This window comes from Dermacentor andersoni, chromosome 6, assembly GCF_023375885.2.
Source record: "Dermacentor andersoni chromosome 6, qqDerAnde1_hic_scaffold, whole genome shotgun sequence".
NCBI lineage: Eukaryota > Metazoa > Arthropoda > Arachnida > Ixodida > Ixodidae > Dermacentor > Dermacentor andersoni.
In genome coordinates, this window is record NC_092819.1 from 104,879,748 (window position 1) to 105,023,926 (window position 144,179).

Genomic DNA, 144,179 nt, shown 5'->3' on the forward strand with positions numbered 1-144,179 from the left:
TGGCCGCGCCCTTTTTAATTATGGGCGAGGGAACGGGTGCTTCCCCCCTGCTGATAGAGTTCGCGCACTCGTATTGCATCAATCACGCTCATGTAGTAGCCTTCTTGCAACTTCTGATATAAGGGTGGTTAATGATCTTAAATCATGAAGGAGGCTGACAGAGGGACTAGCTAGCATGACGTATTGTAAAATGACAGAGTATACATGTTCAAAATAATAATAAGGTACATATGAATGACTGCCTAAGTCTCGATAGCTGGACCCACGTTTGTCAAAGCGCATTTGATGATGTCCACCTATCGAAACGTAGGCGAGCCTTTCTGACGCACCTTACCCTTGTCTGTAACTTTTATGGTGTATGTAAATGTCTACTTTTATGCTGTAACTATGTAAATTTATAAGTATGTAAGTTTATGCTTTTATGATAATAATTCATGCTTACTAACATAGACGGCAAACTGAACGTCCATGCTACGACCACAATGACACCGACATTAAAACTGAGTTCCTACAACGTCGCATTCTCTATTTCCGCGCTATTACAAATGAATATGTGCACTTGAGAGGCATTGTGCACTGTGATGATAAATGGAGGGAAAACATTGGCAGAGATTATAATGCGGTGACCATGTTTCATCGGTTTCTGTTCTTTCCCATAGACGCAAGACCTGTTGGTGGGCCGTTCTTTCTGGCGTTACGTCTCCTCGCTAAAAATTATTAATGGTGTGTAGACGCCCTGCAGTGCGTTTGCGCCCTTCCTGAGAAAGAGCTTGCGTAATACGCATGCAATCGTAGCTATATTTCTCGAAGAATGGGAAACGTTGCCGCAAGCTCTACACTCACTGCAGTCGGCATAGTTTAGCCAGAGATGAGTCTTTTTCGAGAACAATGCCCTAGCAGCTGTTGCATCGGTAGTCCTTGTCTCACGCTACGCGACCCTTTGGCAAAGGCGCACTCTGCGGCACGTTTTTTCTCTGTTTTTGTAGCGCACAAACGCAAGCTCGTGATAACAAAGACGACGAGGCACGACATTATTTCGCCATCTCAATTTGACGCGCATGGTAGGCATTACGAAGCAAGGAAAATGTCGTGCTAACTACGTATGGTGCGCAAGCTCAGTCGCGACATCGCTGCGTTGTTGCCTTGGAACACAGCAGTTACGACGGTTGTCCATTTACATTTAGCCCAATATTTGAAAAGAGTATCTCCTAAACGGTGAAGCGATCCACAAGTGAGCGCATAAAACGGTGAAATCAGCGGCTACCGTTTCCACCGACACTCTGCGTGTGACCAGCATGACGCGTATTGACACCGGCTTCCTTTAGAATGTCGATCACAGATGCTCTTCGGCAGCAACCATAGTATACTTCACAACAAACATCACGAAATTGTGTCTCTTACCGTATTCTTAAAAGTTGCGCCCTTCGACACTGCATCTAAATTCCGCAATCCGGCAGTGAGGACCACGCCGTGACGGTAGTGGTTACTGTGCGTCAATCACACTCCACAACAGTTTCACACACCCGTGCGTTCTACAAGCATCTGCCTGGTTACTGCTTATTGTAGGACCTCGTGCAACAGCAGTGGACCTATTGCAGCAGTATATGGAGAACCTAGTGACCTCAAGAATTCATCATAGAGCAATACTTGGTCATTTCGGAACCTAGATTGGGCAGAAAACTCTATGAAGTCACTAAAATCATTGTTGGAAATTGCTAAGCTCATTTTAGATCCGCGGATATTAAATCAAAGAACACCGATCTCGGTGACAGACGGACGCCACAAGGGTCGGTCTCGTCACCTATGCTTTTCAACCTGGCCATGCCAAAAGTTGCAAAGGGATTAAAAGGAATAGAGGGCATTCACTTTACAATTTATGCAGACGATGTGACTATATGGACCGCTGGAGGAAGTATGGAACAGGCGGAAAGCCGACTTAAGAAGAGGATTTATGAGGTAGAGTCCATTTTAGAAGACATGGGAATCAGATGCACTACTGATAAGTCTGATCTCCCAGTACTTCGTAACAGGAAAAAAGGTACAAAGCCAAGGGTACATGTTCCCGAGGAAGAACCCAGGTTAGTACTAACTGGTACTAACCACGAAGGCAGGCAAATGTATTGAGCATGTAGAATCCATTAGAGTCTTAGAGTTATTCCTGGGGGCAAACGCAGAATGATACGGCAGAACGAAACGGCAGAACGATACAAAACATCACAAGCAAGACTTAGAAGCTAGTAAGATTGATAAGGAGAATAACTAACAGACACAGAGGGTTGGGAAAGGAGAGCGCCATGACATTGGTCCACGCTTTCGCCTTGTGTCACTTCTCATAATTAGCTGGGATGCTTAGATGGACGCTGAGAGAGCTAAACAAGTTAAACACATTAATTAAAAGGCTTGTCGAAACAACAGTGAGATTGCCGGTTGACACGCCGGATGATAAATTAATGACACTGGGACTCCGCAACACAATTGCCGAGATAATTGAAGCTCAGCAAATTGCCCGCAGAGATAGGCTCTCTGCAACAAGGTGAGGTAGAGCAATAGTCGAAGAGGTGAGGTGGTGCCAAGCCAAATCCAAAATTTCAGGTGAAAAGACAGTCGAACTAAAAGATAGCATAAGAGAGATAATCAAGACGACTGCTTTCCCTAGAAGTATGCACCCGGTGCACAATTTGGAAAGAAGAAAGGCAAGGGCCGAAGCTCTCCTGCAAGTGATAGAACACGACAGAGAACATGCGGCTTTTATAGTTGCTGCATGGGTCAAAGGAAAGAAAGTCCTTACGGCAGTAGCAGTAGATGCCGATTCACTCACTCTGGCTGCTATTACAAACATAACTAAACACACGACAGTCGCGGAACAAGTAACGATATGATTAGCTTTAAGGAATAAGTGGACGCGAATTAGCAGTGACTCCAAGATGGCAATTAGACACTTTTCCAAACGATTAGTACCCAAAAGTGCTGCCCAGCATATCGACGAGGTGGACAGCCCAGGGATCGAACTCCACTGGTTTCCTGCACACACTGGATCTGTCAATTCATCTCGGAGGAACTTAAACGAGATGGCTGATGCAGCTGCACGACAACTGACTATCTGTGCGCTACGCGACCAGGACCCTAATAATATAGATGAGGAGAACAGGGACCAATTACTTACATATAATGAAGTCACGAAGCATAACTAGGTGAACAGAACAGAATTCCCCGTGCCATATGCTAAGCTCAATAGAGCTCTAAGCTCAAACTTTATTAACGACCTATATCCACAAAGAGAAGTAGCAATCAAGTTCGACAAGTGTAATGGCATCATTACTCTGGATCATATGCTTTCGCAGTGTCCTGTGTCTTTCACAGACTGTAACAAGGAAAGAGACTGTTCGGGACGATTCATTCACAGTGGAGGTCTTTTAGATCAAGTGCAGGCCGTCCAGAAGGCCTGAATAAAACTCATCATACGATACCATACCTTACTACCCACTTGCTTGGCGTGCCCGTGTTAGCCGATCCTGAAATAAGTAAAGATTTATGTCGGTGCTGAGATAGCCAAGCGAAAGAGTTACGCGAGGCGAACCATATAAGAAAGAATAGGCATGATTATGTAAGCGACATCTCAGTTAATCAGCACAACAGTGAGATGTTTCTTGATGAGCGTAGCGTTTTGCCTGAACAGAAAGTTTTTGGGTAATTTTGTTTCTGCCCCGCAAGCGCAGTGGTGTATTTATAGGATGCCATTGTATGTCCTCTGCGTGGAACAAAAAAATTAGTAGCAAGTCGGCGCCTGTCCTTGATTGCTGTCTTTGTGTTAATTTCTTTGGGCAGTTATAAAATGTTTGCTAATGTGCACCTACTTGCCTAACGACAAGTTCTAAATTATTACAGAGCGGCGCATTTGTTTACATGCACCTATGGCAACCGTTGGTTGTCCGTTTCAGCTGCAGTGCCAACCGGGCAATGATATCATTAAACAATCTAAATATCCTGTAAAACATAGATTTGCGCATATCAGTAGCGTCGCATCAGAATGAGACAAGTCAATATGAGCGGCGGGAATTTTTCAAAACGGCAACCTGGAGCTGCTGGCTTTGATGAAATTGGTCCTCGCTTTTTGTTGTGATGGGAATTTTATCGACCCTGCAGGCGCGTTTCCGTCGTCGCCGTCACCGTGACGTTCCGGATAAGGTGCAAGTGCGATAGCATCGTGGCCTCGCGCCGTATGCTGCGTGTGATGATGATAGTCATCTAAAGAAAGGAAGGACGCTTGATTCTGCAACCCGTGAGGGAGCACGGCGAAGCGTCGTCAGGGGAGTGGGAAATGGACAATGATAGAGAAAGAGGGAGGATGTGGGCTAATAGATTCCACTATGCGCGACAGGTGGCAGTCCTCAGTAATGTTCGGCAGCCAGGTGCAGCCCCGCGAGCTCAGCAGCAGTAGCACTTGCTTTAAACGGGATCCTACGCTGCCTATGACAGGTGAGAGCCGGAACTGTGCACGCCGCTGCTGCCGACCTACTGGGGAGGACTGAACCGTCCGTGTCCTTCTAACTCCTCCTGGAGCTTGCAGGCTGCCGCCTTCTGCAGGGCTGCGGCTGGTGCTCTCCGCTTGGCCATCCCCTTGAGAAGGAGGTGCATGTCCGGAGGTCCGTGATGGGGAGGAGAAAGAGCCACTGCCACAGGTAGGTGGGGAACTGTCTCCTCATAGAAGCGGCATAGGCTGTCTATACGTGAAGCCGGCAGGCTCCGGGTCCGGTCTAGGAGAGCTTGGTTGTCTGGTGCGCGATGTAGCCTGTCAATATGCCCCAGTCCCCATTGCAACATGAGCAGTGACAGTGGACATTCGCAGGCCTCAGCCAGTGTTGCGGCGATCTTGGGGTTCATTGGAATCCCCAGAATATTTCCGATGACCATCCTCTGCAGGACCTCTAGTTGCCCTTTCCTGGCATGCGTCAGATAAACTAGCGGCAGGGAATACAACAAGGACGATGTTGCTGCAGCCTTGTTCAGGCGCAAGGCCCACTTGGTGGAGCATTCTCGGCCTCGTTGCAGGAGTCGGCCCTTGGCTTCATGTACTCGGTGCACCTTGGCAGTGTAGGCCTTAGTAGACGGGATCCATGTCAGGCGGTAGTCTGTGGTGAGGCCAAGGTGCGTCACTGTCTGCTTCCGCGGAAGTGGTTGGTGCCGATTCTCAACTGGTGAACGCTGAGGCGGGAGGCAGCCTTCGGGTGTATCACTAGGGCCTCCGTCTTTGCAGGAGAGTCTGTTAAGCCGATGCTCACGAGGAATGTTGCGTTGTCACAGCATCCCGGGCCCCCTGCAGTGATCTCCAGATGGCTGGAAGGCTGGTCTTGATCCCCGGACCCAGACTGCCACATCATCAGCGTAGATGGAGCACTGTGTGTGGCATCGGGTGTCTGCCGGTAGTGCGGCTGGCAGACCTGCCAGGGCTCCATTTAACAGAAACAGGCTCAGCACCGGTCCCTGCGGTTCTGAGCCGGTGGCGATGGTGGCCGGTGGCGATAGTAACGCCGGTGGCGATGGCTCGAGGGGCGCTGAGAGCCTAGCCCGCTCGTATTCGCAACGTTCTTCTCGCAAAGAAGGCAGAGACAAAGCACCTGAGGCTGCCACTGATCCCGAAGATATCTTAGAAGGCCTCGATGACAACGTGGGGCAGGCGGTAAAAGGCGCTCTGCACGTCAAGCGGCACGAGATGGGCCACGTCACCACTTTTCTTTGCATCGTCCAGTGAGGCCATGACGTCGGTGATGGAGTCGGCGGTGCAGCGGTGGCGCTTGAAGCCGGTCTGCTGCTTCGGGAAGTAGTGCACCTGCGCGGCGATCCATTTCATACGTCCCTGGACAATATTCTTCCTCACCTTACAGGCGGCAGAGGTGAGAGAAACTGTCCTGTACGAGGAGGGTGCCGCCGCAGGTTTCCGTGGCTTAAGGATTGGCGCCACCACCGCGGTCAGCCAGCTGTCCGGGAGAGCCCCAGTGCTCCAGATGGTGTTGATGTACTCCAGGAGACGATCTTGCTCTGCATCTTGCAAGTTCCGAAACATTCGGAACGTGATTCCATCGGCTTCTGGAGTGCTCCGTCGCTTGCTTTGTCCTACGGCGGCCTTCAGCTCATGCACCCGGATGGGCTCACAGCAAAGAGCGTGGATCTACTTGAGCACCGATTCCGGGTGGTGACAAGTGGGGGAGTGGGGGGCGGCACCGATGCCCAGTAGCTGGCGGAGGCAGGACCCGCCCTACCAGGGGCCGTGCGGTAAACCGGTTGTTCAGTAACTCCGCCAGAGTAGATGCGGAGATGCCTAGGGAGACAGCTGCTGAGAGCACCTTGCGTCGCACGCGAGGTCATATCAGCAAGGCCCTCAGCAGGCGCCCGGCACGAGCTCCATCTGGCGCCCTGATGATCGTGGCACAGATGCCCTGCTGGCTTTGGCACCTGCGTTGCCGGGAGTGTCGTCGGCAGGCGGCGTCGATGCGACGATGTTCCGTCCAGTACTCCGCCTGAATGGTTGACAGTGCTCTACGTTCAGCCCTGCGCCTTGTAGCTTGCAGCTGGAGGTGGTGAATGTCTGGTTTTGGTTGGCCCTCCTGCGCAGTGGACCAGACTGTGGCTTCCCGGCAGCTGTCCGCCACAAGCTGCAGGAAGTCCCTGGTATTGGTGTCCTGCTGGCACAGCTTAAGGAAAGCACTCCAATCGACAGTGGTGTACACGCGCGTCCTGGGGTTCTTGCCCCTGAAGGGGGCCATCGCTATAGGGAAGTGGTCGGACCCCCAAGTGTCCGGCTATGGTGTCCTTGTGTATCAGCAGCCCTCAGTGGCCAGGCTCACATCAGTTGCCGTGCTTACCCGGTGTTGAGAATCTTCAGACCCAGCTAGTTAACAACGTCCACAACGCTGCTAACTCGCACGCAGTAGCGGCGACTACCCCAGATGGTGTAGTTAACATTGATGTCTCCGGAGAGGTCGAAGTCTCTGCCGAAACGTCGGGCTAGCTGCAGCAGACACGTGGGATCCCAGGGCCGGCACGGTTGAATATACACACTGGTCATGGTGTTGTCATTGCTTCCAAGACGCACACGAACAGCACAGCATTAGAGTGGTCCTCCAGTCAGATCCGCCACATCGACCTCCGCTTGCAGCACACCCGCCCGCACGTACACCGCAGAGCGGGGAAGTCCCTGTGGATGTTCTTTATTGAGACATGGGGTCGCCGCGCAGGGTTGCAGCGTGCACGAAGTGCGGCTGCTGTAGCCCACATAGCCTGGTAGACGCAAATCATCTGCAGTCGCATACACCTCCTAAAAAGCAAGTACGTCGTAGTCGCTCTGCAGGAGGCACAAGGAGACGTCTGCTTGTCCCCGCCGCAACGAATGCGCATTCCAATGAAGCACGCTCTGCCGGAGGAGGTGATTCCGAGCTGGGGCGTTAGCCATGGTGGCTCTGCTGAGGGGCTGCCCACCTGCCTGCAGGTAGATTGAGTGCTGGGAGTGGATCAGCAACGGCCCGCAGAAGGAGCCTTAGGATGGTGGCCTGCGACTGCTGCTCAGAAGTGTGGCTGGACGGCGCCATGTCACTTGCGGCTGGGGGTGCGCCTGCTGCCTTTACGGGGGCAGCCTTGCACCTCAGCTTTTCTTGGCCACGCCGGGTTCCTTTCGACGAAGTGCTTTTGGCGGAGCCGGTGGCCACAGCTGCACAGCTGGGGCGCTCCGCCGTCTCCAGTGCATGGAGCCCCGAAGCGATGGGAGAGGCTTGTGTCTTGGTGGAGGCACACAAAGCTGTTCGAGCTTCCCGGTGAGGCATGTGAGTCGGCGCTGTAGCCTCTATCGTGGCTCTGTGTCTTTCAGCATGCCACAGCTTAGAGGTAGGGACGTCGGCAGCGTGCGCGCCTCCACAGTGGAAGCACTTCGGCTTGGCTGTGCACTGGTGATCCCTCGCATTCTGACCGCCCCAGCGCAGGCACCGGTCCGGCCATTTGCACGCCGCCATCACGTGGCCACAGCGCCCACACCACCGGCACTGCAATGGGCGGGACCGCGACGATCGCGCATCAAAATGCAACCGCAAAAGGAGGATGTGGGCCGGCGGGCTTGGGGAGCAGGGTAAGGGTGAGACCGCTCCGCTTGACCGCCGTCTCCGGCAAGACCGAGGTCACTGCCGCCAACAGGGCCTCGTCGGAGAAGTCACCGTCGACGCCACGTACCGTGCACGTGCTCTAGGAACGGTCCGCAGGGAGACGAACTGTGACAGCGATCCCGGCCAGCTCGGTCGTAGATAGCAGGAACTGTAGCTGGGCGGGTGTTGCAGTGTCAGCCGCCACAATGTTCTTTTTCGTATTCACGCGCACCTCCTCGACTCCAGGCAGTGCGGAGAGCGTTTGTGCGATGGCGAGGCGAGATGTTCGGTGAAACGGAGCTGCCGCAGAACCCGGCTTGAAGGGGACCGTGCCAGCGACGCTGGGTGCAGGCGCGCCAGCCCCTATGGTCCCAGCAGCAGTAGGAACTGCCGGTAAGCTGGAGCCAGCGTCGTCAGCAGGCAGCCCGGCAGCAGGCACTGGTGCCGCAGCGGGTTCCGAGAGGTGTGCGGCAGGGGTCACACCAGCGGCAATTCCTTCTCGTGTTGATGCAAGCAGGTGGCGTTTTTGCTTGCGTGACATCACATTTGTCAAGATCTCTTCATGGTGGAGCTCCGTAGCACGTGTGCTGCTCTGGTTCTGCGTTATATTGGCTGTACCGTCGTCGGAATGTTTTACAGAGTCAGCCGCCTGCTTGACGGCGTTTTTGTAGACGGTCGTCACTGGAGGGGGCAATGATTAGGCAGAACCTGTCGCCGCTAGCTTTCGCGGGGCTTCGTCCTCCCTGCAGGACTCGGTCGGGCGCTAGCGCTTGCGCGAGGACGAGGTGTCCATCGCATCGTTATCGTCGTCCAAATCCAGGAGTGGAGTGCTCGATAGCTCGCTGGCTTCGGAAGCTTGGTAAGCGCTAACGGTAGCATTCACGATCGCGGCGGAAGCCACGGAGTTCGGCAGAAGAACTGGAGTGTTCGGCATCTCACGCGTTGCGAGAACCGACGCAGCAGCAGGCGGGATCAGCGAGGCAGCGTCCGCACCGGTGTCCGCGGCCGCGTTATGAGAGTTGGCATCCAGTCGTGAAGCTAGACACTCGGTCGCGGCTGGCGTGCCTCGTGCCCCGGTGGGCTAAGCCACCGACGCTGCCGGAGTAGTTTGCGGCATCGCTCAGGTAATCGCGTCGGCAACGGGTGATCTGCGTGAACGTTTGGCCCAGATGGCGGCTACGCAAAGCCGCCGTGCCTGCTCCTGGCGTTGATGGGTGTCCTCCCAATGGGCAATCATGTGCCGAAGAGACCATGGGCATGCCGCGGGCCCGCAACGCTCTCTGAGCGCTTGTGCTGCGATGAACGCGTACCTGACCGCCGTGTTCGCTCCGCAGTTGATACCGTGGGGACGGACGTGTCCGGCTCCATCGCTGTGGCCGAAGGCGTGGCGCTATGCGCAAGCGTTGCTCAAAAGCAACAGTCCACGTGTGGTCGACTGTGTTCCACCAGTTGGCAGTTCGAAAGGTGCGTTAGAAACAGCGCGCACAGAGAGAGCGGGGACGCGACTGGCGTCGCAGAGAGGGACGTGAAACAGCAGAGCACGTTCCGGCGTGACCTCTTCCAACGGCGGTTCAGACAACACCACGCTGTGTGTGCGACTGAAAGCGCGCGAAGGTGAGCCGAGGACGGTGGCTAAGTCATGTGCGCCCGACGAAATAGGGAAGCAAGCCGTTTTTCATCGCGCGCGAGACAGGGGAGCTGCGTATGTCACGGGAGAGCACGGCCACGCATTGCCCTACCGTAAGGAACCATCTGCTAGGTGCGGAGAGGGCTGGTCGCCTCGTGTTCGCTGTGTTCTCGCGGCTTACTTCGCGTTGAAGCGAAAGGCAGCACGAACGTCAATTTGCTCGTTGCTTCTCAGAGCTTTCTCAAGCCAGCGTTTTGACAACGAATTCCTGCATCCGCAATCATCGAGCAAGATGAGTTCATTAATTTAGTTAGTAAGCGAATCTTTACAAGTTTATACGGCCGATAAAAATACTATCTATATTTCGTCTAACAAATTGCTGTCACAATGAATGCTTCGCATTTTTGGCGCAACTGCGGCTTTTTTATTGTAATAGAAATTGTGTGGACACTACAGTCATTTCGGCCATGACGCTCGGCATGAAGTCCAAGGACGATAACGCCGTCGCCGCCCGATGTATGCGGTATGTGCGAGCGAAAGCCACGCGAGGGGAGCCGCTGATCGCGGCTAAATCTGGCACGCGCCAGGGAGGAAAGCGGAGAGCAAACGCGTTGTCTTCTGTTGCAAGAAAGGCCATTGAGGTATAAGAGGGAGGAAGCGCGCGTGGCGACGTTTAGCTCTGGCATCATCACCGTATTCTGTGACCGGGAGGCGTATTTACAATTGCTAGTAGGTACAGTGGCGCGTTGCGCTTTTCACGGTGGTCAACGTTTGTGCGCAGGCACCATAAGAGCGGGTAAAAGACAGAAAATCGGGGGGCCTTTGCCCCTTTGGCCTATGCACAACGGCGGATGTTTCTTAACGCGTGTTGTATGCGTTTATCCCCTAGGCATGCCGGAACTGCGGAGTGCGGTCCAGTTTGTTTACGCTCCGCCGCTGGCTGCCCGAGCGGTGAAGCAGTGTGCAAGGACGCTCCATTTGGTGATCGCTGTGTCTGAAGTGGCAAGGTTCTGACTGGTGTTGCATAAGTCACGGGTCGCTTTTTTTACTCGCGACGATAGATTGCATTTTTTACAAGCACTGCTCTAGGAGGGCACATGTAACCGGCAAACGGAGGCCTTAGAAGAGCACCTGAGGTTATATTAAAGCAGGCGGCGCAGGATCTCCGGGGAACCCAACCGGTAGCAGTGAGATCAAAAGCAGGCGGCGCAGGATCTCCGGGGAACCCAACCGGTAGCAGTGAGATCAAAGCTGGAAGCAGGGCGGCCCGTGGCCTGGTAGTATAACATTTCTGCCGGCATGCCTAGGGACAAGCGCGTACAACGCGCGCTAAGGCACTCCTCCGTAGTGCCTAGACAGAATCGTACATTCAAGGAGCAAAAGTTCTCGCACTTCTTCTCTCGCACCCGCTATTACTCGCGCATGCGCGCAAACGTTCGTAGGCTCCGCAAGTGCCCCGCCCCGCCGTACCTACTAGCTATTGGAAATACTCGACGGGGAGCAAGTGGAACTGCCGACCGCGGCTCGATCTCGCGCACGAAGCAGGTGAAAGCAGGCAGGCAGCGCGGGAGGGATAGGGGGGTGGTTTCTACTCCGGCAGCAACTGCGCGCCGTATTAAGCACGAGACACATGGTGCGATTTTCCGTGCGATCGGTCGTACGGCGCGGCGTATGCGACTTGCAGCATGCTGCGATTCGCGACACATGATAGGAATAGCTTTCCCGCACGTCAGTCCCTGAAGCTCCGCCCACATTGTCACTCTTCCGTTGTTGCTTGACGAAATTCAGCGTTCGCCGTGCGGACGTCAGAAACAAGACTGATACGCTCGTGTATATTTAGTTGAAAACATAACTAACGGCTTCTTTTTGTGAATTATAGTCTAATATGTCATGTTTCGCCAGAATAAACTATAGTTTGTGAATGCGACATAACTATGCCCTAGGGTTGGATGAACTCACATAAAGGTGCTGGCAACTGCGGTCTAGTCGCAGCACGCGCGAGCCCGTTGTTTGGCGAGTTGTGTTGGTGTGTTGGTCTTGTGTTCAACGTGCTATTCCCGCAATGCTGCACCTCGACTGCCGCAGAAGACTGCTTTTTCATAAATATAAGGTGCTTCTGATTCAGAAAAAGCGGAAAGTGAAACGAAAGTGGTAGGTGCGACCGTCATGGAGAGAACGGAAAGCGAATATTTTACGACGGTGAGTTGCGTTCTCTTCAGTTACTGTGACCGGAAAACTGTATTTTCGGCATTACACTTTTAATGAAAAATGTGTACAACGAGATGGTGATGGCATAGCTAAATGCCATCACTGCTGCATGTCTTGGAAATGTTACTTTATTATTGAGGATGTTGCCTTGACATTAAGGAAGCTTTAGCACTGGGCCAGCTAAGATTTTCCTAGCAAGATACTTGTAAAATTCAGAAATGTTCTCGGGAAATAACCGCTGGACCAATTCAACTAAAGCTGCGCTTGAAAGAGAACGTGAAATTCTAGACGGTAGAGGAAGCACAATATTGATGTTGGACCTCATACTTAGAAAAATTGGCAAGTCTAAACAATTTACACACAATGTCTACAAATCGCCGACGCTGCAGCGAAAACACATGTCCGAACGCCGTAACCTCTATCGGTACAGCTTACGCAAGTCTTACAATGCTTGCGAGTGTTTCGTAAAAGTCCTACAAATTACTAGTATGTTTGATAGCGGTGCATTTATAATACGTGACTTCTGTTCATTTTAGATGTTTGTTCACGCGCGTTTAATACATAGTCATGTTTTTATTTTCTACTAAATTACATATTAAACAGTACTGTAGATTTTCTGTCCAGTTTGGAAATTGTGAAGAATATTTGTAAAGAGATTGATGACCTAAGTAAAAAAAAAACTCCTTCTTTCATTTAATACACTTTCTTTTCAATGAAACAGACCTCATAAAGTTCTCTGCACTGTATGTCTAGAAAAACGTTTTCTCCATTTTCATGTAGCTACACTAGCTCTTCAGCTAAAGCTGTATCCCGAAACACTGTGTCGTTAACACAACTTGCTGCAATCACTAAAGTGACACGGAATGCGCATATCTCTTCCTGAGATGCAAAGAATGCGTAACGGCGACATTGAATACTTCAAGAAGTACTACCGAATCTGCCGCATTAGTCTGATTTTCTGCTGAGCCTCTTGCGCGAAGACCTCCAGAGAAAGCACGTCAGTGAGCCCGTATGCCCTGCCGAACGACTGGCCATGACTCTAAGGTAATGTATACCACATTTGTGTAAGGTGTTGCATTTGTATGCAAAGTTTTGTTTCACTTTGCCACTGAAATCTTGATTCAGTTAAATTACCGGAACCCCTATTTGCATGTAATGCAAGAAAACAAAAACAAAAACACAATGAGTTGATAGGCTAGATAGTGGTTATGAGTATTAAAGTTTAGTACAAGCAGGACAACCCTGAAAGGAGACAGGATAAGGCACTACTGTCAACTAACTTATTATGTCAGACCCTCGCTGATAAAATAGACCTAAGGAGCATGCACAGAGGAACCATCATGATGGGCAGATTAAGTGATGAAATCATACAAATTATTCAAAAAATCGGTGTTGTGCGGAGCTTGACCGAAGCAACATGGACATGCACACATCCATGTCATCCCGTTAGTTGTGTCACACAATTGTACGAAGCAGCAGAGCGATAAATTGGGCTGGTTGGTGTACGTTCATTGTTATTGCTATAAGAGCAGCACACACTTACGCGGACAAAATGGAGACTGACTCTGAACGAAGACACAAACTGACACAATAAAGCCTTCATCTGCACAATGTGCGCATGCTGTCATTAGAGCTAATTCTAGACTTTAAGTATCAAGGTTGTGCAGCTACGTATCACACAGAAAAAAGAAATCAGTTTGCGAAAAGAAACATTCCAAGTTTGTAATTCACATGACGTGTGACAAGGAATCCATGGGCCAAATTGGCAACTTCATGTATAACTGAGAGCACGAGCGGCCTCTAGCTACCAACAGAAACTGGCTCGCATTTAGCAGAACACGGCAATATATGCGCGTGTGATGCTGTTTTCAAAGCGACCGTGATATTGAAAAGGTGCCAAGATACGAACTCCCGAGAATAGCCAGAAACATTTTTAAGAGGCTTCTTTTAAATTTTGTTCTTAAGCAATAACAGTTTTGAAATTGTCTGCTTCATGCTTTTGAAGCTGCCATTCTCACCCCTGTTGCAGGTACCTATCGTCTGGTGACGTCATGCAAGGTATAACCCTTTCGTTCAGAGTGGTAACGTCAACCACACGCATAACTGTCCGGGTCACATGCCGGGTACTTTGGAGCAGACTGCCGCCGCTCTGCATTGCAGTTGGTATTCTCTGTTAAATTTCTTGCCAGCAGTCACTTCCAATGTTCAAGCCCTAGTTGCACTTAAGAAAAAGACAATTGGACCTTGTGGTCGTAACAAACATAAACAAGCTGAGAAAGGCAATAAAGAAATGTGGTGGAGACAGACTTTAGGTGTTTATTTATGGAAATGGTGAAGTTTAGGTGTTAGTCATTGAAAAGGGTGAAGAGTGGACGTGGCAAAGAACTGTTCGAAGACACCTACAGTGCAAGCTGAACACTATTTTTTGGGATGAGCCTTTCAACATCAGCAATTTCGTGATCCTGGTAGATGAACTGTGACCAGAATTGCCAGAAACCACAGTTGCGTTTTCCATTAACATAGAGGACTTGGTTCTACTCACTTCTCAAAACGAACATGTCGCAGTTAGAGACTTATTTAAAATATGGTGAACGACCCTTCCGTACGGCTTGTGGTGTAAGTCTAGAAGCGTTTTAAAGTTGCTAGACAAGTATTTGTCTTCAACGCTCATTGATATTAAGTTTTATGTACACAAGAAAGGAGTTTGCATCGGGTCATGTATAGCACCAGTGCTTTGTATTATCTTTCTATCAAACTTTGACAGCAAGCTTAAACAAAAGTTAGACGATGAGTGCATGCTTAGAATATCTAGGTATGCTGATGATTTTCTGATTATGTTCCCCATGTAGTTCCCCAAATGTGTTGCTGCCTCTTCAGTCTCACCATTCAAAGCTATTCAAGAGAGGAATTGTTGTGTTTTCAAAGCTCTTTAGGTAAGAGTAGCTCACACACTGTTATGACAGGCTTTCGATCACAACTGCAAAGTTTGTCGGGAGCTGGTTATCCCCAGGCACTGCAAAAAGCAGTGTTCGAGGCACAATCGAAGTATCTTTTCCACACTCCCTAATCTGTCAGAAAGATTGTGAAATGTGAGAAATAGTTAAAGTTAGGTCGTCATTTCAGATGGTGTATGATGTCACTAGTAAAACAATTTCAATGGAAATGTTTAACAATGATTAGAAGAGTGGTGATAGAATCGATCTATATCTATAGGTATGGAAAAAAAAGGGCTAACTCATAATTTACTCGGTCCACATCTATATTGGCAAGTCCCACGCTCTATTTTCTTTAGGGAGTCGGTGGGTGCCCCTGTGACACAAATATAACGCACTGAAAACATAACTTCGTTCACTGCAGTTACTGTGTGAGGTGAAGCGTTCGTGATGCTGATTCTCAAGAGTTCTGTAAGTGCCAGCATCTGTAGCTTTAAGGTATTGCATTGTTATTTTGTGCAACGTGCCCATAGGGGCATTTCGTATTGTTTTTGTTTAGAATACTGTTGGAATCGGTCACGCGGCATGCCTGGTGAATCTTAAAATTGCATTTCTCAGCTTGCAATACATTGACAAAGTACTACCCTTAAAAGCTGCTTCGCGTTCAAATTTTTTTTTTTTTTTGCCGCATGCAGAAACCCGAGACTGACACCTCGCTGCAGATTGCGGAGGGCGTTGGGGCACCTGGCAATTTCCAAACTGCCTTGGAGCTGCCGACGGCAAGCACATGCACATCAAGTGCCCTTCCAAATCAGAAAGCATGTACTTCGACTGCAAGGTGAGTATAATTTTGCAATTTCGAACAGGTAACCTGAAGCAATGGGTCAGGCCAGTTGGTATGTGACGAAAAAAGAAAGCTCGTGAGATTAACTCGTCTACAACTACTTATGTCCTGCCATGAATAACAACGCAGGGAACACAACAGCGAAGGAACCAGCTTACAATGTGTAAGAAATGCTTTAAATAAAGCTTAGATAAGGTGTGATTGTAGAAATCGGAAAGAAGTGTCAGAAAAAAATCAAACATGTTTTCCACAGAGGCCATGAGTACTAGTAGTTATCAACTTTCTCATAAGTGATGTCTGCTGCTCTACTGATCAGCTCTCTGAAGAGCGGGCGAACTCCCATTACTAGAAAAGGCCTGGAAGTTCTGGTGCTAAAAACACAATATCACTTAAGGAACCTCCTTGAAGTCCTAAACGCTGACTTACATTTTAGAGCGAAGGAAGACGTGTGCTTGTTATTGTCTTTGACGGAGAGGTAGTCTAGTTGGTCATGCCTCAAGTTTTCGGGGCTCGGAGATGTACTTCCACTAATCTTGCTCCTCATTTTTTTCTTGTGGAAGTTTCTACATCCTTCAGCACATTCCACATACACAATACCAGAGACCCGTAGCTCCTCACTATACGAACGAACAGTTAGAGAAGACACACAACTATTTGAATTTGCATGGTTCATTCTTCGTTCTTTTTCCCATACTGTCTGGGCTTCTGCCGACAGTGGCTCTGATTTGTTATGAGTAAATCCTTAGCTCAGTGCTTGGATGGTGACAAAACAGGGAGCGGTTTCTGAAAGTGCATGTGCTGGTTTTACACTTGTTGGTGTGTTATGCTGTTACTTGCTTTGTAAATATATTCTTTTGTATGCACTCCACAACCTTATGGTACACTTTGTGGTCACTTGTTTATTGCTGGGCACTTATTCCATTGTGCTTGCTGGGTTTGACAGCAACTACAAGTTCGTTGCTGTAGACGTGGGTGGCTACGGCAAGCAGAGTGACGGGGCAGTGCTCGAGCAGTCCATATTCGGGCAGTTACTGGACAAAGGAAAGCTGCAGCTCCCACGTGACCTGCCTTACAGAACACAGCCCTGCCAGCTCCTTCTGTCTTTATCGGGGACGACGCCTTTCAGCTAAGAACCAATTTTTTTTGGCCACACCCGGGTCGTGGATTGCTGGCCATCAAGACAGTATTCAACTACCGCCTCAGCAGAGCAAGGTGAGTTGAAATGCTTACCATGCAGCTTTGTAAGAACTGAAGGCTCAGGAATTACCGCGAACATTCTTTTTGTGCATCAAGCAGAGGTTTTATCGAGAATGCTTTTGGAATCCTGATGACCCGGTGGAGGATCCTCGAAAAATTACTGGGAGAAAGCCCAAAAAATGCCAAGCAGGCGGTGAAGGCGCTGTGCGTGCTCCACAGTTTCCTGATGAATGCGCGCACAGGGAGTGATTGACTGTTATTGTGGGCCATGTTATACGGATTCAGTAAGCTCACTGGGTCAACGATAGAGTGGCCAGTGGCGGCAGTTACTTGCATAACCACCCATGCAAGTGGCCCGTACCAGGGCACACAACTTCAGTCACATGGCACAATATGTCAGGAACATATACTTGCGGTACTTCAACAGCGCTACGGGGCTTGTTTGCTGCCAAGGTGCCATTGTCTGAAGTTTCAGTACAGTGATGCTACCGCTGCGCCAATAGGTGATGCGTAAGGTTGCTAAGGCTCGTGGGATGCGTCCTTATCTCGGAGCTTTCGGTTCAACACATGACCGTTCCGGTACACGATTCTCAATTCACGTGGCGGGTCGCGATTGCTCTATGTGCACCCTCATCACAAGGTATTGCCCACACTGCTAATTTCTAGCGACTTTGGTGGTCACATCAATGAGTGACCACGAATTCTGAGCACAGGTGGTCATTAAAACTAATTTGTTAGTCGAATCGATAGAATACGTGAATTTGCTATGCATGATGTTGTAGTTTAGTGCTTATCTTGAATGACGAGTCGTACTTCTTGTTTTCAAGTGAATTTTGTAAAATAGTTGTGCTTATTTAATCTCAATTTCAGTAGACTGATTCAAACATGCACGCTTTAGTAGTGGAGGCACTATAGGCGGGCTGGCAAGGAACTTTGAGTGTTCCTGACGGTACACAATGTGCTTATTCTTATGATGTGATTGGATCTTTACAACTGGCAGTTACTGCAGGGTCATTGCTTCTTCATTTCCTTATGTTCACAGAAGCATCTATGGATATTGACGCGTGTATTCTATGCAGACGACGATGACGATGGGAGCACTAACGGACTCCCCCTAGTGGGTCAGAGTGAGATTTGATGATGACGAAGGAGACGTGTCTCTGCTCTGTTTGTTTTTGAACAGATTGTCCTGTTGTTCGTGAAGAACGTCTCCGTGTGTTCTGTTCACGTTGTACCGCAACACTGGTGGAGGTGCGGAGTACTGACCGCGTCTGATGCGTCGGAGTCCTTACGGGAGTCGCTCATCTAGCCCGGACGCACTATCACCAGTTACGACACCCGTGCATCGCTTTAGTTGTCGACTGCTAGGCCTTCCCCGGAGTTCTCCGCTCTTCAACCACGTCTCTCCAGGAGCTGCACACATCTCGCAATGTGTGCAAGCGCCCCAAAGCAGTCGGTTTCCCAATCCACAACAGGTAACCGTTCTGCATCCGCTGGTTCCCGATCACTATCGCGGTGCAGTCTTCGAAGACATTGAAGACTGGCTGGACAAGTATGAACGCGTCGCACAGACTAATCAGTGGACTGAGCAGCAAAAGCTCTCCCACGTCTATTTCGCCCTTGACGACAGTAGCCGTACTTGGTTCGAGAACCGCGAGGGTAGCCTCACGAGCTGGCATGACTTTCGGCAGAGGATCACGGATACTTTTGCGAGTGCCGACCGACGCGACCGCGCCCAGCAAATGATGGAGCTACGCGTGCAGCAACCTAATGAGTCGGTCACAATGTTCGCCGAGGACATGGCCCGCTTCTTTCGTAGAGCCGACCCGAACATGACCGAAGATAGGAAGTTGCGCTACCTCATGCGGGAGGTTGTGCGCAATCCGCCAGTCACTGTCGCTGATTTTATCAAATAGGCTACGGCTATTGAGCGGGCCCTTCATCAAAGGTGCAGGCAATACGATCGACTGTCCACCAGCACTAGAATAAATGCCGCCGCAGTGACTGCCGAGTATCAGAATTCCTTGCGTGAGTTGGTCAGAGAGTTCATCAGAGAGGAAATGCAAAAGATTCTGACACCGACACTAGATAGACCCGTCGCGTCAATCGCCGAAGTGGTGCGTGACCAAATCCGGCAGGCGTTCCCGGTGACCGATCTTCAAGACCACCAGCGACCCATGAGTTACGCCGCCGCTGCCCGATGCCCACCACCGGTTGCAACCACATCGCCGTACCACCAGCATTCGACAGCCGCTCGTTGGTAGCCGCCGCAAGAGGAGGCTTCGAAGCGTGGAGCCGCTAAGCCGCTTCAGTCATACCGCCCGCCGTCGTTCGCCGCGTCTTGGTCACCACCGCCAAACGACGCTACGGGACGGCCGCAACTTCGGAGAACCGACGTATGGCGCACTATCGAAAGGCGCCCACTCTGCTTTCACTGCGGAGGCGCCGGCCATATTTCGTGTCATAGCTGGCATCGTGACACATCATTTCGACCTCTTCGTCCGTGGTCCTATGGTCGACGTGCAAAGGACGACGCCATGCTACGCCGCGACAACGCTGCTTTTCAGGGACCCCCAATAGCGCACCCAAATGACGAATCCGTGCCCAATGATCGGTCCGATTTCGGCCGTCAGTAGCGCTCTCCAACTCCTCCACCTCAGATGGCTTCATCTACAGGACGTATTTTTGCGGAGCTCCGAGGACGAAGGTCGCACAGCCCCCATCGGGGAAACTGAAGGCGGCGACCTCTGGGGGCAAGGTTGCAGGCCCGCCGCAAGACACTAAAAAGCCCCCAACATTCTCGCTGCAGAACGACGTGAAGCCGATAAACACTGAAGAAATTGTGAGCGCCGACATTGATGTTTTCGTGGATGGGCAGCCGGTGACAGCGTTAGTCGACACTGGTGCCGACTTCTCTATAATAAGTCAGGAACTCGTCCTCCACCTGAAGAAACTAAAGACGCCATGGACGGGACCTCACATAAGGACCGCAGGAGGCCAATTACTGATGCCTACTGGAAGATGTACTGCTAGAGTTAACATCGGGGATTCTTCTTTTGTGGCCACTTTCATCGTCCTTCCTGTATGTTGCAAAGATTTGATTATTGGAATGGACTTCCTAAAAGAATATGGCGCCGTAATTAACATCCCGGACCGCATGGTCACGCTTTATAAGAGGTCCGGTTTAGTCCATTGCTTATCGCCGCAACACAACTCATTTCGTCTAACAGAAGACGACGTTGTCATCCCCCCTCGATCGGGTGCCCTTGTTTCGGTAGCATGTGACATACCGTTTCGTTGCGAAGGAGTTGCCGACCGAATAACCACGTTGTTATTTACTCACGGTATCTCGGTCGCACGGGGAATCGTGAATGTCGCCGACGGGCCCGCAAACCTCTTGCTAACAAATTTTAGCGCGGAGCGACGGCACCTTCCCAAGGGCATGGCTGTGGCTTATTTTGACGGCGTTGCGGATGTTCATGGCTGCTGCTCACTACTCGAAGAGGCGCCTACGCAAGACCCAGCTCCTGTACTTGACGTTAGCACTGATTTGTCGCAGCACGAACGAGAGTGGCTTCTTACGCTATTGGACAAGTTCAACGACTGCTTTGCGTCGACGTCCTGCGTCGGTCGGACGCCTCTAACAAAGCACCGAATAATTACAGAGGGTACGCAAGACCAATTCACCAAAATCCATATCGTGTGGCTCCTAGAGAACGTGAAGCCATACAACAACAAGTGACAAAAATGCATGAAGATGACGTGATCCAAACATCAACGAGTCCCTGGGCATCTCCTGTAGTTCTGATCAAGAAAAAAGACGGCGGCTTGCGTTTCTGTGCGGACTACGGACAGCTAAACAAGGTGACAAAGAAAGACGTATACCCGCTTCCCCGTATAGATAATTCACTCGACAGGCTTCTATAGGCACGTTACTTCTCTTCAATGGACTTAAACAGCAGGTATTGGCAAATCGAACTAGACCTGAGAGACCGTGAAAAAACTGCTTTCGCGACGCCAGATGGCCTATACAAATTTAAAGTCTTGCATTTCGGCTTGTGCTTTGCCCCTGCTTCGTTCCAACGCCTCATGGATACTGTACTTTCCGGTCTGAAGTGGAAAACCTGCTTAGTGTATCTCGACGACGTCATCGTGTTCTCCGCAACGTTTGAAGAACACCTCGAACGACTTGAAGCGGTTCTGCAGTCCATACGGTCCGCCGGCGTTACCCTGAAGCCGTAGAAGTGCCACTTTCGCTTCGCGGAACTGCAGTTTCTCGGTCACGTCGTCAGCCACGCAGGTGTCCGGCCGGATCCAGAAAAAATTGCAGCCGTCGCACAGTTTCCCGTATCATCACATAAAAAGGCTGTCAGGCGTTTCCTCGGCCTGTGTGCCTATTACCGGCGGTTAATTGCAGACTGCGCGCATTGCGTCGTCGTTAACTCGCCTGACGGGAGAAGACGTTGCATTTGTATGGGGCGACGAAGAACAAGCTGCATTCAACGACTTGCGGCAACGTCTCCAGACACATACAGTGCTTGCTCACTTTGATGAGACCGCTCCTACATTGCTCCACACTGATGCCAGCATTGTTGGCTTGAGAGCTGTTCTTGTGCAGCGGGAACAGGACATAGAAAGGGTGCTTGCCTATACAAGTAGAACACTCTCACATACAGAGGCTAATTACTCCACAGCTGAGAAAGAATGTCTCGCCGTGGTATGGGCGGTTATGAAATTTCGCCCATATTTGTATGACCGCCACTTCACAGTTATCAGCAACCACCATTCACTATGTGGGTTGACAAACCTTAAAGATCCTTCTGGACGACTGGCGCGTTGGAGCCTAAGGCTGCAAGAGTTTGACATGACTGTCACGTACAAGTCAGGAAACCGACATACGGATGCAGACTGCTTGTCACGATCGCCGATAGAGTCACCTGCTCCGCCGGAAGAAGAAGACTCAGCATTTCTTTGTCTTATGTACACATCCGCCATCGCGCTACAACAACGGGACGACCCTGAGTTGGTTGAACTAATCAATTACTTGGAGGGAGATCTGCGAAATCACCTAGAGTTTTTGCAAGAGGACTGTTGTCGTTTTGTTTGCGGGCCAAGGTCCTTTACAAAAAAAAACTTTTCTTCGAGCGGGTCCCCCTATCTGTTTGTCATTTCTGCAGCTTTTTGTACGGAAGTACTTCAAGCTTGCCACAACGAGGTGACTTCTAGTCACTTAGGCTACACGCAAACATTAGCCAGAGTGCAGCAAAGCTACTACTGGCCGAGACTTACCACCGCCGTGAAACACCACGTTCGCACTTGTCTCGACTGCCAGAGGCGCAAGTCGCCTCCGACGAAACCAGCCGGTCTCCTACAACCCGTCTAGGTCCCTCGAAGATCATTTGATCAAATCGTAATAGATATTTTTGGCCCACTTCCTACTTCTACTGCAAGGAATCGCTTTGTTATCGTCGCAACCGACTATCTCACACGTTACGCTGAAAGAAAGGCAATCCAGAGTAGCACAGCAGCCGAGGTAGCGCGCTTTTTCATTGAGCATGTGGTGTTGCGACACGGCGCGCCCACCGTCGTAATAGCAGACCGAGGAACCGCATTTACGGCTGCACTTTTAGATCACGTCTTGCTACTAAGTGGAACGACCCATCCAATGTCAACCGCCTACCATCCACAAACCAATGGGTTAACAGAGCGCCTAAACAAAACCATTCAAGACATGCTATCAATGTACGTGGATGTCGAACATTAAAATTCGCACGACATCCTACCGTATATCACCTTTGCATATAACACGGCAAAACAAGAGACGACGCGCATGACTCCGTTCACCCTTGTTCACGGACGAGATGTACGAGCGATGCTGGATGCGATGCTTCCACACGACTTTGACGACACTGATACGGACGCCGATGTGTTTACGCAACGCGCAGAAGAAGCTCGGCAGCTCGCGCGCTTGCGGACCTGCCAGCTGCAAGACTACGATGCAGGCCGCTACGATCTTCACGGTAGAATAGTTATCTTTGAAGTCGGTGACAGAGTGTGGGTTTGGACACCCATATGGAAACGAGGCCTCTCCGAGAAACTGTTAAGGCGATACATCGGACCATATCGGGTATTGCGGCGACTCAGTGATGTCACCTATGGGGTCGTTCCCGATAATCCCAACTGTACGCGGCACCGTACACATCGTCCCGAACTTGTGCACGTTGTCCGCATGAAGCCGTATGTGAGGGAACAACTATGCTAGCTGCCTTTGATTCCGCAGGTGAAATTTCTTTTCTAGCATCGGGACGATGCTCTCGTAGGGAGGGACAAATGGCGCGTGTATTCTATGCAGACGACGACGACGATGGGAGCACTAACGGAGTCCGCCTAGTGGGTAACAGTGAGATTGGATGATGACGAAGAAGACGTGTCTCTGCTCTGTTTGTTCTTGAACAGATTGTCCTGTTGTTCGTGAAGCACGTCTCCCTGTGTTCTGTCCGCGTTGTACCGCGAGAATATGTTAATTATTTATTCATGCATCTTAATGGCATGCTCTGTTGCGTAAGCTTTGATCGGGTCGTCCATGTACATTGATTTCTAAAGCAGTAGAGCTGACGTTATGTAGCTATCCTTTGTACCCCAAATATGGTGTTGCAATGTGGTCATCAAACGAAAAAGGCTTTAAGTGGGTCCAAGTGCCACTCTGGATACCCTCCAGATTTCTTGTTCTGGTAACAGTTGGTTTGTCTGTGGAGGTGTTGTAAACCAGAGAAATCGTAGTATCTCTGTCCTCATCATGCAGGCAGATTTGAAGGAACGTCTTTTCTACATCTGCTCTCAAAGCGACCTTGTATGGCGGAAACGAAAAAAACTGTTGCTATGTCTGGGTTTAGGCTTTGCCCTGATTACAAATTTTCGTTTAATGACTTCATTTCACGTTCATGAGGGATGCTCCGAAATCAGTGCGAATCTTCGTTGGTGTCTGGCTTTCCTTAATCACTGCTCGATGCAGCATGTAGTGAAGTCGAAATTCGCTCGTGGAACGTGAACACGAATCTTATCCTTCTTTCAGGTATACACGAATGGTCTTGTCGTACCTTTCTAAGAGGCAGTGATCCTTGTTGAGCTGGTGCATCAAAACTCCAAGGCGTTTAGTAGCCACAGAGAAATTACCTGCCAAGTCCTCCATTTGCTTCCAAGGAAATGAATTTTGATAACAACCGTCCTTGTTATATTTTTCTCGAACTGTTGTACTGTCATCTGACTCTCTATCATGGTTTCTTCATCTGCTCAAACAACGACTCTTTCCAGGTCCCAATATCGCGCGAGAACCTCCGAAACAGTATCCTCTTCTATGCTGGTTCAGAGCGCAATAGTGCAGGAACAGTGAACGATGTTGCCTGAGCAAGGAAGTGGCCCTTGCGTAGTCCATCGTAATTTAGTGTGCACAGCTTTTAGTTACTTCCATTTCTTCCACACGGTTTTCAAGTCAGTAATAGTACGAATTTATAAGTATTGACACAGAATTTCCGTTGTTTCCGTCTAAAGGGCTCGTGCATTAAATCCAGTTTCTTTCATCTTCTTTATAACTTCCTCTGGAATGGTGATGTGCTCGCTACAAATGGCCTCATATAGCTTATAGCTTAGCTTATAGCCTATAGCTTCGATTTTAATAGGTTTATCCGTCTTTCTTTAGGAAGGCGATCATGCGGACTCTTCTTATTGTTTTTCCAGTCGTTCGTTCTCTGAAAAATCCTACAGTCACCGTTTCCTCTGGCAGAAACGGACAGCCGAGTGTGCATGATGCCTCTATATAGCAATGAAACTGCATTGACTTATGCTGCCCAAAAGCATGCTCTGGTCAATGCAATAATATAACGGGGCTACATGTAGAGAAAGAATGTTAACTGCTGTTGCAGAAGCCTATTCTCTTGAAGTCAGGGTTACTGATAGAATTGACATGACGTCGAGGGCATCTATCGCATCTTCGTCTTCCTCTGCAATCCCTTGCCATGTGGCCTTGCTTCAGACATCGAAAACATTGCCCGGCCTTGGTCCGAATCTGTTTCCTGTATGTGAAACTAACTTCCTTGTTGTCGCAGACTTCAGCACTATGCTTAGGTGATTTGCAAAACAGGCACAGGTAAGGCTTCTCCAACTAACTTTGTAGAGCTGCTGCTGTGCGATGCTTCACAGATCGCGATTCTATTTTTCTGGACACCTTCTGGCATTTTCGGAAGCGCATATGCTGGCATTGCTTTTTGGGACTGAAGTTGATCGAAGTACTTCAGAAGACTTTGTAACTCTTTCTCTGCCTTCGTCATCCGATGCACTGAGTCAGTCGCAGCTTCAATCGTTGATACCACTAAGGACACTGTCGTTGGCTTGCCAAGCTCCTGAAATTTAAGCACCAAGTCTGACAGCAAGACTCACAAGAGAGTCCCGTACCATGGAACAATAAGTAGGGGTGGGCTTATGCCAAGAGCTTTGAGACTCCTTACATGCGCCTTTACTTGGTCATATAGGTATGTAAGTTGCCTGATATTCAAAGACGACGAGACTGGCTTCGTATATAAAAGGCTTCAAAGGTGCTCTTGAACATTATACTCTCATCTCCAAAACGTTTCATAAGAATATCCATGGCTTCCTGATAGCACTCTTCAGTTGCCTGGAGTCCAGATATGGCCGAAGCAGCTGCTCCACACAGTAGTGCTCAGGTAATTAGACTGGTCAGTAGTGCTCAGCTCTTTCTTACTGTACACGGGCGTCTGCTACGGTACAGCATGCACATAATCTAGTCCTGTAGGCAAAGGGCCCATTGAGCAAAATGGCCTGACAGGTATTCCGAAGAAGAGGGCCAGCACAGTGTATGGTGGTCTGTGACTACAGCAAATGTACGGCCATAGAAGTAGGACCGGTACTTAGAGCCTAGATGACGGTCAGGCATCCTTTATCTGTCACAATGTAATTTGTCTCAGCTTTCGTAAGCGTACGACTTGCAGTAGCCACAACACATTCAGGAAACTCCTGCTTGCGCTGGGGAAGAATGCCGAGGTCAATGCCACTGGCATCTATTTGGACCTCTGAAGGGGCTGACGGGTCGTGAGGGCGCAAAATTAGTTGAGACGTTAGGAAAAGATGGAGCCTTGTGAAGGCCTCGTCTCACTCGGACAACCACGAAGTGACGGGCGCGTTTGTGCTAAATCGTTGGTTCACCACCGCAAAGGTAGGGCCTCTCCAGGCTCCCAAGTAGGCTTGTGATATCTGCGGTGGTTGATACCTCACAGCTGACTCCCAGCATTTCCAGGGAGGCTGGCTTTGCCATCAGGACAACATTCACTTTCGTGTCGGTCAATTACAACAAGTTTTCATGTCACTATGAGGCTTCTGTCAGTGGTGCACTGTGGTTCTCGATGGTGACGCAATTCAGAGAACACAGCATTACGAAGATCGTCAAAGTGTAGTTAGTCAAAGCGCCAAGTTGTGGACAGAAGCACAACATGGACTGGGCTCTCAAACAGTTCATGAAATGTTGACACTGCTGCCAAGGGTACTGAGGTGGAATCATGCGACAGCATGTTCTAAGCACTTGCACCACCCTCGATCTCATCCGCAACATCACTTTGCAAAACCGATTCCCTGGGTTCCTGGCTTTGCTTACGGCGCTTCTTGAAAGGAGCGGTGTTGTCATTCCTCTCAGCTGGCCTCCTTCGCTGTTTTTTCTCTTTCGTCAGATAGCGTAGGCAGTGTGCAAATATAGCGGGCACTGCATAGCTGGAGAGAGGTGTTTGCCGGGGTGCGCGAAGCAAAACATTAGCATTGTAGACAGCCTCCCAAATATTGCTTACGAAATGTGGCTCGAAGTATCGTCCGCAGAGATGGTTGGTGGATTGTAGTATGCGACCCTTGCGCAGTATAGCGCCTCCACACCCGAAGGCGCTATTTTTTCGGCGCAGTGAACAACGAAAGTTTTTTCGGTACACAGCTTGTACCCTGTCGTGCGACGTGAGGCGAAACACCTTTTCCCCATCCCTTCTATGGTTGCTCGCACCTCATGAAAGTCCACAAGGTCAAGGAAAATAGTCACAGATTGTGAATAGTTTCACAAAACAGCAACAAAGACATTCCGATGTCAAACATGGCCTCCTGGTAGGGCAAACTGAAGTGGCACCCAGCAGCTTTACGCCCACTGGTAGGAAGAAGGCGAACTTGAACAACTTTTCCTCGTGGCTGCTGCGCTGCGCCTTTTAGCCGATCTGTCACCTTCGTACACCATGGTCAGGGGCTATGTGATGGCGGCAAAATTGTGTATCAAGCATATGAAATAAGAGCACAGACCTATGAAACTGCGCAATTCCTTCATTGACGTTGGCCTACGGAATTCGGCGATGGCCGGAAGTTTGGCTGGATGGGGTAGAATTGCACCCTTGGATATAATGTAACCTAAAATTGTCAGCTGCCAAGCTGCAAATCTTCACTTGTTTAGGTGTAGTTGTTGGCCAGTGTTTTGTTAAAATCCTCAAAACACATCATAGCCGTTGAAGGTGCATGGTGAAGTCCGGAGTAAAAACAATGTTTTCTTCAAGATAGTAAAAGCACGTGTGCCACTTCAAGTTGTGCATAACTGTCCATCGTGTACTCAAAAGTGGTGGGCGCATTACATTGTCCATCGGGTGTGACAAAATTTGTTATCAGCCCATAAGCGCCTGCCATAGGTACTTGCCAATACCTTGTGCATAAATCGAGAGATGAAAAGAATTCTGCATATTGTAGACTGTCAATCGCATCGTCTATGGGCGGGAGAGAGTGAGCTTCCTTAAAAGTGGCCTTCTTGAGGTGCTGGTAGTCTACACAGAACCACACGGAATCACCTTTCTTCGTGACAAGGACGATGGAGGATCGCCATGGACTCTTAGATCGTATTACCTCGCGGCGAAGCATGTCATCGACTTGAATTCATTGATTATACGACGTTCTGCAGGAGATGCGTGATACAGACGTTGCGGCAATTATATTTTTTTAGCCAGTGCCGATGCAATGCTTAACTGTTCACGTCCGGCTCGGGGAGGATTGCCCGGCATCAAAAGAACGAAATTCTTCAAGAGGCACAAAAGCTGCCACTGCCGGACCGGTGTAAGACCATCGACAACACAAGGACAGAACACACCACTGGGCGATATGTCACACATAGAAACAGCACTGAGTGTAGTGTAACTAGCACAGTAATTGTTAGCGGACATGTCCTCGATAACTTGCACGTCATCGAGCACTTCTCGATTGGTAAGACATTCCCTGCCGAGCCGCATCACATGGTACGGGAACGGGTTGCAAATGAAATGGTGCTGTAGCTCTGTGTGATGGCCACTGCCACAAAACGTAGCAGCAGACCGTTCCGAGTTCGTTAGTGGTCAGGTGGAGACAGTAGTGGAACAGCATCTGAGATTCCGCTGCAGTACGTGGCCACGACTGTTGACGCATTCGGAGGAAACGTGGGTGTCGGCTTGGACAAGTAGTTTCCTCGAAAGCGAAGATTTGTCAGTGATTGGTAAACCTTACAGTGGCGAGAGTTCTATTTTGGCCTGTGCAGAATGCCGTTGGGTAACGGAATCGTGGCGTGAGAGCAAATCCCAGCCGCGGATAACGTCATGACAGCACAGGGAAAGGATGATGGGGCATAAACGTACTCAATGACAACACAAGAAGTGCAAGCCGTGAATGAGTGAATATATTTATTTATTTATTTATTTATCACAGTACCCACAGCGCCAGTTTGGCATTACAGTGGGGGGGGGGGAGAAGTACATATATCATTGACAAACAGCAGTTAATATAGAATACATGAAAAAGAAAGATACAGATCAGGGCAAATCGCCGTCACAACAAAAAGAAGAAACAAAGAAGCAGAGCATAACCGTACATGTGCGAAGTGAAACAAAGCGGTTCTGTTGACGCAAGCACAACGTACAGAGAAAAAAAAAATATACTGAGTACTAGCTTTGTAGAGGGACAGTCCAGAAAGGGACGTCTTGACTTTCGGAAGTAAGCTTAGTGTCCATAACACATACGGCGGCTCCTGTCTCGGTAAATGCAGATGCGCGAGTGCGAACACCGTCAACAAACACTTTGGCTACGTTCGAGGGACTGCATTGAGGACTTTCACATTTCCACGGTGTTCCAGCCCTTTCCTCTTGGACTGCGACAATTATTTTCCTCGTCCCAAGTTAGGGGGTGATGTCGCATCGGCGACAGTGAGCAACAATGAGGACACAGTGAATGGCGGGTGGTTGGCATCGGGCACAGTGTCGGATACATAGACGACGGGGAGTCGTAATATGGATTGTTGGCTCGTTTGTAACGCGTAGTGGGGCGCTAGGTGGCTGCACACGAATACAAAAGCGTGCAAAATGACTGGCGTAGACGCACGCAAAGCATATTATTCAGTTGTCGGGAGCACACCACCGCTTTGCTGGGGTAGGTCCCATCCATGTCAGAGGACGCATAGTACGAGGCAGCGGCTGATGTGACTGCATGGCGGGCTGCAGTCGGGACCTAGCCCCGGCGTCGGCCTAATGAAGAGTCATTCCTGGACAAAGAGGCTAAGTCCTCGCAACGACTTCAACATAGCCTAGTGGTGCATTCACCGGGGCCTGTTGGGGCGTCGGAACAACTTCAGCATAGCTTAGCGGTGCAGCCACAGGAAGATGTTGGCGTTGGTCTGGAAAGAACTCGGTAATTTCTTGCTCGATTGCGTGACGGAGTGGAGGCATAAGATTTGAGATGGGTTGTTTTATGTGGAGCGGCTGAGTGAAGGGCATGAATAGCTAGCATGCAACTTCCTGACGAACGCTTTCATTTCTGCTAGCAGAGCTGACTGGTTGGAGATGGTAGCCAAACCAGCAATGTGTTCATTGCGCGATGAAGGGCAACGTGCAAACGAGCGCTGCCTGCGCAGCTCCTCCATGTTTTGGCATGGAGTGACGATGTTAGTCACCGTTTGAAGATTCTTTCCAAGCAGCACATTGACAGCATCGTCCTCTATCTCTTTCATGACACTTCGGATTTTGTCGGACTCCAACGTTGGCGCAGTGACTTTCTTACGCAAGTCCAGGACATCTGCAATGTAGCTGATAAATGATTCACCCCGCGGCTGCGATGTTGCATGCAGCTTGCGCACAGTAGGGCACCCAAACACAGCTACTACAGAGGTATTCAACGTGGACCAGATTAGAAGATGAGTCTCATGATTCTACCAAAGACTGGCCACAACTACGAGATAGAAGAACACATTGCACAGTTTGGCGGGATTCTCCCATTTGTTGTGGCCACTTACGTCTAATATGACGTCAGCCACTCCTCCACACCAGTGTCTTCCGTGCCGCTGAAAATGGCAAGGTCCCTCTGGTGAGTCACACCATATCCCATTACTTGAGTGAGGAAGCGCTTGCTGGGATGCGTATTCAGGCATGGTTGAGCGTAGGGTACAAGATCGAATCCAGGATTGATGTTGTAAGCCAAAGCACTCGCCATCACTTTTAAACGTACTTATCACCAGTGTTTGGGCCGACCGTCATAACAGGGCACGGACTCTCCGCACCGGTGGTGTTGCCCGAGCACAGCGCTGGAAATTGACTCACTAGAAAGTGCTGGACAGGATGGCCCCCTAAAGCTTTTTTCTTCACTACACACTATAGATTAAGTGTGGGACTTAAGTTTGACAGCGCTATCTTTAGAAAAAAAAACCAGCTACACGAGACATGGAGAGGCAAAATGCAGATGGTACCAACTGTAAGTTTACAACTAAGGAATTCAACATTAGCGCTATATTTGCCGTGTCTTCTAAATCATGGATTCACTTAAGTTCCGTTTGTTTTTTGTGCTTTAAGCAAGTTTCGCGTAAATGTTAACGCGAGAGCATAATTTAATATTATGCATACCGTCGGCTCTTTGTCACTGTATTTGCTACCTTGTTTAAGGATGTGATCTCTGATGTATTTATTTTGGTGCAATTTCTAATAAATCTGTGTTGTCGTGAACCCTTATAACGTACGCAGCGGGCTTTTCAAGCTGCCAAATGGCAGCTTTTATTCGCTGCTCCTATGTCTGTCAAATAGTTGAAATAAATGCATTGATTGATGAATGGAATGGACTATGGTTGTAAATATTGAAATGCAAAAAATTGTAAATGCTGCAAGCGCAGAAGCCTGTTATGCTTCGCTAGCAAATGAAAGCATTCAATTGAATCGGACAAAAAGAGTTGTTGGAATCTCAGCGCTGACACCCGTTGTTGCAAATGGGTCGCAAGCCCCAAGGGTAGCGTTGGCCTGGCGGCCTGGGGCACAACTGGAAGCATCCGAAGGTCCCGGCAAAGCATGAGTCGACTGGTAACAGAACAACTTGTTTATTCTAGCATCGCAAAAGAGCGGGCGGTCAGGTCGACCGAAGTGGAGAGGCGGGAGAGCACGTAACTCAACGGAAGAAATCGGAGCCTCTCTCTTGGCGTCCGGGGGCAGCTGCTTTTATACTCTCGCAGTTGAGGGGAAGGAGGAACGCCTCGTCAGAGGCGCACGTGATGCGGGGCACGGACAGGCTGAGAGACATGTTGAGACGAGTGTAGTGACGCATCCGCCGAGCCGGCGCCGGTCAGACCTCCTCGCTTCACACTTGGGGAGCTCCTCTCCCCGGCTGCCGCGCTTTCACAAGCGTGGGCACCACCATGCACACACACACACACGCACACTTGAAGACACGTGGCACTGAAACATGCCTGGACGCGCGTGGCGGGGAGGCGTATCGGCGGCGCTGAACGGGCCAAAATGTCCGCCGCTTTGAACGAAGCCCCGGCGTCCGTTGCATCCGCGCCGGCTATACCGCGCGTCGTAGGCGAAACGTAACAGAGTCAAATGATCACGCAACATGTTGGCCAGCAGCGACCTAAACCAATGACAGGTTTTCAAACGTTGCTTCTCTTGTCAATTCTATTGCACCATTGAGAAATGCAAAAAAACAAAAGTAAGGCGGGTCTGAAGGTTGCAACTGTAGGAAAGGCACTTTCCAGTCGCATCAAACTGAATGATGTCCCCATTTCGAATATCTAAAACGGGCTTTGCGAGCATACCAGCCATGTGCGGCTTTCTGTCGCAGTCCATTTATTTAGAGCCCTTTTTCTCACGATTTAGTTCGCAAAGCTCTTTTCTTGAACTACCTTACGCTTCTACTTTGGAAAGGCATTGATAGGAAAGTTGATCATGCTTTCTATGTGGAAATGCAAGTCGCCCATTCTACAGAGCGCAATCACTACGTTGATCACAAAGCACCGCAACCATCTGTGGAAGTTGTAAATTGTCATCGCTGCTGTGTGGCTGCATAAATGACTGACAGTCATCGTAAGATGAATTTCACCGTAATTTTTCTTTATTTCACATATAAATGAAGGTTGTTCCACAATACCGGCAGTCTTTGTTTAGACCACGTAGCAAATAAAGAGGTATCATTAACCAACAAAAATACACGAATGGAACACTTTCATGTTCTGTGAGCGGCATACACAGCCTCCTCTCCTTGAGATGGCTTGTGTGGCACCAAGCTTGTGGGCTGGATTTCTTCCTGATACTGGTTGAGATAGTCCAGCATGTGGTTTTTGCACAATCCCAAAAGTTTTCAGGTACCTTGCTTAACTGACCGTTCTGAGGGAATAAATAGTGTTCGTAGTTTGATATACTTACGTGTAGTTCATTGCTACTGTCATCGAGAAGTCTGTCCATGTCATCTTTCTTGCGTTTAGTCTTTGGTGTCTTTTCAAGGGCAGAGGTTGACGAGTTGTGCGAAAAGGCAGCAGAAACATCCTGTGGAGAAGGCAAACAGAAAAGATTGTAACGAGGACAAATGAGGTGCGGAGCCTGGACGACAAGTAGAGATAGAAGGATCATAATTAATAGTGTTTCTTTGTCTGGTGTGTGTGTAGGTTGGATGTCCTTGTACTATGGCCAGAAGTGTTTGCGATGGTGTGGTATGCTATGGTATAAATTTATTAAGGTCCTGCACATCGTGAGTCTTCACGAAGATGGCCGCTCCCACGTGGGAACTGGAAGGCCGAGCCTCTCGGTCGTATCGTGGGCCTGCTGGACAGCCCAGAGTTGTTGAGCCAGAAGAGGACTGCGGAGAACCGCCTCCCATCTGGCCGAGCTGTTATCGATGATAGAGCGTGGACGGGCACACCGCCAGTGCGTGTGTTCTAAAGTGGCTATTTCTCCACAATCGAGGCAAGTAGCATTGGTGTAAGTATCCGGGCAGATTTAATATAAGGGCGACGGATTGGGATACATATTCGTTTGTAGTAGACCGAGCGTCAATGCTTGAGCTCTATTGAGCAGCGGATGATGAACAAAGTAGGTTCTACGGCTGGGATAGTAGTGTTTAGTTGTAGGGGGAGGGCGTGTCCCTGTTCTCTGGGGAGTCGGCTTCCGATTGGTCGAGGGCAGCCCGATGGGCAAGTTCACGCGCAGCCCCGTGAGCCGACTAAATGAGGTTGGGAGGAGCACCCTTTATCCGACATTCATGTGCGTGAAACCAATAAATGAAGTGGTGCGTGATTGCCTTGCCCCCAATAAGTCTGAGGGCCTGTTTGGAAACGGTGCCTTTTTCAAATGCTCTGACTGCAGACCTTGAATCACTGTAAATGACATCCCGTGAGCTATTCAGTAGGGCTAGTGCAATCGCCATTTGTTCAGCAATTTCGGAGTCCCTCGTCCGAACCCAGGCAGCATTGGTGATTCCTTGCCGATCACCGACAGTGACGATGGTGAACGCCCGATGGGTTCTCTGAATATTCACTGAGGATCTCATGAGCAGAATCGTCATCAAAGAAGTCCAGGTTGGTTGTCCTTCTGCAAAAGAACAAACTTTAAATTTCACTTTGTTGGTTCGCAATTTTGTGCGTCTAGTGAACAACTGTTTGATACATAATGCCTTTTCGACATGTGGACTTGTCTTCGCCTGGGCAACAGCTGAATATGTTGTCATGTTGAAGACAAGTCCAAGTGTCGAAATGTTGGCTGACTTGTTTCCCTAACTCATGCCTGCCATTTCAGCTGAACATGCAAAAATACAAATAAAGATGTTGGGATGGTATCTTAACTGCCCTTTTACGGCAATGCAAGGCCCTATACGGAAGTATTGCATAATCGAGGAGCATAGGAGTCATACATGAAATTCTTGGGAAATATTCAAAAATATTGCACAGCTACCTTGTTCCTGCCCAAGAACAGTATGAAATTGGCAATCAAGAAGGTCTGGCAAGGAGACACAATGCACTGTCATTCATTGTATGCTTAGAGTAAGTATTGAAGCTATTACACTGGGAAGACTTAGAGGTGAGGATCAACAATTTTTCCTTTGTAGATGACATTATTCAACAACACTGGAGATAAATAGCAACAAATGACTTAGTACTTTAAACAGAGCAAGTGTAAGTGTGGGTCAATTACTCACGGATATCCCTGATTATGAGGAGCAAAATTACAGCATGTAAACATGGGCTGGAATGTATACGACAGGCATTATGAAATCCTGACTGGGATTGTTCGAAAGTGTACAATCATTGCATTCTACCGGTGCAAACATATTGGGTAAGAGCGTTGAGATTGACAATGAAGTTCAGGTTAAGGCCTGTGCAAAGAGCGATGGAATGAAAAATGTTAGCAGGCGTAAAATAAAAAGACAGGAAGAACGGTGTATACCGGAGAGCAAACTAGAATAGCCGAGATTCTAGTTTACCACTGTTCGATATTCATCACCATTCTTGATTGAGGGTGGTCGGTCGCTATCGTCGGTTCTTCCGTCATAAATGAAAGGCAACTGCGCAGAGTAATTGACCTGTATGTATTGTCATGCTGGCGCATTCCGGTCATTTCCTATATGCTGCTCTGTGCGAACGTGTTTTTTTTTCCTTTCCACACCACTTACTAGCGCTCATTGTTGAGGACTTCTTCAGTATTATTTTCTGCCTGACTATTGCTTGTATAATTGCTTATGTTGAATTCTTCTCTCGCTGTGTTTGATGTACCACTATTCTCACTGATATGTTACTCCACACCATCTGCACCGACGTGTAATGCAGGTGTTAGGCCTCGTCAGGAGACATCCTAGTCTCCTTTAGCCTCTCCCCGCGGACACCATGTATTGTTGTCCGAAATAAAATACATTTAAAAAAAGCTTGTCGGCTATGCTAGGCCTAGCCTCCACAGAACACGATCAACACCTCTTCGCATCTGATGCAAATGTGGAAGACTAAAAAGAGCCGACAATTGTTCATTTCATCTTCGAAAGCTTATTTAAGCACCATGTTCACCTGTAGTGTGACAGGGCCTTTATTGAAGCAAGGAGGTTGCAGCGCAAAACTCGCAAAAAATATTAGAATGCGTAGAAAGGGTGCTGGATGTGCGGTTCGAATGCAATACGCTCGCAGAAATGGTACAAACGCGAACCAGAGTAGCGTGAAGAGGTGAAAAAAGCTTCAACCTCTTTGAATTAGATGTATTATTGTGGCTTCGTAGAGCAATACAATTGCGTTTAAAAGTGTGCGACGCTCTTCTAATGTTTTTAGGCAGTTGTTACGTGACAGAACAATTTTAGCGTTATGCAAGAGCTACTACCTTGATGTTGTGATATGCTTGCTTTGGCTGTGGCCTCCTATTTTACATCCGCCTCCTCTCTCTATGTTTCGTTTATCTGTCTAAGGATAGATAATGCTATTTACTCCTTTATTCATGAATCTGTGAGACTCCCGCTATACTCGTTGGCTTCTAGCGCCTCCTATACACATCACCCATATTGATTCTCCATAGTCTCACAGCTGCCACGCTGTCAACAAATGCACTATTGTAGCTGACGACCTAAGAATAACAAATAATCTCGTCCCAAAGAAACGCAGGGCACCGGCTCTTCCCCTATGACAGAGAGCCCCGCGAACTATTGTGCGCCCACAGTTAATTTATTGTCCTTGCTCTGCTAATGTAAATGCTAGGCTAATTGTAAAATAAATTGCAGTTGTTTCAAGCTAAAACATTGGCAATTTCAGAACATGGATATAAAGAGTACTCATCAAATTTTGCCCTTGGCGTTCAGGTTTCTTCCTGAAACCACAGGCACTAAGACTGATCTGCACGGGGAAAACAGCTGTTTTAAACACGTGAAGCCACTTGACGTCCTCCAAAGACGCCAACCTAATTGGCTAGAGCATCAATGCAAATTGTGCTCGAGTTTTACAGCGTAGATATAACCTTGTAATTCCGAGATTGTCACCCACTTTAGTTACTCCCGTCGCATTTACCCATAGATTCATGCTCGGCCGAAGTCTTGCGCGGTGGCTGCACCTTAGTTTCGGCCTAGGGTCAATTCATTCATTTATATGAATACTTTTAAGGGCCCGGATGGATTGCATAGAGGTATGGTTTAATGCATGCACATAAAGGGGACGAAATATCTGAGGGCACATAGGCATTTCTTACACGTTCCGAATGAGAAAGCATTATTGTTCAGTGGAGCGCTGCTGAGCGCTTCTTCGAGTTTCGCGCTGCGAGTAATGTTTTCAAGTTTTGCTTCGGGTTATGTTATAGAGTTTAGGAATAAATTCGTGGATGTTAGTTCTTTTTTTTGTACAGTTTCTTGACAGAGACAGAAGAAAGGGGAAAGGCAGGAAGCTTAAGCAGAGGGGAAGATTTGGTTTGCTACCTAACGCGGGGGAGAGTTGGGAGTGAGAGGTAAAGTGACAGAAAAGTAGAGAGAGAGAGAGAGAACATTCACCTACGATTACAACAATCCCAAATAACAGATTGAGCGCACTTGCATACGTGTTTTCATTTAGCGATACATTTGCTGCCGCAGACGATCTGTCTCGAACGGCACTTTGCAAACGGAGCGAAGTATGGCGCGACTGCCGCGCTAATTGGGAGGTCACGTGAGGCAGTGCGTGGGTAACGCGTGGGCGCGATTAACAGCAGCCGCGGCAGACAGCCCTCCGCTGATGCAGCTCTTTGTTTTCATATGTGGCATCCGGCGCTTGCCGGATGCCATCGGTGAACAGACGACGGTGCGCTACTCTGGCGACATCTCGTAGCGGTCGTCGCCGCAGAGCATGTCTTGCGCGGCACTACGCTTTTCTTCTCAGCTATTTGCCATATTTAGCTCCTCTGCTTTCCTCCTCACGCTTTCTTCACTATAGCCGCCTCCGGTCACCCGTTGTGCTGCGTGTTCGCTCTTTCATTTGTCGCTGTGCTCGTCAGCTCGGTTACATTGAACGCCGAGGCATGTCGACGCTCAACGCATAAAAAGAGCGCCTAAAAGCATACACGAAGCAGAAGAAAAAAGGAACTGTTCAGCAAGACGACCTCACGTATCTATACAAGAGTCACCCCACAGGCACCTGTGCGCATTGAAATCGCCAAGAATAACAAGGTTCTGGCAATTCATCTATACAAAAGTGAAATTCATGTTTGTTTAATTGGTAATGGGGGGTTGTAAAGCGAGCCAATGGTGATGAGTTTGCTTATAACAACTCGAACCGCCACTGCTGCAAGGGGCGTTTGTAGCTGTAAACGTTGACACGCTATGTTTTTATGAATTACAATGGCAACACCGCCCGATGACGCGACAGCATTATCACGATCTTTGCGAAACGTAACATACTGTCGGAGAAAGTTTGTGTGTTTCGATTTTGGGTGTTTCCTGTAAACACAGCACTTTTGTCTTGTGTTCGTGGATAAGTTCTTGCACATCATCAAGATTTCCAAGAAGACCTTTGACGTTCCATTGAATAATTTGTGTATCCATATTGAAAGTAAGTTGGTGCTGTCTGTACAGCAACAGAAGTGGTTCCTCAGATTACAAAGCTCTTTGGAGGCCCTGTAACATGGGTTTTGTCCTCTCTGGAGCGTTCGAGGGAGCCTCGCCGCTCCTTAGGCACTTGGTGCGCCATCAGGATAGGCGTAGTGTCTATTGCCTCTTGTTAGGCGCCGGACACGCGCTCTTCCGAGCGAGGAGCCCACCAGCCCGGAGGTCGATGGGGCTGCCTTTGGGTCTGAGCTGCGCTGGCTGTTGCCAGCGCTGGAAGGCGCCAGGGAGGCTGAGGCAGCCTTAGCTGCGCCTTCCTTCGGGGCCGCTATCGGTCGTGCGGGATCCCTGCGTGTAGCGCAAGTGGCCGCACATAACTTTTGTGGGGCCGGCAACCCAAGGGTAGCCTGGCCTGTTTGTTGGTTGGGTGGAGTAGGTTCACCTGCTTCCACCCTGGAGGCAGGAGCCAAAGGAACCAGCTCGCTGCGCGCGGGCGGGGCACTTGGCATTGGCCGCTGCGAGGCTGCCCCCCGACGCGCCGCATCAGCATAATATGTGCTGTGGAAGGGTGAGCACCTCTTACGGGCTTCCTTAAACGAAATATTTTCTTTGACTTTCAGGGTGATTATGTATTTTTCTTTCTTCCAATTCGGACAGGAGTGTGAATAGGCTGCGTGATCCCCACTGCAGTTTACATAGTGAGGTGGGCCACTACAGTTGCCGGAGGGGTGGCCCTGGACTCCACACTTTGCACAAGTTATTTTACCACGACAGCTCTGCGAACCATAGCCGAACCTTTGGCATTGGAAACACCGTCTAGGGTTAGGGATATATGGTCGCACGGTTAACGTAATCTATCCTGTTTCAATGGTTTCCGGCAGACCGCTAGACGCAAATGTCAGGACAAGATGTATTCTGGGGATTTCTTTGTTGTCCCGTCTAAAGATAATACGTTTTACATTGGTGACATTTTGATCTTTTCACCCTTCCAGGAGTTCAACTTCTGTCAAATCTTGGAGATCTGCCTCTGACACGACTCCGCGTGAGCTGGTATAGAGAAGCTGGTATATTACTAAATGTCACAAGACTGCCTAGCTTCTCGTATTGATGTTTCTGGGGTATCTCAAGAACGGTTACGCGGTCAAATCTCAAGATATGACCGCGTATTATTTTTTATTTATTTCGCGAGTGTTAGAAATTTCCATGTGGTGGGCTTTTTGTCGTGCGTCGCCTCAGAGTGTGTTGTGTGTGACTCGCACGCCTTACGAGAAGATTTGCACCCTCTCCTTGTATTTACTTATTCTTTCTTTATTATGTCATTGGCATGATTTTATGTTAATAAATTGAGCGTGTGTTTTTACGTCACCTCCCGTCTCATGCCTCTGGTCTACGGTCGTTATTGCCAGTCAGCAGTCGAACCGTCCATAATGCAAGCCGGGTGGGTTTGTTGTCGCCCCATTCCTTCCGGTTCAGAGAGTGTGAATACATTACCACCAATCTTCCACAACCAGTTACATGTAAGTAGTTTGCGCGAATCTACTGTGTCCAAAGGGTTGCAGGCGGGCGCGGGCGCGGCCACTGCTAGCTGGAACACAGGAACCCCCGCTGTAGTACTCAGCAGAGCGGAATGGCAGGCGCAGTCAAAACAATTATGCGAAGCGCCCGGTTCGTTGTCTGCAACGCTTCCTACCCTTCGCTACCTCCGGCGCGCGTTCGTTGGTACCTACACGGATCGCGCGCACTAACTGCTCTTAGTATTCATGAAAGTGCTGCGAAAGCCAAATGTATAAAGGCTGATTAATCTTGCTGCTTGCAGACACGCAGAATTTGGAATGTGAATAACACTTCCGCAGAAGTTTTCATTCGCTAAGCATCATTTTACATTTTCGATTTCTTTGTAAAAAAAAGAAAGGAATGCCGTTGTCGAAACTGCGCGCTTTGAATTTATTCGAAAATAAACGTAAATTCTCGCTTTCCGTGTACTATGCCACGTACCGTGACAAATCCGCTTGGGCGACAATGGGATCAGCCGTCCGGCTATGCGAACAGCTGTGAGGCAACCAGCTGGGGCGATATTCTGGGAAGATCGCTTTCGTAAACACGTTTATTTTAGTGGATTTTGCGTGACTCAGCAAAAGACACGTCGGCGTTTTGTCGACGCCGCTTTATGCACTCTGCCAAGTTCGCTGTCTTCATGCACTACCAAGCGCACCATCGACCGAATACTTCGACGCGTATAAAGTGCCGAGCCTCGCGAAGTCCGTGATAGGGATCGCCCGAAAATACCGCCCCTGTAGGACGATGCATAACTGTTTGTGTTGTTTGAGCCCATGATTCGATTAGCGCTGGGTTGCCCTGCTCTCAACGACAATTGTGCCATAATCCAGCGTGACCGGAAATAGTGAGGTATTCCAGAAGCTACGCACGCAGCTTGTGTTCCAGGCGAATGACAGCAACTAGTGTATAATGCTTGGTCCCATCCCCCAAGGCAATTGTCGTGCAGCATTGTCCTCTGGCGATCTAGTCAGTGTCCAGGGACTTGCTACACAGAAACGAAGTAACACAAAAAACGCGGCAGTTTGTTATTTATCCTCACAGAGAACAGGACCATATCAAAAGTTGACATCATTCTAATAATGCCAGCGTGTGTTTCAGTACTTCCCATAAACCCACTGAGGTTGCCAAGGATTGGTGGAGACGTCTAGCTCTTATTTATTCTCGGCAATGCAGATGTAGCTGGCCGTTTCTATCGCCTTTGCATCAAGACGAATGCAGCCACGTTCGCGACGTGGCTTTTAGGCTTCATTTGCTACTCAAGACAGGACGGATCGCCGATTTTGCGGCGATCCGTCCTGTCTTGAGTTGCAACATCTCGAGTTGCAACAAATGACGCCAGTAGTACCTCGTCTCCAGTATATTGAATGCGGCCGGATTCGACGGCACTGAGTTACGTCACGCTCATCCGTTGGCTGGATGAGCAATCCATCCGGTCATATGAATCCCACTTTAATCACAAAATTTCATGACTGTTCAGAACATGGTAATGCGAACATCGAAGCAGTGCAAGTGGGAGCGCCGGAAGAAGCAAATGTAGCAGACGACGCGCCGGAGACTCCGCCTATCGCTTTCACTGCGCCTGCGCGGGGACATATCACGAGGTGTCGGTAGCAGTGCACCGCAGTGTGCTGTCACGGGCGCCCGCGTTAGCGCTAGCAGTGGCCACACCTGTACATGCCAACACGGGTTACCTCCTTCTCACGATCGGCATCCTGCCGCTGCGCCTCCGTCCGCCGAAGACGGCAGGCTTGAAGATTAGCACTCCTATCTTGGAAGTCCCGCTTCTCAGCTTTTCTTTTCTTAATAAAATTGTCTATCTCTTTCTCTCTCTCCCCTGGAAGCATCATTAGGTGGCCCTCTGGAGGTAAGGGTGGCTGATTAATTCTTCTTTCCTTAGTGTAGGTTGTATTTTCTCCTATATATATATATTTATATATATATATATATATATATATATATATATATATATATATATATATATATATATATATATATATATATACGTTTTTTAGCCATTAGGCGCATATGTTTATTTCTGTGATATATAACGTGATTCGTGCACACCTATTTTGGCGATTGTAATACACGAACAGCATTGTTAGGTCGGAATAGTGGGCACCTTTATAGTGAATTACATTAGACATTCGCCTACAGTTTTTGAAGAAACGTGAATGTTTGCTGATATTGCTTACAGTTCGTCTAAGTTTGAATGGCTAGCGCGTGAAGGGCTCCAGCTGGACGTCCACCAGCTATCGGTCGACAGCTTGAAACGACGCTTCTATGGCTCGATAGCCGTGGTCACTTCGGGTGTCGATGCCCGGAAATCACTTATGGGCAATTTTTCAGTTTTTCACGGACCTTTCCGGGAGCGCCTGCCTCTAACCCCTGGAAAAATGAAGAGCCGCGCTCATAGATAGCCAAGAACTGAGTAGCGCTGCAGTGAGTAACCATGGACAATTTTGAGCAACGTGTTCATGCGTTACAACACAGCCCTTCTCTGCAACGCGCAGATCGAGTGACTATACCGCATCCCTGCAAACGTCTTCATGAGAAAACGAGGCACTTTTACGGAAGAAAATTGTGAAAAGCAATTCTTAGTGCAGATGACAACGTGTAAAGGGCTTCGCAGGTCGGCTTGAAATAGCCAATCCAGCTTGTTCCATTTACTGAATTTCTTGCAATGCTACTTAAAGTAGGAAGGAAAGTGACGTTCAAATAATCGATTACTTTTTAGTAATTGCTCAGTTATATTCGTACGGATTGCTAACTGTAATCATAAATTTTTACGAAGAAGTAATTATAATTTTACTTTGTTACGTTTCTCTTTAACGTGTACAAGTCTGGCTTAATCGAAGATGGAGGGATGCAGTTGAAAAGATCGTTATATGTATATTACAAAGAGAACTGCACCTAAGACCTCACCTTGTCGCACATCATACATCGCTGGGGAAGATTCTGAAAAAAAGTTATTAGCCGTTACGTAGGGGGTACCGTCGGAAGCAAAGCTCTTAATCCGACAAAATAGACTCGAGGCGATATTTTGTTCTCCTGATTTCTAAATGAGTAAATCAAGAGTAACCGTGTCGAACGCTTTCTCAAGCTCTGTAAATGCAAAATCGGTATCGCATCCATTATCAGCACAAACGAAAATGTCTTTAGTGAAAGTTCGCAGCTGTGTTCAAGAGAAGTACTTCCTAAAGCCATGATGAAAGAGCTCAAAAATCGAGTTACTTTCGAAAAATTCTGCCAAGGGTGAATATTTACACCCTCCAAAATATTGCGAGGAATGCTCCTTATTGAGATGGGCCAGTTGTTATAGGGAGATTGCGTGCTACCTAATTGGTCAGCTGGAACCACCTTACCCACTTTCCAGTCACAAGGAAGAATGTGACACTGTTAAGAGGATGCTTTAGCTCGGACCCAACTCCCACGCGGCCTATTCAAATACATGTAAAACACAAAAATGTTTTTCTGAGCTAACCCCTGGACCGACGTTAACGAAATTTGTTGCATTCAGAGATAAAGTTAAATTCTAGTGATAATTGGAAGCGCAATTTTTATTTACTGCTTGACTCTTGTTAAAAAGATTTTCAAATATACGACCGTTTAAAAAAAATAGAAGCGCGAAGTTTACAAATTCATAGCTCTGCATCAAGAACAGATATCGCGATTCTGTAAACGGCATCCATTAGATCTTTCAAACCGGACAAATTCTCTATATCACGTGAATATTTTACGCTGGTTACAAGGTTTCTGCAAAAGCTGTATTTCCATATTACTAAATTTTTGTATATTCATGTGTGACATATCAATTTTGTCCGCTTTAGATGTGCTATTAGATGCAATACGCAGAATTGTATTATAATTTTTTGTTGTTGAATTACAGAGTTGTAAAGTTGATAGTTTTGTTTTTTGAAAATTTTCAATTCTTGCCAATTTTTAATAGTAAATTCTTCACCTAACACAAAAATTCGAAACAGTCACTAGATTTTATAATTTTCTTTTAAATGCAACAAACCTCGTCAAATTTGGTGTAGTGGTTTCTGTGAAAAACGAATTCACCTTTTGCATGTATTTAGATAGGAGCACCCGAGCTAAAGCTTCCTCTTAAGACTGAGTAAAAATATTCGGAAGAAAGCCTTAGTGGCTCATCCGTCGAAAAAATGACGGCCGTCCGGCGTTATGGCACCAAAATTCGAGTGCCTGCACCAGTAAGCAATCAATATTGTTATGGACAAAAGAGATCGATTATCTCTGTTCTCGTTGAACGGACAGGGTTCTGAATAATCAGTGTGGCGACAAAAATCGTTGCTTATGGATGGATTTCCCGATTTTGTTCATGCTTGCCGAGCAGTGTACATGTGTGTTATGACGTTCAGAGGAGTATAAGTACGCCTGCGAGTACTGGAAATAGATGTGTTGCTGAAAGTTAGCGCAGTTTCTTTGTCTCATTTGCCTTTCCGAGTCCCTCTCTTACTGCGCTACAAGAAAGTCGAAGGTAGCATATACATAATAAAGCTATTAATAAACCTATGTAGCTACCCTCGTCGATTCAATTGTTAAAAGAAATAAAATTCATTCAGTGAACCTGCGCATATGTCTTAAAGGTTCTCATAGACTTGCGAAGGCCGTTCAAACGTGTCATTAACCACGCAGAACCAGTCTAGGTGATCGAAAAAGAGAACAAGAGGAAAACAAGTAAAGAGAAAAGAAGTAATAGGAAGCAACGACGCATAAGCATGGGAATGACAGTCATTTGATGAATGTCTCGTGAGCGCGCAGGCTTTCGTCTTCATCCTCTGCAGCGTACGCTAACGTGACTGTGAACGTTTTTGGACAGTTACAGACGAAACCAATTTCTTAACGAACCTTGATAACCTACTAACACTTTACACCGAGAACAGTGAGACAAGTCCAAGTATTACTTATGGCTAACTACAATTCGGGCACAACAGAAACAAACAAACAAACAATCGATCGCGTATTCGCTCGACTCGCGCCCGCCGTTTCCCACCTGTCCTGGCCCGGCAGGACAGGTGGGAATCTAACACAGCGTCTGAAAACGCCAACAGCAACTAGAGAAGAGTGGGTCAATCTAACACCGAACCGCTTTTACCAGCTACCTGTCAACATGTCGCGTCATCGCGTCACAGACACGAAATACAATGACTATGACTACGACTCGTACGTTTCATCCCCGAGTCTGTGACCGAATTCAAACTGGCACGTGTGCACATGCTCTCTCTCGTGCCACATTTCTCTGAAAGAGCCAGGCCGCCTTGGCCCGATAGAAGCAGGCGTGTAAGATGTTCGGAACTAAACAATGCAATGCATAGTAATGCGGATCACATTGTACTGAGGCAGTGGTGGTGACCACTGCTATTCTATTATCAGTGAAATCTGGAAACGTAACTGGGTGCCACCGTGGAGACGGGGTATTTTCCTCCATGTGCGTCACAATTTGCATAGAACCACGAAGTCTAGAACGTACGAAAAGAGTTCACTGCATGCCAAAATACACAGAAAGTGTCGTGACACGGCGATTGAGGCCGTTGTTCCCGAATATCTACATTGACGGCAGATGAAATAAAGAAAGAAGACGTGGCGACTGGACTCCGATCAGTCGAAGAACGTGCATTTGCTGACGGGATTCATTTTGGAGCCCACTGGACAATTGAAGGCTTCGGCAAACGGCGCAAAATTCATGACCGCCTTGTTGCAATCTCCACCATATAGGTTGTCGCTGGCTGATACAGCGCACGAAGCAGCACAGGTAGTGACGAAGAAGACCTGATGTTCGGTAAGATTCTGTAAAGAAACATGAACCAAATTCATGAGTGCTTCGTAACTTCGATGACTGGGTTCTGGGTGAACCATGTTAACCAAACCATTCTGCATTGTCAGGTGTTTGGCTACCTAGGCCTGTAACAGCGTGCTTTTTGCGTAGATGTATCTGAGGTAGCTCAGGCTTAAATGACGTGCCACTTTACCGCCATCATTAGGGCCCGTAAAAGTACTTTATCCTTACATCTTTAAATCAGATGTCTGTAGCCGATGAAAAATATTGTAACGCAGTTTTAGACACAAAAATTTTTATATACCACCTTCGGGCAAATGTGAAGCCTTTAATCTGCGGGAGCATAGAGCTTGTCCCTCCATAGAAAAGCAGCAGGCAAGTGTCCTCCCCATACCTCGATATAATGGCAGTTGGCCTGTGACTCGCTTCGTGAGACTTTTCATAATTTTTATTATTATGAATGAAATGGGAGTATAAAGTAAAACTAGGAGCAATGTGTAGAGGAGTGTATCAAGCTTTCCTTTAATCGCTTAAAGAAGTCGAGAAGACGGCACAACAGAAAAAGCAGCTGAATTGCCATAATTATCTATCATTATGTTCAAAGCTAACTAAGCATTCATTGATTCTGGTTGCAGGAGCCCCTAGAAAGTAGTGACTCGGAATAAAGTTATATTTGTGGAAGAATAGTAGAGCCCCTAATGTATGTTGATTTAACTGGGCGTATCCCAGGACAGTTTTGCTTCCTTTGAGGACTGAAAGCTTTTAATGTTCACCTCAGTAGAGATTGCGCTTACTTCTCTACAGTGATGGCTTGTCGTCGTATGCGGCAGCTTGCTTTTCGGAAAGTGACAGATAATATTTTCTTATAGAAAACTGCAAGTACAGTAGTGCGATGTACGGATATACGATCGCGGAAACATACTTAGCACTTTTTGAATAGAAGGCATCGTGCTGCAGAAAACAAAATAAAATACGGGAATCTTCGTGCCTTAACCGTGAACTAAACACATTGGCGCAAGCCAGAAGCACGAAATATTGGTTTGCACGTAAACACAGCGCAACATGTCATTGCATGAGGAGAACGAGCACTGCGACTGTATAGCGAAATCGGTGAATCCGGTTATGGGATAGGAGAACGCTGAATGCGGTTGTCCGTGGAGATATTTAAGGTTGCACACTACGAATTTTCAGCCGGAGCCTCCTTGTTTAGGACAACGTTACACAGTTCCACGGACTGCGATGCTCCATGCTCACGCTGCGCTTTCGCATTCCACCACCGTCGCTCTGGACAGATCGTTTCCAATTCGGCCGGAAGCAGCCTTTTTTTTTTCCGTTAGGATTCCTTATGCAGTACTTCACAAAGGCCGTCTATGTAAGCAACGATGAGAGGTATCCAATTCTATCTTATTACCGCATAAGCAGTTTTTATTCAAGTCTGCTGCAGACATTAGTTTCGAAGAAACTGCATCACCAGCCCAAACCGCTCAGCACAGAACAGTCCCTACAAATATAACGACATAGATCCATATGTGCTAACCTAACAGATGGGCCAGTGACCAGATATGTGCGCTACAAAGCTACGCAGCAAAGCAGAAACAATACCTAAATACTCCTCTCGCAAGAAATATTTCCCGTCGAGCGCATCATTCCAATACTAGGTCTCATTTCACCAGCTGCATAAACTCTATAGATGTTGAGGTTATGCATCAAACTGCCATGCGTACGCTCATAAGTAATGAGTGCCTCTTTTTTTGTACATGCGCAACTTCCATTTTTTCGCGTCATGCCACGGCGGCCCAATGACTCGACACCTGGAAATGTTATGTCTTGGGCTCACTGCCAGCAGCACTTTAATTTAATGTAAATATTGTGCGCAGAATAGTAGCTCCAAACAGTGGCAATAAAATTAAGCGTCACAAAAGGAGTAATTTGTCATGAAGTTTCCTGGCTGCTTATTTCAGTACTATTTCCAGTCTAGAATAATCATGGAAATTTAGCACACCTGTAGGAAGTTAAGTGAAGCTATGCTTTCGTGAAGCTAATCAATAATTGCTGCTAAACTGTTCCTCCTCTGCAACTTGTTTCGCAATTTAGCGGTTACGTGCTTGCCCTGCGAATCAGCGATACGCAGAAACATCAATTGCGCAAACCACGTGATTCGCGCAACGGCTGCTCCTGCAGCTGTCTACCAGAATGGCGCAACCTCGATCACGTGAATTGCTGTTGGACTTTCTCGCTGATCGGTCCATAGAACTCGGCAATACGCCGACCAATCAAACGTGCCAAACCCATGGAAAGAACACATGGAATGCCTAGCTTCATGTACAAGCTTGAAGGCGTTGGTATCTTCAGGGAGAATATTTACACAGCATTCGCTCGTTGATTGGGTAATTCCATAGGAAACAAAGCCTACAACAGGCACTATTGCAGGGACAGTACTGATGAAGTTATATAAAAACCAATTGAAAAAGTAATGTGCTTCTTAGAGTGAGCTATTTGGTCAATGTTATAAGGCCCACCGCTCCAGTGTAATGAGTGTGCCATGCGAATATTATCGTAACATTGAACTTGACTGGCACCGGCAAGCGGTTAAATTGCGACAAAAACGCTCGACAATCCAATGGTTTACCACCCACCCTTCAGTGTTTGCAAAATGCAAATTTTGTCCCGTGACCTTCGCCAGTAAGCTTTGGTGTGTGCTGAACATGCAACATTGTTCACTTAGTAGTACTAAAGCGCCAGCAAGTATTTGATGTTTTTTGTGATGTTCTTTTTGGAGGCGCACAAGTAGAATCAACCTATGCAGGCGTGTTCGCTGTGAAGGGTTTCGTTTTTGTCACCTGTATGTGCGCTAGCTAGTTAAAAAGGACATGTTGCTGGCGCAATTGTTGCGATCTACTAGGCACTCTTCTTAGCAGCGGAAAACACAGGCAGCACACAAAAGCTCTTGCGTGCATCGTGTTCCCACTGTGTTGTTGTCTTTTCGGACAGTAAAAGGTTATAGCACTTAACTAATTTATGCTCTTGCGGGACACTCGAACACTTTTTATACGGACTGTTACGTAGATTATGTTTGGAACTGCACTGCCAAGATTTGTTGTGGCCTCTATTTGCACGAGAGCAAGTATCGGCGGCTACCTCAAAGCATTAATTATTTCTTGTATTTCTTAAAGCATGTTTCTCTTTCGAGTACCTCAATTCTGTGTCGCGTAAGCTGTTCTGGAACGATCCAATTGATATGATTCTTACTGCACTTCTCCACATATGCTTTCACCGCGCTCTCTTGGGCGCCGCTAAATTTGATCACGTGGCGACGCGTCTACAGCGTGCCTAAGCCGGCCTGCGTGACCCCCGTTTGCAAAGGCAGTGCAAAATGGATGCGTGGCCCAAATAAAAGCCGCTGTTCTGCGGTCTATCGCCGACCGTCACTGCTTCAACGGTTCGTTCGAAACTTTCTCCAAAGCTTCGGAAGACATTTAAAGACCGCATGCTGATCCGTCAGAGCGTATTACTTCATGCCTAAATGGCACGAGCATTGTCGCACGGCGCGCATCCTCAATTGTTGGGTTATGAGTTGTTTTCAAAGACGAGGAAGGTATCTTCAGCTGCTCTAATAAATCAGAATAACTTTCACTTTCTTAATGGTTCTTGTTTATTACGAAGGCTTGGAAGCCACAGGTTGGCATAGTTTTCTGTAAATTTTTTTCATGCGATGTCCTCACGGTATATAGGTTGTAGCAATCGCTACGAACAGGTGGATGTCTGATTTTTCCCTTTATTCTCACATTATATACTTTCTGCGTAGTCAGTCGTGAATTTGGCCATTGCGCTAAATTTGTGTATATCGCGCTCTTAGTCTTTACCATCCGTGGTTTGAAGGTCTGCAGTGGCTGACATCAGTCTAGCAATGCCACGCTCGTCACACGTTTAAGTTGTGGCTCGTGACAAAATGCTGACCTTCGGACATTCTGACGTACACACGTAAACCAATCATAGGTCTAATGAGTGCACTAATATCTCACACGTGAGTGCACTTTTGAACGCGAGTTTCAACGAAGGGGACTAGATGTTAGCGGACACAAGAGAAATAACATTTACAAACGCGAGCGAGTGTCGACGAAATTTGCGATGCTATCTTGCCACCAGATATTTACTGGAACTTTGCCCTTGAACCAAAAACTGCTACGCTATGCTACGAACAAAAATTGCTACGCTATATCTACATCGCGGTTGAGATAGATAACGGTTGGACCCTTTATGCAAGGGTTGCGAAGCCAAGAAACAAGCATGAGGAAAACCTGTAATGACCGTAGCTGCATTAAGCCAGTGTTAAGAGAACGCCGTTACCAGAGTTAGACTTTTTCGATGTTTCTTCATTGTGAACACAAAATACTGCAAGCCGATCAACGTTTAGCTTTTTGGGAGGATTGGATCCTTGGGAGGACATCCTACTTGTCAGTCCACTTATACTAGGAAGCAGCTTTACTCGCGACGGCCCGCCGTGGTTGCTTAGTGGCTATGGTGTTAGGCTGCTGAGCACGAGGTCGCGGGATTGAATCCCGGCCACGACGGCCGCATTTAGATGGAGGCGAAATGCGTAAGCACCCATGTACTTAGATTTAGGTGCACGTTAAAGAACCCCAGGTGGTCAAATTTCCGGAGTCCTCCACTACGGCGTGCCTCATAACCAGGAAGTAGTTTTGGCACGGAAAACCCCATATTTTTTTTACTCACGACTGCACGTGTACGGCAGACTTAGTATGATTTCTAATGAGTCTATCATGCTAAAACACCAGAGTGGGTTATAAGGGACGCGACATTTCTCAAGCTCCGCATATATTTCGACAGCTATCTGGTGAATTTTTACGTGAAGCTCAATCTTAAAACAGCAGACTCTTGGGATTCCACCACTATCGGAACACGGACGCAGCGACCGGTAATTTAACGACACAGTGGCGCAGCGAGTCATCAGGCAACAAATCGCCAAGCGAATCACAAACACTATAAGTTTATAGTGAGCCATGTAGATGGTGGAAAGGCTCTCTTTATCAATGAATTTTGCAGGGTCTAGAACACGTTTTAAGTCGCGCGAAAAGAATGCAAGTTGCACCAGGTGTAAAGCCCTTTTCTTTTAAATGCAGACTGGCACACTGCCGAAGAGAACAAGAGTTTCTTTATAGGAACCGGAGACTATTGAATATGTTTTTGTTTATTGTTGAGAAGGGTATTTTCTTCGGATGCTTTCAATGAGCCTTGAAAGATGAATATAGCCTTCGGACGCTCATGACATTACATGGATCCCAGTTGAAAATGAGGAGGAGGTATCTTTAGATCTCGTTATTGTGCTAGGCCTGCACAGTATACATTGATAATAAATTGCTGTCCACCACAGTGATATTGATGTACGCCCTGTTACAGTACTTTTTCCAATCCATATGTCCATTGGTGCGTATACAATGTTCCCAAGGAAATGTATCCGAATGGACTGAAGGAATCAAAATCGTTCGAAGAGATGCAAGAGCTGAAGCACAGCGGGAGTTTGTTCTTTTACCTGCAATACTAATTGTTTAGCTCTAAAAGTGTGCATAGCTAACGCCTGATGAAAAAAAAAAAACACGTGGGATATTCGTCAAGATTGGGGCGGCCACGTCCGCAAAGTGAGGGAGGGTTCAGCAAGCACGCTTCGCTCTAGAAGAGTCTGCCGGTTATTAGCGAAACCGGACACAATCTTACCGGCGAGAGCCGAGTGGGCCTGCTTCGGGAGTCTCGCAAGAAGGCTGCGTGTGCCACCTCCATTGCCGGCACCTCGGGGAACACAGTTGTATTTTTCTCAAGGCAGTCATGGACTCGTCGATCGAACTCCTGCTGTGATTGCTCGCTCAGCCAAGACGAAACAATGCGGCCCTGATCATCTACCTGCGCGGTCGGCACAGACAGACGATGAGGACGATTCGTCGCGCGTTCTCATTTATTTATTCACACAGTGTAATGAAGGCTTTAGATGTAGGAAGAATGGGCAGAACACAGAATCATCGAAATGAATAGAAAGGCAAGCAGATATTACAAGAACAAACATTAAAAAAATATGCACAATATACCTAATATATAGACACGGGAAGGATTATTGAAGCTTAGGTGTAGACGCAAGATCTTCACAAGCTGCAGCAACGCTGCATGCACAGTATGCCTACCCGAACCAGCCGCATGGTCTGCTCGCCAAAATTGTCTTCTTTGTGCATAGTCACACCGTGCCCCACTGTTCCGTAACATCACGTCCCGGTCAGAAAGCCACCGTCTCTGCACTACGGTTTATAGGAGCGAAATCGTGGTGAACTAAGGTTTCAGCCTAGACACGTGGACATTAGTAAGCACAGGGGCCGACGATGAACTATAGTTCAGCGGGGATACTTCTTAGTTTGCATTGCCAAGCTGGCGAAGAATCTTGTCACTCCTTGTGTCTTTCGGACAGGCCGATGTGGCGGCATTGTGTCCCCGTAAGAACTGGACACACAGGGGAAAGATGAACCTCCCGTTGACGGCTGTCGTACCTCGTCTTCTGTGCAACCTGGGAGGCAGTCAGCCGTGAGCGGGCAATCTGGGTAAATTGTGTGCCCGATCGATGGTGTGACGGGCATGCTTATTTGGAATGTTGGTCGTGAGTGCAAGGAGTGTGTCGAAGGGAAACGTTGAGTCGCCAAGAAATGAAATGAAAAAACTCAGTGCCCTTCCACTCTGTGAAGAAGGATGACCAGCGAAGCTGTGTATGTGGGCTCTTTAATGTAGAAGTGAACCTCCGCCGCAGGTCGTCCCGGCATTGCACTGCCTTCTGGATCGCCCCACGTATGGGGAGTGCTTCACGCCTGCTACACCTCCGCAGCGGGTCGGCCCGGCATTGCACTATCTTCGGCATTGGCCAACGTACGTTTTGTGTCTAGAAACGGACACGATCCTGCAGTAACTAGCCCTTAACAGCTTCGCTGCAAAATACCAGCGTTCTCGCGACGGGACGAATTGTATACAAAGGTTATGCATGGTAAACTATCGTCCCAGTCACTATGGTTACGGAAAAGGTAAATGTATCCCATCTCCGTCAACGTCTAGTTGAGACGCTAAGTTAGTCCATTGGACTGCGGGTGATATTCGGTGCAGGTTGTGCGCGGCAAAACAGGCGCAAAGATCTTCAATAACTTTGAACAAAAAGGTGCGGTTGCGATCACTGAGCAGCTGCCTCGGTGTGCCGTGATGTAGTATGACGTCAGAGCGCCGGAAATCCGCAACGCCCGTAGCACAGCTTGTCGGCAATATTCGCGTGATGGCGGAACACGTCGTGTTGTGGGTTGCGATAGTGACCCTCTTGTTAGCGCTTTTAGACGTAAAAAATTGCCTAGGAGAACGATGCTGACGCCACAGAATGATTTAGAAGGTACAATGATGGCGCTGACAGACTGAACAAGCAGCCCCAGAAGTCTGTATCAGTACTTTGTTAACACCGTCATACGCCGCCTGACGAATAATGTGCGAGCATAAGTGAGGCAGCGTGAATTAATAAGAGCACAATCTAAATGTTTGACGTTATGCTACACGCAGTGGGAAAGAGAAAAAAGATCCCACAGGAGCAGATCTACGTTGACTGCTGACGTTAATACTATTAGCATTCAACCAATGCAGCCACACCTTCTATTGTTACCGATGAAGTGAATCATGTATGAGCCGTGTACTGTAGACTGGCTCCTTTGCCACGCTACACCGTGCGGACCTTGCGCCATTTCGCGCCGTGTCCACAAAACCCCCTTCTTTTATGTGGCCTCCGACATTGCACCAGCTGGTGCATGCCAAGGAGGTTGAAGAAAAACTGCTGTAGTGGAAATGGCCTACTGCGGCCTGTGCGCTCGGGTAAGCAAGCGGCGGCCATATTGCGGTGGGGGGGGGGGGGGGGCATAAAGCAGCCTGCCGAGAACTTCGCAGAGCTTTTCGCCGATTTTCCGGCAGTTTTCAATTGTTTAACGAATTTTAAAGTTCTAATTCAACACTGTGGTTATCAGGCGAACCACATTGAAGGTCTCCGGATCGCAGATAAACGAGTACTGGGGAATTTTCCATTTTATCGGCGTGAATATGCACCTGCCGCAAAACAGGAAAAAAGAACATTCGCGCAATAATTAGTGTTTATTCACCTTATTGAATGCAGCATAGAAATTGATCAATCATGAAAGCTGTCGGAAGAAAATGCAAAAGAAACTGAAGATGTAGCATGACAAATACCAGTACATGCTACAAGCATAAATTTCCATTATGAGCTTCATTGCCATCAGGTGTGGCCGGTGCTTTAGCATCCCCATTGCATGGAAGGTCTCGGAACATTGGCAGCGGCCGTTTCCGCTTAGCCTTAAATATAAAACTTTCCTTTATTCTCGAGCAAGGAAATGCTAATCTGCAACCTTTTTTAAATGAGGAGGGTAACGCTAACATGTCATCTGCTTGCACGTCAATTTTCCTAAAAACACCCGAGCGCGCTAGTACATTTTGGGATCCGCCTAGCACCGTGCAAGGACGGATACGACCAGAAATACACAAGCTGCGGCTACTGGCGTGCTTTTGCCCCCAGCAAGATGGCGACGCGACGGCTTCAATCCGCCTTTTTTCATGGCGCGACAGCGCATGCGCCCTGGCCTAGCGGTTTAGTCGCGAAACGTTTTGGAAAGGTTGCGTGCGTTGTCGCACGCCGGAAAGTCCCCCGAAAAAAAAATCATAAGCGCTCGGATGCGCCCTGCTGCAAACACTCGTGCAATGTACCGCGTTGAAACTGCACTGTTACCTCGATCGACGTCGTTGCGGTGCCGAAAACGTGCTGTGTGTAAGACTGCAACTCCACTTTAACAGGAAGTGACCAGAGCTTCGTCCGAGTGGTTCGGACTGCGCCGTGAGCCAAATAGTTGCCGCCTTTCATTGATGGCTAGCAAATGTAATGAAAACCTGTGCGTTACACTTGGGCGACACTTAAAAATATCCCGTTGCTGGGTGGACACAAGAACGACAAGACACCCACGTCACCGATTGACCGAATATTCAGAATAGAGTGTGTCACTGCAAGCATTTTATCATACCAAGCCGACAACGACGAGGCCAACGAGTGTGAGTTGTCGTACTGCGGTGGGCTTTCTTGTCGACAGCACCGAGAATATCAGTGAGCCGACCATCATTCTGGCGAACCCTGCGCGATCTGTCATCGAAGTGACAACGCGATAGCGACAGAATTTTCGCTTGTGCATATAATTATTCGCGCTCAAAATGAGTGAGAACATGCCTACGAAGTTTAAATGCACAAGCTTCAACCGTCTGAAGCCGTGCACATGAAGTTTAAGCCATTGTTGATCCTGTTAAGCGAAGGTTAAGCCTGGCGCCGTCATGTTCGTGCACCCGCTACCAGCGGCCTTGAACTGAAATGTAAGCAGTTAGGACCAAGGAAACTGCTTTTACAGTTCAGTTCTGTCTTTCGCGATTTGAAATAAACTACACTTCACTTTGCATGGCGCGTACACAATAAGTGGCAAGCGGCGAAGCAGCGCTGTGCCAACATATGTACGTCACCCTACCGGTAGGCAGCCGGTCGCATTCGCTGCGTACATGGGTGGGTCTGTACGTGTTCTTATGCTGACACACTTCTCAATTCCAGAGATGTACTGTTTACCACTGCGTCAAACAGGAAACAAGAGACGGTGCATTCGATATAGAGCCTCATAAACAACCGTGTCGCTCAATTATACCAACAGTATCAGTGATAGTATCCGCGTTTTCGCGTGAGAACAATAGGCCTACAAATGAGCACTAAATTTATTGCGAGCACAGTTTTCTGTAATAATGTTTTATGGTACGTGCAAACTGTAACAGCCGGTAATATGTTACCTGGATCACAGTTGCCGTTGTTTAAGTGGTTGGGTAGCTCATATTGACTCGTCTCAGGGTAGAACAACACGGCACATATGCGGATATGTCTGTTTTGCTACGTTTCGACATTATTTTATATTGGCGATGCAGCTTTTCCACAATGTCTGACGCTAACAACCATCTGTGTCTACAAGTGTTGATGTGAACAAGTGCCTTGATAAATCCGGTTTGCAAGGCTGCGCTCGAAGACTTCTCGAATGTGCGAAATGTCTAAATAATGTTGAAAAACAATGCAAAAAAGCGAGCTCCAAGTGCAGAAATCAGCGACAACAAATTCCAGGGCACACGTGACAGCAAAGCAAACTCAGCGTGTCTTTATTGGCCGCACTGTTTGCACAGCATCGCACTCAGGCCTGCTAACCCACTATAGTCACTGCGTGCTTCATGGCTTCCAGGAACGACATTCTGCCCCGGAGAAGTCATAAATAATGATTCGCGGTCCACTAAACGCGCAACCGACGCACGCTCAACGTGGGCGCAGGTACACAAATCAACCAGCGAGTGCCCGGCGCCCTTCCCAAATCTTTCCAGCGGCGTCCGGCGGAGCGCAGCACAGGAAAATAAAAAAAAGGCGGATTGACGGGCGCTCCCTGCACTCTGGCAGTTTTTCTTCAACCTCCTTGTCGCATGCAAAGGCTGACGATGAATCTCTCGCTTTCCGCAGACATCTATGGTGCAGCCCAAATATGTCGGGCCGTTTTGCTTCAGGAACCCGTGTGAGGCAGCTAAGAAGCCGTCCACCACCGCATGCATTTTAAAGCATTTTTTTTTTCATTGAAGAGCGCGTAAACAGGCTTGACAAATGGAGACATAGTGGCTGAAGTAAGCTAGGGATGCTAACTGCATTAAATATATATTGACTCAGCCTCTCAGAAGATACTTAAAATGTGTCAGATCAGATAACAGCGTTAGCGCAATATACGCAAAACTGTTTGTACAGTGAAATCTTATACCTTAGGGATGGACAATCGCAGAAGGATCAAGGTTTAATCACACCTAATTACTAATTAGGTGTACGAGCCATGCACAGAAATGCCTCACGTAATATTCAGATTGTTGGTTGGAACAATTAGAACTTGAGATAGTTCAGGCATTTATAATTCTGTATCAGACGCTGCCGGCTAGTCCGTGCCGACAATGACAGACGCAGGTATACAAATCAATAGTACAAAGAAGAACACTTTAGCGAAGTTGATTTTGTTTAACGAGAACACATAAAGGAACAAACAGCTACAAGCAGTACAGAGAACACACACTTGCCTAAATATTACATTGAGAGCGCAAATAAGAAATGGGAACACCTACTTCATGATTATGAATAAATCATGAGCATGCGCTAAAGGGACATTCCGCAAAACAAGAAGTGAAATTACATATATGAAAATTATACACCTGTATGAGATTGAAGAAATCAAAGCATTAAGGCTATGCTTGCAGCACACAGCAACCTTTAGCCAACGCCTTTAGAAGAGTTCATTAAAAGTAGAATAGAAAATTAATATAGGAAAGCATTTGATCATTTGATTGCACAGTTTGACTGGGCGGAAATGAGTAAGGATTCTAATTATGCTAAAGTTTATGAAAATTTTGTGAGCGGCTAAAAAAGTTTGAGCTTTCTAGTATGTACGCAATAACTAAAAAACAAAGGAAAAGTTACCCCTGGTTTACGGCCGACATAATGAGAGCTATTTCCGACAGAGACTGGTTGTGTAAAAGGGGCGGCCGTGCGCCGAAAAATCAAGACTTGAAAACGGAATATAAGATTGCGAGGAATAGGGTCGTTGCCCTCTTGAGATCAACAAAACGGCGGTATTTCTTACACAGATTTAATCAAGCACACAAAAATTGAGCAAAAACTTGGGCTTTAATAAATACGCTCCGAGGCAGTACTGCGGCACCTGCGAATTTCTTAGAATCTTTTTCAGAGAAGCGATATATAGTGGCAGATAATTCCAATAATTTTTTCACGCGTTTTCCTAACACTGCGCAGTCGCAGAGACAAACCTGCTCAGTCAAAGAAACTGTTCAAGCATCTGCTTTTTTGCCCCCGTTGTCGAAGGAAGATCTCAGAAGAATAGTTTTCAGTTTCCGACCTAATAAACAACCTGGTATAGATGGGTTGGCTGAGGCCACACTAAGAAGAAATTTTGATACATTAGCAGACATACTGCTTTTTTATGATTAATGGTTTTATAAGCACCGCATCAATTCCGGAGACATTAAAAACGGCGATTGTTAAGCCACTGTATAAAGCAGGAAACAATGATGAAGTTCAAAACTATAGACCTATCTCTGTTTTGCCTATGCCCTCCCAAATACTGGAACAGTTTCTGTTTGATTGTATGACTTCCTTCTTCAAGAAAGTTTCAATCCTAACACCAAGACAGTTTGGATTTGTTGCTGAGCGAGGTACTATTACACTGTTAGAAGATTTCACCAATGAATTATACTCTGCTCTAGATAAGAACCTGTATAGTTGTGCTTTGTTTTTGGATTTAGCAAAAGCGTTCGAAACTGTAAATCACGATATATTATTGGAAAAGTTGTTTCGTTTGGGCTTCAGGGGATCATTTTTTGATCTTATTTGCAATTATATACGTGATAGATCACAGGTGGTCATGGGCAGTAAAGAAATTGTTAGCGCTAGGAAATATATTACAGCTGGGTTTCCACAGGGATCCGTGTTGTCCCCTCTATTATTCAATTCATTTATGAACGACTTTCCCAAAATAATTACAAACGCCACTGTGTATCAATATGCAGATGATACAGTTCTACTCACTCGCCATATGCATTATGAGGAAGCTATTAGCGCCCTACAAAATGCAGTTCATAAGGCTATGCAATGGTTTGAAGGAAACTGTGTATACATCAATGCTAAAAAAAGCAAAATCATGTGCTTTCGTAGTCCATTAAAAACTCAAAAAATAAGCTTGCCAATATTTCTACATAATGAACATTGTATTTCGTGTGAATGTACTGCTATAGAATATGTGGAGACATTCAAATACCTGGGTATAATGTTCAACAGCGGCATGTCTTGGCAGCATCACATTGCGTTTTTATGTGGCAAACTACGGAGTGTTGCATATCTACTTTTTAACATAAAAGGTATAGTACCTCTACCAGTGAAGAAAATGATAGTGCATGCACTAGCGTACAGTGTGCTGAGGTATGGTATAACAACCTTCGCCTTTTGTACAGAGCGCTGGAAAAATCGGATTGATAAACTACTACAAATATATTTAAAAATGTTGCTTATGGTACTACACTACGCGACAAAAATATTTTTCAGGAATTAGGATTTTGCACATTGGAGGATTTATTTACCAGAACTGTTATTTTGCGGCATAATTGGAGCGATGAATTCAGAGAGGCATACGATGCACCTCGATTGTTAAGAAATAAAACACGTTTTAAGGTAACCTATTCCACTACTAAGTATGGTGAAGCGAGAAGTGAATACACCCCGAGAATATTTACCGATTTGGCCGATGAATTCTTTTCGGCAACTTCGAAAAAACAGTTGAAGAAATTATTGATGAAATGATGAAATGTAGTCCTGATTCTTTACTTAAGCTGTTTATGTGTTTCGCTTTATTTACTATGTCATTGTCTGTTAACGAGTAATACTACCAACCATTGTTCTGAAAGTTGAAAAAAGACGTGTTATGTAGATGTCTACCTTTTCACCTTTTATGTAAATATGTAACCACATCGCTGTACCGACTCTGCCGGGTCTAGTCGCACAAGTCCTCGTGGACTTAGCCAGGCCCGTTTCTTTGTTTTGCGTTTGGATGTGTGTCAATAAACATTATTATTATTATTATTATTATTATTATTATTATTACATGGTGTAAGCATGTAATACCATTGGCAACTACACGACAGGACAAATGAGGAGTTCGTAACAGAGAAACAACTGCTTTCAGCTCTATCGTGCACCATCGCATTACTGTAATGAAACATTGCAAGAGCGCGTTAGCAAATACACGCATAGCGTCGTGCTTGTTGAACCAGAAAAATGTGATATTTCAGCAACGCGCAGCGTTTTAATAGGATGCAAAGACGATGAGACTGGCCAAAAGTAAATATAAATAAACTTGTAAACGAAGTTTTCACATGCGAACCACTCTCATGTTCAATCACTGCCTATTTAGCAGAGGCTACCTGCCACGTGTCTTCACTAACTTGTGCCTCTTAACAACAACCACACTTTTCTGAAGCAGAATAATTGGGAAGAACGCTTACTTGTGCCATTCTCCCGCCCTCGCTACTTCAATACGTGTAGTTATCCTTCATATTCTCGAAAAAAAAAGAATACTTGACAACTTCGAATACAGAATTATCGAATTGAATACAAATGCAAAAGCAAGAACTAGTTGAGTCATATCAGAAACTTTTACTTAGGTATCGCGGAATTTCATTAAACTCCGCTCACATGTAAGTGCAAAGAGGAAGAAAACCATTCGAAGTATTTCGAGCATCTTTGTATGATCGAAAAAAAAATGAATTATGGAGTTTGTTGTGAAACTGCAGAGCGTAGTATAAGGCACGCTGTAGTAGAAAGTTTTTTTGATGACTTTGCACACCTTGGGTTTCCTTTTTTTTCGTGACGTGCCCCCAAATCACGGTAAACGAGCGTGTTTCCATTCCGCCCCAACAGAATGCTGGGATACATAGCCTGTGACTTCGCGCTCTCAGCATCGGCACTCCACAGCCACTGAGCTACCACTGGTCAAAGAAAGTACGTCGAAAAAAATTACACAGCGTTTAGCGCAACACTGCCACCTCCAAGAATCAGATATGAAACCAATTTTGTTTGCGAAACATAACGAAGAAATGTTCAGACAGGGAAAAAAACACTGCGACTCATAGTAAGGACACCGCACAGCTGGTGTTACCGCATCTACCGGTGTGACCTCTGCTGTGAAACGAAATAGCGGTCTTCTGCAACTTGCCGTCAGCAGATATAAGGTACAATGAAAGGCATTTTGGTTTTCATTACAGCATAGAACTATTTTTATGCTTCCTTGTAGAATGCTCTGCCTTGTTAAACTGCCCTCATTTCCAGGATGTGATGCTTAGTATTGAGCTCTCAATACAGATACACCGAAAAAAAGAAACGCATAAGTTCCGACCGCATTCGTTATGAAAAAGAAGTTGTGCTTTTTTTTTCACACGTGCAATAGAATTTGCGTCTGATGTTTCGTGTAGATCGAAAACAACGTCTGCGTACTTTAAATTTGAGTAATGCTCCCTTTTACGAAGTTTTATGCAGGCCAAATTTATTTATCGCCTTTCAAATTGCATATATAAGTTTTCCACAGCTGACCTTTGAGATGATACGCTGGAGGATAGCATGAAACGTAAATGGACAGGGTCTGTTATGAATGCTATGGTCAAAACAAGGATAGGCTTATTTCGTGAAGTAATATGATGTCCTGGTAATATAGAATTGTATTTCAGCTTTATGAAACAAATAACTTTTATAAATATTTTTGTTTGCGCTTCTGTCTTTACTCGTTCTTCAGCTGGGAGAACTGAGGAACAACGCAAACACGCACATCAACGAATACCCAAAAATCTTTGTTCTGCTTAAGGAAAAGTTCGTCAAATTCCCATCATTGCTTAGGCAAGTGTATCGAGGTAGCAGCATATCAGGAGCACTTGTGTTCAAATAGTGCAAGGTGTTCAAACAAGCGCACCAGGATGTATAAGATGACCGTAGGAGCTGGCCTTCAGCAAGCTGTACTGACCTTAACATGGAAAGAAAGAGGCATGTATTCTGCGCATATCATGCGCTAACCGGTAGAATTATCGTCAGCCAGTTGGACATGCAAAAGAAAATTGCTACTGACAATTTGGGCATGCGAAAAGTTTCCAGAAACATTGCGCCATGGTTGACTAATTCTGTTCACTAGCTCCGCATGCAGCTGTTCCAGGACGTCGTCGGACGTCAAACTTGTTTCCTAGTGTCAGCACTTAAGACGTGAAACTTCAGTGCGGCCACGAATCCAAGCGCCAGAACTATGGGTAATGTCTTCGTCGTTGTCAAGAAAAAGGAAGACAACACATTCGAAGTCAAAAGTGAAATCACGCTTAGACCTTTTTTAAGTGTGACAGATACGTGCACGGCTAGTTTCTGTCATCAAGACAAACAATCCGTCACCAAGTCACCAAGGACATCTTGCGGCGTTTACTTAGCTCATTCTGCAAGTATAGAAGAGAGCTGTGGCCGGCAACACCGTGGCCGCCACACCCGGATTATTCACCCATTAACAATGCCCTTAGCATCTGGCATTTGCTTCCCGAACATCTTCGTTTAAGAGCAATCGCCAAATTACCCTGATTCTTTTTATTCTCCAAGCTGAGCAGAGCTATCAACGGGACATCTCGGACCTACAGCACCAACTCTGGGCCGTCAAGCTGCCAAGGGCCAACAACCCTTGGCTGAAACCTAGGCGGGGTCCAGGCCCACCCCACCAAATCGCAGGGCACTGAACAAAATTGCCATTTGTTGGGCGTGTTGGTAAACCGAAAGGATATTTAGCGCCAGCAAACAAGGACGGAAGGGAGACGACAACACAATGCGCTAGTAGCGCATTGTGTTGTCGTCTCCCTTCCGTTCTTGTTTGCTGGCGCTAAATATGCTTTCTGAATAAAGTTATTTGAATGAATGAATGAATGAATGAATGAATGAATGAACACAGCTATCAGCGGGACCCGCTTTGATAGCGTCCAGGCCATTAAGAGCATCCGTAACGACGGAGCTGCGCGACATCGTAGAAGAATCTCTCGAGCAGTGCTTATAAGCGGAGGCAGGAAAGTAAGAAAGAAAGTCTGTTAAGCTTGACGAGGGTTATTTTAACAAGGATGCCATATATTTTCTCATTTTGCAGAAGAAAAGCTTGTCAGTGATGCTGGTCCAGTTGCTTTTCGGACAAACCTCGTATACTCCAGATATTGAAAGTGATGGAAAGCAATGATTCGCTATTTCTATTGTACGGTTATATTAATGTTAGGAAACTATCGTATATTTGAATATCAGCACAGATCCCTGCTTTCCCAAGAAGTTTGCAGACAAAAGAGGTGCCGACGCACAGTGTTATATACATTTGTAAATGAGGTCGATTTGTGAGCAGCTGTGTGGCGAATTGTCTAGGTTGCGCTGCCGTTGGCCTACGAGGGCTCTTTTTGGAATATTTTTCTGCTAACAAAAAAGTTGTTTTGTCATTTTCGCAAACCCAGATGCACTGTTGGGTCCCCTGTCATGTTCCATGTCGGGTTCAACGTCGGGCTCCCTGTCAGGCTCCACGTCGGTTCCCTGTCGGCTCTCTGTCAACTAGAGGTCGTGCTCCCATCACCTCTTCTTTTACTGCAGGTTTTACGCTGCGGTTAATGGGTATCTGCTTCGAAATAGCACTACCACAATTTCTGGTGTCGCGAGGATAAGCGCTTCATAACTAAACAGCCTCAAAGAAGTGTCGCACAAATAAAAAACGACACTTTCATCTATATGTGTCCGTTCATCGGCCTATCCCTCACTTTTTATCTTGAAAATACAGCAAAACCACGGAATCATGTTCCGGCACACCTGCGTTCAACCGATGCTTAACGAGTCAGGTTCAAAGGCGTGTTCCTACTCACTTTTGTTCCCGCGCTGTCGAACATGCTGATGAGGCTCTTCGCGTAGAAGAACATAAGGCCTCCATACAGCATGGCCTTGGTGCCTTCCCGGTAGTACAGCGGAGGAGCAAGGGCTCCCACAGCCAGCCTCACTTCATTCAGCAGGTGCTCGTATTGAGCGTAGGGCAGTACCGTGCTCTCAATCAGGCTATGTGCAAGGACTCCCGCCGCGGTGCCCGTGAGATTCCGTTCATTCCGCCTGGTCGCTATCCATATATTCATGAAGGTAGTGTCGTTCTTCTCGGGGAATTTGCCGTAAATGTCCTCGAGGACGTTGTCAGTGAGCAATTCCGCTGGTGGCCACAAAGCAGTGCGGACTCTAAGCAGCTTCTGCTTGGCGACGTGTTTCGTCTTTTCATCGAGCCACACCATAGCGGAGGCCTTGTTGAAGGTGACCTGCGGCGGAATATTATTTCCACTATTTCTCTTTCTTTTTCAAACAATCACCCTGTCTACATAGCAAACTTCAACACTCAGCATTTTCTCGTTCGTTATCACAACCCCCATCAATAGCGTCAATTATGTTTGCTCGCTGTTTGACGTTTATTACAGTAATTATGTTAATTGAAACTGTTACCGGTTATTTTCTCCACACGCTACCAGACCTTACCAGCTCCATTTCCTCGTAATGTTAAGTGGAGTTTTAGATACACCATGATTTCATACCACTGTCTTTTTGTCTGTGAACTGAAGTTTATCAGAATGTCAAGTTTGTGTGCAACGGCAAGCACGACGCATGCGTCTGGGTGAGGCATGGGTTATCAAAAATATTGGGGTGGAACAGTGATCGGTATGATATGGATGCGCGCCGTCGGCACCTACTGGGCGTCACATCCAGTGGCGCTAATTTTTCACTTATATATGCGCAATCTCTTCATCATTGCAAGATTTTTTATGATATGGTGCATGAGAATATGGTGTACTCAGAGCGCACTTCTGTGGTTTTCGTTAATATGAATGCATGTCTATTTTCTACACTGCACATCCTGCAATATTGCTGTTTTTACTGGTTGTACCATGACATGTCTTCCACTCGTGGGGTCTAGTTTACTCCCCAGCATTAGAGTGTTCTTTAGAGTGCAGATGCACTGAATATTTGAATCAACACAACTTCTTTTTATTCTTGCAGCATCCCACGCCTTACATTTGTCTTACGAGTAGTCCTTCTCGCAGGTACTTCCTCTGTACATCTCTATAGCACTGTCAAAGCATAAATTGTTGAATTTTCTTTCTGTGTCTGCATTTATGAAAAGATGAGCTAGCAAGCTTCGACGTCATCACAGGCTTGAAAAAGAGAGAAATCTTCCCGGCATCCGTACACCAAGTAAGCTCGCTGCTTCTAGAAGGGTGTATCATAACGCATTAACTACATAGCAGTCCTGCTCTCTCTATTGAGAACAGCTGCACACTGGTATATTTATCCATTTGATAAAAACTATCAAAGTGTTTAGACCAAGCTTGCTCCGCCATGCTCAGCTCGATCATCGCGCCATTTTCTGGCGGTTCGAAGTCCAGGATGCGCAGCGTTGTTTACAAATTCTCCCCTAAAAATTAAATTATGTCTCTTAATCTTTAAAAAAACACCAAAAATATTTTGCACACACCAGCAGGCGCTCCGTATTAATTTCTATATTCTAGTTTTCTTGAGATTCCACTGAAGTGTATGAGTCTGCTACGGACAATCCTGCTTTTTCAATACATAAAAGTATATCGATTTTTATACTTTTCTTGAATACCACATTGCTACCTGCCTCTTAGTATGGCTAACAAAGACACAATGTAAATTAGATCTTCCAAGGCTATCTTTACTTCTTCCGCCATTACTTGTGGGATTTCGAATTCCTCTAGTCTATTCTCTCTTCCATTATCGTCGTGGGTGCCTTAGATCACCTCTTGGGTCTGGAAAATGGCGCTGTACCAGCATCAAAATAATTACCGAGAAATAGCGCAAAAAAAGAAAAAAACCGGGACAAGGAAGGCCGACAGCACGGGTGATGACTACCAACAATAGGGTTTACATTTGCGAGCACAAATGTGTACGCATACTTGTCTCATCTTTTCGTGCCGTTTCTTCGTAATAAAGCTCAAATTCAGACCCTTTTAAATCATATTCATACAAGCGAGTGATCGATATATGCAATGTTCTAAGGAATTTGGAAAAGAAATCACAAAATGCCGTATACATGGTGTCCCACGTAACTTGAGGCAAACATTAAAAATATACAAATGGCACGTAGTTGGACAGAACCAAGGTAATGTTTTTTGCCGCCGCTTGAATATACTTAGATTATCTTTTTTGCACCCTGCATAATGAGATGATTACTCTAATTTATTCTATTTCTTTTGTTTTATATATAGGCCAATCACCATGCGCTGATTTTAGCAGGCTGGTACAAACCTAATTAATGAAACGGTATGTACGGAAGAATGTACCGATTAATAACACTAAGAAAACTATTATATAAACAAATACAAAGCATACAGGTTGGGCGCACACGAGGTTACACCAAATAACTAAAATATTGTCATTGCAAACATGAGAAACAAAATAGTGTCACTGTAAACATGATAAAAAAGAATTTATTGCTAAGTCGCCTAAGGTGATCGTCCAAATTTCCGGCGACGACGACGACGTCATCCAAGTAAACAAGACAGGTCTGCCACTCAACCTTGCTAACACCGTGCCCATGACGCGTTGGAACTTTGCAGACGCCTAGCGCAATCCGAATCGCATGACCTTCAACTCGTAGAGGCCGTCTGACGTGATGAAGGCTGTCCTTTGGCGATCTCTCTCGACGACTTCTATTTGCCAGTAGACTTGAGATCCATCGACGAAAAATATTTAGCGTTTCAGAGACGTTTCAATGCATTCTCTGTCTATGGGATGGGGTAAACATCCTTCTTCGTGATCTTTTTCAGTCGACGATAATGGACGCAGAAATGTAGGGTTCCATCCTTTTGCTTCACGAAGACTACAGGAGATGCCCACGGGCTTTTCGATGGCTGGATGTTGTCGTCGAGCTGCATTACGTCGACTTGTTGCCTAATAACTTCACGCTGTCGCGTCGAAACTCGGTAAGGGCTCTTGTGGAATGGTTGAGTGCACTGTTCGGTTATTATGCGATGCTTTGCGACTGGTGTTTCTCGAATCCTCGATGACGTCGAACAGCAGTCTTTCTATCGTCGAAGCACGCTTCTGAACTGTTGCTGCTTAATCAAGGGGAGACTTGGCCTTATGTCGAAGTCTGTTTTTGGAACTACGGTCGTTGGTGTAGATGCGGCAGAATTGGAAAGGACAAACGCATTACAGTTTCCATAATTTCCTCGATGTATGCGATCGTCGTGCCCTTGATGTGCGTGGACTCCTGTCTGAAGTTGTTAGCAACACTTTCGTTTTTCCTCCGTGCAGTCGAGCGATCCCTCTTGCGATGGAAATTTCCCGGTCGAGCAGCAGACTTTCGTCACCCTCGATGACGCCTTCTACATCGGCATGTGTTTCGGTGCCGACGGAAATGAGAATGCTGGATCAGGGCGGGATGCTGCCTTGATTTTCGAGCACACTCAAGGCAAGGTGACTACGAAAGCTCTCTGGCGGTATCGCTTGGTCTTCTTCGGATAGCGTTATCGACTTCCGTCTTCAGGTCGATGATCGCGCCGTGTTGATTCAGAAACACCATGCAGAGAAACGTCTCGTGAGCACTGTTGAAGGGTAACGAATTCCAGTCAGCGTTATAAGGTGTCCTCCAGTGGTCCGTATTTGCGGGCCTTCCCATGCAGTTTTAACTTTCTTCACCTGGGTACTAATGGGTGCACTCATGACGGAGTAGTCGGCTCCTGTGTCCACTAAGGTGGTGACTGTATGGCCGTCGGGAAGCACGTCAGGATCGGTGGTTCTTGGCGTCGGATCACAGCTACGTCGTGTCGAACTGAAGCTGGAACGTCGCGTCGTCGGGTCGTCTTTCATTGGCGTATTCTTGACTTTCAAGCTTCTCCTGGATGGCGTGGTCTTGCTTATATGTCGTCGAATAAGTCTTTTCGGCATGTTCGTTGGCGGTGGATGATCTTCATCAGTTCGACGAACAGCAACCGCACCTCCATCGGTTGCTGCCTTTAGTTTTCCGGGTATGGGCTGACGGACCGGCCCCGGGCTGGGCCATTGTGTGGACGGCACTTCGGCGACAGGTAGCGACCTGGCGGCGGTGAAAGGGACAGTCGTCGAGGGCTCCACTATGTGGCAGCGAGATATTCGGCGATGTCACGTGCGCATTCACCTTGCTGTGGGCGCGGTGCGTTGATGGCAAACCCTCGCAGTCCCATCTCGCCGTAAGGGCATCGGCGGTAGATGTGTACGGCTTCTCCGCAGTGATAGATAGCAAAGCGGATGGTGTTCGGGGGCGCGCCAAATGTCCGTCTTCCTCGGTCGGCTGCGCTGGTCGACGGGCGGGCGTACTGCCGGAAGCGCCGGTGGACGGCGGAATTGCGGCGTTACAGGACCCTGGCGCGGACGCGGAGGGGGGCCGTGACGGCGGGCTACAGCGGCGTACGTCATCGCTTGCGGCTGAGGCTGCGGCAATTTAGGGGCTACTCCGAAGTGTTGGAGCTCCTCACGTACGACGTAGGCAAATGAAGCCACTTGGGGCTGTGATAAAGAGAACAGATTCTGTAGCTCCTTCCGCACGACCGCGCTTATAGATTCACGCAGGTCGTCGGTGGCCAGTGACTGAACTCCGGCGTAGTTTGTTGCGGCAGTTGAATTGCCAGTTCCGCGTTTCCAGCGTCTTCTCGATGCTGGTGGCCTCACGAAGAAACTCGTCGACGGTCTTTGGTGGGCTTCGTACCATTCCGGCGAAACGTTCCTCCTTCACACCAAGCATGGGTAAACGGACTTTCTCTTCCTCGGAAATTTTTGGGTCGGCGTGGCGGAATACGCGGCTCATCTGTAAAGGTGGCAAGATTCTCGTTTGGTTGCTGCTCTCAAACTTAGCCCTTTCTTTCCGGACGATGCTCGTGAAAGACCGCTGGAAGTTACTCCGGAACATCTCCCACGTTGTAAGGGTCGACACCCGGTTCTCGAACCACGTCCTCGCGGCACCTTGCAACGAGAAGTACACGTGGCGCAGCTGGTGCTCAGAGGTACAGTTGTTGAAAACCGAGCCTTTTTCGGAAGTCTCGAGCCAGGTTTCTGGATCCTCCAAAGAAGCCCAACGGAAGGTAGGTGGCTCTCTAGGTTGTTGAAGCACAATGGGGGACGATTGCTCGCGCTCGCCCGTTCATATAGCAGCCAGTTTTGAGCGTAAGTTCTATCCGTTCCGGAAACGGTGCCGAGGTCGCGCGATTGAGCGACGATGACGGTAGGCGCAGGTGACGGCATGCTCGAAGCGTTGTCGCCTTGAGCTGGCATTGCCGATGCAGCCAAAGAGCGCCCACTGCGTAACCCCGTCGTGCGTCTGGGAGCGCCGCAAACTTCCACCAACATGCTACGAGGAAACGAGAGATTTGAAATGTATTGACAGTATTGACAACCCGTTCATCGGCATAGAAGGCAACCAGGCAGAAGACAGCCCGCGCGACAAGAGCTATCGTCGTCGACGTCTTCTGTACTGTCAGCAGCGTTGTCTCTGGTAATGTTTGGTAACAAGATATATATATATATATATATATATTATAATACCGAGACCGATCAAGTTGTCCAGCGCTGTTTATTCCACCAAAGGCAACGCCCCCAGCTCACGCGCGAAGAAGTCGAAGAACAGTGAAGATGATGATGGCTATGTACAAATGAAAACGACGAAGTACGTTAATAGTGCTTACACTAACTTCCCCCCGTCATGGAAGCGGCCAGCCTGGCCGCAGATTAGAGATTATCTAAACGGGGAGTGAAGGGCTTCATGCGCGAGACGTGAACAATTTCAGCATTCCGGCGGCGCCGGTCAGTGACGGAGTGTACTGGGCGAACGAGATAGTTCACTGCAGATGTTTGCTGCACAACGGTGTATGGGCCAATGTAGCGTGGAAGGAACTTCTCACAGAGGCCTGGGGTGCGGACTGGAGTCCAAAGCAGGACTTGGTCTCCAGGGTGAAAACGTAGGTCACGGCGTTTGTTGTCGCAGTAACGCTTGCGCTCAGCTTGGGTAGCTTCTGTGCTTTGCCGGGCGATTTGACGGCAATGTGCAACTCGGGCAGCGAAATCTTCCGGAAGCGACGCGTTAGGCGAAGAAGGTGCGAAAAATAGTTCTCTGTCGAATATGGTGGAAGGAGATCGTCCATACACAAGGAAGAAAGGGCTGTAGCCGGTAGTTCGTTGAATAGCAGTGTTATATGCGAATGTCACAAAAGGAAGAATTTTATCCCAGTCAGTGTGGTCAGGACGGATGTACATGGAAATCATGTCAGACAGCGTACGGTGGAAGCGCTCAGTAAGGCCATTGGTTTGCGGATGATAAGTGGACGTAGATTTGTGGACGGTATTAGTGGCTCGAAGAACTTCCTCGAGGACTTGTGAAATGAACGCCTTGCCACGGTCACTGAGAAGAACGCGAGGAGCCCCATGGCGCAAGACGATGGCGCGCAAGAAAAAGTCGGCGACCTCAGAAGCGGTGCCGGATCGCAGAGGGGCAGTCTCGGCATATCTTGTTAAATGGTCGACCGAAGTGACAATCCAACGGTGACCGGAGGGTGTCAACGGCAAGGGACCATATAAATCAATGCCAACAAATTCAAAAGGTGCGTCCGGGCAAGGGAGAGGTTGTAGTAAACCGGCAGGAGGGGATGTCGAGCGTTTGCGGTGCTGACATGACGCACAAGAGGCAATGTATTTGGCCACCGTTGAGGATAGGCCAGGCCAGAAGCAGCGGGTCTTTATGCGGTCGTAAGTCTTGTGGAAGCCTAAGTGGCCAGCCGATACATCGTCGTGAAGTGCCTCTAATACCCGCAAACGAAGGCAGCGAGGTAGAACTGGGACCCACCGGTGACCTGTTGGGTGGTAAATGTAGCGGTGTAGCACGCCACCTTGAAGGCGGAATTGTCGAAGTTGGCGTCGCAAGCGGCTGTTGGGCGGTTCGGCGAACCCACTAAGGCGATCCATGAGAGCTCGACAGTAGGAGTCGGCCCGCTGAAGCGAGACGAAATCAGAGCGTGATGAAAGCGTAACTTGGTCCAGGGATGTTATCGAGAGTTGGTGAGAGGCAGGCGTAGCATCGGAACGACGTGGTTGGGAAGACGACGGCGCGTTACCTGGAGAGAGTGAGAGTGGGCAGCGAGACAATGCGTCTGCATCATGATGGTGTTTTCCAGACTTGTACGTTATAGTGAAGTCATATTCCTGCAAGCGGAGTATCCAGCGTCCTAAGCGTCCTGACATGTTTTTCATTGATGACAGCCAACACAGAGCATGATGGTCGGTGACGATGGTGAAGTGGCGGCCGTAAAGGTATGGGCGAAATTTCTGAATCGACCAAACAATAGCCAGGCACTCTTGCTCTGTAATGGTGTAGTTCCGCTCAGCTGGAGAAAGTGTTCGGCTGGCATATGCTATGACTTGCTCTTTAGATGCTGTATTACGTTGCAGAAGTACTGCGCCAATACCTTGTGCGCTTGCGTCAGTATGGAGTATGGTGGGGGCACGATTATCGAAGTGGCGAAGCACTGGTCCGGAAGTAAGATGCCGCTTAAGAGCTTGAAAAGCCGACTCGCAGTCGCTAGTCCACGTGAAAGAGGCACCGGTAACCAGTAGCTTGTGTAGAGGAGCTGCTATTGCTGCGAAGTTGCGTATAAACCTACGAAAATATGACGCCAAGCCGAGGAAACTACGTAGATCTTTCTGTTGCTGGGGGCGAGGAAACTGAAGAACGGCACTAATCTTGTCGGGGTCAGGCTGGATGCCATCTTTTGAGACGACGTGACCCAATACTTTTATTGTTTTGGTTGCAAATTTGAATTTTTTTGTATTGATCTGGAGACCAGCATTCGCAAGGCACTTGAGAACTTCGTCTAATCGTTGAAGATGTTGGCTGAAGTCAGACGAAAAGATGACAATATCGTCCAGATAACAGAGGCATGTCTTCCATTTTAGACCACGAAGTACGTTGTCTATCATGCGCTCAAATGTGGCAGGAGCATTGCAAAGGCCAAAAGGCATCACGTTAAATTCATAAAGGCCATCCGGTGTAGCGAATGCGGTCTTTTCTTTGTCAGTCTCGTTCATCGGAATTTGCCAATATCCTGATCGAAGATCAATGCTGGAGAAATACTCCGCCCCTTGTAGTGTGTCCAAAGCGTCGTCAATTCGAGGTATTGGATATACGTCCTTGCGTGTGATCTTATTGAGCGCTCGATAATCCACGCAAAAGCGAACTGAGCCATCTTTCTTCTTTACCAGGACCACGGGAGACGCCCATGGGCTAGATGAAGGTCGTATTATCTTCCGCGCAAGCATGTCAGCGACCTGTTGTTCAATGACCTTTCGTTCGGACGGCGATACACGATAGGGGCGTCGTCGTATTATAGCGGAACCTTCGGTTTCGATACGGTGTGTAGCCGCAGGAGTTTGGCTCAACACAGAGGAACAGCTATCGAAACAGGCTTTGTGTTTTGCCAAGACCACCATTAAGGCTTCGGACTGCGCGGCTGTTAGGTCAGAACCAAGAACGGCTGGAGGAGGGAAAGAATCATCCAAACCTGAGGTTGGTGCTGGCGATGAAGAAGGGCAAAGCGTGACTAGAGAGATTGGTTGAGTGTCGGCGAGGGTTGCCACAGTCATTCCTTTGGGCAGCATCACAGGATCTGGGGTCGTGTTGCAAGCAGGCAGAAGGGCGCGGCCGCGTGAAAACCGGACGAGACAGGTGGCAATGAGAATTCCGCGAGAAGTACAGCGGGAAGAAGGGGCGACTAGGGCGTCTCCGTCGGCGATCTGACTGGACGTTACGGCTACAACGTCTTCGTGACCAGGACGCAGGACGTAGTCTGAAGCGAGGACCAAGTTCACGCATGAAAGTGAAGAGTCCGCAACAGGTTCAAGCTCTGTATCTGTGATGTGGACAACTTCTTCTCTACATGAAATGACGGCTGAAGCAGAATGTAGGAAGTCCCAACCAAGTATAAGTTCATGGATACACGTTGGAAGGATGATAAACTCGATGTGGTGGCGTATGCCGTCGATGAGAACACGAGCAGTACACTGTCCGTCAGGGTGAATGAATGCATTATTAGCGCCACGCAAAATAGGTCCAAGATAAGGCGTTTTTACTTTACGGAGCCGGGAACACAGATCACTCCGAAGAACAGAAACCGCGGCACCGGTATCGATGAGAGCTGATGCGGGAACACCTTCGACAGTCACAGAAAGCATGTTGGCCGGGCGAACAGGAGGAATTTTTGAAGACCGATAAGAAGCAGTTTCCCCTCCAAAAACTGCAACAGTTAGTTTTCCGAGTGCTGGTCGACAAAATGGGAAGTGGGACGAAGTGGTGATGTAGAGCGCAGGTAAGGGGATGGAGAACGACGTCTGGCCGAACGGGAACTATGAGGCAGATTGGGAGCAGCTGGTGGAGACGGAGAACGCTGTTGAGGGAATGAGTGCGGTCCGGGATAGTAGTCGTCTGATCGGCGAGTGCGGTCTCTTTCGTGCTCAGCATAGCCTCGCCTTTCATCCTGCTGGCGCCGGCGGCAGAAGCGAGATATATGGCCGCGTATGCCACAGTAAAAACAAACCGGACGAGGTGGACGCCACTGAGGGTACGATGGCGCAGCAAGTGCTCTGGTTCCCATCGAAGCCAAATGGTCATAGGAAACGCCAGTAGGCACGGAAGTCACGGTAGGGGTGGGTAGCGAAACAACATCCGCGTAGGTAGGGGTGGAGCGCGCTACCGGAGCAAGATGCGTCGTGGGTGTAGTCATCGCTGTCAACTCCTGCTTTACGACCTCGCGCAAGTCGAAGGTGGGGGTTGGTGCGCAGGCAACAGGGGGACGCTTTAGGTCTTGTAGTTGAAGCTCCTCGCGGATGATGGTGCGGATAAGAGCACGTAGATCTGGAGAATGAGCAACCTGAGGATCGCTGCTGTCATGTGGAAGACGAATAGACTGCAGCTCGTCGAGGCGTTGACACGTTGAAGTGATGTCTTGGACAGAAGCCGGATTTTGCACGATTAAGGCGTTGAACGCGACAGGCCCAATGCCTTTTAAGATGTGGCGAACGCGTTCGGCTTCCGTCATGCTAGGATTCGCACGGCGGCACAGAGCCAAGACATCCTCTATGTATGAGGTGTAAGACTCTTGGGGAAGTTGGCGGCGCGTTCCCAGCTTCTGTTTGGCGACTTCTGCACGGCCAGACGAGGAAGCGAAGATTTGCCGCAGCTTCGAGGTAAACGTGGACCAATCCGCGATGTCGGATTCGTGGTTGAAATACCACGTCTTTGCAACACCGGTCAAGTAGAAGGCGACGTGCCTCAATTTCTGGGTGTCGTTCCACTTGTTACAAGAACTCACGCGGTCGTAGTGGTCGATCCAATCGTCTACGTCATCACCGCGGAGTCCCGCAAAGACAGGGGGATCGCGCTGAGGGCTCGTCACAGTCCAAGAGGGCGCCGCAGGTGGGGTCGTCTGTGTGGTAGGGTTTGAGGCGCCGGAAGGGCCGGGGTCGGAAGTGTCCATTGTTGTAGGGGTAGCTGGGTGCAGGCGGCGACCGGAACGGAGCTCCAGGGAGGACGGGAACGCGAGAGGACGTCGGGATCTTGACGTACCTCCACCACTTTATAATACCGAGACCGATCAAGTTGTCCAGCGCTGTTTATTCCACCAAAGGCAACGCCCCCAGCTCACGCGCGAAGAAGTCGAAGAACAGTGAAGATGATGATGGCTATGTACAAATGAAAACGACGAAGTACGTTAATAGTGCTTACAATATATATATATATATATATATATATATATATATATATATATATATATATATATATATATATGTATATATATATATATGTTACGACGCGTTCAACGCCTTAATCGTGCAAAATCCGGCTTCTGTCCAAGACATCACTTCAACGTGTCAACGCCTCGACGAGCTGCAGTCTATTCGTCTTCCACATGACAGCAGCGATATATATATATATATATATATATATATATATATATATATATATATATACTTTTGCGCATTTATGTACATTTCTGTACATGTATGTACGTTTCCCTGTATCACAATATGTTTCATCGGCAATATTTCGCTTACTAATGTACGTAACGTTTATATTTATTTATTCAGTGCAACAATCACCTTATGCAATAAAAATTCAATGTATTCGCCTGCTCAAAACTTGTGTATATTTATTATGTCCAAATAATCTGCTCTCTGTATAGCGTCGTAACATGTTGATCATTTTTTTTACAAATGAACACGGCTACCATTCGACATTTTTCTTGGCAGTTCGTATTTCAGATTGCGATACATTAGAAAAAGTTTGATTATCAGCAAATAACTTTCAATTCAAGACTTGTGCATTTGTTTACTTTTAACTCGTAAGTATTTCATTCACGAATAAGTATATTAGTATAAAACATTATATAACATTATACTACGAAACGAATGACTAAGTAAATTTTCAGTTGTAAGGGTGCTACCAGGCCCCGCACAGTCTCCAGTTCCAGCAATCGCAGAGAGGGCGAGAAATCAACCGCGGCGCGTTCCAGCATGAAGCGCGCAAGTGGAGCTACTGTAATTTGGGGGCACACTTTAATTTGTATTGTTTCTGCAATGGCAGCTCAACACGGCTAAACATTGTCAATAAATGTACATATAGTTACCAAGAACTGTTTAACATGTCTTTTTGTTACAAAATAAGTATACAGTTGTTTTTAGTGCACTTCTGTTATTGAAGTCCTTGTTTTATTACTTCAATAAAGGTATCGAGACCTCATTGACATCTGATATGGAGCAGCCCACTGGTATCGATTCCAATTGGTGGCTTTTATCGATTCGAATTGTACGGCGGTAATGTTTGTGAACGCGGTGGTCGTTTTCTTAAAGCAGCACCACAGAGGCTCGTTTTAATAAGATCACAATATCTCAGTCACTTTATACGTCTAACATTCCGCAGCCGCCACCAAGCGAACGTGTTGAGAGACGGTGCATTTAGTCAGCTGCGGCATTTCACTGGCATAACGGCTGCATGCACGGCTTCCGTCGTTAGGGATCTGCTGCGCCTGGGGCCGTAGCGTCGTGCTGCTTTTAAAAACTGTGTTAGCTAGCGTGAAAATTTGCCGCTGGAACCGAGCACAGTCCGTTTGGAAAATACCCACCATAATGGATTAACCTTGCAGCCTCTGGGCATGTGCACTGGTGAGTAAGAAAGCACTGCTTAGCATTTTCAACTTTTAATTTCTTTCATTATGCAAAAAAGAGGTGAGGCTTGCAGACAGGACACAAGAGTAGAGAAGTGGACAGCACGAACGCCGACTATCAATTGAAGGGAGCACTGAGGCGAAAAAAGAAAGACACAAAACTCATCTGCGCAAGCTCAGGAATGCCACGTGTCAGTCGGGTACATGTTCCGGTCTACGTGAGAGATAACTGTTAAGGCATTTAATCTCTTCCTTATGTAAAGTAAGCGAAGGCTGACTCACGCACGCACTTCCGCTACTATAGATATGCGATGTCTCTACCATAAGATGCGTATCATTATTCTTATTCCTATACAATATCGCACATTCATCTAACTCTGGCGTGCAGTTACAATCTTGGCAATGTAGGGAAAGATTAGAAGGCGATCCACCGGTTAACGACCTTTTATGTTCCATTAGCCTCTGATTGATACACTGTTCCGTTTGTCCTACGTGGAACTGGCCACAGCTAAGGTGAATTTTATAAACCACAACCATACGACAGTCAGTAAAACTGTTGTTCTTATTGTGCTTCACTGGACAAATATCTGTTCTTTTTTTGCCTTTTACCTGCTCCTTTTTCCTCTGTACAGCAGCGCATATCTTACCTAGCTCATTGGAAGCAGTGAAAGCAACATTAACATCATATCTACTTGCAACTTTTTTAAGCCTGTGCGACGCTGCATGAATGTACGAAATAGCCACTACTCTTTTTTTGCTATTACTGCTTTCTGTAACCACGTCCGTCCCCCTCGAAACCGACTTCTTTAGGCGCTCAGTCACAGTGGCCACTGCTACACTAGCATAACCTGCTTCTAATAAGCGCCGGACCTGCGCATTAAAAAGTCTGCATTACATCACAGAACTTACGAGCAGATGATATCTGACATCAGGGAAGTGCACCACCATGCTCTGGAAAGAGGGCACAACATTATATTTCAATGGATTCCTGCTCACTGTGGCATCGTTGGCAACAACCTAGGTGACAAAGCTGCCCGGTCAGCCCACGAAGATACCCAGACGCGTCCAACACCTTTGGCGAGGTCGGATGCTGCCAGAGAACTTCGCCTACTTGCAAGCAAAAAACGGGACCCATAAACTGGACCCCACGCTACGGCTGCTACTGCCATCTAGCCTTTCCCGCGGTGAAACAACCTTGCTGTTCCGCTTGTGGCTGGGAGTGGCGTTCGCGAACGCATACTCCTATCGTTTGGGAATGTCCGAGAGCCCGATGCGCGACTCCTGTGGGCGCGAAGAAACTATCGAACACCTATTGTGTACGTGCCCTCGCTACAATGTACACCGCCTCTCTCTGCGCGCAACTTTACACCGACTGGACTCAAGACCGCTCACCAAGTCTGATTCTCGGACCGTGGCCACACCCGTCACTGCCAAGAAAAGCTACTCGTGCACTAGTGCAGTACTTGAAGGGCACCTGTTTAAGAGACCGCTTATAGTGTCCCTGTGTATAGTGTCCCTCTCACACGCACTCAGTGCTTACTCTCTCCTTTTTTCCTTCTATTCCCCTTTCTTCAACCCCCGTGTAGGGTAGCAAACCGGGCGCTCTCCTGGTTGACCGCCCTGCCTTTCCTGTCCTTGCTTTCTCTGTCTCTCTTTGTGGAAGATAGTTTCGCTTCTCTAAGTTTATATAGATGTTCTTTGGTGCTACGTCCTTGTGGTTCATTGCTTTATGCATTGCTGTTCCTTTCAGTGCCGCCCGGCATAGTAAGGCATTAATGTCTTGAACCATGTTTTCAAAGAAGAAGACAATCTAAGTTTTGTTCGATAAAAAAAAATAGCTGTTTCACCCATAAGACGAAGCATCGACTGCTACAGCAAATTAGTATACAATTATATGAAGTAAGGATAGTAGTTTTATCGGGTGTATAAACTTGGAAACATTCGCTTACCAAGGAATTAACAATCATGTTAATCGGCACCGGCAAACTGCAACACGTCACACTCTGTGAACGCGGACACTCGCTTACAGAACGCTGACTCGAGCAGCAGCAGCGAGCAAAATGACCTTCGGGATGTCTATCGCTTCAGCGCAAACAGCGGAGAGAAAACAGCATGCACAAAGATAAGAGCCGTCTGCAGATCGCTTTCATGATACGGCGCGCGCGACCTTGCGTCGCCATGCAAAGTACAGAGTTGCTGGCGGAGTAGAAACCTCCCCACCCCTTCCCCGTAGCACTGCCACCCCACTTTCCTCCGCTGCTTCGCGCGCGAGATCGAGCCGCGTTCGTCAGCTCCACTTCCGCCCGGTCGTGAAAGCAGTTGCTGCAGGAGCCCAACACCGCCCCACTCTCCTTCTCTGCCTTCCCCTCACGACCTTTCGGGCGACCGAAGACGGCGCGTTTGCTCTCCGCTTTTCTCCCTCACGCGCGCCAGATTGATCCGCCGATCGTCGGCTCCCCTCGCGCACTTTCACCCGCACATACAGCATACGGCGTTCGGCGACGGTGCTATCGCCCTTGGACTTTATGTGGAGCTATACGGCGACGGCAAAAATGCCCTTGGGATGTCCATATACTTGCTAACGCAATCAAATATGGCACTACCCATCTTGCGATGACGGTCGACACTGTTACAATTAGCATTGAAAATATGAACCGTCGAACCGTGTTGCAACCGCCGAACTGCGTCGTGTATGTGGCCTATATGCAGCCGTGCTGCTCTCTCGCGTTCCCTCTATACACGCTGCGCCATCTTGCGCGGCCGCACCGATGTTTACCCGTTGAGAATGTGGGCGACTGCATTCGAAGGTTGCCTGAATATGATGAGATGCGTTCAACTCCACCATGTACGAGATAAATTCAAAGGGGCCCTGAACCAGTCTTTATCGATGTGGAGAAAGACAGTTGAAGTAAAAATATGCTACTTCAGAAATACTTTGCCGCCAAAAAGTACTTCAATGCGTTCAGCAGAAGCGGAGTTATTGGCAATCAAACACGGCCGCCGCTATGTTCCCGTTCCAACTTCAGTGCCTTGCACTGCGAACGCTACGGCGCAGTGGGGCATGCCCACAACGCTCCGCCTTCTAAATGTCACCGTGGCGCGCCGTTAAAATTTCATTCTGGTTGTTGACGTAGGCGCCACGACTTTCACCTTTGGTGGCTACGACACACTAAACAAGCCAAACGCAGTTGTCAAGCCGTGGTGCGCTTAACCAGTGGACTCGTGGCAACACCCCGTGGCGGCCACGGTATCTACGGTATGCAGCCGACCGCATGAAGACGTTCATTTGAGGGATCGCCCGACGTTTTTGCGCAGGCGCGAGTACGAGTGGGTGCAAGATAAAAAATTCGGGAGCTTTTCCTCATTGAATATCTGTCTTTGTCAAGGTACTACGTAGGAGAAATGTCTGTGCTCGTGTTGCATGCGTTTGTCCCGTAGGCATACCGGCATTGCGGAGTGCGGTCGAGTTTACGCTCCAACGCTCGCTGCCTGCGCGGTGGGGCACTGGGCACGGACACCCCATTTCGTGACCGCTGTGTCTGAAGGCAAGTCGGACAGACATTCTCGTGTCTGCGGCACTGGTGCTGAGTCATTCATGCCGGAGTGAATCTTTCTTGCCCCTTACGGCGCTCTACCTTCAAAAAAACATCACTGATTTTCCGGGGGAGCAGTAGAGGCCCGGCATGCTCTGCTGGTGCAGTATCTTCGCTCTTGGCACGCTTTTCGCCTGCTTCTCGCGACTTCTCAGAAGCATCTTTGAACCCACAACCATCGCAAGGTTATGGGTTCGGTTCCCACCTGCGGCAAGCTGTTTTTTCATCCACTTTAATTTCCAATAATTGATCGTTTCTTTATTCCATTTATTAAGCACAAGCAATTTCCGCTATGTTCTCCTTGATGTCAGTGTTTGTTGGCTTCTGATGATACTACTAGTAAATAAGAACTTGTCACTAATCCGCACCAACTACCTTCTTGTTCCCTCAGCGCTGCCTCCAGAAGTACTGGACGCCCTGCATGACGATCCGACCCCTAGGCACCTCAGATTCCCCCGGAGACTATCGAGGATACAGGAAAGTTATTACTGGCCGCGCCTGATCGCCGACGTTGCCCGTTACGTCAAGACAAGGCGAGACTGTCAGCGACGCAAGACGCCACCGACAAGGCCAGCGGGATTACTACAGTCGACCGAGTCTCCTTAACGACCATTTCAGCAGATCGGGATGGATTTGTTGGGACCCTTTCCGACGTCAACAACCAGAAATAAGTGGATCGTGGAAATACGTGGCGACGGACTACCTCACTCGCTTCGCTGAAACCAAAGCTCTGCCGAAAGGTAGCGCAGCCGAAGTGGCGAAATCCTTCGTCGAGAACATCCTGCTGCGACATGACGCCCTAGAAGTCCTCATCACCGACACAGGAAGGGCCTTTACAGCGGAGTTCACCCAAGCCATTCTTCAGTACAGTGAGACAAAACACAAGAGGACAACTGCCTACCACCCACACACCAATAGTCTTACGGAGAGCCTGAATAAGATTCTCGTTGACATTCTAGAAATGTACGTTGACGTCGAACACAAGACCTGGGATGCCGTCCTGCCGTACACAGCCTTCACTTCCAACACGGCGGTGCAAGAAACAACACATGTCGCCCCGTTGAAGGTGGTCTAAGGCAGGAACCCGACGAGAACTCTTGACGCCATGCTGCCGCACGTCACCGACGAAGAGAATCTTGACGTCGCCACCTATCTTCAGCGCGCCGAAGCACAACAGCTCGCCCGGTTACGGATCAAGAACCAGCACCGTACCGACAGCCGACACTACAACCTCCGACAACGCTATGACGAGTAGCAGCCCGGCGACCGTGTTTGGGTTTGGACTATACGCCGACGAGAACTCAATGAGAAACTATTGCGACGTTATTTCGGACCCTACAGAATCATCCGAGGTATTGGCGAACTAGACTATGAGGTCGTGCTAGATGGCATTTCGCAATCACAGCGGCGCCACGCACGATCTGATGCGGTTCAGGTGGTGCGTCTTAAGCCCTTTCACGCACGCTAACGAACTTCCTTATTTTGTTGTTCATATGCTACGGGTGTTTTTGTTAACTACTTTCGTTTGTTTGCGGCATCGGGTCGATGCTATTTAAGCGGAGGGTATTGACAGGTGGTACCTGTTTATCTTTATCGGGCGACCCCGTTTCACCGCCTAACAAATGTAATCGCAAATATTATCGCCGACGTGTATCGGAAGTTTCTGGAATGTTATCGACGGTTCCATCCGCTGTTTGTCATCGAACTTTCTGTAATCTGATTGTATGTATGCGCCACGCGAATAGTATAGAACTTTGTGGGAGACACGCGGGTCCTAGCGATTACTCTGGAGCATTCGACGACTGATGTATAAAAGCCGACGCGCTGGACCCGCTGATCAGATTTTGACAATCGTCGACTGTGTTCGCCGCTGTCGCCGTTCTTTAAGTGTAGCCTGTTTTTGTGGACACAGGTTCGCCCAATAAAAGTTAGTTTCGTCTTTCACAGCATTGCTACTATAATCTTTATACGTCAGTACCACGTGAAATTATGTACGCGATCCAGCGACCGTTAGCTTAACAGCAGCTAGTATTCTGGAACCTACGTTGATAAAACCCGCAACCAGCATAGCTGCACACTGGGATCGCAGTTCAATAAATGAAAATCGCTGAGACTGCTAAGTCACCGTATAAAACAGCACACATATATTGACGTCCAACCCACCTGTTTAATTGCTTCAAGGTGTGCATCGATGGTACGACGTTCCTCTGGCGAGAAAACTGCCACGGAAGCCAAAGCAGCCACCAGGAGCTTGTAACTGGCCTCGACTTGCACAGCACAGTAGCGAGGTTGTACTGCCCTCGCCAACTCTGCGCTTCCAAATAAGGTCTTCAGAACGGCAGCGGGATGAGCAACTTGTCCGTATGCGTACACGAACAGCCACGATAGATGACGGAGCAACGTGGTGTCGTCGTAAGTGCTGATGATGCTGAGCATGGCATGTAGTTTCGCAATGTCGTTAAGCAGCAGCAGTTCATCAATACTGAAGGCTGGATTGATCCGTAGTGTCTTCTTGATTACGTCGTGCACGTGCTCGGCCGTGACGAGTTCAGTATAGTTAGCCACATCGCGCAGTGCAAACACAGCGGGAAAACGTGTCATGTGCGTGCCGGCCCGCACAAACTTTTCGACTATGGAATGCATTATTTCATAGACCTCCATGATTTCCTCCTCTGTGACCAAGTTTGCCTCGTCACCACCGAAAATGCGAACCAGCGCATTGTAAATGGCCACAAACTTGTTCGCTGGAACTTGACCGAGCATGGCGTACCAGTATGTCAGGAATTGATTGGTAGTAATTAAAATGCGGCGCCGTGGATCATCTATGGTACCCGGAAATAGCTGCACTTTGAACCAGAGATTTATGTTCCAGTTAAATGCAAGATCAAATAGGACTTCCAAAGGAGGCCTTGCCTTGGCTTTTCCGGGAAATACCAACCCATGAGCGCGCATAAATAACAGAAAGGTTGGTACATCAGAGCGCATCTGCGTCATGCAACTCTCGAACATTGCGGCCACTTTCCTCCCCACCGGCAGCTCGATGGAGGCCTTCCGTACGATGTCCTGGAAATTTGTACGCCACCACATAACCATCTCTGAGAAGGACGACTCTGAGAGCCCTCCGAAGCGTCTCTCGGGCTTCCAGTTCCCGCAGACATACGCTGCGAAGTTGTCGCATGGGTCTATGCTTTCGTCCAGCTGGTTCCTCAAACGATCCCTGCGGAGTAAATACAAAAATTCACGTCACTTATCTCTCTCTAGAAACGAATGGACACTGATCGGTTCATAATAAATATCAGAATTATCAGAATAAATAGTATCACGTATATCATTTTTCATGATGCAATATTCCAGTGCTGTCCAATAGACATATGTAGCTTCAGTGAAAAAGAAAGGCCGTATACATTACTCAAACATTTTATCCTAGCTACCAATCTGTTGACATTATTGGTAGGGCAAATTTTAACCAAACCTAAAAGGCAACTCCGGCGATTTTTCGATGTAAACGGATGTCGATGAAATTCCCTGGGTACGTTTCTCTGTACACTTTCGTCATGTCCTAAAAAAAAGCAAGTTTGAAAACTGCACAGGTTTTTTACAAATGAATTTAATTAATTGCTACAAGCCACATTGTCCATGTTGTCAGGAGAGTTCCATGCTGAGAATGCCGGGATTATGGAGACGACAGTTACGAGAGCGTCGAGGAATCGACGGGTGGCAAGGTGGTGCACGGCGTCAAAGTTGCTGTCGCGAGAACTTGCGTTCCCTGTAGACGTGGTCTGCACGAACTTCATCCCTCGCCATCCGAACACACAGTTTGAGCCGATGTCGATCGCGTTCAGCCTAGGTTAAGCCTATATGTCACAGTCGCGTAGTTATTGTGTCTGTTACTGGCAGACCTGAGCGACTAACCTGAAGCTAATTAAGGCATCAGGATGAGGAAAATTCCTTTTGTAGTTCAGTTTTGACCATACGGATTTGAAATAAACCATTCCACATTTCGTACAGTGCACACACGAAAAGTGAGAAGCGACGGCACGGAGCAGTATCGACATCGGTACGTTGCAGTTTTCGAAGGAAAGCTTCCGGCTTCACTCACCAGCACTTCCCTAAATGTTTATGTATTGACATGCGGACTCACTATTTAGCTGTCGAGATGCACTGCTTGCCTCGTATCTCAAATGGGTAACAAGCGGAGGCCTCTCGATACAGCAGCGTAAGCAACCGCCTCGTTCAGTTGTCAACGGTTTCTGTACTGGCATCGGCGTTTACTGCGAGAAAGGTACGCGTTCTCTAACTGAACGATCATGCGCGCAAAGTCCTCACCTACGTCAACTTTGCGGAACATATTGTGTGCATGAAAAGAGTACGAAGAATGACAAGTAGGCAGCATAACAACGCTCCCGTACTACGGTCTCCCGCTCGGTGTTTTCGAAGATGTGTGGTCGCTCGTATTAGTGCGATTCATTGTGATGCAACGGTGCTTACTTGCCCAATATCTGTCTATTTTGATATGTTCTGACATTAATTGATGTCAGCAATGAGCGGCTAGCATTATATCTCAAGCGAACGAGGAGTTGTCGCTGCACCTGCCGATGTGAACAAATGCACCGTTCGGTGCTTTGGACGGTCAGCAGCGTTCTTGTGGGATACAAATGCGTAAAGTCGTGCTCCACATCTTACAGTGAGCATGCGAAGCGCTTCGCTCATGAGGGGTAAAACACCCAAAATAGCAAGCAGAACGATATGTTGCGCATGGGCGCTGGCTCTCGTGGTTGCGGGTCGAATGCCAACGGCAATTGGTGGCTATTGAATTCGTCAGGATCATAACTGTCGATATTTGACAGATCCGAAAAGCTGGTGCAGCTGACATTTTCACCGGATGGTCCGGCGCGGTGACGATTCTGCCGAGCGTCTACTCTTTGCAGCCAGCGGGCGAGACCGGCATGCCTTGCGCGCCTTTCCCTGTGTGTAGAAACTCGTGATGCCACACGAAGAGGTTCGCACGGCTGCTTGGTCAGGTTTCGGTTTCATTTTTGCGCTGTTTTGCCTATTTAAAATTATTTCCCAATTTGCGTAAGAATTCTCCTATCATGCGTGGTACAGGGAGGTCTCGGGAACCTAAATATTCCATTACCTTGGCATGCTCAAAAAATCGCCGGAGTTGCACTTTAAGCTCGGCACAATATTAGCGAAGGTGACCGACGATTGATAAAACAGCATTCATTTCTGCCGCGCAGTCAGTTCTCGTCGATATTTCGTTTGTTTTCAGCCTTTATTCCAGGCCTTCACCTGCTATACCAACCGTTTGTGAATTCTGCTGCCATTTCAATGGTCTTGCCACACTAACGTCCCGGCCGGCTCATCTTGTGCCGAAGTAGCTGCCTAAGTACCCGGGTCCTATGTTGCTATACGAGACTGCACCCAGCTGCGCTGCTCCCCCGCTTACTCTCACTGTTTCGACTGACTGTGTCTGCGTAAGGTAGGTGGCTGAATCATCGACAAATCAATATCAATGTGTGGACAGTTGGGCTAGTTTCGGTATTGGCATTAAAGCGTCGCCATTTTCTTGATATCCAAAGGAAAACTTAATACATTTTGCTTATTTGACTATCTTTTCAACCTACAGATTAGTAAAGTGATGCAATTTTGGGTAGAACTAAAACGTGCTTTTGCCAATTTCTTTTTCGGTGTCCTACATTTGTATTTAGTTGCTTTATTTGTTTTGCCAACGGGTGGCGCTTTCGCTGTTATCGCTTTTAAAACCCCTTTAAGTCCGTAAAGTAGCGACACTCTCCTCCTCCGCCTTCACTCCTCCTCGTTTCTTCTCTCTTTCACGATCCCTCCTCGACCGTGGTGCCACCTAAACTAGTCGAGCGTAGTAGCGGCGCCAACATGCGCTCCTCGCCACTACGTAGACGCTTCTGAAGAAAGAATGGCGCTTATGCATGGCGCGAGGGCACACGTGATGATATTAGGCCAATAGCGACGCAGCGTTGGCCTCAGCCAGAGCGCGCGAGGAGGAGGCGGCATTCTTGAAAGCGTGACACTACTTTACGAAGTTTAAGTGACTTTAATCGCTTTGGCTGTGATTCTGATAGTCAGCTCCTGCGGCTTTCAATACAGATGCATGTTTGTTCGTGTAATGTGTGGTTCAATATTTTATTTCTGTGTCCGCGAATATCCTGGCATTGTCGGAAAAACCGAGGAAAGGTCACTAGGCATGCTGCTTAGCTGTGTGCTTTGACAACGTGGGGAGGAAAACCGAAGTTTTCATTTTCCCACCGAACACGAGATAGGGACACTTTTTCTGCAATCATTATAAAGCAAAGCAGCGCTATCCTTATCAAAAGAGCTAGAGTAAGAAACAACGATCTTCCGCGGTTTCTTTCTAGTGAATATCCTCTTGGTTTCGCATGGCACATTTTTTTTCTGCGCTGTTGTAACAAACTGAAGCTGCCTGTTGACAGTTGTTCATCAGTCGAATAGTGCCAACTGACGCGCAGGTGAAAATCTCGCTTCAATATGGTAGCGACAGGGGTCTAGCAAGGGGGGGGGGTGGCTTATGGGGCTTGAGCCCCCCCCCCCCCCCTCCCGAAATATTTTCGTGCTGTCTATGCTGCACCAACCAATGCAACCCCTGGCGCCGGAAATAATTCTGGATTTTTGTCTAAAATATCTTTTTCACGCTCGAAAAAAACATTTCACCGCGAACATTGAGAACATTGGACTTGATTTCGCGGCAACGCCCATGCACCGGGAGTCACATAGAGCAAGCAGCCCCATCCGAGTACAAAGTTTCAAGGGCGTTTTGGCGAACGGGGTCGCTGCGGCATCTCGCAGAGTCGACGGAACCTACGGAGCGCATGGATGTCAATTCCGAAACTTTATGGGTATAAGGTTCCCATAAACTTATCATGTGAAAGAAGCATTGGCATGTCCAAAGTTGTTCTTTAGATATTCAATTGCGGAACTTCGGGGGTTTAATGTTGTTACAAAGATTTGACGCCAAAGGTGCATTGACTTTTCTAAAGTCGTACATCGCAACATACAACGAGACAAGCCAAATAAACACACTATCAGACAAGTTGTCAACGCACGCAGCGAGGTCCGATGAGACGAAGCATTGCGGTGGTTCATTTGTGCCGAAATGTCACAGAAAAAATATCAACATTTTTTTTTACCTACGCCAAAGCATCCATGTCAAGACACTAAAGCCAGCAAAGGTAACTATGTGCTATTTATTTTTTTGCTTTGACTTTTATTCGCGAGGGCACATTGAGCATCTTCATTTTTTTTTTGTTCTCGCAACCCTACCCGCCGGGCTGCCAGAGCCTACCAGAGCGCATGCGTTTTTCTCGTGTTACCCCGACCACCGCGCGGCGCACTTTGGTGGGCGTTAGGTTTTCTCTGGCCGAGTGGATTTTTGACTGGCAGAGCTTTGGACGCTTTCTGGCTAGCACACGAGAAAAAGAAACAATGGTTGCTCACCGCCATCACTGTGGGGACTCAGCGGATTGAACCGCCTTCGCCGGAGCGCAATCTCTCCGGAAAGTCTTGTATCACCGGTGCAGGATACCGAGCAGTATGCGTAAGGTTTTTGGTGGACCAAGCCTGTCACGTTTTCTTCGATATGTCCATGGAATTATGCACCGGATGCACCCCACCAAATCTCCACCAAATTCTCATACCTATGCAGATATTGTGATGTACTAGACACCCTCCAACACATGGTGTTGGTGTGCCCACACCGCGAGAAAACCAGTCAAGATGATGCCTCAGAACCACTACAAGCGATCGAAGAAACGTGGGAGGCAACGTTAAAGGCACAGAGCCTGGAGGATCAGCGAGGTCTGGTGGACCGGGCCCGGGCTGTGGCATTAGCGAACGGCTTTCTGGACTAAGAGAGTCGCACACCTAGGGCGAAAAAAGAACACTTTCTCGCTGTTTCTCACAATAAAAGTTCATTCCTCCTCATTTCTCCTTCGGTAGCCACATTAGGTGCCCAAAGTCGACATTCAATTGTGGCCAAGATACTTTCCTTTGCGTTTTTTTTTTTATTTTGGTGCCCCCGCCCCACAAAAGCGAAAAAAAGACATTGTTGCGGCGCAGCGAATTGTAGTATGCAGAAAGTTCGATTTTGTTACTTCTCTTGCGGAAAGTTATGGGCCATGGGACGCTTCAGTTGCTGGACACTTACATTATATTATTGCGATAACAATTATATGGGCCATCCAGGCGCATTGCTGTCGTCGCCCTCATGTTCTGTATGAAGTCCAAGGGCGATAACATTGTGACCGCGCGCCGCATGCCGTATGTGCGAGTGATAGCGTGGCGGGGGGGGGGGGGGGGGGGGTCATGGTTGAGTCGACGATGGTGGCTCAGGGCCAAATAATGAAATCTTCCTTACCTCAGTAAGGAAGCCGTCATTGCGGTGAGGCTGCCCTATGTCACTCTGAAAGCTTCCTTACTGAGGGGCCGTCGGTGAAGGCTTCCTTAGTGCTTCCTCAGCATAAAGTAGCTCCAAAGCTACCTTCATGCGTCCTTACGCCGATCCTGGCCCTGAACGAGCGCTTCACCTCACTGTTTAACCACGTGACCTTTGCTTGTGCCTGCGAGCTGTCGCCCACCTGCGGAGAAGCGCGAGCACGGTACGTCTCGCCAGGCGTGTTCGTTTCAGTCACGCGTGTGGCATGAAAGCGTTGCTAGGCGTTGCTAGGCGTTGCACGACGCCGGCGTGCCAGCGTTGATGGAGCACATCAAGTTTAGCACTGTAATGCGCTACTCTTTATAACTTTAGTAAACAAGCCTAGAAGAAAGCGTGCACGCTTCTCTATATTACCTCTTCAATTTAAAGATTGTGCGACGATACAACATTTTTTTATTGAATAATGGCGTTCGCATAAAGCTTTTAAGCGATTATCTCGAACCCAGGCATGCGGCAACTGCTCCTTCCGTGAAGATGGGTGAAGGAGCTTTCAGAGTACGCTTGCTTCGGTCCTTCGCTGTAAGGAAGCCTCACGTAAGGTTAGAACGCGCTCGAATGAAAGGGACGTTTCATTGTTTGGGCCTCAGTCTTGTGTGCGCAAAGGAGAAAAGCGGGGAGGAATCACGCCGCCATCCGTCGCACGCGATACATCGGGGGGAGTGGAGGGAATGGGGGCGGGATCTGGGATCTTGTGAATCTGTCATTGCGCAACATGTTTATTTGCCTTGTTTGACGCATTATGTACAGTGACTTTTTCTTAGTTACGCACATTTATTGGAGACTCGTGCGTATATTTATATATCTTGTGGCGAGGTTTTGTTTATACATTTAGTGAACTTTGTTTCCAGTCACATATTTTTGCCCTTTATCAAGCTGTATCTTCGCATTTGTATATTTAATAGTATCTTCGCATTTCTAATGAACGAGGGCGAATCAAATGAAAGTGAGCCTATACACCCCGCGCAATTATGGTTCAGTTCATTATCTGCGAGGCATGCGCGTAGCACACAGGCATCTCTCATTTACAAAAGTAACACGCCGGTGTGAAGATAAATGTTCTTTAATGCTCTCATAGACTGGGTTGAACATGATTGGGTGACGTAATGCTCGCCGTCACGCTCCAGAAGTTCAGCAGCGTGGTGCGGTGACGTTTTTGACAGCTGAAGTTGCTTCCTAAAAAGAAATTAGTCGCCGTATTGCTGCCGTGTACGTTGAACATTGCATTTCATTGGCGACCGTGAAGCGTTGGAGCAAACGGTTCAAAGAAGGACGTGAAAGTTGCAAAGACGATGCAAGACCGGGCCAAAGCCACCGTGCAATCACCCCCAACAAAACTGCAAAGGTTGATTAGTCGATGAGACAAGAACGGAGGATAAGCATCGATGAACTGGCAGAACGTGTGAACAATACTCACGGTCCGGTTCATGCCATAATTTATGAACATCTCGGTTACCGGCTCTCGTGTGCGCAATGGATGCCCAAAATTTTGAACCACCGCCAGAAGACGGCGAAGTTCGGCGCTGCCTTGACTCATCTGATCCGGTATGAGAATGAGGAGAATGATTTCTTATCTGCAATTGTGATCTTAGACTAACCATGGCGCACTTCTGCGAGCGTGAAACACGACGGCAAAGCTTACAGTGGAAACATTCGAATTCATCCCCACTCCCCCCAATAAAGCAAAGGCCGTCATTTCCACCGGAAAGGTGCTGACTTTTTTTCGATCGTTAGGGGCCATTGCTGATAGAATTTGCTAAATCTTGAGCGACTATCAATTGTTTCCGATATTGTGAAACGTCGGATCGGCTGCGTGTCGCATTGAAGAACAAACGACGTGGAAAATTGACGAACGGGGTCATCTCGTTCCACGACAATGCCTATCCCCGTGTCGCTGATGTGTTTAATAAAAAAACTGGCAAAGTTCAAGTGGGAAACGCTGCAACATCCGCCATACACCTGAGACCTGTCGCCTTGCGACTTCCACATCTTTGGCCACCTGAAGAAACAGTTCAAGGGAAGCTGATTCGTGTCGGACGATGACGTGAAAGAGTCAGTAGCAGACTTTTTGAAGCAGCCACCTAAGGAGTTTTATGAGACGGGAATCACGCGACTCGTTAGTCAATGGGACAAATGTCCAAATGCTTATGGAGACTACTTTTAAATAAAGTACCCCCGTTTGTCATATACTCGCATTGGCTCACTTTCATTTGACTCGTCCTCATATATTATGCAGAACTCCTGCTTTGTATACGTGCTCTCTGTTGCGACTATAATTTCGGTGGAATCACTCACGATACACGACTAGTGACAGCTGCTCCTGCGTAATACATTGGAACAAATGACAGTATCATTGAGATTTTTCACTGGCCATTACATGTGTACAAGAATGTAAACAAGGTTCTTCAATGACAGTCTCATTAACATATTGGTCCTCAACTTGTTAATTTCATGGCCTTTACATTTTTCGTATCAGTGGCATGTACTGCTTAGCTGGCTTTGAACTGATATAGTTCTAAAGTTCGTGTGATATTTTCTTTACTTATTAAATAGAAAAAACTTAGAAACATTGATTTCAGTTATTTTGGGCACAATTTTTGGTACATACGGGTACATTCCGTATTGAAAGAAAAATTACATATTTTACTTATTTTGACAGCGCGTAGAGTTCAACAATTCATTTGCAGCATCTTTGTCAATAGCAATGCAGTTATTATTTGTGTAATTTATCGCTTGACAAGTTGTTTAAGAGGAAGCTTTAGCTCGGGCCCAACTTCGACGCAGCCTATTGAAATACATGTAAAACGCAGTAACGCTTTTCTGAGATAACCTCTGGATCGCTTTTAATAGAATGTGTTGCATTTGAGAGAGGAATTTGAATTCTATTGTCTGTTGAAAGCGCAAATTTCATTTAGGGCCTGAATCTTGTTTAAAATATTTTGAAAAATACGAAATTCGAAAATATTGGAAGCACGACGTTTACAAACAAATAGCTCTGCATCAAGAACACATATCGCGCTTCTGTAGACGCCATCTACTATAACAGTCAAAGCGGACAATTTTGGTGTGTCAAATTGTCTTACGTGAACTGGTTACATTGTGTGTAAGGGTTCTGAAAAAGCCATATTTCCATAATACTAAATGTTTTGAGATTCATGAGCAACATAATTTTTTTCCGCTTCAAATGTACTATTAGATGCAATTATACAATTGTGATATCACCCGCCGTGGTTGCTCAGCGGCTATGGCGTTGGGCTGCTGAGCACGAGGTCGCGGGATCGAATCCTGGGCACGGCGGCCGCATTTCGATGAGGGCGAAATGCGAAAACATCCGTGTACTCAGATTTAGGTGCACGTTAAGGAACCCCAGGTGGTCGCAATTTCCGGAGTCCTCCACTACGGCGTACCTCATAATCAAAAAGGTGGTTTTGGCACGTAAAACCCAGAATTTTAATTGTGATATCATTTTTCATTGTTGAGTTAGAGTTTTAAACATGACAGTTTGGTTTAATGAAAATTAGTGATTTCTGCCAATTTTTGATAAAGAATTGACAACCTAAATGAAAAATTCAAAACAAACCGTCACTAGAATATAGGTTTTTTTTTTTTATGTAACAAGCTTCGTCAAATTTGGTGCAGTGGTTGCTGAGAAAAATGAATTCTCCTTCTACATGTACTTAGATAGGAGCGCCCGAGCTGAACCTTCCCCTTCCCCAGGCCGAGCTGCAATGTGAGCACCCCCCCCCCCCCCCCCCCCCCCAACAAAATTTCTGGATGCGCCACTGGCTAGTGATTGTTCTTTATTTTTCCCAGGAATAGAAAACTTGCAGTGTGTATTTGCGGAAGGTACTCGAATGCCTGCTGCACAAATTTGTTATGCTGTAACACATTTCCCTGACCAGTTGACGCTACCTGAGCGACGACCGATGTGCGCTTCACTTTTCCACCTGCATGTGCCTAGAAAAGAGATATTTTCCTAGCTTCTTTTGCACGTTAAACTCTGGTTTCGCTTTTAGACGTTCGTTAATCATGACCACGCGATGTTTTGCCCATTCTCCATGTGTGACGTATGGTAACACAACGCTGCAAAACAGGCCGCACACAATGGTATCAGCCAGGCACGTGCCCAGGATTTTTTTTCGGGGGGGGGGGGGGGGGGCAACCCAAGGTAATTTTTCTATGGAAATGAGGGGGGGGGGTGCCTTTACTAGCACAGAAGATAATAATGCCCACAACTCGCCATAAAGACGCGTGTTCTAATAAATAACGTGTATCTCACAGGTACGCCTGTGAGATACACCTCTCCTTTACTTGGCAAATAAAAAAACACATCAAATGGACTCGTGCATGAAGGATGCGCAGGAAGAACACTGCAAAGAAAAAGTAAACAAGCGGAAGTGTAAACTAAATATTTCTAGTAGCGTTTTTTTTAGTTAGCTCGGGAAGAATTATAGAGAAATATATATTTGCGGAAAAATTGCAGGTTCTTTTGGATCCCTCCTTTACTGTTCTACCAATTTAGGTGCCAAAACCGACTCGTGTTGTTATTTGGGAAGTTGCGTAACGATGCATGGTCACAAGTCCCGTATACAACCGCGTAGAGCACAGGCCGCAGTGGTTCTAGACGTGCGGCGCCCACCGCGGAAGGTTAGAAAAACAGCCAGATTAGCACAGCATAGAAGTGGCTACGTCAGGAAGCTCGACTGATAACTGTAGAAGTGCCATTCAAAACACACGGAATTATTCTCCACTTCCGGCGGCATTATCTCTACTTCCTTTTTAAATCAAAAGATGTTGGTCCATATTTTTCACAAACAACTGTTAAATTCGCTAATTTTCGCTTTTCCTTCCTGTTTGGCTGTTGCCTTGGCTCTCTCCTTTAGTAAATCGCTTAATTTCTCTACTCCTTGCGACTCTAGTTTCCAGTTGCCAATTTTGCATGAAAAGGGTTGTACAATTAGGGAAAAGCCAGACAAGGTAACGGGTGACAGCCATATTTCTTATGGGTTTAACGGTTATTGCAGGGTCTGATGATGGACGCAGTCTCTATTTGCTTATTTTCGACCTTATCTAACCTATATCGCGGCTATATGGTTCCGAGGATCTGCCAGTGTAACGGCGAGCCGTCACTCGAGGAAATACAGAAGCAAAAGAAAAATTTTAATGGAACTGGCGTTTTCTACGGCCACAACTCGTTCCGCGAACATACAGACCACCTGACTACGAACCGAATCCCTTTCCTGCCACTGGATCAATATAAACAAAGAAGGTAGAACTAACGAAGCAACAGCGATGCGCGTGATTGCTGAATAGATGGTGATATAAAAATTCTGTTGGGCATTACAAATAAAATAACTAAAACAATAAACTACGCCGTGCCTGCTGCAATAGATGGTGACAGAAAGTGAGAGAGGCATAAAGGAGAGATACCTCAACCTGTATAGATGGTGACAACTGAACTCATCTTGAGTTAATCGCGCCGGCACCGAATCGATGAGAACACTGGTCTTTACGCTCCAGGAGATGTCGATAAATACCGCCATCGAAAAGTAATGAGAAGATTGACAACCATTCCACTCTGTGAAGATAGAATAGCAGCGAAAGCTGATGACAATCAAAGCTCTCAAACGAAAAGCAAAGTGTTTCACCTCCGCCGCAGATCGGCCTGAAGACAGTGCAACACGCGGCCGACCCGTGGCAAAGATGAAGTAGGCTTTAAGCACTCCCTATACGTGGGCCGATCCCGACGGTAGTGAAATGACGGGTCGACCCGCGGCAAAGCAGGCATTAAGCATTCCCCATATGTAGGCCGATCTCAAAGATAGTGGAAAATCGGGCCGACCCGCGACGGAGGTGATGCAGGCGTTAAGCACCCTCCCCCCCCCCGCCCCCCCCCCCCCCCCCTTACGTGGTTTGATCCCGATGGTCATGCAAAGCTGGGCCGAACCGCGGCAAAGCTGAAGCAAGTGTTAAGCACTCCCCATACGTGGACTAATACCGAAGATATATTGCAAAACCGGGCCGACCCCCCGGTAGAGGTGAAGCGGGTTTTAAGCACTCCCCATACGTGGATCGATCCCGAAGGTAGTGCAATACCGGGCCCACCCGCGTCGGAGGTGAAGCAGGTGTTAAGCACTCCCCATACGCGGGCCCATCCCGAAGATTGTGAAGGGCGCGTTATATGTTCCTGAGCTCTCACGAGTATGCGCCGTTGAGCTTAAACCTTTTCTGCACTATCACCAGGATTGGTCCACATGATGATTTTTCTGGTGACGGACGCCGCAAAAACTACGGAAGTAAGCCATATACTGCTTTCGCTGTAAAAGGAAGCAAAATCCTGACCACCGAATAGATTGATTTCGCGGCGCTTTAGGAATATGTGTGAGAAGTGGTGGCGTGGGCGGAGGGGGGGGGGGGGGATACCGCTTAAATTTGAGGGGGGGGGCGGGCCTCCGCGAGCCCCCCCTTGGGTATGTGCCTGGTATGAGCCGTCTGCCGATCCCTTTCCAAATACGGTGCGCGCAAGTGCAAGCTGCCGTGCAAAGTGCACAGTTGCTTCCGGAGTCCAAGTTGCCCTTCTCTCTCCCTCACTGCCTCCCCGCGTTCCTCCCTATAAGGCACGCGTGACTGAGCCGCGAACGTCAGTTCCCCTTAGGCCGGGTAGCCAAATCCCCAGTTTCTGCCGGAGCGCAACGCCACCCCCCTCTCCCTCCCTCACATTCCCCTCAGCCTTTTTCGCGACGGAACACGGCGCGTTTGCTCTCCGCTTTCTCCTCCGCGTGCGCCAGATATATCCGCGATCGCCCGCTACCCCTCGCGCACTTTGATTCGCACAATCTGTCTCGCGTGTGTACGACGGTGTTGCCGCCTTTGGGCTTTATACGGAAGATCACGGCGAATATGTCCCTGCAGTGTCCATATAATGGCTATCGCAATAATACGATCACTCCTCCTGTAAATACTGTATGTGCACTATTGTTGTGAATAATACACTCTAGAATCAATGCATTCTTTAGGCTTTGTATATAGGTAGGCAGCTTCTCTTCTGGTGATTGTTAAGCAGCCTCAGAAATAAGACTTCAGCACTGCTACACATTGAATGCAGGCCACTACACAACCTGCATATTGCAACTGATCTTCAGAGGGTGTTGAAAGGAGAAGGCCTCAAAGTAGCCTGCACAAATAACTGTTTTGAAAATGGAACTTCAAGCTGACTGCGCTATGGCCACTTTCATGTGTATTATGTGTGTGCTGGTTGCTATGGCTCCATAAGACTACTAATTTTTCTATTATGTAAATAAGTGTGCGACTGCCTCTCAGGTTCACATGTATAGATAGACGCCGCCATAAAACTGTGATATGAAAATGAACATTCTGCGCAGGTAAAGAAGACCTAGGCTCATAATCATTTCGCTTTTATAAATGGAAATATGTAATGAATTCACCAGATGAAAACCACTGTAGCGTGCTGTCGCGCCACAAAAGAAGCTGAGTGGCTTGGCAGACAGGCATGTCACAGCACGGGTACAAAGGAAACAAAAGACCTGGCGCACCAGAGAAGGTGAAACTTGGAAGAGTAACTTTGGCCTTTTAGCAAAACTCATAATCAAACTATTGCACGGTGAATCTCCCTCAAGGTGCAAATGGAGGAGCAGCTACTGCCGCTGCGAAAGCCATATTTATGGTCGTTGCCGTCGCAGGAAGGTTGTAAACTGAGCTTGTTGGTTGTTGAAAACCAGGAAGCGGAGCCGAAGTGGAGAACGTCTTCTTTCTTCGACGCTTGTAAAAACAACTAAAAAAATTCAGGCGCGCGCTCGTGTCCACGCTCGCTTTTCCCTTCGTCTTCTCTTCTTTTTCGGAGCATAATATTTAACAGCTCCCCGCCGAATAATTTGCGTGTGCTTGTTTCTTTTCAAGACGGAGCTTGTCCAGCAGATTCTAGGTGGTACAGCATCTGTACCGGTCTCCGCAACGTGTTGCCACACGAAGTGCGTGCTGTGCATGAGCGAACTTTGCCGTCTCTGCCCGGCAATGATTCTGTCATTTGTCCAAACTTCCACAATTGTCTTGGCGAGTTTAATTCATTTGTCAGTACTGTCTCCAAGCTTCACTGATGCTGAGTGTCTATTTTCATTATTGTGGGGGGGGGGGGGGGAGCTGTACGAAGTTCTTGGAGGTACTCTCGTCGCCACCAATTCCAGAAATTGTTTCTCTGTGTTTGCATCTTCGTTGAAGTAATTCGCGTGACGACGGTTTCTCTTTCGATGCTGTGCTCGAAGTGGAACCACTGCTGGCGGGTGTCTTCCTGATGGGAGTAGGTGCCGCAGTGGGAGCCGTCGCAGCCACCATTGCTGACGTGCTGCTGGTGCATGCGTCGGGTGTTATGTGACTGGCCTGCCTTGGCCCCGGGCCAGACAGCATTCCTAGCCCTCCAGGGGGTTAAAGGTGGCGGCTGCTGGGGTGAAGGTAATTGCTTTTCACGGCCTGGCGAGCTGTTGCGGGTGGCCATGGCTTCAGGCCGTCACGGAAGTGGCATTCGCTCCACCCGGACAACGGGGGCCAGCGTGTGGTTGTTGCGTTTTAGCCTTTCCACCCCCCTGCTGTGCCTCCCTGACAATGAGGACCTAGATGGAGCCTTTGCTGTTGACGACGGGCGTCCGGCAGGCCCGCTCGAGTGCCGCGGGGCGGAAGACGATGACGTGTAAGACGACGATGATGACGACAATGACAAGGAACTGTGCCCCGACGACTTCCCTCCACCCGCCGGGTGGAGCGCGGACGTGTCAGCAGTGTGGTCACCCCGACCAAAGGTGTCAATGCTCCCACGCCGCTGCTCCAAGTGATTTCGCAGAGCCTGTGGTTTTGTGACTTGGTTACATATTTCACATACAATTAAACAGAAATCATCCCACGCTAGACAAAATCCGAAAAGTTCCATATACTCTTTTCTTAATTTCATGGCATCGATTTCTCATTTCGCTGTCTCTGCCTCTGTATCGGCTTCTTTGTTTTCTGGACTCCTGAAGCAGATACTTTCGGCCCAAGAATTCCATGACTGTCCTTCAGTAGCCGACACACTATTAGTGGCCGCCATTCTGTGAAGATCTTTCAATAGTTTGGCTGTAGAAGGGTATTTGTCTTCTACCAGTTGGAAGTGGAGCCGCAGAGTTGTAGCAAGGAGTAAGGGCCTGCTGCAGGCACCAAAAGGGGCCCTTTTTATGCGCAGTTCTTCAATATTGGAAGACCCTTCTTCAAACCAGAAGTAACGAAACGCGTCTCGGTCATGTTCAGCCAGGGACACTTGAAGAAACGATTTTTCGATGGCGGCGGAAATTCCAGCCTTGAAGCTGCGAAACTTCAGCAGTAAGACGATGATGTTGAGGTTCAAATTCGGCCCTGTTCACAAGACGTTGTTGAGTGAAGGTGAGTCGGAAGCATGAGAAGAGGCGTCGAATACCACCCGTACTTTAGTCGTAGTTCTGTCGCGTCGCACTACTGCTCGGTGTGGCGTATAGTACGTGATATGTTCACTCGTACAGCCTATTGTGACTTTCTCAGCCTAGTCTTTGTTATAGTAGCTCCTAATGGCAGTGTCATATTCCTTCTGAAACTCTGGTTCTCGATGTAGCGTTCTCTGCAAGGACTCCAGCCTCTTTAACGCTACATCCCGGTTATTTTTAATCTGAGAACGATGCTGCGCCACGGCAGTTCAACTTGATAGCGACCATTGTTTCTAATGTTTGTTTCTACGAAGTTCTTCAGGATGTGTTCGTCATCTTTCGAAACTATGTCTTCGTTAATAAGTCCCAGATGTTTTACTTCCCAGGAAGACCTCAGTTTCTGGGAAACATTGGCTTCCGTAAGGTATATGTTGAAGTTCCTTACGGTTACCGGCTTATAGAATTTCGGTGCAATACTGGTATCTCCATGAAGTTTCCATCCTATGATAGTTTCGATGGCGCGGCAAGCAGTCGTCCAGTCGATGAATTCTTCCACTGACAAGCTGCCAGTAATAGTCTGCACCTATAAGGACGCTTATTCCAGGCTCAGGCGAGACCTGAACTGCTTTGACGTCAGCCAAACGTAATTTCTTGCTTTTAAACTTTGCAAGTACATTTGTCTCTGTCAATGCTGACAAGTCACTGCATATTTCGGGAACTTCTATAGCCTCTACTTCAAGTGAGTTTGAGTCGTATTGGCTATGCAGCGTGACTCGTACTCTCCGATAATATTTCCGCGGTGCTGAAACGTTTCCAAATACCGAGATGGTGAGCTGCTCTTCGGCTAACACAGTGGCTTTCAGCTTCCTAGGCAATTCTTCCGTGATGAAGCTGTGTTGACTGCCACCATCAATCAACATTCTTGCAAAGCATTTGCTTCCAGTGCCGAGAGCCCAAACTTAGGCGGTCTGCAGAAGACCTGTGTACTTTGTACTTTAGCGAGTCTGTTGACGAGCTGGAAACAGTTCTCTGCGTTTCCGTATTCTTCTGCTTCCATTTTGGGTCACACATCGCGGTGATATGTCGCCCCTTGCATTTCGCTATTCTTAGTCTCTTCCAGTTTAGGCATTCCTTAGCTTTGTGAAATTGTCTAGCGCAGCGGAAACAACCACCTAATTTGCGTAGTTTCTCTTTCTTCTCGTCTAATGTTGGCTCCGTTGGGCAGACATCCACCGAGTGATCTTTGTCTCCGCATAACATACAACTCTCTGAAGTCAGTTTCACGGTTAACATAGATGCAGAAGCTTGAAAATGCTCATTGGATTGTCGTTTTGTGGTTGAAGTTTCTTCTCTCTTGTCAGAAGTCATCATTATAGTTTGTCTCCAGCTTCTTACTTCAAGTCTCAAGAAGTCTAGAAGAACAGGCATTTCATTTAGCCTGTCACTAGTAACGCCGGTATTTGTGGAAGACAAGATGCGCTGAGTATATAGGAGTACCATTTCTTGCGGAAGATTTTGTATTATAGCAGTTTGCAGAAGCACTCCATATTCTTTTTCTTCGACGCCAAGGTTGTGAAGGGATCTCACGCGCCCATGCTACCACGCAACCTTTGAAGATCTTCAAAATCTTCGCAAGAACGAACTTCACGTAGGTTTAGAAGACGACACATGTGGTCGTTAACAATCAGTGATTCTGACCGAATCTTTCTTTTAGAAGTTCTATAGCTGTGCTATAGCTTTCGTTAGTTGTCGACAGGCCGCTGATCACACCTTCCGCTTTACCCATCAAGTATCTCCGAAGATATTTTAATTTGTCTACGTCTGTGATATATATGTTCTGATGAACAGTAGACTCAAATTGATCCCAAAATTCTGGCCATTTATTGGGGTCACCATAAAACTTCGGCACATTGAGCTTCGGTAGCTTAACGTGTGCGAGTGCTTGATGAAAGCAATCGTGAGATGCGTGCGTAGTCGTTTGCTGATCGAATAAAATGCGTTCAGCAAGCGATTTCGCGAGGACGATAGATTCTTGATACTGTCCGACGCTTTGAAGCTGATCCTCAAGGTTATCATCGGTAACATGCTCTTCTACTTGGTTATCAAGGTCCGTAAGCATAGTTTCCTTAACTTTAATCGGTTAAGATGGTCGGTCAGCTCACGATATGGCGTTGCTTCCGTCTGCATAAGGGTTGTCATGTCGTTGATGATCCTGGTGACCGCTGCTCGAACGGTAGCACGCTTCCGTCGTTGTCTTTCCATGTCGTCACGTCGGGAATGGGAGGCCTCGTGATGACTTCGATTCTGTTGCAGCGTCGGCGCGTTGATCGCGTCGGTCGGTCGTCCTCTTCAGGTAGCTCGCTTCGTCATCAGGGGTCTTCAACTGTAGATGAAATATCCTGGTCACGGCACCATATGTTCAAAACCAGGAAGCGGAGCCGAAGTGTTCATTTGTTGAAAACCAGGAAACGGAGCCGAAGTAGAGAACGTCTTCTTTATTTGACGCTTGTAAAAACAAACAAAAAAATGCAGGTGTGCGCCCGTGTCCATGCTTGCTTCTCCCTTCGTCGTCTTCTCTTCTTTCTCGGAGCATAATATTTAACATTGGTATAGCGATCAGCAGAGCTGTGGCGAGCACGAGAACATGTGGCTATGCTCAGAGGAACAACATTGCAGCCTGCGCAGCCTCGGGTACAACGAACCTGCGCAGTTTCCGATTCACCGCGCGGAGGCTCGGCTTCCTATCATCAGCTTGATCGTTCGCGTGCACCAGAGCTGCATGTGGTCAATCGAACTTCGCTGGGAGCAGTTTTGATCGATGAGGGCTGCAGAGCCCCAAGTCACTCTTGCGTTCGTGCGTCGCATGCTTTGGCAAATCGTACCATGAGCCAGTAAACTGCATGGACTCAAATAAACGCTGTCTTCAGGAAAAGACAAATTGCTTTCTTGTTTATTTCGTAAACAGCTGCAATGAGATGGAGGCGTTCGTTTAATTCCGAAGGTTGAAGTTAAGCACGCCGCTGGCCTTTTACATGCTGCACACAAACACAAGGCTGGCTTCTCTGCGATGGTCACATGCTCACCCCAATTATATTTTATTTTTTCAACGCAAAGGACCGTTGGTGAGCAGAAAATGTCAGATGTGACAGGAAGCCACGCCTTCCTGTATCGCTCCAAGTGCTCTTGTCTGCTTTCAATGAGCGGCCACGTGGACTGCACTGGCTCTGCGCGTAGAGCAGGCACGTGCTCGGATCTTTCCCCTCACTCTTCTTATTCCCATATGTGTATATATATATATATATATATATTACTCGTGCCTGAGCGAGAAAAAAAAACGAAATGGGACAAGACTAGATACTGCGAGTGCCAGCGCTCATGTTACACAATATTGTCCTGTTTGTTTCTTGTTTGTTTTTTGCGCACCCCAATTGTTGGTGTCACAATCGCGTTGTTGAAAATGTACGGAAACTCTGGTGCTCAAATAATTTTGGAGTCCTTCACTGAGCTACCTATTTTAGTGCTGAGGTGTTGCCTATTAGATACACATCCGCTCACCAATCGAGTATATGCATAATGCACAAAATGATCAGTGTGCGGAACTGAGACATAACTTCTCTGCGCTATTTTCAGACTTTCTGTATTGCCACCCATCTAACGGCAGAGCCACCATAAAACCACTGTGGGGCAGCCTGCCGCAAATACTCTAATTCTTTCTTGTAGTTAGGTGTCAGGTGAAATGGGTTTGCAAAGTGACAACTAAACACTAAGGTCGCTCTGGGGCAGCGAGGGTCTGAGAAATAAATAGATAACAAAGCAAGAAAGTGACATATTGGAAGTAGTGCTTGTACGTGCATGTTTGCCTGACGCAATGCTTAGGTAACAAGCATGTTGCATTTTTTTCAATGAACAACACTGTCTATGTTCCTTAATTTTTATGCACGCACTATCTTTCTCCATACTGGTTTCTAGCTTTCATAACATGTACACACCACGCATAGAGTGTCAGACGCTGAGTGCGAAGTTAATCACTTCACTTACCATTATCAGCCTGTTACTGGAAAGGTTATTCAGAGGTTTTACCAGCAGCGTTTTTTTCACTCAAATTTGTTACACTTCTGACGAAGAAGATCGGCAGGCTGAAAAGCCCCATTGCCATCGCGTGGCTCGTACCCTGTTCGCTCGCTGGCTGCGTTGCCCTACCTGCTGTTGCCGCGTTGGTCGCTGCTTCTCTGCGACCCGAATAAACCCCCTTTACAATTGGTGGAGGTGCTGGGTACAACCGGAATTCTGGAACTTCGCAACCGGACACTGCAGCCTGTCTTCATTATGCCGGAAGAAGGATCACCGCAACCACAACCCGCTGCCCCGGTGACTACCGTGGTCTGCCCCGGCCTGCTGCGTCAACGTGACCCACCCATCTTCAGCGGTACCGAAGACCATGACGTAGAAGACTGGCTCGCTGACTACGACCGGGTGAGCATCCACAACCACTGGGACGACACCAAAAAACTGAATTACGTATCGTTTTATTTGAGCGGTGTCGCCAGCGTGTGGCACCGCAACCATGAACGTGATCTCACGACGTGGCCAGCCTTCAAAACTAACGTGACGGAGGTATTCGGGCGCCCCGTCGTTCGCAAGCTTCGCGCCGAGCAACGTTTGCGCAGTCGTGCGCAACAGTGCGGGGAGACATTTACAAGTTATATAGAAGATGTTGTAGACCTCTGCAACCGCGTTGACGTCACAATGGCTGATGCCGAGAAGATCCGCCATATCTTAAAAGGCATTGAAGACGACGCCTTCCAGATGCTGTTGGCGAAAAATCCGGCGACAGTCTCTGAACTCGTCAGTCTCTGCCAAAGCTTCGACGAACTCCGCAAACAACGCCTAGCCACCCGCCAATCTCCTCCTCAGGCGACTTCAATGTCGAGCTTGGCGGTTTCCCCGGATAATACGTCGCTACTGCTACAGATCAAGGAGTTCGTCCGTGAAGAAGTGGCTCGTCAGCTTTCTCTGATTCCCCTCACACACGGCCAGTCGAATTCTCCGTTGGCGCCCGCTCTCCAATCTGTCATCAAGGCGCAGGTAGCCGACCACATTCCACCTTCTCTTCAGCAGGCTCCGGTTGCCGCTCCCCTGACGTACGCCGAAGTCGCTTCGAGGCCTGCACCACAGACCTACGGTCCCCTTCGCCCGCCTTTGCGCCCGCCCGTATCCGCTCCGGTCCGACCACTGGTGCAGTATGCACGACCTCAAGATCATTGGCGCACGGAAGATAATCGGCCGATTTGTTTTTATTGTGGCCGTGCTGGACACGTAGCACGTCACTGTCGCCTCCTTACCCCCAACGTCCCCAACAATGTGCGTCCATATGCGCCACGTTTCCACCAACGCCGCAACTATTCGGACACCTTTGACTCTCCTCCTGTTGTCGACACCGCATTCTCCGCTGCTCGCCGTTCACCTTCTCCTCGCCGCCGCTCGCTTTCACCCATGCACCGGCGTCGGAGCCCTTTGCGCCAGGAAAACTAAATATCGCAGTTCAGGAGGCGAGAACTGCGGTGCCAGCGAAATGTATAAGGCCTCACACTTCCCCGAAGAACGTTATTGAAGTTGCAATAGAAGGAACATTGACGCTAGCACTTGTCGACACCGGCGCTGCACTTTCAGCGATAGATGCCCGTATTTGCCGCAAGATCGGAAAAGTGACGACACCGCTTTCTGGACTATCTCTTCGAACTGCCAACGCGCAGCACGTCGAGCCATCCGGCGCCTGCACTGCTCGTGTCGTCATTGAGGACGTCCTCTATATCATAGAATTCGTCGTGTTGCCATCATGTTCACACGACGTCATATTAGGTTGGGACTTTCTTTCCACACATCATGCGATCATTGACTGCGCCCGCGCCGAAATCGAGCTGTTTCAGTTTTCGACTGATATTATCACTGACCATAAGGACCATTGCCGCAAAATCTGTTTCAGAAGACACCATTATTCCTGCCTGGTCTTCCACCCTTGTCAGTATCTCTTGTGACTATGTAGATGACGGCACAGTACTCTTCGCTCCGTCTGAACTCTTAGTTCGCCGCCGTTCACTACCACTGCCGTTCGCCGTCCTCGAGTTCAAAGCTGGCGCCTCTCTCATGTACGTCTCCAACCCATCGGCTGAACCAATTACTTTACGCCGCCGTGAAAGCCTTGGCAGAGCAGAGCCACTGACTTCATCTTTAATATTTGACACGATGGACGACTCCACTTATATTGCTGCTCTCGAGGAATCGCGTCCACAGTCCCTACCGGGTTCTTTTACGCCAGCTATTGCCAGTGACCTTACGACGACGCAGCGCGACGAACTTCTTCGCTTGCTCCAAGGCTTCTCTTCCTCCTTTGATTGCCAAGCAACATCACTCGGCCGCACAACGACTGTTTCGCACACTATCGACACTGGGAGCCACGCACCAATTCGACAGCGTCCCTACCGAGTATCGGCGACTGAAAGACAAGTTATCAATGACCAGGTGAATGATATGCTCAATCGCGGTGTCATCCAGCCTTCTAGTACTCCTTGGGCATCACCAGTCGTCCTAGTTAAAAAGAAAGACGGCTCCATACGATTTTGCGTCGACTATCGAAGGCTTAACAAGATTACCCGAAAGGATGTATACCCGTTGCCACGTATTGACGACGCACTTGACTGTTTGCAAGGAGCGGAGTTCTTTTCCTCCTTAGATCTCCGCTCTGGCTACTGGCAGGTGCCCATGGCGGACGCTGACTGTTCTAAAACCGCATTTGTAACACCAGATGGCTTGTATGAATTCACTGTGATGCCGTTCGGTCTGTGCAATGCACCCGCCACCTTCGAACGCATGATGGACGGCATCCTACGTGGCCTAAAGTGGCATACTTGCCTCTGCTACCTCGACGACGTTGTCGTCTTTTCCCCTAATTTTCCGACCCATCTTCGGCGTTTACATCAAGTTTTGACCTGTCTCCGGAATGCTGGTCTCCAGCTTGACTTAAGAAAGTGCCGATTTGCAGCTCGAAAACTGACTATATTAGGCCACGTTGTCTCCAAAGAAGGCATTCTTCCTGATCCTGATAAACTTCGCGCCGTATCCGAATTTCCGAAGCCCACTAATTTGAAAGCACTGCGCAGCTTCATTGGCCTATGCTCCTATTTTCGACGTTTCGTTCGCAATTTCGCTACAGTGATCGCACCACTTAACCAACTTCTTCAAGGCGACAATGAACTTTCTGGTTGGTCGGAAGCCTCTGATGATGCCTTTACGACTCTTCGTCACCTCCTCACGTCTCCGCCAGTCTTGCGCCATTTTGATCCAAGCGCACCTACAGAACTTCACACTGACGCCAGTGGTGTCGGCCTTGGTGCCGTGCTCGCACAACGCAAGAACACTAATGCCGAATACGTCGTCGCTTATGCTAGTCGTGCCCTCACGAAACCTGAGGCCAATTACTCAGTCACAGAAAAAGAGTGCCTAGCTATCGTATGGGCTCTTCAAAAATTTCGTCCATATCTCTACGGTCGACGCTTTGACGTGGTGACGGATCATCACGCTCTTTGCTGGTTGTCCAACCTAAAAGACCCGTCGGGCCGCCTCGCTCGGTGGGCCCTCCGAATCCAGGAATACGATATCCGTGTCGTCTATCGTTCTGGACGCAAACACTCTGACGCCGATGCCCTCTCGCGCTCCCCAGTTACTTCAGACAGCAGCACTTCTACTTATAGACATGACATCTCACCAGTTGACATCCTGGACATGGCATCGGAGCAACGAAAAGACCCATGGATCGTCATGATATTCGACTTTTTATCAAATCCTCCGGCAACTTCGGCACCTCGAGCGTTACGCCGACAGGCGCAGCATTTCACGATCCGCGACGGACTTTTATACCGCCGCAACTACCAAAATGACGGCCGCAAATGGCTCTTAGTAGTGCCTCGCCACCTACGACAAGATTTATGCTCCGCTTTTCATTCTGACCCGCAGTGTGGTCACGGCGGAGTGTCAAAAACTTACACACGGCTTCGCCCACGATATTATTGGCGAGGGATGTACACCTTCGTCCACAAATACGTGCGCTCCTGCATTGCCGGCCAGCGACGCAAATGTGTCCCGCATCTCTCCACCGCACCTCTCCAACCACTTCCCTGCCCAGCTCAACCATTCGACCGCGTCGGCATTGATATATACGGGCCTCTTCCATCTACTGGCGCTGGCAACCGATGGATTGTTGTCGCCGTAGATCATCTGACACGGTATGCCGAAACCGCCGCCTTGCCTGCTGCATCAGCAAAAGACATCGCCTCGTTCATACTAAACAACTTCGTTCTCCGCCATGGCGCCCCTCGCGAACTGTTGAGCGATCGGGGCCGCGTATTCCTCTCAGACGTCCTGCAGTCACTCCTATCTGAATGCCAAATTATTCACCGCACTACTACTGCTTATCATCCACAGACCAATGGCTTAACAGAACGATTCAACAGAACTCTTGGTGACATGCTATCAATGTATGTTGCATCTGACCACTCCAACTGGGATCTTGTACTTCCGTTCGTCACTTACGCATATAACACTGCCTCTCAAGCCACTACTGGATTCTCGCCATTCTTCCTGCTTTACGGTTGCCATCCCTCCAGCACCATTGATACTGTTCTCCCGTACCGGCCGGACCCTGCTGAATGCTCACCTGTTTCTGCGATTGCTCAGCACGCCGAGAAATGCCGACAACTGGCCCGTTCTTTGACGTCTGCTCAACAGTGTCGCCAAAAAGAGCGCCATGACCTCAATCCTCCCCCTCACCCTTTCCCCGTCGACTCACTCGTGTGGCTTTGGGTCCCGCCTGTTGCTGCTCTTGGCCTTTCGTCCAAGCTCCTCCCGAAGTACCACGGGCCCTACCGCGTGGTTGCACAAACATCACCAGTGAACTACGTGGTCGAACCCGTATCGCCATCTCCCGATCTCCGTCGACGAGGGCGAGAGACTGTACACATTGACCGGCTGAAGCAGTACTACGATCCGCCCACCTCTTCCTAGGTCGCCAGGATGGCTACTCTTCAATTCCGGGAGTGATTGTGACGAAGATCGGCAGGCGGAAAAGCCCCATTGCCATCGCGTGGCTCGTACCCTGTTCGCTCGCTGGCTGCGCCCTACCTGCTGTTGCCGCGTTGGTCGCTGCTTCTCTACAACCCGAATAAACCCCCTTTACACACTACGCATAATCGCTTATAAGAAGGTGAATGTTTAAGAGGTGAATATCGCTTGTTCTGCCCAAGCTTAATGTCTAAAAACAGTATATTACACTGAGAGCTCTCCAGCTACATTTAGCATGCGTAGCAGCCCTGCGATTCTAACAGGCCCGCCGCCTGCCTGCACGCCAATGTGCTTCCCTGAAACCCACTGTGACCGCTATACTCGCATGCCCATTACCCACCATGACTAACACCCGGCACACTGCAACAATCCTCTATGATGCTCAGTGCTGCCTTCCGCTATGTCTAGAGTGGACCATTTTCCAACAGGGCAGAGTTCGCCTTTGTTTGTTTTTATTTACATTGCATGCCCATCCAACTGCCGACACGGCGGCTAGTAACCAAACACGAGACCTTATGTTCAGTATCAGAAAATCCAAGCCACTGAACTACCACTCGGGTGGTGCCGAAATATCGAGAGCAATGAAAAAACCTAATCCCGCAGCCAGTGGTAGAATAAGTAAGAATACCACTGAAAGAAAAAAAAGGCGACAGTATCGATCGTAGAGCAAGCGGAGTTCAATTCACATTCTAGTTGTTGCAAAAAAGAGTGCATAAGATTATGGGGGTCGGCCATGGGAGATATGCGGTGGTTCATTAGAAAAGCGGATGGATGCCAATGGTAAATGCAAGCAGTCGAGCGAGCATAAGTAATCGGTTCAGGGTGAGATGGAGTAGTAGCATGGGTTAGCCTAATGTGTAAAAGGCATAAGTGGAAATCTTAGGAAGAGGTGGTCATCATGCGATTAGCATAAATCAGGCTCATGATCTTACCAGTACGCATAACACGAATGCGTTCGGCACAGTCCCTTCACGTCTTGGAGTTTTCTCGGCCTCAAGTAGGTAATTATCACCACAAGCACCACGCAGAGCCCCACGGCCAGCAGTACTACGATGCGAACTCGCTGGTCCACCGCGGGTGCAACATCACCACGTGTCCCGGCGGTAGCGTCCTGGAAAGAAGTCAAGAATTCATACACTCGGTACTGTAGGAAGCTCGGGTGTAGGCGCTGACTATGGGAGGTCTGGCTAACAAGCCTTGCCCTCCCCCCCCCCCCCCCCTCTAGCGACATTTTCTTGGTCGGGTCCGGGAGGCGGGGGTGGAAGGCCGCACCCAAAGCATACCCATTTTCAAGAAAACTCAAGCCGTGCACCATTTCACGAAATGTGCCCCCCAAACATGAGTAAATTCGATTTGTGTTGAAGTGGGCATTATCACGACTGCATTCTCTCACAGTTCTGTTAAGTGCACATGTAACTACCAAAGCAGCTGCAGCATATGATAAGTTTTGTCAGTGACAAACCAAAAAGCTAGTTGTTCATTATTACCTTCCCACGGCCAACACCAAAGACTCATGTGATCCATCGTGTATATATATTTTATATACTGACACAACCGTTTAGTAGCGCTTGAGTAACTTAATAAACACTCACAGTAAATTCCATTCCTAGTTTGCTTCCCACATATATACAATATATATAAGAAGAAACGGAAATGCTGGACCCGGTTTATCTACACCACAGCCATATGAAGCCAGCATATAATGACAAGGAAAGCAGGGAGGAATTACTTGTTCAGTTTACTGAAATTGTATAAATTGTAAATGAATGAAAATGAAAGTGGACGAAAAACCAACTGGCCGCAGGTGGGCAACGAACCGACGTCTTCACACTACAAGTGCGATGCCCTTAATATTTGAGCTCTGTGGTGCCGTTTTCCTGTCCATTTCCCTGGGTATTTATTTATGCGTACTAGAGTCAACGAGAACAAAGTTCAGATACCGCGCAAGCAAGAAACAAAATCAAAATGAGTCAGGGAAGTACGACAACCGGCACTCAAATAAAATAGAGGCCTCAGAATAGATAGTACAGCACCGCGGAAATCAGTTACCAAGAAATATTTATTCAGATAAACATAAAAGCTACTGCATCCGAAAGATCCGCACAGCGACAAGATCCGCTCGAGCGCACCTCAAGTCAAGGAGGATAAGAACCCTGTCCGCAAACCGCCGCCACCCCTCTCGGAGGATTACTACAAGTCATATAAAGACCAGACCAGCATAAAATCCGCACAGCTGGCATGGCAGGACATTGCGAAAGGAATGGCCCAGGCGCGTGCCATGACCTTTTACGACTTTGTACCACCACCCTCATCCAAACCCAGTGGGATCCTAATTCTAGCAAGCACACTCAGCCCCGATCTCGTATGCAAACTAGCGGGAGTAAACAGTACCCAGCTAAATCCCAGAATCTACCAGATTGTAGCGTGCATCAAGGCTATCCCAGGCACGGTGAAAGGAGTCACGCACAGGAGTCACCCGAGAGTAACGGAACAGGAACTCATAAGGTCACTGAACGCAAACGACAAGTGTGTGATACTTCATGCCATAATGCTTGGAAGGTTGTCTTCAGTGGTCATCACCACGTTCGAGGACCCGCATATGCCTTTCTACACCACGGTCACCAGCGAATATATGAGATGCTATCTCTTTTGCAAGGCTGTTTAATACTGCCGGGCCTCCAAGGAAATGGGACACCGGCAAAATGACTGTCCGAACCAGAACAACATTTGCAGTAAGTGCGAAACCAAGAAGCCCAAAGGTGCACACTACTGACGACTCAAATGCAAGGTGCGCGGTATTCCACATGAGACGGCAAGAAAGAAATCCAGCAAACTCCTATCGGCTCCACCCTAAGCAATAAAGAAGTAACGAAGCCAGTGCGCAAAGAGAAGACGACCATTAATCCAAAGAAAGGCTGGCAACAACTCGCCGACTATGAGACTGGACCCTTGAGAGTGCATACTACATGCAGCAGCAGAAAAGCCGAAGCATGAGTCGTATTAGAAGCCAAAGCAATAATATGAGCCAAATCAAGCAGGGACTTAGCTGGACTGATGTAAGTTCTTGTGACCTCGGGGCTGGAAGATGAACAACAACCTGGTAGTCTCAGATCCGTACTTATGCCATAAGAACAACTTGACCATCTTGACGCAGCAAATCAATGAGCTGCAGAAACGACTTGAAGATTAAGACAAGACGTAGGCGACAAGATATCGCGAGGGAGCGGGAAGAAAGAGTGGAGAAAATATGCCGATCCCACGCACTGTGGTAATCGATGTAAGCAAACATTTGTATGCTGTTTGCTTTGATTAACGACAATTAGGGGTGATGTTGGTGGCCGAATGTGTAACTTCTTCAGCGCGTCAGTCTATTACGAGGGTGGTGAGTTCAATTTACACGTTACTTTGCGTCTACCGCTGGTATTTCTCGGCATATTCTACAGAACACACAGGGAGCCGTGTTTGTCCGAGGCTTTGTGCGTCATTGCTCATAATGTCTGAGAGGGTTGAGCATTACCTCTGTCTAACATGGCACATCCCATCTTGTCAGAAGTGTTCAACTTTAATTGAATTATGAGGCTGTACGTAACACAAAACGGTATTTCAATTGTATGTATACATTGTGTGCATACGTTCGCGGTCTGCACCGCTTTTCGCTGCTCAGTGAGGACGCTCCTGTTCCGCGCGGCGCTTCTTTCGAGCCTGGGTATCCTCGAGGGTGAGTGCGCGTTTTGTAGCCATTTTGTTGGCGCGTATTTACGTCGTGCTTCTCCATACGTGGCCAGCGCTCTGTTGAGACGCCAGCTCCAAGCGCTCTCTTCGGGCTATGGACGATTGTAACGTTTAGAATATCAGAGCCAAGCACGGGACTTCCACAGCTCAGCACTTGAATTTCTGTAGCACAGGAAAGCAAGCACTGGCTGTTCCATACCTCTAACACAAGAGATTGAAAGAATTCAACAGACAATGCAGCAAAAAAAGTAGAAAGGCAGGCGTCCATAGAAGTGCCGCACGGAAGGTGCGACGAAGTAGCAGGCACGGTTCTACCGATGGTCGAAAGAGAGACTAATCCATGTGACCCTAAAGGCCCATTCAGATGCGATGTGAGTAGTTTGAACATATAGTAGTTGGTGAGGAGCCCGTTGGTGGGAACCGTATTGAGCGCGACGAGATACTATTGTCACCAGCCTTCAGTAGTACTCTTGGGGGTTTAATAAACCGCAAGGCAACTGGCTCCTGGAAAACGCGTCCGTCGAGGTTGGCTCGCGAACAGGGAGGAGAAGCGCGGTCTTCTCTGTTCACTTGGGCATAACCCACTCTTGCTCACGACCCACTACCTACATGTGGCATTATCCCCTCTTCCGAACAAGGGCATCGTCTCGATGCTGCTAAATAGGCGTAAGCAATTAAATTAAAGCAAACAAACGAAAAAGAGACCATACAACGCAGACAAAGCGAAAGCACAAGAAAAAAAACGAAACGTGCCGCTGGCACAGACAATGAACAGAAAGGCAAACGCACGAAGACAAATGAAAAGAAGAAACAAAGAAGGGTGAATGAGAGACAAGAATTATGAACTCGCTGTGTACGGCTCCCTGGCGCACTACATGAACTATGTCTGAGCTCGGTTGTTTTTGTGTCCGGGTCCATGTCTGCGATCTTGTGTCTGGGACCACTTCGTAGTTAACATCACTGACGCGGCGTAGTACTTTATACGGACCAAAATACCGGCTCAGCAACTTTTCACAGAGGCCACGGCGTTGAATAGGAGTCCACACCCGAACTTGGTCTCCGGGGTTCTAGGACACGTCCCTGCCGCCGCTTGCCTGTGTGCAGCCGCGCGAGCTGCCGAGCTTCCTCGGTACGCTCAGCAAATTCACCGGCGTCAGTTGTGAAGTGGTCGACGTCTTGACACGGCAGCATAGCACCCAGCATCGTCTGGACTTCGCGACTGTAGAGAAGGCGAAATGGTGTGAATCGCGTCGTCTCTTGCACGGCAGTGTTATACGCGAAGGTCACGTAAGGCAAGATCCGATCCCATGTATTGTGTTGAACGTCGATGTAGTCACGTGCAACATGACCTGCAACACCGGTGCACGTGGTCGAAGGGGCTCCATGACTATACGGCTGCGCAGACACCGGGTAAGCTCCAGACCTAAACACAGCTTCAATTAGTGGTACTTATTAAACCGCTATTTCGCATGTCAGACCCACCGCGCAGCCCTGGAGCCCATTTGACCCCGAACTAGGGTGTCTCAAGTAATATATCACGCGACTGTACATATAGATCATGCCTGCGATCGTCTTATTCAGTCGCTCGGTAAGTCCGTTGGTCTGTGAATGACACGCGGTCATGGTCGTTCGATGCCTGGCGTTGCTTAATTCAAAAACTTCATGCATAAGCCGGTCTGTGAATGCTATCCCTCCGTCTGTTATGACAATGGAGGGAGCACCGTAGCGCAGAACGATGTGGCGCATAAAGAATTACGCTACCTCTGAAGCCGTGGCGCTTGAAATCGCCTGCATCTCATCATAACGTGTTAAATAATCACTCGCGACGGTCACGCATTTGTTGCCGCAAGCAGAAAGAGGAAACGGTTCGACAATATCCATGCCGACTTGGTCGAAAGGCGTGTGAGGTGCTTCAATTGGCTGAAGGAAGCCAGCCGGCTTAACGGACACTGTCTTTCGGCGCTAGCATTCACGACAGCATTTAACGTACTGTTTAACGTTTGCCGAAGTCCTGGGCCAATAGTACATCTCACTTACTCTAGCGAGTGTTCGTGAAAAGCCTTAATGGCCAGATGTGGGTTCGTCACGGCAAGCGAAGAGTATGTCGACTTGCATGTGTCTTGGAACCCCCAGGAGATAAACACGGCTGTTCGAACGGGCATTCAGCCCGTTGTCTCGTTGACAGAAAGATGTGAACGAGCGGGACAGATGGCGAGGTGTGGCTGTGCCGCGGCCCTCTAAACGATCGCCGATCGGTCGAATCTCAGCGTCGTCACGCTGCTGTCTGATGAAGTCCGACGAACTAATAGCGCCCAGGAAGCCGTTATCGTCCCCTGTTTCCTGACTGACAGGAACAATGGGTGCGCAGAACAGTGTATCAGCGTCTTCGTGCTTACGGAAAGACTAATAATCGATAGTGACGTCAAATTCCTGTAGCCGTAAGCTTCACCCTATCAGTCATCCTGAAGGGTCGCACGTGCTTGCCAACCAACAGAGGGCATGGCTGTCAGTCACTACTTTGAAGGGACAACCATAGAAGTAGGAGCGAAACTTTATAATCGCCCACACGACTGGGAGGTACTCTTTCTCTGCAGTTGAATAAGTTACCTCGGCGCGGGACAGTGAGCGGCTGGCATACGCTATAACTCTTTCCACTCCATCCTTACGCTGGATGAGCACTGCGCCAAGGCCAATGCTACTGGCGCCTTTATGAACCTCTGCATCGGCATCATCTTCAAAATGTGCAAGAAGAGGTGCTGACTTTAGGCGCTGTCGTAATTCAGCAAAGGCGGCCTGTTGCTCATTATGCCAGACAAATTGTATGTCGTCCATTGTAAGGCGAGCCAGAGGCGCCGCTATCTTCGAAAAGCCCTTCCTAAACTGGCGATAGTAGGCGCACAAACCCAGAAATCGCACGACGGCCTTCTTATCGACAGGAGCTGGAATTGCGGCCACAGCGGCAAGCTTGTCTGGATCGGGTCGCACCCTTATGGCACTTGCTACATACCATAGGAATTTGAGCTCTTCATAACCGAAGTGGCACTTTTCCGGCTTAAGTATGAGATCTGCCGATTGGATGGCTTCTAGCACACTCCCCAGGCGCGGAAGTTGCTGCTCGAAAGTTTCACAAAATACGACCACATCATCAAGGTACACAAGACAAGTCTGCCAATTCAGTCCAGCAAGGACAGTGTCCATCATTCGCTGGAATGCAGCCGCAGCTGAACACAAGCCAAAAGGAAGGACTCGAAGTTCGTAGAGACCATCTGCAGTCACAAAGGCGGTTTTCTAGCGGTCTCGTTCGTCTACCTCGATTTGCCAGTAGTCACATTTTCAATCGAGAGCAGAAAAATAGGGGGCATGCCGTAGCCTATCTAACGATTCCTGGATACGCGGCAGATAATACACATACTTTTTAGTCACGTTGTTAAACTTCCGGAGGTCGACACAGAAACGGAGCGTTCCGTCTTTATTTTTGGCAACAACAACCGGAGAGGACCACGGACTTTTGGAAGGTTCGATAACGCCATCGTCAAGCGTCTCCAGGGCCTGCGTACGTATGGCTTCGCGTTTTTTTTTTTTTTTTTTTTTGCAGACAATCGGTAAGGCTGCTGCTGTATCGGGCGTGCGTCAACGCAGATCGCTCTCAAGACACGGCCGGGCGAACGCGCGCAGCCACCACATGCGCAGTAGTTGCAGCCGGAGTGCATATCCTAGGCACTGTGGCAATCGAGGTTATGCCAAGCAATTTGCAAGAACCTAGCTGTCTCGCATCCCAGCTCATTTGTACAAGATGAGCAATTCTGTGTGTGACGTGACTATTCACACCTCTATTTCGTAAGATGTGAACTAGAGTTTGGAAAGCACAGAACGGAACTTGAGCATGTGTCCACCACCCAAATCAGTCTGTAATTTCGCACGATTCTGCTTAGGCTAAAGGTTTTTCTTTCCATGCATCATACATCAATGGAAATGCTCACCGCGCGCTGTACTTTCTGGTCCTCACCGGCGCTTTTTGTTTGCTGAAAAAGCTATCCATTTCTGATATTGGTAGTATGACCTGCCCCATTGCTCTGGTGTTTCACAGTACGATAAAAATTACTCGGAAAATGTGACAAAAGTTTCAACCGCAGATCTTAGCAACTTTTCGCCAACATGCGACTTTCATTGTTTTGTCATCGCACAGCACCGAAAATCACCCATGACCGCGTGTAAGCATGTGTTGAGTATGCATGGTGGCTGATTGGACAAGTTTCTGATTGATAATCGGAGGTGTCTTTGCCCCTTGTCTTACCCACCTTTAACTTTCGCGCAGGGCACTTACTGTTAAGCACAATTTGTCCACAAATTATAAGATTCCATGTCAAGTTTTGACGGCCTAAATGACGAATCATAGCAATGTATGCAAACGTTTTCCCCTAATGTGTCTGTTCGCGAAAGTTGTTCAAAAAAGCACCTAGGAAGCGGTGTTTAATAAACTTTATTTTTAAAGACGGGGTCTTCTTTGAGCACAACAGATCTATTAATAGTTCATGGGATCTGGGGACCACTCACCAATCGCCAACTGAGACAAGTTGCAACGTGAAATCGAGGGTTCGACGGAAGCCCGGCTGGTCGGGATGAAGCATTGAAGAAATAAAACGAAGGACACCGACCAACATAGAAGTGCTAAAAAATGAAAAAATCTAAAAGACGTTTCGGCTTCGCTACGGAAGCCTTGTTCACAATGGGATGACGGAAGGTTCATGGAAGCTTATGTATGCTTTAGAACGTGACGTAATCAGCGCGTGTATGACGGGGGGTTGGTTCCCTCATTTTGATTAAGCGTGTGACGTGTTTTTTGTAAAATAAAAACACGTCACACGCTTAATCGAAATGAGGGAACCCTCCCCCCGTCATACACGCTTCATACATAAGCTTCCATGAACCTTCCGTCATCCCATTGTGAACAAGGCTTCCGTAGCGAAGCAGAAACGTCTTTTAGATTTTTTCATTTTTTAGCACTTCTATGTTGGTCGGTGTCCTTCGTTTTATTTCTTCAAGTTGCAACGTGATAGTGCGCGTAAAAGAAAAAAGCGTCAAACTGATGCTTCGAGCAAAAAATGCGCACAATGTTAGGTTAGAGCGATTTAGGGAACGTTAATATTTAGTAATTAGGGCAAAAAGACAAATAAAACCGACATGCGCTTGTTCGAACTGCCTGCACCGCATAATGCTACTAGAAGTGTGGGCTTACTCCACAAAAATTTGACCATATCACGTCTGAAAAGAAATTATATGAGAATAAGGGCAGACCCGCTCTCATGTCTCATGTATGTAAGCGGTAATGCCATTAGCGTTCGAGCAATTAGCGACACGTTTTAATGCTGAAGACGTTTAATTAGAATCGGTCGTGATAATCTTGAGACTTCCGTTGCTTCAGCTATACGCGACATACACTGTCTCATGTAGGAAAGCCAAGGTCACTGATTAGATTGAAGGCATGACATCGACTGTGTGACGACTACTCGGGGACCACAATGCAACGACGAAGCAATGATGTCGGTGGAATAATGATGGCCGTATGATGAAGACTGCAGGACAACATTGGCATGACGACTGTATGACGACAGCTTCAAGACGCAGGCGCGAAGACAATGGGATGAAGACGAGTGTATGGTGACAATAGCGTGAAGGTGATGGTACGGTGACCGCGGTATACAGCAGCGCTGTGATAGGGATTGACGATGACGCGATGAAGATGATGGCATGACAATAGCGGTAACATCGCGATTGAAAGACTGCATCATGATTGAAATAGAATGACGAAGAAGGAATTACATCGATGGAAAGACAAAGGTGGTGTGACGACTATGGTCTGTTATTTACGCTGCTCCCCGAGAAACCTGGTCTTCCTCTAGTCAAGGGAGCAACCACAGAGCCTTTAGCGATGCAGTTGTGCCACCGCACAGTGCGACGAATAGTTGAATGATTACATTAACTACGAGGGCTTATCAGAAAGTCTCCACCCCTATATTTATTAGCCAAAGTAAGGTACAGACAGGCAATTACAAATATACGTATACTATTCCACGCACCTTACACTATTTTTCCACGTCTCAAAGATTACCGCCTCTCAAACATTAAAATAAGATCCTACAAATATAGTTAACATTGCTTGAACCTTTTTAATGTCCCCGGCAAAAGTTTCGATTAGTCAATTAATGGATGTCATACACTGCATCATATGCGAATCAATCTTGCTTAATCGGTAATGCAATAAAATGTAATAAACCATCCCTATATACCACCTCACACTTCTCAAAGCAAGATTTCTTTCCCCATACGTGGGCTGCATTTCCCTGTGGATTTCGACGGGCTTTCGTCCCTTGTTCCACAAAAACGTATCCCACTTTGTTGCTCGTACGCCGTGGATGTGTGAATTGCACAACACCCATTTTTAACAACTGACAACATGGCCGTACCGTTTAGCTACCGACCGATAAGGCAGGGTAGGTCCAAGAAAGGTCCGCCACTGGGAATGGATATCTTGACTTCGCATTTACAGCGAATAATGACTGAAAAATTGCGCAACAGACTTTCTGATTCGCACTCGTACATGGAAGTAAAGTTGTAACGCGAGATACAGGAGGTGATGAAGGACGATTGCGGGCAGAGGGCTTTCTATGAAAGCCGGCTTCAAGTGGCGAGTGGACAGGACAGTGTCCCGACCCTTGACAGAGTTTGTCAACCACACCTCGATGCAACCTATAGACAACATGGGGCCATCTGTGCGGCGGATGAAGGAAACGACGAGGGGAGTCTACCCAGGGAAAAACGTAGGTAAGGTCGTGAAAGTTGCAGAATCTGAAGGGTGTTCAATATTGACCAGTTCTAGTCAGTGTTGCACGAATGAGGCAGAACAGATCGGTCAATCATATATACTAGATGTACTGCTGTTGGCCAGACGCGATCTTGCGTGTAGGGCAGAAAAATTCAGCATACTTGCTCAGACAACACGAGATGGGCAGCTGAGCAGGATGTATCTGCAGTAATAGCTGTCCAAAGCCCCAGGAAGGTGACGGCGGTTACGGTAGCGACCCATTCATCCCGAACTTCTTGAGCCATGATGGCAGTCTCCAGTGAGCGGTGAAACCACTTAAACAGGCCGTCGTTTTTCAGATGGTTGGCCGTGCCCTTGAACTGGCACATATCTAGGGCTCTATTCTGGACATTCTGTCATGTCCTTCAAGGTGTGACGTTGTCAAAACGCGCACAAAAATTTGGAGGATGCTGAAGCGTTGCCTTCAAGAGTGGAATGCGAAGCAACTCAAACATCTCTGACTGCTTCTCACGTTTCCCGGCTACTGCAGCTTTTGTAACCGTAAAGTTCACCTGTAAACGCTAGCCGCGAATGCTATGCTTGCTGTATGCACAAAACTTCAGAGAGAGGCCACCTTGGCTTTCTGCAAGAGTGACAGCTGCTGCAAGCGAACATATCGCCGTCGTCACTCCGCCAGATTTTTTTTTTTTTTGCGTAACAGAATTATGTTTTCTCGTGTATTGAAATTACAGACCGACGCTATCATGTCTGTAGGTTGCGTGTAAATCATAGTCTACGATTTTTCTACGTACCTTACGTTGAGAAATTTAATTAGGTCAATAACTTCCTTGCACCACATGGAAGGCCTGCGTGGTTGCCTGTGCGTGGTTCGAAATTATATTTACCGAGAAAACGTCGGACGCACGACGCAATACGCGGGACGCCATCGCCGCAGCAGCTCGCATCGGCAGAAGCGCCATGAAATTTGCACTTTTTTCTTAAAAACCAGGCAATTAACTGTGCAAAGTGTTATACTAAATAATGTAGACGCAAAAATGCGATCGTTCTGCAAAATTTGAGCAAGAAGAGCGTAGCGGTGAGCGCAAAACCTGTTTTTGAACACGCGCAGAGAAATATTCAGGACCCTTTATGGCTCAAAGTGCACGATTATTCCGTCAAAAGCATCTCTCGCTTCCGTGGTCTGGTGCATGCAAGGTGTCCTCTGCTTTATTGGCCGGGATGCGCGCCTCCGCGAAACAAAATGAGTCGTCGTATGTCAGATCTCGCTACGTGAGTCGGCAGGCTGAGACTGTCCGCGTAGCGAAAGGACGAAAACGTCAGGAACGCGTGCCAATCCAACACCTGCTGCAGCAGGACATTGCCCGCCAACTTCCATGATTTTGCATTTTGTCAGCATGCACAGCCAAAGCCGAGATAGAAAGATCTGATGCCGTGCCCACTTCAAGCACTTCCTGAGGTATACCAATGACACGGGTGGCACCGAACCCTCGTTACATATATTCAGACAATTTTCTCTGAAGATATATTCACACCCACCACACGCGGACATCTTGGCAGTGCCGCTAGATGGCCCAACATGTACAAAGCAGCAGGGCGTGATAAAAGCCAGGCTGCACACAAGCCTCGTACATGACGCGTTTAGAGGTAACCTACGGTGTGTCGCTACATTCATTTAATTGTAATCCCTTCAATGCTTATATCCACCGTGCAACCAGTGCTGCCCAACTTTTGATATAATACCTTATTTTTATCTTTGTGCAAACGCCCGACTAACCAGCCGCGCATTACTCTAGTTTTGATGTGTCGGTGCTCGTTCAACAAGGCGCGCTAGATTCAAAAGTATTGCGTTTGCACTCCCAACCTCGAAAAAAGAAAAGCATGGTAGCAAGCTTCTTCCCTCTTAATTATTTTCCGAGTTATTAAAAAATAAATGCAGCTCAATAAACAAAAAAGAAACAAAACTCAATAAAGGGGCGCGCTTTTGCGAAGGAAATCGATAGACCAGCTGCCACAAACAATCTGATCTGCGGCGTCTTGTAGAACAATTATGACTCAGCCATCAGCAGACACTAACAAGCCACCTTTGCATTGTAACAACAGTGCAACAGAAGGCTTGATCACTATCTGGCATATTTTACAGTGAAGCTGTATACGGCTAGCCAATTCGTCCGTCCATCTGTCGACTGTACGCCAAGAACTGCGACGCAATGCCATGGGCCGGCACGAAAAGAAAAGCAGAAAGAGAGGCGCGTGATAGGCTGTGCCAGTAGTGACGTCGTTGGTCTCCGTTCGAACTGAGCGCACGCGCAGCACTTTGTTGTCCGGCTCCTAAATGAGTAGGCAATGCGTCATACATTCTCCTTAGGAGCCAGGAGCTTTCGATCAGTAACGCCGTGAGCAGAACCTGGGACGAGCTCGTCTACGCCATGCCGATGCTGCAGCCCGGGAACAAGAACAAGCTCGTGCAGCCGAGCGCAAGCAGCGACTTCGCACCGAGGATCCGGCAGCCTAGCAAGCCATCGTTTAATTAACCGCCGGAGTTAATTAACGCAGTGATAAACACCGGAGCCGCACGTTTCCACTTCGCTGGTTAAACATCTGCACGGAGAGCTTGGGCGGCGATTTTCTTTTTTTTTTTTCTACATTCAACGTGGAAGGGCGAGGGAGTGCGGCATTTTTACGATTTATTGTAACCCATCTTAAAAAGCAATGGCGCCCTGTGTAGCAGACTCACTGCGAAAGATTAATAAACCACGGCAGCTCACCCTACAGGACCCTAGTGTCATGCGGTCTTCCAGAATCGTATTCAGAGCCTTTAAGGATTCTTGCTGGGTCATCTGCGTGGTGGTGCCACCCGTCTTCCGCGAAGGTAGCTGCATGTTGCTGCTCAAGAAACCAGTCTTGGTTGCCATTTTCGGTTTCCCAGTAACGGTGGCTGCGCCTGGCGAAGCTGACGCCGGTTCAGGCGACACCGTCGCTGGAAAGTCATGGGTCAGCTCCAGCTGGCCAAGCTGGGACTTGGCCTCCGCCGGCTGCGTCAAAGATCAGTGGTCTTGGTGCGAAAGGCGCCTTAGACACCAACTTTATAGGGGCTTACCTGAAGAAAACTATTCTGCATGCTTGTTGCTAGATTATGCCCTGCCTTACGAGTCATGCAATGACTGAAGGTCACGCAACAAATTCCAATGATCCCACAGAAGTGGCTTTATGGACTTATTTGTATGTCCTAATCTAAATTACTGTAGCACCCCGGAGATAAGAACGCGCTCGGGACAAGATATAGCACTGCTTATTTCGTTCTTTTTCGTCAACGTGGTGCTTTGCTGCTGTTATCGTAGGTGTAATGGAAGACTGCGGTGCCTTATCTGGCTCAGACAAGATGACTTTCTCCCGAAGCAAGGCCGAGATAAGTGGATGCATGTAATCAGCTTTGGCGAATACTGCATAAGTCCAATTGGCGAGATTAATCACGACTTTGCCGTAAAGCAATGTTAAATACTGTCGATAATTTTATCCGACGAATTTAGAGAGTCATTTTAAAACCACATAAAATAATGAAGCTGTACCTGTTGTGAAGTGGAATCAACCAGCCGCGGATAAAGTAACGACGGCGGCTGGGAGTTTGCCGGTTTGTTCTCGAGGCTGCGCTCCTTTGCCGAGGCTGCGCTCTTTTTTGACGACGGGCGGTGCTCCGCGGCAGCTGGTGTGCTGACGTCGCTGCGACGCCGCCGGCGCGGCTTCCCGTCACCGTGCTTCCGCGACCTCCGCAGTGACGTCCGAGTCGAAGAGGCCACCGGAGTCGCGGGACAAGGAGGCGACACATTGGTTGAAGAATGTCTGGATGCCGCTCTGTGACGTTGAGCGACCGGCGTGCCGATGGCGACGTCCTGTATGCTGCGCTTCGATGGTATTTTCTCAGGCTGGGACATCGTAGGCTGTATCGGGAGGTTCTCGTCTACTACGGTGAAGCAGGAGAGGATGACGCCGCCTACAGAGAACACGCACCTCTTCTTCTTTAGCACGTACCCGCGACACGTGCTCACGGGTGCCACGCGCTGCCCTCGCAGAAGAAAGACAAGGATGCCAGGGAGACTGCAGCTTCTCGGCCAGTCCCAAGTAGTGGGACAGCGCCTTGGTCTAAGGAGCAATCGAGAAAGTTATCGACTTCTTTCTTTTATTTAAGTTAATAATTGTGTATTATTCATGCTAATATTGCTTTCATTGTCGCGCGTGGTATAAAAGGTAAAGACAGGGATAAGGTGTACCAGAAAGCCTGAAAAACGTTTCGATAAGAGGACATATCTTCGTAAAAGTTGATCTTGTCATCGTCGGCACGATAGTTTAACAGGTCAGTAGGGTGACGCCTTGTGCGGCCGTTGTCAGCGGCGGCTGGCTGGCTGTAAAGGAAGAGGGCGAAAAAAAATAAACGCTGTCGCATGACGCCACTAGACGTAGTTTCTAAGACGAGGGTACAAGAACGGAAGAGGGGGAAGGCGGCAGGAAAGGAAGGACGGGAAGGTATTCAGGGAGCGAGAATTGCCCAAGTCTTCAGCGCACTGAAGACATGCCGTACCTGTTGCAGACGACGTGCCTTTGTTGTTTTTGAAGAGCTCCTGAGCGCGCGTGTAAGAATTCATGTCTTTCGTTGCTTATAATATGCATCCATATACAACCACCCCTATCGTTCGGTATCCCAAATTAAATTACTTTCTTGTGCTAAAGCATGTATTTAAATCACTGGTGTAGGGCCGTTACAAAATTCTTGTGAGATTACGGTGTAACATTTTTGTCACTTCAGAATATTATCTTAGTAGCACATCCGTGTTTTTTAATGCCAGACAGTTTATTGGCCGAAACGGAACATGTATAGGGCTGTGTGTCGCGTCGACGTTGTGCGATATATTTCTGTCGCCTATTGACCGTGACTTGAAAGATGCTATGCACACAAGGATTCTTAGAATATTTCGTTGTGTTGACTTTCTTGTGATTTTAAGTTCTGAGGCCCCCACATACAAAGACGCTGGAATTTGTTTTATCTGTTCTTAAAAAGTGTGGTTAGAGCCCGGCGTTTAGGTTCGAACCACCCACATAAAATGAACTGCAGCTCTTAGATATTAACTTTTCCTTTTACAACAGTCAGACATGCTGGTCGTGCCCGAAAAAAAAGCTTCTTTTCTTTTGAGAGTGCACATTTTAAAAGAGTCAAGGGAGGCATAGCAACAGTGTGCTCCAAATCCTCGCTGCACAAACCGTGTGAGCACATCTTGGATGAGAGTTCTGGGCCACAGCTTTCGTGACTGTAGTTGGCTGGCATCCCTTGCTCGGTGGTCACCAATCATTCCGAGAGAAGATGAAGAAATCACATGCAAAGGCCAAATTGCGACAGAGCAAAAGAAAGTCAGATGAAGTACCGTACTTCGTCAAAGTCACCCGCAATTTCAAGCAATAACGAAGTACGAATGTACCTGCCGGTGGTATTATCTGTGCCTAATGTGTTGTTCAGGATGTGCGCTAGTATTTCTAAGGAAAAGAAGAAGCGACCGTGGGAGAAAAGGTACGCCAAGCCCTTTCTGACCTGCACTGTTGGTGCGGTATACAAAATTCCCCTGATTTGCGGCATGGTCTACATCGATAGAAATGGCCGGTGTAATAATGACCGCTTAACGAAATATGATGCTTCTATAAAGAGTTGATCAGGCTCACATGCGCCCATCCACTGCGGCTCAGGATCATGTGCACCGTGGTTAGCGGACACTAGATTACGTCGCAAAAGCCGCGACCAAGTTGTCCGACAATTGATAGAGGCGTTTCATTCAAGAAAGGGGGTGCGGAATGGGTTAGCGTTCATCTGTTGTTACTTTTACAGCAAAGCTGTTGACGGGTACGGTTGCGTGAACTTTTCGTGTCCGTCAAGAATTCTGCGCGAGCTAAAAACAGCATCTGCAGCGGCTCGTGCCACTGCTCGCGCCTTCGTCGTCTTCTTCCATAGCTGGCTGCGTCGTCGCTCATCATGACAGCTTAAAAATCGCTGTGCCCGTAAACACAGTTTCTTGCACCTGCATGCACTACATGTACGACGTGCATGCAGGTGCAGCCTATGCATTAATGTGCACTCAGTTTGTCGTGCGTCTGAGAAAACGACTGTGTATGTCCCCACTTTATTTTGTCTAATGCTGTCTTGAAGAGTGTCAGTGTGTCGTCGACTGCAATACGGTACGACTACATATGTCATCATTCTCATTCCCAAACTCTATTGCGTTGCATGTTTGCCGCTTGCGCTACCTGTACTTGCAGTCGCAATATTCACTTATTGTAGTCCTCCTTTTATTTAGGACCAAAATTCTGAGGAAGTCGTACAAAAATGAGGCGCTATCGTTGCATCTATACGCAAGAGCACTGCCGACACGGAAGAAGCGTTGAATGTGACAGGTCTGCATTTGGAATCTCACAACGCGATGAGGTGGAATTCGCAGCTGCGAGTGACAAGAAAGCTCGTTACCATTTTTGGAGTCAGCCAGGCCTGACGGAAACCCTGCACGCGTGCAAGAAGGTTAAACTGTCTAAACATGAACTGAGGCTGGCGACAGACTTGATTGATTTTCTCTCCTTTGCAGAGGAAGCCACGGAGTTGCTGCAGAAAAGGTACGAGACAGCCGGGCTTTTGCTTCCCGCGTTGCGAAATATCGAAGCTTCCCTTGTGGAAATCTGAAGCAAAGGCACACTTCTTTGAAAAGGGACGGCCTAAGGCCTACAACGTAGTCTGAAGAAGCGGTTCGCAAGCACGTGGACTGACTCCTTTGTGTTCAGCTGCAACAGCCGAGCAGATACATTCTGCTGTGTTAGAGCAGGACAGCGCCAGCACCGTCGCGAATACAGACTCTGAAGCAGGGCCAAGCAGACTGATGTTTAAAAACATCAGTCAAAATGAAAATGCCTACCAAGACAGTATGTCTGGATTCATTGCATGGGAAATTTCTGTTTACGTAAAGGAGGAAATTGCTCAGACACGGAAATGCCCCTGACCTATTGGAAGGGGAACCCTAACCGCTTTCCTTTGCTTTCTCGCCCCGCAAGACCGAGAAAGAAGGAATGCGACATCAGCTGACGTGGAACGCGTGTTTTCTACGGCATCCCTGATAATAACAGCGAAGCGACATCGGCTGTCAACTCCTCTTTCGAGCAGCGCATGTTTGTGAAGCACAACACATAGTTAGGTGGAAGGCAATTGTTTTATCTCACTTGTTTTGTCTTTAGGACAGCTGAAGCAGGCGTAATATAGACTTCGGGTTTTCAAAGGAAAAAGTTGAAGAACCTATTTAGTTCACGACGTTCTGTTGCAAACTTTTGATGAATAAAACCAAAATAAAGCTTCTTTTTGCACTTTGCACTGCTTGCGACGTTTATTCCAGAATTAAAAAATCATGAGGACACCTAAGCAAAAATACGCTACGTCGTCATTTTAGCATTACCACATTTAAGCTGAAACGAAAATTGGCAGTGGCTTAGCTCGGCTATGCCAGAATATGCGTAGCGAAAGCTAAGGCATAGCATGGTTAGCCTTGGCTAATTTTCATTGCAAGTCCAGGTTAGTCTGGTTTTCTAGCTATGTTGCGGCGTTTAGCCAGTCGTTCGGCGCGCTGTTCGTCTGTTTCCTGGGCGATTCGTTTCCTCTTCATCTCGTTCCGATGTCGATTCCAGGCCTCCTCCTGCTTATAAAAATTGTCGCCTGTGGATGCAGAACTGTGGTTGTGGAGCACGCGAGCTCTCCTTTTCAATCCTCCGATATGTTATCAGGCATGCGACGCTGCTAGCGAAGCGAGCGGAGGCTAGCGCAACGACAAGGAACGCGGTGTGACGTCATACCAAACGGCGGCAGCGGAAGGGCGCGGCGCTGCGCAGCGGCGGAACACCTGTGGCTGGATGCTACTAGTGGCGCATGCGCAGTAGTGACTAGGGCAACAGAGGGAAATATCCGCGGCAAAGCACGCGGTTTGACGTCATGTGCCTCCTCGGAGCACCGCCACGACGAAATCGCAAGTTCGCGGCCAGGAAAGCTTTCGCTTTAATATAAATAATCACAAGCCGTTAAAAAATGCTGACCATGCAAATGTTGCATGTAACGCGAGAACTACCCCTATGGGAATTAGTAGGGTGCTTGTACTGCACGAGATGTATCGCCAATATACTATCCCTCGACGTTTATAACGTGTTTTGATTATTTTTGCAGTTGTTTACGCGTCTGATGACGTCAGCTTGATAGTGCGTTCATCGGTAGCTCGATGCAACTACCTAGGTGCCATTTCTACGTTGTGGAAATACAGGAAAAGAATTGAGCTTCGCGGCCATTCCCGGAGTGGGAATGGGATAAGTTATTTTTTCATTCCGAGGAATTGAAAGGAATGAAATTGTGGCAACTTCTAATTCTCCAGAATGGAATTGAAAGGTAATGGACGCCCATTCCGCAAAACGTTTAGCGAGGCAGTTGCGCCACATTTCGCTCCGTTTGCTATGTGCCGCATGAAACAGATTGTCCGCGCCAGCCAATATGTTGCCTCATGGTATGGACATCAAGGGGACTGAATAAGGGGAGAACGAGGTTCGTCTCGGCTTCGCACGTCGACGCTTACGTTTCGTGAAGTATACGCGACAATTTGGTGGAGCTTGCTGGGTACGCTCAACTTATGCAGGATACCCCACTGGGCAGCAAGAACCTCGCCCCACAATTGGAGTAGACTCCAGTTCACCGCAGAAGCCGGCGAATGCGAGGCATCGCCCTAGAATTTGGAAACCTCCAGGAAAATGTGATTACTGCGACCACTGCGACTTCTACGGAAAGGGTGACACCGACTTACCTAACGCTGCTGAACCGCCAAGTGCGACGGCTTTTCGTGACGACACATTTGAAGACGTGGAAGACTCGCTGGCGGAGTTCGAGTGCGTGGCTGCGTTTAAGGAGTGGGACAACAACGCCAAACTCAGGAACAACTACTTCAGCCTCCAGGATGGTGCTCGCACGTGGTTTATGAGCCGCGAAAGTGCCCTGTCATCCTGGCCTGAGTTCCAGCGTATGCTACTCTAGACTTACTACAGCCACGAATACCGGCAAAAAGCGGAGCGGGCCCTTCAGTCACGCGTTCAAAAGCCCAACGAAAGCATCACGATGTGCGTGGAGGACATGACGCGTCTCTTTCAGCGTGCCAATCCGAGCATGTCGGAAGAGAAGAAGGTGCGTCATCTGGTGAGAGGCGTAAAGGAGCAGCTCTTTGGCGGTCTTTTTCGGAATACGCCCAGTACTGTTATGGAGTTCCTCACCGAAGTCACCGCGATGGAGAAAACGCTTCAGCAACGGTCGAACATGTACAACCGACAAGTAAATGCCCCCTAAACTCTGCATACATCAGTATGCTTCGGGTGCCACGTTGCCTTTCCTTGCAAGCTGATTCGTTCAGGGGCTCGCGACGAGCTACAGAAGCAGCACGGTACGTCGCCACCTCCAATTAGCTCCCTCGCCAGCGTCTGACACAACGAAGTATAGCAGGCACTGCAGGCATTTCTTTCCAGCAATGAAGCACCACCTCTGCTAAGCGATTCCAGGCGCAAGACTTACGCATAAACATTACTGAGCCCCGCCCAAACTTTCGCACCTACTTATGTTGTGTCGCCAGTGGCGTTGCAATCTGCGCAAGCCACTCTGACAACTCCGCTACCGTACTTCGACGACTGCCGAACACCCGCGAGGAAATCAGAGGTTTGGCCAGCACCCGATCAACGACCGCCGTGCTACCACTGCGGCGAAGCTGGTCATGTGTATCGGGAGTGCCCCTGCCGAAGACTCAGACTGCGGGGTTTTTCTATCGATTGGCCTCGACCTAGGTTCGGCCAAAGGCCTCCCTACATCGCCGAATTCCTCGAAGAGCAGCGCACGCCGGGCACATCGCAGCGGCAGTCACGCTCACGATCACCGCGACGATATTTCCCTGCTCGTGATACCACCTCGAGGACGACGCAAGGAAGATCACCAAGTCCACGCCGAGAAAACTGACGTCAGCGACCTTCCGCGGAGGGGCCGCTGATACTCGACGCGCTGAAGACCTCGTATCGGGCCGATCGCAGAACAACGAAAACACGATGACGCCACAACCAGTTCCCGCGAACAAGATTTCACTGGACATACCTGTGTTGATCGACGGAAGAAAAATCAGTGCACTTGTAGATACCGGCGCCGATTACTCTATTATTAGTGGTAAACTGACGAGCGTTCTGAAAAAAGTTACGTTGCCCTGGATTGGGGCACCAGTTTGTACGGCAGGTGGCCACGTCGTCGCACCGCTTGACTTATGCATGACCAGAGTAGGAATTGGCGGTGCTGCTTTTCTCGCCACTTGTCTGGTTCTACGCGAGTGTTCCCACAATTTAATTCTTGCGATGAACTTTCTCCGCGAATATGGCGCCATTATTGACCTCTGTGAGCGCTGCATCACTTTCTCGACACAAATGGCTACAACACATACCGACGCCATTGGACACAGATCCGCACTTCGCGTTTCGGACGACAGCATCGCGATACCGCCACGTGCGAGTGTTATGGTTCCGGTCAAGTCTGATGATCTACAAGACGGTGAAGCCATTGTAGAAGGCAACATTTCTATGTTGCTGAACCAAGGTATTTATGTAGCGCGTAGCCTTGTGGAACTTCGTGATAGCCAGACGGCGGTCCGCGTTACCAACTTTAAATTTGAGCATCGGCACATTTTTTTGCGGCACTGCCATCTCCTACGCAGAACCATCAACGGACATCGTCGAGTACTTTGCTTCTGAAGTGGACAGAGACGACGGTTCACTCAGAGCTCCGAGCTTATGGACGACCAAAAGAGGGCACTGCAGGAACTCTTGAACGAATTCCGCGCGTGCATCGCTAGGTCTACTAAGGTGGGCCAAACGCCAATCACGCAGCACCGAATAAAGATATCCGCCGAGGCACGCCTCATCAAACAACAGCCCTATCGTGTCTCGCCGAAAGAACGTGAGGCAATTCAAGGCCAGGTCAAGGAGATGCTAGATGATGCTGTCATTCAGCCTTCGCACAGTTCGTGGTCCTCCCCGGTCGTTCTGGTCAAGAAAGAAGAAGGAACGCTTCGTTTCTGTGCTGATTATCGACGCCTCAACGATGTTACCAAGAAGGACGTGTACCCGCTACCACGTATCGATGACTCTTTAGACAGGTTGCGGCGAGCTAAGTATTTTTCGTCTCTCGATCTAAAGAGCGGTTACAGGTAAATTGAGGTAGATTAACGAGACCGCGAAAAAGTTGCTTTCGTCACTCCATATGGTCTTTACGAATTCATAGTATTTCCTTTCGGTCTCTGTTCGGCACCAGCAACTTTACAGCGAACGATGGACACCGTCCTCGCTGGTCTGAAGTTGCAAAGCTGCCTCGTCTACCTCGACGACGTGGTTGTTTTTTCGGCGACATTTGACGGCCACCTGAAACGACTGCGGCAAGTTCTCGAAGCCATCCTATCGGCCAACCTCACCCGTAGGCCTCAGAAGTGTCATTCCGGCAACAAGGAGCTGATGTTTCTGGGACATGTGGTCAGCGCGGAAGGCGTTAGCCCCGATCCCGCGAGAACTGCCGCTGTAGCCACGTTTCCAACACCGACCAACAAGAAAGGTGTCCGACGCTTCCTGGGCATTTGCGCATACTACCGGCGTTTCATCGAAACTTTGTCGAAGATGGCGGAGCCGCTTATACGCCTCACGAGGGACGATGTATCGTTCGTCTGGGCCTCAGAGCAAGATACTGCTTTCACCGAGCTTCGACAGCGTCTGGTGTCAGCACCACTTTTGGCCCACTTTGACGAGGAGGCGGACACAGAAGTTCATACAACGGGAATAACGTTGATCTTGGTGCGGTGCTTGTACAACGGCAGGAAGGTATTGAAAGAATGATCGCATACGCAAGTTGCACACTATCGCGTGCAGAGACCAACTACACCACCACGGAGAAAGAGCATCTTGCCGTCGTATGGACGCTGGCCAAATTTCGAGCTTATCTCTGCGGCCGTCCATTCAAAGTTGTAACCGATCGTCACTCGTTATGCTGGCTTGCAAATCAACGGGACCCTTCTGGACGACTGGTACAGTGGAATCTACGTTTGCAGGAATACGACGTGACCATCGTGTACAAGTCAGGCCGCATACGCAAAGATGCTGACGCACTCTCGCGCGCCCCAATCGACACTACCAACCAAGACATTGAGGACGACTGCGCTTTCCTTGGGGCCGTAAGCGTTACTGATTTGCCTACACGGCAGCCGGCAGACGACGCACTACGGCCTATATCCGAACATCAGGCAGGACGAAGTCCATCGATACCCCGGCATATCACTAGGAGGATCGTCGTTTTTTTTTGTTTACGACATGGCGTCTTGTATAAGAAGAACTCCGCTGCAACCAACAGGACCTACCTTTTCGTCCCTCCAGCAGACCTCCATGCCGAAGTTTTGTTCGCCTGTTATGACGAGCCTCCGTCTGGTAATTTGGGGTTTGCGCGAACGTTTGATAGAGTGCGAAAAGGCTACTACTGGCCGAAACTTGTCGAGTCTGTTAAGCGGTAAGTCCAAGCCTACCGTGAATGCAGGCGCCGAAAGTCGCCAGCTGTGAAGCCTGCGGGATTTCTGAATCCGATTGAGCCACTTAGCAAACCTTCCGACCAGGTAGGCATGGATCTTCTGCGCCCGTTTTCCCTGTCATCTTTTGGAAACAGGTGGATTATCGTCGCCACAGACTATTTAACCTGGTATGCCGAGACAATGGCGCTGCCTCGAGGCACAGCTTCCGAGAATGCCCAGTTTTTTATACAGAGCATCGTCCTACGGCATGGCACCCCATCGCTCGTCATCACAGAACGAGGCAAAGCCTTTACAGCACAGCTCATTGAAGACGTTTTTAAACTCAGCTGCACGACCCATCGAAGGACAACTGCCTATCGTCCACAGACAAACGGCTTCACCGAACGACTGAACAAAACGATGACTGACATGCTATGTATGTACGTAGACGTACAGCACAAGACGTGGGACGAGATACTCCCTTACGTAACGTTTGCCTGCAACACTGCTACGCAAGAAACAACACGCTTCACGCCGTTTTACCTCGTTTACGGCCGTGAAGTGCAGCCTATGTTAGAAGCAATGCTGCCGTGCGACAACATCGATCATGTTGACCTCGCCCAAGATACCGAACTTTTCGTGCAACGCGCGGAAGAAGCCCGTCAGCTTGCCCGATTGCACATAAAGCAACAACAGAGCATCGTTGCGCACCGTTACAATCTCCGCCATCGACATGTCGAGTGCCATCCTGGCGACCAAGTTTTGGTCTGGACTCCCGTGCGCCAAAAAGGACTATCCGAGAAGCTTTTTAGTCGCTACTTCGGGCCTTACAAAGTGTTGCAGCGAATTAGTGACGTGAATTACGAAGTCCTTCCTGACGGAAGCCAGCCTCCCCGACGTCGACAACCGCTATCTGAGATTGTGCATGTTGCGCTTTTGAAACCGTACCATAGCCCCTAAAATTCGGCATTTTCATCCGCTTAGGTTAGTTTTTGTTGTTGCTCGTCCCTCAGTGCCTTGTGACTATATCGCACACCACAGTGATTGTGACTATAGCCTATGTGTTCGTCCTAGACCATCTCGGCGCGCTCAGGTCAAGCCTATGTATGGTTTCTTTCATCTTTTTTTTTTTTTTTTTTTGAAGAGGGGGTAATGCCACATGATGTGGCGCAGCAAGAGACTGAAGAAGAGGAGAACGAGGTTCGTCTCAGCATAGCGCGTCGCCGCTTGCGTTTTTGTAAAGTGCAACCACCTGTATCTTGATTCTGCTTGTATACTGCAGCAGGGTACACGCGACAATATTACCTAAAAATATATTATAAACCCTGCACATCGGTCTTATTGAGCCATAAACGACAGAACCGTTGCCACACTCTTCCATAGCCGACCTACCGCCAGAAGGCCGCTCTCTTTGCCTGTGAGGAACCTTACCCTCGTATTCAGAAATCCATCTTAACTTGAAGCCCACGTTTGACTAGAACTAAATGACGCCTTGCGTGAACGTGCTCAACCAGCTCATTGCTTCCTACAGCGGATTAAAGGCAGGCGTAATTTAAATCAAGTACAGCATGGGCTTCAAGTTAAGACGTGTTTCTAAAGACGGGAGTTAGTGAGGAAATGGGTGTTCCAGTACTTGAACATTGTCCTATTGCTCGAGCGAAAACGTTGCCGTCGTCGCAGTGGCAGCTGGTAGACTGTGACACAACGTTTGTAGAGGTCGCTAAACACGCGCCAGGGGCACCTATCGGAATCTATTTCTTGGAACGGCAGTCCAAATACTCGTGCACACAGTTTTAAACAGACGCTTCGAAGTCAAATGCCACGGTGTCTTATGCAGCCGTTGGTCCATCCTTCTCGGAATCGAGTGTACTGCATGCGGAAACAAGCACATTTATGGCTGATGTCTAAGCACTATTCTCAGCTGTGAAGCATGTAAGGAAATCAAATCTTCAAAAAGCAATTATGTGACACACTCTAAGTGTCGTAATAGCCTTGATATCATTCTGTAAACGCAAAATCTTTGTACTCGTTAAGATCTATTCTGTTCTATGTAGAGCGCTTATATCTAACCAGCATATCGCTACATGCTGGGTTATAGAGGCATCGAGGGTAATGTGCTAGCAGACCAAACGGGCACGTCAATTACATCGTACGCTCTTAATCCTAAAGCAACCGTCCCGGCAACAGGGGTAAAGCTTTTCTTGCGAAAGATACTGCGAAGCCACTGGCAACGCTTGCCAGACGCTGAAACAAATAGGAAGGTTCACTTGCTTAACGTACACCTAAGTTTACGGCCTTACATAACGAATACACGATGAACTGTTGTCTTATTTTGGCCTTGCCTAATCGGACACACATATGGCACCCACAGCCTTTTGCTAACTGGTGATGAACCACCAATCTGTGATACATGTGATGAAAGGCTGAACGTATCCCACGTAATTCTGCAGTGTCGGGAATCCGAGACCGACAGAAAGAACCATTTTCCTCTAGCACACCGCTCCGTCCCATTATGTTTCTTGCTGAAGAAACCCTTTTTAACACCAAAACACGCCTAGGCATGTTGAACGATGTCGTCCTACATGTTGCCAAATAAATTGGTAGCGCATCCTCTTTCCAAAGGTCGCCGCACTGACAGTAGTTATGTCTAGCGCATGCCTCCAGACCCTTCTGTTACGTAGTAGTGCTTCGTGCCAATTTTCGCATCTGACATATTTTGTATATCCTATGATTTTTTTCGCAAGGCATCTTCACGTTCATACCCCTTGTCAGTCATTGCGATAATGTTATTGCATGTAGGTCTTACGCATTTTACAGGTGCTATTTTTAGGTCCCTTTACAGCCGCGTCACATCTACTTCTCATGTTTCAACACTCCACTGACAACTCACTAACACTGGCATGGCGCACTTCGGCCGCTCCTGGCCCTTGCGCCACTAAACAACACATTCATTCAAAACAGCGCAAGCTCGCTTCAGAATCCGCCACAACAGGCGCGATACGCTGCGCATAAACACTGTCCCATGTTCGGAGAGTAGAATGGGCGGATGAAACTCGGAGCCATCGCTGCAAAAGCATAAGTACCCCATCTCTCGTAGTGGTATGAGCTGCCTGGTCTCCCCGAATACCCATGTGCCCCGGTGACCTGCCGTCCGAACCATCCAGCCTTACCACCCGTAAGCATAATACCCACAGTAAAATCCAGGCAACAGTTACAGTGAATCCGGACCCATTGGCTCTGTGTTTCCCCAGATCCTGCCAGGAGCTTGTTGAAAAGGCCAAAATTGCGAAGGCTTACAGTCACTACATCCTGATCATGTGGAGACAGCAACGAGCGGACGAACACGGGGTGATGCCAGCCACAGCGAGGACAAAGTTGGCAAGACGAGAAAGGCTTCCCTACATGCCCAGTTTGTCATTACCGACCATCAAGATAACGTCCGCCACTTTAAAAAAATGGATTAACCCACCTGAGGACAGTCGATCCCGTCTTCCGGGCTTGCTGGAATTAACACGAGTACTAAACATGCTTCCCGTCACCTGAGATGGGTTTGTCTCTGTTTAGGAGTTATGGATAGGAGACCCGAGCCATGGTTCGATCATTTTTGCTCCTCTACTTCTAGCCGATGGGAAGCGCCCTGCCCAAGCCAGCGGCTCCTACACCTTATACGGTTCACACACCTTATCTCATTGGGCCTCCCATTCAATAGAGGTTGATGACTATTTGGTTGGCACAAATATTAGAGAACAAAAACCTAGCTTCGCATTCATGTAAACGTGGCTCTCAATTTATACGGTGCAGGCGATTCCTGTCATGTGAACTACCATTACGCACAGCGAGGTTCACCAGGAATGTTGGAAAAAGCTAGCAAAATCGTGCCGCATCGGGGGGCCCATGAAGTCCCTCCTATACTATGGAAACAGTGTCGTTGCTGGCGGCCCAATAAACTCGTAAGCCATACTTTCTGCTTGTCTAACAGGGGATGAGCAGAGTCTCTTTCTAAGCCACGGGACCTTCTAGAAAAACAAAATTGCTTGAAGCGTGATAACTGTAATACTCTTGCCATGTAAGGAGGCTCCAACTGTGACGTCTCGTTCAGACACTTTGTTGCTGTAAACTCCATTAATAAAGCGCTAGTGCTACCGTTATGTTGAATGAAGATTTTGAAGCAGTCTTCTGATAACCTATTATCACGCCTTATAAGCGTGAAAAAAGTGGTAAAGCTTACTTTTGAGACATTTAATTTGCTAACACTAGCACTACTTGTCCGTGAGCTGCTTAAAAAGTCAGCTTAAATTACTTCTCATGCGGCGCAACAAGAACACATAATCAGGGCAAGACTTCATCAGCAACAAAACAGAGCCGCTACTTACAACAATTTATCATGCTAGACTTTTTACTGAAAGAGCGAATTGCAGCCAGTTTGTTAATTTTCCCAAGAATAACAGAAATTTATTATCCAATCAAATCAAATCAAATAAAGTTTATTCATTACAATAAAGGAAATGGTTACATTTTCGTTTTACAGACGAGCGTCCCAAAGTCGAAGACTGTTACCGGGAACCTCGGTGGCTAACTATAAGAAAAAATTATATAGGTGGCAGGACAGAAATAAAATTCACAAAATTTAATGTTGGTAGACTGCGCGTGGACGGCACATATTATGTGTATGATCCAGCGTCAGACACTGTCATACATTCGCCAAGGCCGACATAGGCCGACTTCACGAACTACTCACAACTGCTGTCAAACTTGCACCAGGCAGTCTCAGTTACCTCTTTCTTTATCTGTTTCATTTACAAACATTAGAAGCTTGCTTTCGAAACGTGACCAACTTTGTTCTTTCATTGATTATAGTAACGCTGATATTGTTGTCCTAACAGGAAGTTGGCTTACCCCTGAAATTAATGATACTGAAATATTTCCTGATAACAACTCTTACAATGTTTACCGCCGTGATCCTAGAACTAAAAGGGAAGGAGGCGTCCTGCTAGGCATAAAAGAAGTTTTCTTCTTTTCTTATTGATTCGAAATATGATCTTGAAATGGTTTGGTGTGCATGCTCATCATCATCGACTAAGGTACTTATAGGCCTAACAGGAAGTTGGCTTACCCCTGAAATTAATGATACTGAAATATTTCCTGATAACAACTCTTACAATGTTTACCGCCGTGATCCTAGAACTAAAAGGGAAGGAGGCGTCCTGCTAGGCATAAAAGAAGTTTTCTTCTTTTCTTATTGATTCGAAATATGATCTTGAAATGGTTTGGTGTGCATGCTCATCATCATCGACTAAGGTACTTATAGGTGTGTGTTATCGACCACCTGGCTTTCGCCAATCCCTTGTGGAGGAATTTTGCAAGAGTATAGCCACAGCTCCGGAGCTATTTCCTTCTGATTACATGTACATTCTTGGATATTTTAATTATCCCCTAATTGATTGATCTTACTTGTTTTCTCCCTGTCATAAATCTATAAACTTTGTTAACTTAGCTTTAGATTTTAATTTATTTCAGGTCATTAACGACCCCCTCGGGGTAAAAATTTGTTGCGCTTAATGCTTACCTCTGCTCATGATACAGTCGGACAAATACTCACCCTCGATGGATTCAGTGATCATCAATTACTACAAATACCTCTTTACATACCACTTGAAGATGTCAGCTTTACATCCAAGAAAATAAAAAACTACAATAAAGTTAACTATAAAGATATGAATTCCGATCTTGAAATGTTCTTCCGCCAAGAATTTATGCCCTCTTTCTCTGAACGTCCCGTCGATGAAAACGACTCTTTTCACAGAAAAAATATCTTCGCTAGTTGACAAGTATGTCCCATTGATTATCATATCTAATAGCAGGACTAACCAATGGTTCAACAAGTACCTTCGTAGGTTAAAGAATAGGAAAAAACGCTTATACCAGAAAGCCAAGCAAAACCGAACAGCTTGGGCTGAATACAAAAACTTTTTCAAAAACTTACTTCCCCGCTATATCTGCTGCCAAAGATAAATATTATAACCATGCCCTCACTCAATCCCAACCAATCAATCAATGCAACCAATCACCCTCACTCCTCAAATCAAACCCAAGAAGGTTTTGGAAAACAATTTCACCGGACAATGGCTCAACTCGCATTTCCCAGCCCGGAGCAACAATATACCTCTAGCTGACCACGAGTGCCCTGTCGCTTTGAACAATTCTTTTTCATCTGTATTTACGACGGAGGATGAGTCCACTGTAACCCTCATCCCTGAACCCGACCACCCTTACATGGAACCTATTAACATCACCGTCGAAGGTATATCTCGTCTAATTACGAACTTTAAATGATCTACATCTGCCGGTATTGATAAAATTACCTCCAATATACTAAAACACACCATCTCCGTTTCCAGCCAAATACTATTTCACATATTCCGACAATCATTATCATCCAGTCGCCTCCCTTCTTGCTGGAAAATTGCTAAGGTAGTGCCCATATTTAAGGCGGGAGATAGAAATTCGCCTGCTAACTACCGTCCTATCTCCTTAACTTACATTTCTTGTAAATTACTTGAACATATCATCGCTTCTCATGTCTACAGCCACCTTGAGTCCAATAAGTTCCTTTTTACTAACCAACATGGCTTCAGGAAAGGGTCTTCTTGTGAATCACAGCTATTGAAACTTACAACCGACCTACATTTTAGCATGAATAACAACAAACAATCCGATTGTATTTTCCTTGATTACTCAAAAGCCTTTGACCGTGTCGCTTATTTTCGTCAAATCTCGAAATTAGCTTCACTCCGGCTAAATTCGGTAACTCTTTCTTAGATACGGAATTTTTTTTTCACTTCGCCAGCAGTTCACAGTTGTTAACAGTTCGTTTCACCCCCTTGCTATGTCACTTCCCGTGTTCCACAAGGCAGCCTTTTGGGACCCTTAATATTTCTAATATACATCAACGACCTGCCTACTAACATATCTTCTTCCATCCGTCCTTTTGCTGACGATTGCATAATTTGCCGCACCATTAATTCTATCGACGACCACATCGCACTTCAAAATGACCTCAAGAATGTTTCTGATTTGTGTAGTACCTGGCAAATGCATCTTAACGAATCTAAATGTAACGTTATCAATTTTAGCCGCAAGCATGTCAATTCTAAGTTCACCTACTTTCTTAACTACACTCAGGTCTCGGAAGCTTTTTCATATAAACATCTCGGAGTTCACCTCGCTCATAACCTGTCCTGGTCATCCCACGTTACCGCCATTTTCGTCAAAGCCTCACGAACTTTGGGGTATTTAGGAAGAAGCTTAAAAAACGCCCCAACCAGCATGCGGAAGCTTGCATATGCAACATTTGTCCGGCCTCAACTAGAATTTGCAAGCCCTGTGTGGTCGCCTCATCAAAAATATCTAAACAATATGCTAGAAGCCGTACAGAGCAGCACGTTTTATTTCTTGCGATTATAACTATTCTCATAGCGTAACTGAGATTAAACAGAATCATGACATCATTTCACTTGAAGCTTGCCGTCGCATCGCACTTCTCTGTCTGTTCCACAAGTACGTTCTTGGTAATAGGCTGCCTCCGCTACCTCCCGAAAGGCCTTTGCGCGTGTCAAAACGCCTCCATAACAGTTTCGGTTACTCGCGCATCTTCGGTCACACATTAACCTTCAACAGCTCTGCGCTTCCACGTACCATTTCTCTGTGGAACGATTTGCTCGATACTATCACTTCCTTAACAAACCATTATTCCTTTCGCAATCAAGTCAGCAGTCATCTTTCAATACCACCTTTTTAATTTGTTCACCGACGTATTGCTTTTCATTGTTATTTCTCAGTTGCATTGTGGTTTGTACTGCGCATCAGTTACATTTTGAAAGTATGGTGTATTTCTTGTGCTTGAATTCTTTGTAGTAGAAATGTATAAATGCGACTTGTTACATAATATGTTTACTAGCTCTTATAGTACTGTTTCCTTTCGCAAGCTCTTTAGCAAATTCACTCGAAAGGTGCTGTGTGTCCAAGAAACACACCTGAAAGTAACACAGACCAACTTTCTAAGGCAATATGCCACTTTTCGCAAAGACCGCGAAGATGCACTCATCTCCTCAGGGGGTGTGCCGTAATAGTCGATAAGGGCGTTGCGTGTCAGCAAATCAAACTCCGAACTCTCCTCGAGGCAGTTGCAGTCCGAGCTGTGCTGTTTGGTAAGTTAATTACAGTTTGTTCGATATATGTCTCCCCCTCCTGTCAATTTTCTAAAGCAGAGTTTCAAAGCTTTATCGATAAACTTCCTCTACCATACATAGTCGTTGGGGATTTAAACGCACATAGCCCCCTGTGGGGTGACTCGCGTTCCGATGTGCGCGGGGGCCTGATAATAATTTTTCTGTTTTCTTCAGGTGCATGCTTATTGAACAAAAAAGAACCAACGTATTACAATGTTACACCCATTACACATACTCGTCCATAGACTTGAGCATCGTTTCGAGTTCACTATTTCATTACCTGGAGTGGTCTGTTCTCAAGAACCCCTATGAGAGTGACCACTTCCCAATTACATTAAACCTAACCAAACCAGATGCATGCTCGCCGCATTTCCCTCGATGGAACCTCGAATCAGCAAACTGGGAACTGTTTCGAGAACTCGCGTGTTTAGGATGGGCCGACATTTCTGATTTTAATATAGACGATGCTATGGCATACTTAACTTGTTTTATTATTGACGCTGGACCAAAATGCATTAAACAATTTAACGGACTGGCAAAGAAGCGTCGCATCCCATGGTGGAATGACGAATGTCGAAAAGCACGCAAAAATCAAAACAAAGCTTGGCGATTGCTTCGCAATTCTCCAGCAGCTGAAAACCTTATTAATTTGAAACAAGTCAAATCTCAAGGCAGGAGAATACGTCGACGTGCGAAGAGAGAGAGCTGGGAGCGGTACATATCTAGAATAAATATTTACAAAGACGAGGCAAAAGTGTGGAATAGGGTGAATAAACAGAAAAGCCGCGGGAGACGAACCCCCTGCTCTTAGTAAGTACCCATGGAGATGGCCTGGAAGACCAGGCAGACTGTCTGGGGGAACACTTTGAGTATATCTCCAGTGCATCGCATTACTCACAGTCATTCGTGAAGTTCAAGGAACGCGCAGAGCGACAGCGCCTTGATCGGAAATGTGCCCGAAATGAAGATTACAACCGCCCGTTCAGTTTAGCGGAGCTAAAAACATCTCTTGCTTGTTGCAACAGCCCAGCACCAGGTGGTGACCGTATCATTTATGAAATGATCAAGTACCTGCATCCTGAAACACAGAAAACATTCCTCTCACTTTTTACTGTCATGTGGGCCGCTGGGTATATCCCAGCTTCTTCGAAAGAAGCTGTAATAATACCCATACTCAGTAGTTACAGGCCTATCGCTTTGACAAGCTTTTTCTGCAAGCTCTTTGAAAAGATGATAAACCGGCGCCTAATATATATCCTTGAGAGCAATAGCCTGCTAGATCCTTACTAGTGTGGTTTCAGAGAAGGCAGGTCGACCGTAGACCACCTTGTTCGCATTGAGGCAAATATAAGGGATGCCTTCATACACAAACAGTTTTTTCTCTCCGTATTTCTTGATTAGGAGAAAGCATACGACACCACATGGCACTTCGGTATTATTTGAGACCTTTCCGCTTTGGGTATCCGCGGGAGTATGTTAAGTATCATTGAAAGTTATTTTTATAGCCGCACATTTCGTGTTAGGGTGGGCCATGCCTTGTCAAGGTCTTTCACCCAGGAAACTGGTGTTTCACAAGGTGGTGTGCTAAGCTGCACACTCTTTATTGTGAAAACGAATTCTTTAGGCATGGCTATCCCACGAACGATGTCATACTCTGTATATGTAGATGACATGCAGCTTGGTTTTAAATCATGCAACTTAACTATCTGCGAACGACATGTCCAGCATGCCTTAAATAAAGTTGCAAAATGGGCTGACGAAAACGGTTTCAGGTTGAGCCCACAGAAAAGTACCCATGTTGTTTTCACGTATAAGAGAGGAATAGTACCACGGTCCTGCTATTGAGCTCTCTGGTAGCAGATTACCTGTAAGCGCCGAGCACAAGTTTCTCGGCATCACACTGGATTCGAAACTGACATTCATCCCGCATATTAAATACTTGAAGGTTAAGTGCCTCAAAACAATGAACTTATTGAAACTTCTATCAAGTACAACATGAGGCAGTGACAGGAAATGTCTTTTGAACTTGTATAGGTGTCTTGTCGGCTCACGTCTTAACTATGGCGCTATAGTATATCAGTCCGCTACACCAAATGCTTTAAAGATGTTGGATCCTGTCCATCATTTAGGAATCCGCCTCGCGACCGGAGCCTTCAGGACAAGCCCCGTACAAATCCTTTATGCAGTAGCCAATGTATGGTCACTCCGTTTTCAGATATCATATCGCAGTTTTACATATTTCTTCAAAGTAAATTCTAACCGCGAAGACCCCTCTTATTCACGCATAAACGATATGACCGATGCCATACTCTTCAATAACCGATCTGCAGCGAGAAGGCCGTTCTCTTTGCGTGCAAGGAACCTTGGTGAGGAAATGGGTGTTCCGGTGCTTGAACATTGTCTTATGGCTCCAGCGAAACTGTTAGCACCATGGCAGTGGCAGCTGCTAGAGTGTGACACATCCTTTGTAGAGGTCACTAAACATGCACCAGAGACACATATCAAAATGCATTTCTTGGAGCTCCAGTACAAGTACTCGTGCACAGAGTTTTACACAGACGCTTCTAAGTCGCATGCCGGGGTGTCCAATGCAGCCATTGGTCCATCCTTCTCGGAATCCGGTGTACTGCACCCTGAAACAAGTATATTTACGGCTGAAGGCTGTTTCACATGCTGCGACTGCAACGACGAAAATTGGTGCTGCCGCACGCGTCGCAATGCGATTTTTAGAGGGCTCATTTCACATGATTGCGATTTCAACAATGCGACGGGTGCGACGCCCAGGGCTGCTTACTGCCAGGTTTCGTGGCACACGCTGCATAATTCTTTTATTGTAGAGAATAAAACGTTTACACTATAATATTATTCACTTCGCTTGATTAGATCCAAATAATATGTAAGTTTACTAATTTAAAAACGTTAGTTAAGATTTGTCTTGGAGTGCGCGACGGCGGTTTCTGTAGTTCAGTGCGACATCGCGCATGTAAACAGCTGTTCGCAGGTGTTTCAGCGCTGTGTGCTGTCTAATCTGCCTTCTATGACCGTTTTGTTCTGCCTGCGCTACAACAATCTACAAGATGACCTATCGACAAATTCATATAGCTACCCTCACCGCATATGCAGTATTCGGAATGCGGCTGCCACGAAGTTGTCGTGTCAGCCCAAGATCCTCGCGCTACCCGTGCTCGGCGTCAGCTTCTGGAGAAATGATGCGTGTACATTGCCCGTGATTGCGCATATGTGGTGCCTGCTCCTAGCCATATTCTTACGCCAAACGCAACAAGAAGCACCAACCCGAACGCCCGCGTGTGCCCCTGAACGAAGCCTCAAACGATCTGTGTGATTACGACTTGGAATGAAAATTGTGTTGTGAAATTCAACCTTAGCGCTAGCCTGGTTCGTCCATCGCCATGCTTGCGCTCCGAATACATCTATGGGAGCCCTCTCTAAATATTTCTAAAGGCGCAGAAGCCGACGCATCAAATGTTTCGAGCAGTTACCGTCACTTTTGTAGAAACCTGTACGTTGTAACATAGCATTCTAAAAGACACGCTTCTCGTCCACTTTGTTGTCCCGTGCCTCGCACTGGTAGTATACTGGGAACTTCTAACAAGAAGACCATGTCAATACGCGCTATTCATAATGCAGGATCGTAGGCCCACGGCAGGCGCACTTGCCGTAGAATTTTTCAGCTTTCTGCTCAGCCTCGCACGCCTCTCACTTCTAGCCTGTTTTGCGGAAATAAATATTATTATTATATTACTAATGTTATTAGACATTATAGTTTCTTCACTGTAATTTATAGCAATCCTCCAGATTTCTTAAGCTAGTCATGCATTTAACCTGTATTAGATCAACATTGTTACGACATGCTTATGGGAGTCATGTCAAACTAGATTGCTCAGCCAGAGAAAGTACAAATGCCAGCCTCAATGTTTATTCCGATTTGGTATTCCTAAACAGATTATATTGGCAGAATTTTATGCCTGCTTGCATTTCCTGCAATTCAATGTTCAGAGCTGGAAAAATTGCTTCTTTTTCTTGCTGTCGAAAGGCTACTTCAATGTCGATAGCCAGCTATAATTATTCATTTCGGAAGTGTTAAGCAATGAATATATGTCTAAGCTTATCAATGTGTTTTTGTTCCACGAACACAATTCCGTTTTCTCTCTCCCTCTCATTGACAGCCATAGAATGAAACCATTCACTTTCATAAGTATCAGGATGCAAACATTCTGGAGTTTGTCCTGAGCATTTTTCTGCATCCTATAGTGTGCATGTTTGTATCAAGTTTGGTTTTACAATCGCAGTGATCTACACATATTGTTATATTCCAACAAACAAATTTATTTAACTTTGTTTTCAAATCTACAATGTGGCCATGCAGTAACGACTACATTAATAAGCAAAAAGAAAAAAAAACTGCAGATTCAGTGTACGTGTTGGAATCTATGCGAAGTGAAGTTTTTGTCAAGTGGTCAATTAAATACTGTTAAAGTAACTGCGATATATACAATTTGTCTTATTTTCAACAATCTAACATGTCATCTTTTGCAAGGTTTGCTTATGCACCGCATAGGTCACAACCTTAATGTCATGTAATCTTTATGCATTGCACTGTTCACAAACCATACCGAAACGCAAATGGCAGTTAATGTAGATGCACGCTGCAAGACATCAACACAGTGACGTTTGTTGAGCAAGGAATGGTGCGAGTTGAATGCAGATGAATGAATGACGTGCTTATGTACTTATTTATTTATATACCTTGCAGGCTGCAAAGTTGGAGTATTATGCGAGGGGGAATAAAGAAGTTGTTACAAAAGGAAGAAGGGCACAACATTAAGAAAAAAACTAGCAAAAAAAGCAGTACCAATACATTGCACCAGCTAGCCCAACGTGTTTTACTGGCACAACATTATACAATACTTAACAAACAATAACAGAAAAAGTTACTGCCCATGCACCCTGTGCAGACGGTAAACCAGCGAAGCTGAAATGTGCGGCCCCGGTGTTTATCACTGGGTTAATTCCAATGGTTTATTCAAGTCTTTCTATATTATTGGTTATGTCTGTGTTTCTTAATGAGGTTATGCACATGGTTGGCTTGGGTTTATCACATTGTTTATTTGGAATGCCATACATCGCACTTTGCAATATCACCATCATGGGAAGTGCAATGAGTGGTTCATTGTGTTAATCCAGCGGGTCCATCTAGTCTTTCTGAATTATGTTACGCATTTGTGTTTTGTAATGCGTTAATCATAATGTTTATGACTCCGTTATGCACTGTAGTTACCAAGTGACACTGGGGCTGCACATTTCATTTAATTAAATACAGGGACACATTTTCGCACCTATAGGACAGTCGGAGAGACTGAAGCTCTGCTGCGAGAGAGAAATGACGTCACTATCGGTCTAGTGAATGGCCCACCACACCTTTGCTGTGAGATAATAAGGACATCATGATTTTGGCTTAACCCCATGCCCCTCTGTGTCCCTTCCCTGCAATAATACGTAGATAAATGTATGTTTGAAATGCATAAGTATTTCTATGTCTACCCAACAAGAAATTTCTCCGTCCATCATGCAACATGAATGCAATGGCTCACACCCCCTTAAACAATGGCTCACACCCCCACACTAGGGTTTTTGTGATCGGGCCACGAGTGTTTCGCCTAGGTATATACAGCTTCACTGTAAAAAAAATGAGCACCTTTCTGCTAGAGACCAAGACAATCATGAGGTGTAGTAACAAATGAAAGCTTATTGAACATGCCGAGTAAATGCTGGTCGACAAGCAATAAATCGAATTTACACAAAAAGCAGAAGCAAGATCTGATGTGTGTCCATACAGATCCCAACAAGAAACGCATCCATCTCGGAAAGTGTGACAGAGGCCATGCTGACACAAGATTTTGCCAGTGTCTTTGCATCTACAGCTTCCATAATTTCTCTAGGCAGCCGATCTCCACAGAATGCTAGCTTCTTCCTCTACAATGCACTCTCCACATCTGAGCGTGCATTGTAGAGGAAGAAGCTAGCATTCTGTGCAGATCGGCTGCCTAGAGAAACTACGGAAAATGTAGATCTAAAAATGCTGGGTTAATCTTGTCAGCACGGCCTCCGTTAGAAATGGATGCATTTCTTGTCAGGAAACGCACATGAATTTTAGCTTCTCCTTTTTGTGTATGTCCAGTCTATTGCTTGTCAGCGAGCATTTACTCGGTGTGTACATTAAACTTTTGGTTGTTAGATCATCTCGGTTTTCTTGCTCGTCCTGTATGTTCTCTGGTGCCATTTGCAGCCAGGCTATTCATTGTTTTTACACTGCGACAAGTCACTTTAATAGCCCTTATGATGCTTCTGTGTACCTTACAAAATCGTTTATTTGGCCAATGTAGCAAGAATGTTTAGTGTGAAGCAGTAAGAACAGGGTACGCTAACTTCTAATTAAAAGGTTTATTGTGAAAATGCAGTGATCTATAAAGGTTACCCGAAAGTAGTACAGCAATAAAACCTGATAAAGACTAGTGCTTGATGAACCCAAACATAAGAACAAGAAAGGGAGAAAATACATATGAATATACAAGTCCAGGGAAAAAAAGAACATTGTGATCACCAAGTGTGCATGTGGCTACCTTCCAGGAAACTCATATTTTCCCCAATGGCATGGAACTGGAAGAATGTGCTTGCATAAGCAAGCTGTCAGTCTGTCTATTGGAATAACAACAGTGTTTCTTGAAAGGTGCTGGCATGCAGGATTGGCAATTGTAATGATTTTTTCCTGCACTTGGAATTTTTCTGTATTTTCTTTCTGTAGCATTTTTATTTATGTTTGGCTGCATCAAGCACCAATTTTTATCTATCCTTCAAAGATGTCTTTCTTTTTCTGGGGAAAACTCGGGGAACGCGGGAGATGGAAATTCAAGACGATGAGCAACACGAGAACAAGGGGAAAGTAGGAGCCAACGTTTCCACAAGTGGACCTTGAAGAAGACAAGTCCACTTGTCGAAACGTTGGCTCCTGCTTTTACCTTGTTCTCGTTTTGCTCATCGTCCTTTTTTTTT

General features: G+C 47.6%; 2 protein-coding genes across 2 annotated transcripts; both read right to left on the reverse strand.

The window, feature by feature from the left end:
- Nucleotides 1–5,644: 5,644 nt before the first annotated feature.
- LOC126522247 (uncharacterized) lies at nucleotides 5,645–6,061 on the reverse strand. The gene has a single exon (XM_050170972.1). The coding sequence runs from the start codon at nucleotides 6,059–6,061 to the stop codon at nucleotides 5,645–5,647; it is 417 nt and encodes a 138-aa protein (XP_050026929.1).
- Nucleotides 6,062–44,799: 38,738 nt separating this feature from the next.
- LOC129382409 (membrane metallo-endopeptidase-like 1) lies at nucleotides 44,800–120,198 on the reverse strand. Its single transcript, XM_055066290.1, has 7 exons — nucleotides 119,836–120,198; nucleotides 119,035–119,301; nucleotides 106,647–106,825; nucleotides 80,839–81,892; nucleotides 62,711–63,145; nucleotides 50,849–51,031; nucleotides 44,800–45,126 (listed from the first exon to the last, which is right to left on the reverse strand). Exons 1-7 carry the CDS (start codon nucleotides 120,196–120,198, stop codon nucleotides 44,938–44,940), a joined length of 2,670 nt encoding a protein of 889 aa, XP_054922265.1. The 3' UTR covers nucleotides 44,800–44,937.
- Between the last annotated feature and the right edge of the window lie 23,981 nt (nucleotides 120,199–144,179).

Coding starts and splice junctions, on each gene's coding strand:
- LOC126522247 (XM_050170972.1), bottom strand. CDS start 6,061: ATGTTTCGGAACTTGCAAGATGCAGAGCAAGATCGTCTCCTGGAGTAC.
- LOC129382409 (XM_055066290.1), bottom strand. CDS start 120,198: ATGTCCCAGCCTGAGAAAATACCATCGAAGCGCAGCATACAGGACGTC. Junction 63,146..80,838: donor ACCTTGAAGCAATTAAACAG/GTGGGTTGGACG, acceptor ATTCCGCCGCAG/GTCACCTTCAACAAGGCCTC. Junction 51,032..62,710: donor TCGACAGCGCGGGAACAAAA/GTGAGTAGGAAC, acceptor CCGACCGCGCAG/GTAGATGATCAGGGCCGCAT.